The following is a 144,179-nucleotide window of genomic DNA, read 5'->3' as shown; positions in this document are numbered from 1 at the left end:
ACTGGCCTCAGTCAGCACCTGATAGGTAGGGACCACACTCATATCCAGGTTTCTGATGCTTCACAATGTTATCTCTAGATCCAGGATCTGGGCTTCCAAACAAACTTGCTCACATCTTACACAGCAATAATTGGCCTTGAATAGTTCCAGCTGCTCCAGCATTGCTAAGGTGCCACAGCTAATATTTACCAAACTGATCTCTTGTTGTAAAATGTATAATACTTGATGCAGACTAAACTATGCTCTTTGTCTCCCCTTGTCAGCCTTTGTCTTGTGCTCCTGTTATCTGGAATATTTGTGGCTATTGTCTCTCCAAAAAAGTGCAATCCAAATGTATTTTATTTCTTGTCTCTCTCTGTCATTGCCTTGTCTCTCCACAATAAACTCTGGCCTGGTATAAGTGTCTACATACTGTGCATGAAGCCTGGGAAATATTTTGATGAATAGTGTTGGATAAATATGCACTCTTGTTGATGTTTTGATTTCAAGCTGCAAGGTGCCCCTTCTGTTCAAAATAATTTTATAACTATGTAGTTTGTCAGTACAATATTTAGATTTTTTTGATAAAAGCTAACTGGGGTCCCTCCTACTCAAAATGCAGCCTAACTAAATAGCTTAATAACTATGAAGTTATTGAATGACCTATTCATGTTCAATGTGAAAGCCTGCAAAACTGCACATAGTCTGTTATTTTCAAAATAAGAACTACATTTTTTTTTAATACTGTCTATTTAGTTTTTCACAAAATTCCTCCTTTTTTCTAAGTGAAAATGAAACAATTTGTTATGTTCTTTGCTCTCACGTAACCTGAAGTGTTAGATAGTGTTGTCAACTGTGATGTGAGACTGTTTCCATATATCATTTTTTGCGGCACTGAATTTGTCTATAAACCTGTGCAGAGAAATGTGATTGCTACTGTAGCTATTCTTTTGAAAATGCTAGTTACATACATGGTTAGTAAGGTCGAATAAAGACACCAGTCCATCCTGAGTGAGTGTCTACAATTGTCCCTATCCCTGTACATTGCTCCCTCACATCGGTCCTTACCCTCAAGGAGCCCACAATCCAAGGTCCCCATTCATATACTAGGGCCAATTTTGGACAGAAGCCAATTAACCTACCTGCATTTCTTTGAAGTGTGGGAGGAAACCAGAGTACCCAGAGGAAACCCACACAGGCACAGGGTGAACATGCAAACTCCAGGCAGGTAGTGTCGTGGTTGGGATTCAAACGAGTGACCCTTTTTACTGCTAGGCAAGAGTGCTACCCACTACACCACTGTGCCGCCCCCAAGTTAAGCCTTCAGTCACATCAGTGGGACTTGTCATGCGATTTGACAGTTCCAAATTGTATGACATGTCACACCCTATTGTCAGCAATGGAACTGTTTAAATCAGTGCGACTCCAACTTTGTAGTGCTGCATTGATTTGAAAAAACGTTCCTGCACAATGTTTGGTGATTTCAGGTGTGACTTGCATAGACATTTGTGCATGAAGTCACACAGATGTCAGGCAGGTCGCACCTGGAATTGCACTGACCTGCAGCTTTGAAATCGTGCTATTTCAAGTGAAGTAGCATGATTTCAAAGTCGCATTTAGTGTGAACCAGGGCTAATTGGTGATCATATTGCTTCACTGACTTGGAACAAGCATGCAGATTAAGATGAGTAGAAAGAAACCACAAATTATTATCTACATATTTGTTCTGGGTAATGACTGAATGTATTTCAGGCATTGATCCATCATGACAGCCAGACAACTAGCATTTTCAAAAGGCATGACAGCTGTGGCAGTTTCCATATTTTTCTGTACAAGATTCTTTTAAAGAGAAATCTAGACAAAACACAAAATCCAACAAGAGGAAGAGAAACTATACAACTATTATAAAATACAGATAACTTTATGCACATATTTCTTAGAAAAATATTTAGAATAGGGATGAGCCGAACACCCCCCGGTTCGGTTCGCACCAGAACTTTCGAACGGACCCCACGTTCGTTACGAACGTTAGAACCCCATTGAAGTCTATGGGACTCGAATGTTCGAAATGGAAAGTGCTAATTTTAACGGCTAATATTCAAGATACTGTCCTAAAAAGGGTTTGGGGACCTGGCTCCTGCCCCAGGGGACATGGGTCAATGCCTAAAATGTTTTTTAAAAATGGCCGTTTTGGCGGGAGCACTGATTTTACTGACGATTAAAGTGAAAAAAAAAAGTGAAATATTCCTTTAAATATGGTGCTTGGGGGGTGTCTGTAGTATGCCTGTGAAGTGCCACGTGTTTCCCGTGTTTAGAACAGTCCCTGCACAAAATGACATTAAACGGAAATAACACCATTTAAAACTGCTTGCGGTTTTAATGTTATATCTGGTTCCTGCAATATGGTTGAAAATCATTCAGAAAAATGGCATGGGTAGCCCTCCCTGCCCATTACCAGCCTATTTGGGTCTTGTACGCATATTAAGGGGAACCCTGTACCCATATTAAAAAAAGGAAATGCGTGTGGCCCCCAGGCCCTATATACTCAGAACAGCAGTATACAGGCGGTGCAAACAAGACAGGGACTGTGTAGGTTTGTTGTGTTAAGTTGAATCTGTTTGTAATTTTCAACTGGTACATTTTTAAAGTGTAGCTCCAGTCAAAAAAACTATTTTTAAGCTTTTTGGAAAACATAGGGAAGGGTTATCACCCCTGTATAATTTGTTTTGTTGTCCATCTTTTTTCATCTCACTTGCTGCTGTCTCCTTGCGTTTGCAAGTAGGAGATGTTTGTAAGTTGGATGTTTGAAAGTAGGGGCCTGCCCTATATGCTCTGCAGAAATGGCGGAACAAGGTGTTGGTTTTGCCACAACATTGTAAGCCCTCAAAGTGACTCTTGGTGGGTGCTGGAGCGCCCTGCTGTGAACGATTATATCAAGAATTGTAATTACATGCCATTGTTGAACAGTGGTAGAAAAATTGACCTTTGGTGGTTGTGGTGCTGGTGCCACAACACTATAAGTCCTCACCGTTACTCTGGGTGGGCACAGGAAGGGGCCCTCCTGTGAAATATTATATCAAGAATTGTAACTACATGTCCCTGTTAAACAGGGGCAGAAAAATTTGGCCTTAGGCACTGCTGCTGGTGCCACCACACTGCAACCTCTTCCATATACTCTAGTTTTTTTGCTGGAATTAGCCCTGCTGCAAAGCATTGCATCAAAAATTGTACTTAAACGCCCCTGTTAAACAGGGGCAGAAAAATTGGGCCTTAGGCACTGGTGCTGGTGCCACCACACTGCAACCTCTGCCATATACTCTAGTTTTATTGCAAGAATTAGCCCTGCTGCAAAGCATTGCATCAAAAATTTTACTTAAAGCGGAGGTCGACCCTAAAGTGGACCTTCCGCTCATCGGAACCCTCCCCCCCTCCGGTGCCACAATCGGCACCTTTCAGGGGGGAGGGGGGTGCAGTTACCTGGATAATCCAGGTAACTGCACCCACTTCCGGGATAGCTCTCTGCGGAAAGGGGCGTAACTTACACCCCTTTCCGCAAGTGCCCGCCCCTTCCCGCAAGTGCCCCGCTGCCTGCTGGGAAACACACAGATCCCAGAGGCAGCGGGGAGCGTCCTTATTGCGCAGCGCGATTCGCGCATGCGCAGTAGGGAACCGGGAAATGAAGCCGAAAGGCTCCATTTCCTGATTCCTATACCCAAGATGGCGGCGGCAGGACCCGACAGACAACCTAGAGATCGGCTTCGGGTGCCGACATCGCGGGCGCGCTGTACAGGTAAGTGTCACTATTTTAAAAGTCAGCAGCTGCAGTATTTGTAGCTGCTGGCTTTAAAAAAAAAAAAAAAAACGCGGAGTCCCGGTGGACTCCCGCTTTAAACGCCCCTGTTAAACAGGGGCAGAAAAATTGGGCCTTAGGCACTGCTACTGGTGCCACCACACTGCAACCTCTGCCATATACTCTAGTTTTATTGCAGGAATTAGCCCTGCTGCAAAGCATTGCATCAAAAATTGTAATTAAACGCCCCTGTTAAACAGGGGCAGAAAAATTGGGCTGCTGGCATCACCCAGAACCAAAAATGTTCTTCCAACATATCAGCGGAGGAGGAAGAGGATAGACAATCAACATAACAGGACAGTCACTCAGCATCAGCATAGGCAGTCTTGAAGGGATGGGGTATTTCAAAAAAAATTATTCGGTTACATCAGCTTCAGGTGCTTGGTAGCTGTGGGTGATCCAAGACTGATTCATCTTGATGAAGGTCAGTCGATCAACTGATTCGGTGGACAGGTGCACCCTGTGATCGGTAACAAAGCCACCAGCAGCACTGAAGGTGCGTTCCGAAAGAACGCTGGATGCAGGACAGGCCAGTAGCTCAATTGCATACTGTGCAAGCTCTGGCCAGTGATCCATCCTCAAGACCCAGTAAGCCAGAGGATTTTTGGTGGGAAAGGTGTCCAAGTCTGACCTTGCCCCTAGGTATTCCTGCACCATGTAAATCAGACGCTGGCGATGGGTGCTGGAACCGATCATACCTTGGGGCTGCGGACTAAAAAATTGTCTGAAAGCTTCAGTCAGACGGCCACCTTCTCCACCGCTCCTTCTGACCGATGCCTCAGCAACACGTTGTCCAGGACCAGGAGTTTGTAACCTCCCAGTCTCTGGGAACGCGTTGCACAGACCTTTCTGCAAGGCCTCCCGGAGATGTCTCATCCTCTGCTCCCTCTGCGATGGCAAGATAAGGTCGGCAACCTTACCCTTGTACCGTGGATCAAGGAGAGTGGCCAGCCAGTATTGGTCCCTCTCCTTGATCCGAAGAATACGAGGATCCTTCCGCAGGCTTTGCAGGATCAGGGAGGCCATGCAGCGTAGGTTAGCTGAGGCATTCGGTCCGGAGTCCTCTGGGTCACTAAGGACAACATGATCCGCAGCTACCTCCTCCCAGCCACGTACAAGTCCACGTGTTTCCTGGGACTGTAAATCATCCCTATAAGACTGCTGCTGCTGCTGCTGATGCTGATGCTGAGTGCCAGCCTCCACCTCCATGCTGACACAATCATCCTCCTCCTCCTCTTCCTCCTCCTCATCCTCTTCCTGTGTGATGGGTGGCACAGCAGGAACACTGTCTGGATAAAGGGGGCCTTGAGAGGCAAGGAAGTCCTCCTCTTCCTGCCTCTGTTCTGCCTCAAGTGCCCTGTCCATTATTCCACGCAGCGTATGCTCCAAGAGGTGGACAAGAGGTACAGTGTCACTGATGCATGCACTGTCACTGCTCACCATCCTTGTGGCCTCCTCAAACGGTGACAGGACAGTGCATGCATCCCTGATCATGCCCCACTGGCGTGGTGAGAAAAAAACCAAGCTCCCCTGACCCTGTTCCGGTTGCCGTAGTCGCACAGGTACTCATTGATGGCCCTCTGCTGCATGTGCAGCCGCTGCAGCATGGCCAATGTTGAGTTCCATCTGGTGGGCATGTCACATATAAGGCGGTTCTTGGGCAGGTTCAACTCCTTTTGGAGCTCAGCCAGCCGAGCACAGGCATTAAATGATCGGCGGAAATGCACACAGACTTTCCTCGCCTGCTTCAGGACATCCTGTAAGCCGGGGTACCTGCCCAAGAACCGCTGCACCAACAGGTTAAGGACGTGAGCTACACAGGGCACATGGGTCAGTTGTCCCTGTCGGAGGGCGGAGAGGAGGTTGGTGCCATTGTCGCAAACCACCATTCCTGGCTTAAGCTGGCGTGGCGTCAACCACCTCTCGGCCTGCCCCTGCAGAGCTGACAAAACATCCGCCCCAGTGTGGCTCCTGTCCCCCAAACAAACCAGCGCAAGCACGGCATGGCATCATTTTTGCCTGCGTACTTGCGTAGCCCCTGGAACGCCTACGGAGCACCGCTGGTTCTGAGGACAGAGCACTGGAAGAGGCCATGGAGGAAGAAGAAGAGGAGGGGGTGGAGGAGAGAGGTGTGTCACAACCAATAGTAGCATTTTGGAGGCGTGGTGGCGGAACAACCTCCAACACTATTGCACCTTGTCCTGCATCCTTCCCAGCAGCCAGAAGAGTGACCCAATGGGCCGTGAAAGACAGGTAACGTCCCTGTCCTACTGGACCATGAGTCAGCGGTAATATGCACCTTACCGCTGACCGCCCTGTCCAGCGAGGCAAGGACATTGCCTTTCACATGCCGGTAGAGAGCCGGAATCGCCTTCCGTGAGAAAAAGTGGGGTTTGGGGACCTGCCACTGAGGAACCGCACATTGTACAAACTCACGGAAGGGGGCCGAGTCTACCAACTGAAAAGGCAGCAGTTGAAGTGCTAGCAATTTAGCCAAGCTAGCATTCAACCGCTGGGCATGTGGATGGCTGGGAGTAAACTTCTTCCGCCGGTCCAGCAGCTGGGGCAGGGACATTTGCCTGCTATAATCGGACGTGGGTGTACCACTAGCAGAGTTCCCGGAAGCACTTGGCTGTGACACACCTAATTCTACACCTTCATTCCTCTCAGAGCAGGTTTCAGAGAGGACTGAAGGTCTAGTGGGGTTGGAGATGCCAGCTGATGAGGAGCAAGGAGAGGTCCGCTTTGTTCTTTGGTGTGGGTCTTTGAGGTACGCTTGCCAACGAGCTGCATGGCAGGTCAACATATGTCTGGTCAAGCATGTGATGCCCAAGCGGCTGATGTTTTGGCCACGTGAGATACGCTTGAGACATATGTTGCAAATAGCAGAGGTGCGATCTGATGCACTCGTCTCAAAAAAGGCCCACACCAAAGAACTTTTAGAATAACGCGCAGAGGCAGCGCTCTGCACAGGCGGAGCTCTGCGGTGTGATTCAGTCGGTGTGCTGCCCCTAAGCTGGCCCCCGGAGGGCATCCTGCCTCGTTGGACATGTGCCTCCTCCTCCTCCTCCTCCTCCTCCCTCCTTCCAGGCACCCACGTGGAGTCAGTGCCCTCATCATCCCCTCCCTCTTCATCGCTGTAGCAAACCTGGCAGTATGCTGCAGCTTGTGGAACATGACTGCCAGATTGCTGTCCTTCTTGAGCATCCCCTCTCTCTGCGCTCACGCTACTGCCTTCCTCTAGCTGAGTGTCATCATCAGAGCCCACCAAACACTGGGCATCCTCCTGGAGCATGTACCCAACACTGTGCTCAAAGAGTTCAGGAGACTCCTCAGGAGGACGTGGTGGGTCTGATGATGACATTGAGAGGAGGGAAGACGATGCGTTGGCAGCTGCTTTGCTACTACCCTGAGACTGGGTGAGAGAGGATGAGGAGGATGAAGAGGGCTTGGTCATCCACTCTACCAAGTCGTTGGCATGTTGCGGTTCAACATGTCCAGCTGCCGAAAAGAAGGACAAGCATGTCCCATGGCCACGTGCTGATGACAATGCACCGCGTCCACGACCAGCACTGTTGTCTCTAGACACAGAGCCTGCTTGCCCTCTTTTATCGGCTTGCACCTGTCTGCCTCTCCTTGCTGGCCTTCCAGACATGGTAATGGCCTGAAGGGAGTTGGGTAAAACAGCAGTTGGGTAGTTTATATTGTGCTGGAGGCACACAACACCCACTAACTCCTGCAGATGCCTTTTTTATAGAACACCAGAGATAAAGGGGTATATACAGATGTATACTGTGCTGTGCTGGAGGCACACACAACTTCCAATAACTCCTGCAGATGGCAATTGGGCTCAAATAGAGAACAGCTATGTAGGTGGATTATAGCGGTATGTATTGGGTACAGAGCACGCAGACAGCACGCACTATCTCCTAACACTACTGACTGCAAGCTCTATTATTAAAGATAGATCACTAGCTATATAGGTGAGGTGAATATCGCGGTGTATACTGCGGTCAGGGCACGCAGACAATAATCAGAAAACAGCAGAGATAAAGGGGTATATACAGATGTATACTGTGCTGTGCTGGAGGCACACACAACTTCCAATAACTCCTGCAGATGGCAATTGGGCTCAAATAGAGAACAGCTATGTAGGTGGATTATAGCGGTATGTACTGGGTACAGAGCACGCAGACAGCACGCACTATCTCCTAACACTACTGACTGCAAGCTCTATTATTAAAGATAGATCACTAGCTATATAGGTGAGGTGAATATAGTGGTGTATACTGCGGTCAGGGCACAGACAATAACCACTACACAACAGCAAGATAGGAAATCAGCCAAAACGATCGGTGTGTACTGTGTTGAAGGTACACAGAACACCCACTGCTTCAGATGCCAACACACTACACGAGGCCGCCTCAATGGCGGCCTTATATAGTGTGGGGCGTGCACTACACAGCCTGAGCTATGATTGGCCACAGGCATCCTGCCTGTGGCCAATCATGGCTCTCCTCGCTGCTGGCGCTGCGATTGGCCAAGCATGCGGGGTCACAGTGCATGCTTGGCCAATCATGAGCCAGCAATGCACTGCGCCATCGCAGTGCATTGTGGGCCGTGAGCGCCACGCGAATTTTGACGCGAACGGACCAAGTGTTCGGATTTCGCCGAACGGACGAACAGCCAATGTTCGAGTCGAACGTACGTTTGACTCGAACACGAAGCTCCTCCCTAATTTAGAACAAAGGTTACATGAAAAGCTGAGAGGTTTTTTTTTGCTATGTAGAAACAAATCTTGCTTTCAATCTTTTTTTTAACTCTGCAGCATTCATGAAATAAACACAGGGTGATCCTGCCATAAAGGTCTTTCTTCCGGTACCTCCTCTTTTAGAGTTGTAACAGTCCTCCATTTTCCTTCCGTACTGCCACCCTGTAACATGTGCTTCTGATTGAGGGAAGTCAGTACAAAGCAATAAAGTGCAGTCAATACTGAAGCAAGGGCATATAGAGAGGACGTGGCTGAAAGAGACTGTAGGAGATTAGTGACACTAAGAGGCAAAAAATAAATAAAAACAAAAGAATGGAAAGTTGAAAACAGTATCTTATTTACAATACCACAACAAAAACATAGCAATTGTTTGATACACAGAGCTTAAAGAGGAAGTAAACCCTGATGGGTTTACTTCCTCTTTGTCTCCCTGCAAAGGTAAAGCATAATGCATCGCATAGTAGCCCATTATGTGTCACTTACCTGACACAGGAGCCAGCGATGTCACCACTGTCCCCTGTAGTCCAGAGTGTCCATCTTCTTTTGGGTATCGCTGCTCCGGCCACTCACAGCGCCGGAGCAGCAATGACGTCACTCCTGCGAATGCGCATGGGAGCCACAACTAACGGCATATTGCCGTTAGCAGCAGCATGCTGCTAACGGCTATAGTGTGCCTGCATGCCGCTGTCTACGGCGCATGCGTCATAGACAGCTGTCACTGTCTTTTAGTAAATATCTCCTAAACCGTGTAGGTTCAGGAGATATTTCTTGGCTCTACAGGTAAGCCTTAATTTAGGCTTACCTGTAGCCTGTAGGTCAAAGTGGTTTGTAAGGGTTTACAACCACTTTAACCACTTGCCAACCGAGTAATGTACATTTACTGAGGCAAAGTGGATCTATTGTGGATGGCTATTGCCATTTCATGCAATAGCCTCTAGGCCTCTAGGGGATGCGTGCACCGCCAGAGACCCGATTGCATGCTGAATGAACCGAGGGAGAGCCAATCAGAGTGCTTTGTGGACCTGATGTGCACTGGCCACCCGAGATCTTTCCCCAGAGAGGCAGAATGACAGTCTGCCCCCCCCCCCCCCCCCCACACACACACACAGTTAGTAAGCACTCCCAGGGAACACATTCAACCCCTTTTATTGCCCCTTATGTTAACCCCTTCCCTGTCAGTATAATTAGTAAAGTAACAGTGCATATGTTTTAGCACTGATCACTGTATTAGTGTCACTGGTCCCCAAAAAAGTGTGGCAGTTAGGTGTTTGTCTGCAGCAATATCGCAGTCCTGGGTTAAGTTGCTGATTGCCGCCATTACTAGTAAAAAAATAAATAAATAAAAATTCCATAAAAACATCCCATCATTTGTAGAAGCTATAACCAATCAATATACACATATTGGGATTTTACTTACCAAAAAATATGTATCAGATACATATTGGCCTAAATTAATGAAGAAATTCTAATTTTGAAATTTTTTATATTGTATTATGTTTTATAGCAGAAACTAAAAAATGTTGTTTGTTTTTTTTTTTAAATGATCACTCTTTTTTGTTTCTAGCGCAAAAAATAAAAACCACAGAGGTGATCAAATACCATCAAAAGAAAGCTCTACTTGTGGGAAAAAAGGACATCCTTTCTTTTTTGGGGTACAGCTTCGCACAACCGCGCAATTATCAGTTAAAATAACTCAGTTCCGTATCACAAAAAATAGCCTGGTCATTAAGGGGGTAAAACCTTCCAGGGCTGAAGTGGTTAAGCAAACTAAATGTTATCCAGTTAGGGTTTACATCTACTTTTAGGATATCCAAATTGCTTCACATACTTTGTCAGTCCCTAATCAAGTGTAAATATTTGAAATGTCCAACTCCTTTTTTCTGATAACATTATGAAAATGTAAAGAAATGCTCAACTTGATAACCTTTCTGTAGACTAAACAGTGGCATTTACTAAGATAAATTATTGATTGACCTGGAGCAAATGACTTACCACTGGAAAAATGTGCCAATGACAATACTCTGCTTTTCCTCCCTTACATCATATCTTTCCTTCTTCAAGGACAAAGATAAGATGCTATTTCAGATTTACTTGGAAATCAGTTTAAATATGACCCATAGGCCCACAAGAAAAGCAACCAAATATTTGATGAAATAGTATTATCAGGCATAGTGCATTGTGCACACACAAGCAATGCTGCCAGTCTTGGCTGGACAGTCCTGGTAGAACCAAGTATTTGAAAAATGCAATTAATTTTAAAATCACGGACACAGTAACTCAGCCACTTCTAGATTCTAGAGTCCTTTTGTGAATTATATTCTGCTGAATTATACAAAACGACTAAATATTTATGCACTGAGGCAGAACAGGGTCTACAGTCAGCAAGGAAAGGCTTTTCAAACTGTTTTAATGAAAGTCCATTTTTTTTTAGACTGTGGGCAGAAAATGCAGAATATGCCGTTCTAACAGCTGGAAGCAGACAAACATCTTTTTATGTTGCAGCTTGAAAAAAAAAATGAAGGTAAATAAAAGTGCACTTATTGTGAGAAAATGAATTTACATTGATCAAAATTGGTAAACAGACATTATTTGAAGCTGAATAGAACTCAGCAGGATGACCTTTCCTTTCTAAAATGGTCATTCTGAAAGGTTTGATTGTGCAGCAAAAACTTATGAGTTAAAGTAGTTAATTTAGGGTTCTTTTTATAATGCTCTATATTATATACAGTAGTATAGTATTAATACTAGTATAATTTATAGTTATCTATATTTTATTAATAACAGCCCTTGTTCCTTTAAATTCAACATCTATGAAAATGTGGTAAGTATAGAATATACTATTGGTGTATATTATTGGGTCTTATTGAGCCAATTTACAAATCCAATTTTTTAATAACATGAGGTCTACATTCTAAAACGTATTGCCATCATTGCTTTTGGCACCATAGGGGTGATTTCTTCTGACTTCCTGTCCCAAGAACAATGTGCAGGGATAGCAAAGGCAACCCTTCCTTATGATATACGAAAAAAAAAAAAAAATGTATTAGGAAAATGTTCAAAAAAGGCAACCTAGATTGAATCTGTCTTAATGTGTACAGTAGTCTGTTCGGTACTTAAGATCATATACTCTGTGTAGAGCTGGAGAGACCTTTCACTGCTATGGGACCAAAAGGCTCACAATTCTTTTGTTCCCATAGCTGACTATTTCTCTGTCCAGACTTAAAGCGGGAGTCCGCCGTTTTTTTTTTTTTTTTTTAAAGCCAGCAGCTACAAATACTGCAGCTGCTGACTTTTAAAATAATGACACTTACCCGCCCAGCGCGCCCGCGATGTCGGCACCCGAAGCCGATCTCTCGATCGTCTCTCGGGTGCTGCTGCCGCCATCTTGGCTATGGGAATCAGGAAGTGGAGCCTTGCGGCTTAATTTCCTGGTTCCCTACTGCGCATGCACGAGTCGCGCTGCGCAATAAGGATGGTCCCCGCTGTCTCTGGGATCCGTGTGTTTCCCAGCAGACAGCGGGGGACCTTCGGAAAGGGGTGTAGATATCTGCGGAAAGGGGCGTATATTCTGCAGATATCTATGCCGGAAGTGGGTGCAGATACCTGTACTGTACAGGTACCTGCACCCCCCTCCCCCCTGAAAGGTGCCAATTGTGGCGCCGGAGGGGGGGAGGGTTCCAATGAGCGGAAGATCAACTTTAGGGTGGACCTCCGCTTTAAAACACAAGGCTGTGTTCACTGTCCGTGCCGGAGAACATGCATTCTGAAACATGGTTTGTTGGATTTACATAATAAAATTAAGGCAGCTTTTTTTTTATTCAGCTCTTTAAATACATTACAATATAAAACATACATTACCAAAACTTAGGTTTCTGTTTTGGGACAAAAACTAGTACATGAAAAAATGAACACCAACAATTTACTGAAAGCTTTTCTAACTTTACATTCTCTGTTTTCCCAATTAAAGATACACTATATTGTCAAAAGTATTGGAAGACCTGCATTTACACGCACATGAACTTTATTGGCATCCCAGTCTTAGCCCCCGTACACACGGTTGGACATTCCGACCACAAAATCCATCAGATTTTTTCAGACGGATTTTGTCTGAAACTGGTGTTGCATACACACGGTTGGACAAAGTTGTCAGAAAATCCGATCGTTCAGAATGTGATGACGTTCATTCATTTCGACAGGGCTACGTTCAGGCTAGTACCCAATAGCTTTGGTCTGAACATGCGTGGCACTTTGTCCGATCGGAATTCTCTACAAACGATCGGACAAAGTCTGATCGGATCATGTTGTCGGAAAATTTTATATCCAGCTCTCAAACTTTGTTGGTCGGACATTCCGATGGAAAAAGTCAGATGGAGCCCACACACGGGCGGATTATCCGACAACACGGCGTGTATGGGAGCTAAGTCTGTAGGGTTTAATAATGACTTGGCTCAGCCTTTGCAGCTATAACAGCTTCAACTCTTCTGGGAAGGCTGCCCATAAGGTTTAGGAGTGTGTCTATGGGAATATACAGTAGGTAGATATCTTGCGAGCTACCAATGAATGTCCAAAGAATGTTTTAAACGTAAGAGAACCAATCCACAGCCGCTAAGCATATTCACACTCCTATAATCTGTGTATAAAGAATTAAAAATAATAAATGCAGTGCTATGTGTCACTCACTCAGGTGAAAAAATATATATAATTGCCGTAGGCAATGAGCGAGTGATAGTTGGAGCAACTTGAATTCCCAAACAAAGAGTATGAATGGTAAAAAATATATAAATTAAATATTTGTTGTCAAGCAAGTGCACAGTGAACGAAAAATATATTTTTTTAAATAAACATCAAAATATCAAAAATTCATAATTTCAGCAAGTCCGCAGTGAGAAAATAAAATAAAAAAATATATATATACATATACACACCTCCAATTGTGTGACCGCACAATTAAGTTTGGTCCACAACAGAAGCTGAACCACCTCTGGGCTCTAAGTAGCATGATTTACAGGCTCCCCCAGGTGCAATCCAAAGATGGTATCCTCAATTTAAAATAGAAAAGAGGCCAGATAGTGCATTATCATTTAAATATAGAAATCTATTGTAGGTAAACATCAGGGTACTCACACTTTATGGGTGCTTGCAGCACACCAGGCTATAGAAAACATACAATGTTAACATCCAAATAGTTTGCAGGCTTGTGTGAATCAGCAGCTAGCTCAGAGAGCAAGTGACTGTCTCCTCCACTATCCTGGCCTCTACCTTACCTGTGGCGACACAGGGCGATCACGTGTTTTCCTCAGGGACATCTGATTGGATGGTGGTAGCTGCTGAATATATACTGCATCGTGGCCATTAAAGTGAAGCCCCGATGCACACCATTTTGTTGTGGGCCTGTCTATACATAAACCCCGGCCAAAACCATGATATGAGTCGTTCATGATAATAGGAACACTCACCACATGCTCCAAGTGTATATCATGGCCAGAAGCGCATTTGTGAGGGCAGGCACAGATGTTGGGCTTGAAGGCCTGGCTCTCAGTCTCCAATCAAATTCATCCCAAAGCTGTTCTATTGTGTTGAGGTCAGTCAAGTTTCTCCACCCAAAACTTGCTCATCCATGTCTTTATGGACCTTGCTTTGTGCACTGGTCCCAATCATTTGGTGGAGGGGGGATTATGGTGTGGGGTTGTTTTTCAGGGGTTGGGTTTGGCCCCTTAGCTCTAGTGAAGGGAACTCTTAAGGTGTCGGCATACTAAGACATTTTTGACAATTTCATGCTCCCAACTTTGTGGGAACACTTTGGCGATGGCCCCTTCCTGTTCCAACATGACTGCTTACCAGTGCACAAAGCAAGGTCCATAAAGACATGGATGAGTGAGTTTGGGATGGAGTAACCTGACTGACCATCAGAGTCCTCACCTCAACCAGATAGAACAGCTGCTGTTATAACAGCAATGGGTGGGCCAACTCAATATTGAACCCTACGGACTAAGACTGGGATGCCATTGAATTTCATGTGTGTGCAAAGGCAGGCATCCCAATATTTTTGACAATATAGTGTATTTAATTGGTAAAAGTTAAATTAGGTGAGTTATATGAATTTAGAATTTTATATTGTGTTACCAAAATGCTGCCTTATTTGATACAGGCATTTACATATAGCGCTGCTAATTTTACACAGGGCCATAGATTACTTTATATTTGTCCCTGCCCTCAAGGAGCTTACAATCTAAGGTTCTTAGCTTGCATACATATGCCAATTAACCTACCAGCAAAGTCTTTGGAGTGTGAAAGAAAACCCACACAAACACAAGGAGAACATGTAAACTTCCTGCAGATAGCCTCCAGGTCAGGATTCAAAGTGAGGACTCCCCTGATTCAAGGCTTCAAGGCTTATGCCACGTACAGATGATCAAAATTTCCGACAACAAATGTTCGATGTGAGCTTGTTGTCGGAAATTCTGACCGTGTGTATGCTCCATCAGACATTTGCTGTCCGAATTTCCGACAATAACTGTTTGAGAGCTGGTTCTCAAATTTTCAGAAAACAAGACTTGTTGTCGGACATTCCGAGCGTGTGTACACAATTCCGATGCACAAAAGTCCACACATGCTGGGAATCAAGCAGAAGAGCCACACTGGCTATTGAACTTCATTTTCCTCAGCTCGTCGTACATTTTGTATGTCACCACGTCCTTGACATTCGGAATTTCTGACAACATTTGTGCGACCATGTGTACGCAAGACAAGTTTAAGCCAACATCCATCGGAAAAAAATCCACTGTTTGGTTGTCGGAATGTCCGATCGTCTGTACACGGCATTAGACTTGCATATAACAAATTTTACATTTTTTGATTATCTGAATTATTACTTAGCTGTCATTTCACATATTTTTTATGGATTGTTTATAATTCAGAACATAGACTATTCCCTTGAAAGTCTTGAGACTGAGTTGCTTTATAAATGTTTTAAGAAATGTGTCTGCATTCTGACACCTGGTCAGACATTGACTGTATCATGTAGTCTATCTTTATGCCAACCTTCCATACTTCAATCACAGACTCCAATCTTATGGAAACGCTGCACTCAGGTTAACCAAAACTTTTTTATTCCACATTTCTAAGTTCCCCCTAGTGAGCCATCTCCCAGGGAAAGTATGCATCCACAAAGTATTCCATTAGAAACCACTGTCTCCTATTTCCCAGTCTCATCACCTGTTATTTGTGCTTGCTATCAAGACCTGGAGACTGGGTCGTCCATGCTTCATTCCTTTTTAGACATTTGAGAAATCAATAGATTCCACATGAAATATCTTGCACTGCAACACTTATACCCGGTATTTATATATTAATAACATATCATAAATTAAAATGACAGATAATGTATGTATGAGTGTACTAGAGATGACTATTTAATCACTTTTAATGTTGTTTCCTTGTCCATTGCAGAGTTGTGTAACTGTATAATTCTGCTAATGTACACTTCTGCCGGGAAGCTTACAGAGGTGGAGCACAGAGGATGCTAAGTGTCAGGGATGATGGCTTGAAAGCTATTAACACTCCAGCAGCAAGGTCATATTTGATGCTTCCTTTTGTTTGTACTATCCATATGTAGCTGCCACTTTCGTATTTTCTCTGTTACCTCACTGTCCTAAATAGACTCCTGGGTCATCATAGTATGGGTCATCTCTTACTATTAGGCAACCATTAACAAGCTGGTTGGAAAAGAAGAAAGTGGTTTACTCACAAAGTGCTCTTACTTTCTGGGAAGAATGCATTTCTCATCACTTTCATCTGCATGTTGATGTATTAGTATATAAGCTTAAAAATTACAGATCAGAAAAGGAAGGGGAAAAAAAAAGATAAAAGTTATATATTTTGTTATTTTTTTTCTCATTTCAGTTTTATTCCAAAAAAGATAGATGAATACTTTTTTTGTGTTTGCAGCTTTTTCGCCCTTTCCCAAAACCAATATTATCACCAGACATTTTACTAGTAGTTTACTGTTATTATCTGGGTGATGGTTGTGACATGTTGATCATACATGGCAGTGAGAAAATTGATTTCCCTCAACAGAAACGCATCCAATTTTCCAAAGGCCATAATTTTATGTCCACAACAAAATAAAAAGGGTCATTTTCCTGAAGATGAGCAGAATTGAAATCTTTCATAAAAAGCAACTGTCAGTGTCTTACTTTCAGTGCTGGGAGATTTTTTTTTGTATTTAAAATATTTGGGAAAAGAATGGAAAATAGATATCGTTTTGGGAAATATAAATGTGTTCATTTATAATTGGAATATACCAAACATCTTTTTCTTTTTACCTGAAGTACTGGGATATGGCATGTCATTGGTTGCTGTTGGGAATGAAGTTGGGGTTCACCATTACCATGGGCTCACAAATCAAGAACTTTCAGCACAAAGTTTGCAGGTTTGCCACCAAAAATAAAGAGCAACATACAGAATAATGTAGTGCATGGCCTTTGCCCTTGGTCATCTGAGTCACTAAAGTCACAATAATTTGAAGAATAAAAGGGAGGACTGCCAGCAGCTGTGTTGTCAGTGCATTTTGATGCAGTTAGGAAGAGCTAACAGCTCTGGGTATGGAGAGATAATGTTTATTTTTGTTGTGGTTTTTTTTATCATTTTGGAATTAAAATGTGTCTTCAATGGCAGTGCCAGCTTCCCATTGTTTTTTTTTATATGCCTCCTTGGTGGACAAAGTTTGCAAACTTTGAGCAAGATTTACAAAACTGTCCTCTAATCAATCCCAGGCATATTTGCTCATCCCTAGTTGCCATGGATTGAGGGCAGGACTTACCATTGGGCTTGATTGGGCTTAAGCCCATGGGCCCCGCCCAATAGGGGGCCCCGCAGGCCCTGCCGAGGTACATAGCCAAGTGTACTCGGTTTGGCTCCACTCACAGTTATGCCCAGTCCCGCCCTATGATGGACATAATACAGGGACTGGGTGTGACTGTGAGCCGAGACAAGTACACTCAGCTTCTCTCGGCAACGCTTGAGACTGCGAGAGGACCCGAGAGCCACCGAGAGGACCCGAGAGCCGCTGAGAGCTGCCAAGAGCCACCAAGAGGACCCGAGAGCCGCTGAGATCCGCCGAGATACACAGGACACTGTATCTCGATGGCGCCATTTTTAAACTTCAAGACTGCAATGACAAGGCTACAAATGACACTGGGGCAAGGCTGCAAATGACAATGCTACACTGACAAGGCTGCAAATGACACTGACAAGGCTGCAATGACACTGGACATGGCTGCAGATGGACATTGATAAGGCTGCATTGATGGACATTTAAATGTAAGTTTTTTTCCTTAAAATTCCCTCCTAAACTTGGGGTGCATGTTATACGACCGGTGCGTGTTATACAACGATAAGTACGGTAATGTATAGAAGGTAGGGCCCAAAAGTGACTCAAGCCCAGGGGCCCCCACCACCCTAAGTCCTGCCCTGCATGGATTGCTATAGTTTCTATATCTATGTTGTTCTGTGCAATTTAATTGTAAAACCCAAAAACAAAAATTTAAAATATTACAGTTTGCCAGTCCTTAAATTTGGTGGCTGTCCTAGTTTTTTTAGTGCCATTTCCCCCTGTTTGCACCTGGTGATCTAGCCAGGTACACACTTCATGTCCTAAGTTGGCAACACTCACTCACTGTATCTATGGAGGAGCAGTGTTGTCACCCTAGGTGCTTGCTCCTGACTTGATAGTTCACATAGGTAAACTGGGCATGACTGATGAGATTTCAGTGCAGAAAAAGTAGATTGAGCAGGGATTTACAAGCTCACTGGATTTCTGGCAGAATCAGCAGGCATTTTTTTGCACTGTAATTTTGTCCTGATTGTTATCTCTTTGGGCAAGTAATAAAACACCTGCATGTCTCTAGTATATTTTGGCCAATTTTCCCTCATTGCAAATGACCCACTGCTGGCCAATTTTACAAAGCAGTACCATCTTCTATCTTTTAATCCTTAATGAGAGATTGATAGAATTTGGAAAGCAGCAGGTCAGATTTACATTGCCGAGAACAAGAACAAGTCAGCTACTGGCCAACTTTCCCCTGCCATTTAAAGTGGGCTTATGATCAACTGATGCAAAAGCATGTGTTGCTGCTAAAGCTTCCTGAAAAAAAAAAGTGTTTGTAACTGAAAACAATCAGATTGGCATGCTGTATGTAAGTCAATTCAATTGTAAAAGAAGAAAAAACAATTCCACAGCCAAATATGCAGTGCCAGTGTTCACTGTTGCTGAGATTGTCTGTGAAAATTGCACTGCCCTATAACATAGCTTTAAGGCATCTCCCAGCCTGATATTTAAGGATGTGTGTTTTTTCAATGTTGCCCTTGAAGTCATATTTTGCATTGATACATGTATGCCATGCCAGTGCCCAACTTCCTATGCCTACTTTTTTTAAGTATGTTGCCTATTAGCCTTGCAAATGCTCATAATTTGGGTGTTTTGCATAGAAAATCTCTTCCTAGTGTTATGCGGCTACATCACATGTTAACAAATGGAGCCTATCTATCCTTCTAGGCCGCATCATTTGACAATAAAAAAAACAGACTAGCAAAAACATGTGTCCTGAACTTAGAAGATCATTTTATGTTACATTTTTACAATTTATTTTTGTAATAAAGGCTTTTATGTATATGCCAAGTAGTTCTTCGCTGAACTATGGTGTCTTATTTTATATGCTGTAATTCCAGTTTTCTTTTTAACTTTTACAGAGAATATGTTATGATAGGGCCAATTTATGAAAAATTAAAAGAGTGAAGAATGGCAGTGGTCAATTTAAAAAACAAAAACTCCTCATACTTGCCTCTCCAGCTGACCATGAATTCTTGCTTTCACTCTGCTAACAAGCTGTGGCCTTTAGCTGGTATACCAGATGCCTGAAAAATGGAAGAAATCCCACGAGCCACCACTGCCCAGACGCTTAAATTGAATAAATTATCCAAAAGCTGCTAGCGTTAAACACGTCACATATATCGTGCAAAGACAGATGAATACATTTGATACGATAGCCCTGTATTGATATGCGTTGGGGAGGGGTCAGGATGGTACGGCAGGCAACTTGTCATTTATTTTCATAATAGAATTGTGCACTGAAGGGGATTTTTGCTTTAGTTAATAAAATGTTTAAAACTTTATTACACTTTTGAGTTTTCCTTTCATATATCCCGGATGTATATGCTGAGGAACCCAGGAGCCTGATACTATCAAAAAGCCCAGAGGTAGCTCACATGTGTGCTTTGACTTGAGCTTTGACTAGCTTAATCGCAAAGTCGCACGCTCCAAGGTGAGCGTTTATTACCTAAGGGGGGCACCTGAGTGATGACACCCTAGCACGTCTTGGATCACAATAAATTGTTTTTGAATTACACAGACTTTCATCACTTTATCAGCAATGTAGTTGGACGTTAATCATATGCACATGAGCACTTTGTCATATAACCTGAACCACCAATTTTTCCTGTATTGTTGATGTTCTTTTGCCAGCACGGTTATCAATGACATATTTGGACATTTTATACCAGCATACCAGCATAGGAGTACTTTTGGCATATTATTTGTTCATGCTTATTTCTTTGGAGTACAATTATGCACCAGGCACTTTAAATGTAGTTTTTATTGTATGACATATGCATTTATTTTATTTATTCACTTATCTGATATTTTTTTATCATTTTTTAGTGAAGCAGTTAGAGCCCGGTCCTCCACATAGTGGTTTGGTTCTTTTGCCATCTCCTATGTTACTAGTGTGTTTTATAGTGACTTAAGGCCTGTTGGCAAGAACCACAATTGTGTGGCAGGGATAGAGGTACAAAATGCAGTAAATCAGAGCAAACAGTGATTTTTTAGTTTAATTTATTATTTTGAACAATTTTTGTTTTAGCAGTCTGCACACCAACATTTCTTGTTAAACTACATATTCAAATATTCCTTTATGTTCCAACAATATTATTGTTCATTGTTCTTTGCCAGATGTTTGTCCATATAGACATACAGTATACATCTTTGTGACCCAAGGGCCACAAGAGTCATAAGTGATAATATTTATACTGTGTTTCACTCATGCAATCTCTGGAGATGACAAACTGTTAGAAGTAGACAGCTCATGTATACACTTGTAGGCAGGTGCCTACTTTTGGGGTGCACAATATGTTATGTCAATGTATTGCAAAAAAAAGCCTGTAAAAGGTTATGTATCAGGCTGCCCAGGGAGTTAGGCAGGGATTAAATCTGCTCACTCCCGAGTGTTCATAGCTCTGTCCCCTTGTGTAGGGCTATAAATACAAGGTGAGGCAGTCTCTGGTGGAGTCCTTCCTTCCTCATGAGAACTGATAGGAAGCTGTGCTGCAAGATGTAGTGTGTTTGGTGCTTAAACTGCCATCCGGCTTGTGAACTACCAAGGATCACATCTTGCTCAGGTAGCGAGGGGGTGAGTAAATGCAAAATCCTCTCTAGCGGTCAGTGTCCCTGTGTATCTGGGACTGGACCTGTGTCACAGAGCCCCTATGTATCTAGCTGTATGTCATGGGGAAGAAGTGTGAAGAGAGTCCTTGAGAGCTGGCCTGGTTCTAGTAGAATGTCACTGGGAGTGAGGTGGCATCAAAGCTGGGCTGGAGAGTGGGATACAGGCTCTGCAGTATTCCCTCAAAAGTGCTGCACCGTGGAAGGAAGTCTTTGTATAGTTAGTCAAGTGTAATGTCGTTGTGAAGTCAATGAGACAGGAAGAATTCATTTTGGCATGAAGTGTGCTCATGACCCCGGCCTTCACCTGCTTAGTTGGGCGTTAGCAAAGAAGAATCTAGAGTTCTCCTTTAGGGCGCCTTACACTCCACCCAGACATTTATCTACAATGTAGAGACTACATGTCTGCGGACCAGGACTCAGAACAAGGAAGGTATCAGGCATCCCTTTATATGTGCATTCTGCTGTATAATTTTAGTTCTGTAATTGCAAATAAAGGGGAACGAACAGGTCTTAGCTAAATTTTGCTTCACGTATAGTAATAGGGTAAGTGAACATTAAATATGTTAAGTGAACACACTCTATGCCTTTAATTAATCAGTGCTACTGAAACAAACAGATATGCTGTGAAAATGCCTACATTGATCTTTTTCTTAGTTCCAATGCAGGTTGCTGACAAGCTGAATAAACAAAGCAATTTTTGCATTGGCCTGGGCCTGTGATAGAAAGACAAGGAAGCAGTAAGAAGTTGTATACTGGAGATGTTAACATTTTGTTTTAAAATGTAATTTTAACTAAATCTTATTCACAGCCTAATAGTAAGATCTAGACTGATCATGAAGTTGTAAAATAGATAATTGTGAAGGTCTATTACTTGGCTCATGTGGATTCACAGAAGTAAAAATGTCCATTGCTTCTTCCTTATTCTCAGATAGAAAAATAAATCAGGAGTCGGACTCACAGGCTTGTCTTGGTGCTAAAAAGGCAGAAATGCATCTATTGTAATTACGTTTTTATCCTTCTGCAGTGCTACAAGAACAGGGACCATCTTTCTTTATAACCTGCCGTGAATCTGTAATTGCCAAATATCTCTGATTTCCTACAAATTTTGAGAAAGTGTCCTTGCGACTCTTGTCTCTGACATTGCTATTAGGTCCATTTTAAATATAGACCAAAGGCTTAGTATGGATTTTCATCTCAATGTATTCTTCTAAACATTATAGAATACTAATACCCAATGAGAAACCAAAGACGTGTACTTTAGTTTTGTATGTAGGTTAAATTAGGTAGATAATAAGTGAAATAATATTTACCTTTGCGCACAATAATGTTTGATTTACAAGATAGTGCTAGTTGCTTTCAATGCCAGCAGAGAGAAACTAGACAATCTTGGAAAAAATAATAATAATATTAAGGATATATTATTTCAATAGCATCTTTAATCCCTGGAGACTTAAAGCCCTTATCAAATTGGTATTGGAGTCTTTGAAGACAGGGATTTGTCAGGTGTTGCAATACCCCTTTGTCACTAGACAGTGCATCCAGAAAGTATTCAAAGGGCTTCACTTTTTCCACATTTTGTTATGTTACAGCGTTATTCCAAAATGGATTAAATTCGTTATTTTCCTCAAAAGTCTACAAATAATACCCCATAATGAAAACGTGACAAAGTTTGTTTGAAATCTTTGCAAATTTATAAAAATTCTTTTACATAAGTACATTGGTACTTTGGCACCAATTAGAGCCTCAAGTCTTTTTGAGTATGATGCTACAAGCTTAGCACACCTAAGCACACCTATTTAGCACACAAGTTTCTCCCATTCTTCTTTGAAGGACCTCTGAAGCTCCATCAGGTTGGATGGGGAGTGGCGGTGCACAACCATTTTCAGATCCAGAGATGTTCAATCTGGGCTTGCAGCAGGACCATTCAAGGACATTCACAGAGTTGGTCCATAGCCACTCCTTTGTTATCTTGTCTGTGTGCTTAGGGTTGTTGCCCTGTTGGAAGATGAACCTTTGCCCCAGTCTGGAGGTTCAGCATGCTCTGGAACAGTTTTTCATCAAACATGGCTCTGTACATTGCTGCATTCATCTTAATCTCGATCCTGACTAGTCTCCCAGTTCCTGCCACTGAAAAACGTCCCCACAGCATGATGTTGCCACCACAATGCTTCACTGTAGGGATGGTATTGGCCAGGTGATGAGCAGTGCCTTGTTTCCTTCAGACATGAAGACATGAAATTCTCTAGTCTAATGAAACATTTAGGTGCCTTTTGGCAAACTCCAGATGGGCTGCCATGTGCCTTTTACTGAGGAGTGGCTTATATCTGGCTACTGTACCATACAGCCCTGATTGGTGGAGTGCTGCAGGGGTGATATTTCTTCTGGAAGGTTCTTCTCTTTCCACAGAGAAATGCTGAAGCTCTGTCAGAGTGACCATCTGGTTCTTGGTCACCTCCCTAACTGAGGCCCTAACTGAGGCCCTTCTCCCCCAATCGCTCAGCTTGGCCGGACGGCCCGCTCTAGGAATCCTGGTGGTTCCAAACTTCTTCCATTTACAGATGATGGAGGCCACTGTGCTCACTGGGATCTTCAGAAATGTTTCTATACCCTTCCCTAGATCTGTGCCTCAATAAAATCTCTCTGAGGCACTGTTAACTATGGGACCTTATACAGATAGATGTGTGCCTTTGCAAAACATGTCAAATCAACTGAATTTACCACAGGATGACCCCGATCAAGTTGTAGAAACATCCCAAGGATGATCATTGGAAACAGGATGCACCTGAGCTAAATTTTGAGTGTCATGGCAAAGGTTGTGAATACTTATGTATAGGGGATTTTTTCATTTTTTTATGTATAATAAATTTGTAAAGATTTCAAACATACTTCTTTCACGTTGTCATTATGAGGTATTTTTTGTAGAATTTTGTGGAAAATAATGAATTTAATCCATTTTGGAAAAAGGCTATAACATAACAAAATGTGTAAAAAGTGAAGAACTGTGAATTATTTCCGAATGTACTGGATGTGTCAAATAAAAGGTGGTTAATCACAGAGCAGGAAAGTCTGAAATAGTTCTTCCTGCCTACTGGGCAACCCAGAGCTAGTGAAGCTGCACCCATTTAGCTTCATCACCAGTAGCTTAAGCTTAAGAGTCCATTAATATCTGCTGCCAGTGGAAGGCAGTATGATATTCTAATTTGTAAAAGATGGTTCATACATGAATGAATAGAAAATTGTAAATTTCTATCATTTTGAAATAATTATTTTCAATAAATAAGAAGGTCTCCTTATCAACAATCGTGTTTCCCTGAACATTATTGTAAGTATTTTACAAATGCAAATACAAAGTCTTGTGTCTCTTTCTTATTATTGTTAATATTATGCAGGATTTATATAGCACCAACAGTTTGCACAGCTCTTTACAAGATTAGGACAGACAGTACAGTTACAATACAATTTAATACACAAGGAATCAGAGGACCCTGCTCGTTAGAGCTTACAAACTAAAGGTCAAGTGATACCAAAGTTAATAACTGTAGGGGATGAGCTGTTGGAGAAAATAAAAGCTTAGTTGTTAGGTGTATGAAGGATAGGCTTCCCTGAAGAGATGGGTTTTCATGGATCGCTTTAACCACTTCCCGACCAGCGCACGACGATGTACGTTGACAGAATGGCACGGGCAGGCATATTGGCGTACAGGTACGTCCAATATTCAATGCCGCCCTGCCATCGGGAGCGCGCCGCCGGTGGCACGCTCCTGCGCTGGTCGGGGCCCCCGTGAGTCCAGTCATGGGACCCGCGGACTCGATCGCCGCGGGCATCCCCGCGATCGTCTCACAGAGCGGCCGAATGGAGGAAATGCCGTGTAAACAGCATTTCTCCATTCTGCCTAGCAACTAGTGACGCTGAGCTCTGCTCCATGTGATTGGAGCAGAGATCAGTGTTTCACTAAATGAAAGCCCAACCCCCCCACAGTTAGTAACAAACCCCTAGGAACACTTAACCCCTACACTGCCACACACTGGTTAACCCCTTCACTGCCAGTGTCATTTACACAGGAATCACTGCATTTATATAGCAGTGATTACTGTATAAATGACAATGGTCCCAAAAATGTGTCAAAAATGTCCGATGGGTCCCCCACAATGTCGCAGTCACAATAAAAATCGCTGATCGCCGCCATTACTAGTAAAAAAAAAAAAAATAATAAAAATGATTAATAAAAATGTTATAAAACTATCCCTATTTTGTAGACGCTATAACTTTTGCGCAAACCAATCAATAATCGCTTATTGCGATTTTTTTACCAAAAATATGTAGAAGAATACGTATCGGCCTAAACTGAGGGAAAAAATGTTTTTTTTATATATTTTTGGGGGATATTTATTATAACAAAAAGTAAAAAATCATGTGTTTTTTTCAAAATTGTTGCTCTATTTTTGTTTATAGCGCAAAAAATAAAAACCGCAGGGGTGATCAAATACCACCAAAAGAAAGCTCTATTTGTGGGAAAAAAAGGACGTCAATTTTGTTTGGGAGCCACGTCGCACGACCGCGCAATTGTCGGTTAAAGCGACGCAGTGCCAAATCGCAAAAAGTGGTCTGGCCTTTGACCAGCAAAATGATCCGGTCTGCAAGTGGTTAAAGTGGACAGAGTAGGAGATAGTTGGAGAGATTGGGATAAGGAGTTCCAGAAGGTGGGAGATGCTCTGGAGAAATCCTGGATGCAAGCAAAAGAAGAGATGATGTGGGAGATAGCGTGTAAGAGAAAATAACTATTTGGTTAGTATTTTGAGATAAGTTAGTGATGTAGTTGGGGCAGAGTTGGGGATAGCTTTGTAAGTTGTTGTTAGTATTTTGAATTTTATTTGCTGAGTGAGTGGAAGTCAGTGGAGGAATCGGCAGAGAGGGCTAGCAGACACTAAATAGTTTGTAAGGTGGATGAGTTGCATGGGGGTAGGGGTGGGCTGAACACCCCATGGTTCGGTTTTGCACCAGAACATGCGTACAGGCAACAAATTTGTGCGAACATACGAACCCTATTAACCACTTCAATACCAGGCACTTAAACACAATCCTGCCCAGACCGATTTTGAGCTTTCAGCGCTGTCGCACTTTGAATGACAATTGCACGGTCATGCTACACTGTACCCAAATAGAGCTTTCTTTTGGTGGTATTTGATCACCTCTAAGGTTTTTCTTTTTTGCTAAAGAAATAAAAAAAGCCTGAAAATTTTGAAAAAAAAAAGTTGTTTTTTTTGTTTCAGTTTCAAAACTTTGTAAATAAGTACGTTTTCTCCTTCACAGATGGGCACTGATGGGGCTGCACTGACGGGCAATGATAAGGCGGCACTGATGGCACTGATGAGCTGGCACCAATGAAGTGGCACTTATATGTGGCACTTATGGGCAACACGAATGGACACTGAGAGGTGGCACGGATTGGCATGGATAGGCGGCATGAATGGGCTTAGATAGGCGACACAGATGGGCATGGATAGGCTGCACAGATGGGCATGGATGGGCACTGATAGTTAGCATGGATGGGCACTGATAGTTGGCATGGGTGGGCACTGATAGGTGGCATGGATGGGCACTGATAGGCGACATTGTATTGTATGGTTTTGTGCTGATGGATGCCAATCAGTGCCAAACAATAATGCATGCCAATCAGTGATGCCCATTGTGGGCACTGATTGGCATCCATTGTGGGCACTGATTGGCATCCATTGTGGCACTGACTGGCATCCCTGGTGGTCTAGGGTGGCATACCTGCTGCTGAGTATCCCTGGTGGTCTGGTGGTGTCCCTGGTGGTCCAGTGTGGGCATCCTCAGGGGGGCTGTGCTGATAATCGATCAGCACAGATCCCCCCTATCAGAGGAGCAGCCGATCGGCTCTCCTCTACTCGCGTCTGACAGATGCGAGTGAGGAAAAGCCGATCACCGGCTCTTCCTGTTTACACTGTGATCAGCCGTGATTGGACACAGCTGATCATGTGGTAAAGAGTCTCCGTCGGAGACTCTTTACCGAGATCGTAGCTGCAGGGTGTCAGACTGACACCCCACATCAACGATTGCTGCGATGCACGCCCCCGGGGGCGCGCAGCGGCTCAAAATCCTGAGGACGGTCTATGACGTCCAGTCAGGATTTTGAAACCACTTTGCAGCCGTCATTTGAAAATTGGCGGGCGGCAAGTGGTTAAAGTCTATGGGATACAAACATGAAAAATCGAAAGTGATAATTTTAAAGGCTTATATGCAAGTTATTATCATAAAGGACATATATCAAAGGACATATATCAATGCAAAAAAACGTTTTTAAAACAACCATTTTTTCAGGAGCAGTGATTTTTAATAATGCTTAAGGTGAAACAATAAAAAATGAAAAATTCCTTTAAATATCATGCCTGGGGGGTCCCCTTAGTCTACCTGTAAAGTGGTGCATCTGTGGGATGTGTTTTACAGTGCCGCAGCAAAATTACATTTCTAAAGGATGTCATTTAAAATTGCGGCTTTAATGTATTGCCGACTCCCGACAATATAGATAAAAATCAAGGAAAAAATAGGTTCATACCAGGCCCTCCTGCTCAGACCAATTTTTGGCGCGCTGTCACTCTTTGAATGACAATTGCTTTCTTTGGGGGTATTTGATCACCTCTGGGTTTTTTATTTTGTTATTAAACAAATTAAAAAAGACAATTAAAAAAAAAATACAAAACTGTTTTATATTTTGTTAATACATTTTGCAAACGGGTAATTTTTCTCATTCATTGATGTTGGCTTATGGGGCTACACTGATGGGCACTGATAGGCTGCACTGATGGGCACCGATAGGCTGCATTGATGGGCACTCATAAGTGGCAGTGATGGGCACTGATGGGTGGCAGTGATGGGCACTGATGGGTGGCAGTGATGGGCACTGATCGGCACTGATAGGGGGACGTAGCCAGCGTTAAAAGGGGAGGACGTCTATTAACGGCCTCTCGGCAAAGCAGATCCACGCTGTAGCCATCATTTATAGTGCGGATCTGAACAAGTTAAATCATATTGGCAACCAAAACTACCTAAATAACCCTGATCAAAAGTTTACATACCCCAGTTCTTCATACCGTGTATTGCCCCCTTCAACATCAATTACAGCTTGAAGTCTTTTGTGGTATTTATGGATGAGGCTCTTTATCTTCTCAGATGGTAAAGCTGCCCATTCCTCTTGGCAAAAAGCCTCCAGTTCCTGTAAATTTTTGGGCTGTCTTGCATGAACTGCATGTTTGAGATTTCCCCAGTGGCTCAATGATATTGAGGTCAGGAGACTGAGATGGCCACTCCAAAACCTTCACTTAATTCTGCTGTAGCCAATGACAGGTTGACTTGGCCTTGTGTTTTGGATCATTGTCATGCTGGAATGTCCAAGTACGTCCCATGTGCAGCTTCCTGGCTGATGAATGCAAATGTTCCTCCAGTGTTTTTTATATAACATATTGCATTCATCTTGACAACAATTTTGACCAAATTTCCTGTGCCTTTTTAGCTCACACATCCCCAAAACATCAACCATCCACCTCCGTACTTTTCATCATAGGGCTTGTTGACTCCTCTCCAAATGTAGCATTTATGATTGTGGCCAAAAAGCTCAATTTTGTTCTCATTACTCCAAATGACTTTGTGCCTGAAGGTTTGAGGCTTGTCTCTGTGCTGTTTGGTGTATTGTAAGTGGGATACTTTGTGACATTTGCATAGTAATGGCTTTCTTCTGGTGACTCGACCATGCAGCCCATATTTCATCAAGTGCCTGCTTATTGTGCATCTTGAAACACCACACCACATGTTTTCAGAGTCCTGTATTTCACCTGAAGTTATCTGTGGGTTTTTCTTTGCATCCCAATAGTTTTCCTGGAAGTTGTGGCTGAAATTTTAGTTGGTGATTGGCTGCTGATTGACATTCTCAATTCCTTGGATATCTTTTTATATCCCTTTCCTATTTTATACTGTTCAACTACCTTTTCCCAGAGATCCTTTGACAATTATTTTGCTTTCCCCATGACTCAGAATTCAGAAACATCAGTGCAGCACTAGATGAAAGATGCAAGGGTCTGTCAGGAGTCCAGAAACTCATTAATCTTTTATACACACATACGGATTACAAGCAAACAGATCACAGGTGAGGATGTTTACCTTTAACAGCCATTCAAAGCCCTTTGTGTCAACTTGTGTGCATGTTATCAGGCCAAAATCACCAGGATATGCAAACTTTTGATCAGGGTCATTTGGGTAGTTTATGTTGTCATTATGATTTAAAAAGAGTAAACACAGTTGATTGATATTAACCACTTGCTTACTGGGCACTTAAACACCCTTCCTGACCAGACCAATTTTCAGCTTTTGGTGCTCTCACACTTTGAATGACAATTACTCAGTCATGCAACACTGTACCCAAATGAATTTTGTGTCCGTTTTTTCCCACAAATAGAGCTTTCTTTTGGTGGTATTTGATCACCTCTGGGGTTTTTTTTTTTTTTTTCACATCAAAAGCGTTTATTGAGTTAAAGGAAAGGCATACAATAGTACAACTGAGAACAACCATAAGTAAATACAGTTAACATAGTACAGTGCTATACCCCAACTCTTCTCATTATTCGTACTATGAAATAATGCAGTGTATATCACCGGGGGTGTTAAGGTCAATGAGATTTTGAATATTTTACCAAATTGTAAAAACAAAGCCAAAAGGTTCACGACATTCAGATGTACTGTGTCAATATTCTGACATTATCCACAGTTGAGGTCTAAGAGTGCACACAAAGAAGAAAACAAGAACGAATAATTAAATTAAAGGAATAAGGAAAGGGTAGGATAAGAATGTCCGATTTAGCCTCTAATAGTTCAGTTGTCTCTTTGAAGCTGAGCATATTTTGTAGAATACCGGAACACTATCCAAGGTGTCCAAGTAGCATGAAATTTTTCCACTGATTCAGTGGCTTGAGACACTGTTTCTTCCATAGTATATGTCTCAGACACTCTGTTCAACCATTCAACCACCGTTGGGGCTCTGGGGGACTGCCAGTGCAGCGGCACCAGCGTCTTGGCTGCATTGAGAAGGTGTTTAAGCAGAGAATGTTTGTATCTCTTCAGGGGGGCGTCAGCAATGTGAAGGAGACAGCAAGCCGCATCTAATGTGATCGAGGTATCTGTAATTTGTGTGATCAAATTTCTCACTTCTTCCCAAAAGGGCGTCAATTTAGAACAACTCCACCAAATATGCGTGAGTGTACCCACCTCTCCTTGGCATCTCCAACACATTTCTGGGACCTGAGGGAACCATCTATGCAGTTTGTCAGGAGTGTGGTACCAATGTGTCAGCAGTTTATAGCACGTTTCCTGTGTTTTTGTGCTAATAGAGCACTTGTGAGCCAGTGCACATGCGTTCCCCCATTGAGAATCCGTAATGTTCCTCTGGAGTCCCCGAGCCCATTTGCTCCTGAACCTATCATCCTCATGCCCAGTCATCCTCTGTAGCCACCTGTAGGCCACCGAGGTCGCCCTGTGTAATCTCTCGCCAGACGCACAGACTTCCTCCAAATCAGTCATCTGTCTAATGAAGTGTCGTTTGTGTTTTGGGGAGGTAACAAAGCTCCTGATCTGGAAGTAATTCCATAGGGGAAACAATGGTTCCCCCCAGTCTCTTCTAAGGGTCTCTAAGTCTTTAATTTTGCCTCGAGAAAAGCAATCTTTTACCAGTCTTGGGGCGGCAGAGTCTGTGTCATGAAAAAGGGCGTTCTCTATACCTGGAGTAAAGTCAGAATTACCTTGGAGCGGTGTTAAAGGACTGAGGGGGGTAGTCACAGCGAACCGTTTCGAGTTTGCGTGTAGTACTGATAGCGTAGTCTCCGTCAGGGGGTTCAAGCTAATCATGCTCTTGAGACTGCTCAAAGTAATCCACGGGGAAAAGCGCAATCTGTTTTCTGTTAGCATATCTTCCAATCTTACCCAGTCCTTGTCCGCCCCGTGACAGTGCCGGTATTTCTTGAAGTCAGGCAACCCCATCCCCCCTTCAACCTTGGGTTTCGTCAATAAGGCATAATTGATCCTCGCTCTCCCATTCTGCCATAGGAAACGTAGGGCCAAGGAATTTAGTTTGTGAAAGAAACTTCTGGGGATATGAATTGGTAACGCTCTAAACAAGTAGATCAGTCTAGGCAACACCGACATTTTCAGGATTGCCGCACGTCCGAACCAAGAGAACAACCCCGCATTCCAGGATCGTAGGTCACCTTCTATCGTTTTCAGTAGTGGGGAGAAGTTGTGTTCGAAAACTCTTTTGGTGTCCGGGGATACCCAAACCCCCAGGTACTTAAGTGCCACAGCCTCCCATTGGAAGGGGCAATTTTGCTTGGTTCTATTTAATTCCTCCCGGGTCAGATCAATACTCAAGGCCTCCGACTTGGAATAATGAATTTTTAGATTAGACATGTAACCAAATTTAGTAAATGCTTTCAATAAATTGGGAATCGTCGTGTGCGGGTCTGTCAAAAAAAACATCAGATCGTCGGCATAAGCCGCAACCTTAAACTCCCTGTCTCGCACTCCGAATCCCCTTATCGAGTCATCATTATTGATCGTTCTAATGAACGGTTCTAGGGATAAAATAAACAAAAGGGGTGACAAAGGGCAACCCTGTCTGGTTCCATTCGCAATGCTCACAGGTTCTGACAAGGAGCCGTTCACCCTCACTCTAGCAGTGGGATTTTGGTATATAGCAGAGATCCAGGTCATCATCCGTGTCTTCAACCCCACCTGTCTGCATGTGGCCGTCATGTAATCCCACGCCACGCGATCGAAGGCCTTCTCCACATCCGTGGACAGGAGAAGGCCTCCGATCTTCCCCACACGGGGCGCCTGCGACAGCAAAAGTGTTTTAATAATGTTGTCTTTGGCCTCTCTTCCTGGCATAAAGCCAACCTGTTCTGGACCCATCAACTCCGACAAAAGGGGGCTCAATCTGTTAGCCAGTATCTTGGTCAATATTTTGAGGTCTAGATTTAGGAGAGAGATTGGCCTATAATTCGCACATGATGACGGATCTTTATTAGGTTTGGGTATCACCGCTATGTGGGCCGACAGAAACTCAGGGGGGACCTTCCGAGGCGAGGACAGGGAGTTCAAAGCCTTTCTTAGAGGGTTGGAGAGAACTTCCAAAAAAGTTTTATAATAGATGGCCGAATAGCCATCCGGCCCTGGGGATTTCCCCGTCTTTAAGTCAGTTATTGCCCGTTTAATTTCATTGTCTGAAATCTGTGCGTCCAGGGATATTAAGTCTTGTTCTCCTAAAGAGGGGAGACCGCTCTCTTGTAGAAATTCTCCAATAATTTGTGATCTATTTCCTTCTAGGTCTTTGGGTCTATGTTGAGGGGGTAGATTATATAACCCAGTATAGTATTTGTGAAAATGGGCCGCAATGTCATCATTATTCACATCTAGGGAGCCCTTCGCGTTACGTATGCCGTTTATGGTTTGGCTGGAATTATGTTCTTTCAGGGCTCTGGCTAACAGCCTACCTGCCTTATTTCCCCCTTCGTAATATATTTTTTTCTTAAAAAAGAGCATTCGCCTAGCTTTCATATGCAACAGATCCAGAAATTGCTTTCTAGTATTCAGTAAGTCTGTGGCCGTTCTCTCGCATAACGTGCGCTTGTGGAGTGTTTCTAGTTTGCCTATTTTTTCAAGAAGGTCTTTCATCTCTTTCTCTCGTTCGCGTTTACGTCTTGCCCCTAGTTTGATTAGTACCCCCCTAATAGTACATTTGTGCGCTTCCCAGAGCACTAAAGGGTCTGTATCCGGTAGGTCGTTATTTGTGAAGAACTCCTTGAGAGCCGTCACGATCAGGGGTAAAGTCGTAGGATCAGTCAGGAGGGAAGGGTTCAGTTTCCAAGAATTGTATGTCTGTCTCTGTCTATTGAGATCCAGGGAGATCGCTATGGGGTCATGATCAGAAATGGCCTGTGTACCGATTTTGGCTGCACTAACCTCCGGCAGGTCACGTTGCGTCACAAATAAATAATCAATGCGGGAATATTTATTGTGTGGGATCGAATAGTACGTGTAATCCCTTCCCTCTGGATTAAGCAGGCGCCACGCGTCTACTAACTGCAGTGTCTGTAAAAGACGCTTGATTTTCTTCAAAATTTGGAAAGTGACACATGACCTCCCCATGGAAGTGTCCGCCAGGGGATCTAGTGGAATATTAAAATCCCCTCCTAGAATGATACAGCCCAATGCGAAGCCCTGTAATTCCCTCGTCATGCGCCTACAAAATTGGAGATGATTTGTGTTGGGGAAATAAACATTGGCTAAAGTGAGGGGTCTGTCCCTGTAGGAGCCCTTCAGGAAGATGTATCGGCCCTCCGGATCCGACATCGTCTCCGATATTACAAAGGGGGCGTCTTTACCCAGGAGGATCGAAACACCCTTCGTCTTTGACAAAGCATTCGTTGCATGAAAGGCTCTCGTGAAGAATTTATTTGTCAATCTATGCGTCTGGCGAGAAACAAAATGCGTCTCCTGTAGGAAGACACATTGTGGCCTACTCCTTAGCAGTTCTCTGAGCACTGCGGTTCTTTTTTCTGGGATGTTCAGTCCCTTCACATTGTGTGAAATTAGCGTGGGCATGTGGCCCAGTGCTGCGTAAGCCATTTGTTATCTATGGGACTCAAAATCACCCCAGAGTGGACAAGACAAATTCAACCCACAATGGTATAGAGTACGAGACAATTGGAAAACGGTAGTTATACAACCCTCAATAAGGCTATTACACTTCTTGGTAATGTATACCCGTGAAAAATGTATAGAGGAAAAGAGGCGAATCAGATAGAGAGTGAAAAGAGAGAGAGAAGGGAAAAGAAAGAGAAGCAGGAGTGAAAAGGAAAAGATAGGGAAGAAAATAAAGAAAAGAGGAAAAAGAAAAGAAAAAAAAAAAAGGGGGAGAGAAGTAAGGTAGGGTGAGATGTAGGAGGGAAAAGATAGATAGGAACAGCCAAAAGGAGAAGACTGTCCCCAGTTAGTAAACAACGTATTATAAAACCTCTGTCAGCTGAGCCCAACTAACAGGGTGGTAAATTAGCCTCCCTAAGGATCGGAGATATATCCAGTCCAGAGAGGCTCGGTAGGAGCGAGGGTCAGACCAGATAGCGTAGTGTGCTATCCACAGAACTGACTTAAATTTGCGGCTATTAAGTCAACTAAACCAAAATGAAAAATACATCCAGTAAATAACCAGATAGTACAGGTACAATAATACCAACAAAACCTGTAAATGTCAATTAAACTTGCGCTGATATAGGGGAGAGAATCAGCCAATTATCTATCAAATAGTAAAATAAGAAAATTGTCATCAAAACCAAACCTCTCATAAGGAGAGGCTCTACAGTGTAAGTTTAGCAGCCCAAAATAACAGGTCACTGAACACTTGGGTTTGCATTATAAGTTGCCAAAAGAAAATTAACATTGTGAGTTTTCACCCGGACCTCCTATAAAATCTAAGGCCTCTTGGTGCTACATGACCACTGCTCATAACACGAGTCCAGCAGCAGAGATGGTCTCTTCCACGGTGGCCGTCATTGCATTAACAATAGCCTGCTTGGCATATAGCCCCTGGGCCACCTCTAAGCCAGTGTAAAAATAGGAAATAAACAAGAACCGAGATAAAGGAGCCAACAACTTTAAATCTGCAGTATCTCATTGAGGCCCCATTTCTTCAAAGGCATATGATATAGTTTCCCGAACTGAAGTAACACAAACGGAATGAACATGTTTTGCCTTCTCTTGGGCCGTCAACAAAATCTAAGGCATCTTGGCGCTACATGTCCCCTTTCATTGCCATGGGTCCAGCTGCAGAGATGGACTCCGCTGCGGTGGCCATTATCACAGTAACAGTAGCTTGCTTGATAAAGAGCACTTGGTTCACTCTCGTGGCAAATGTAAAAAAAAATAAAAAAAACAAGAATCAAAAGAAAGGAACCAATAACTTGAAATCTGCAGAGTCTCAATGAGGCCCCATTTCCTCAAAAGCATATGGCATAATTGCCCGAATTATAGTAACTTATACGGAGAATAAAGTGGTTCCCCAGGATCAGTGACGGAGCAGGAAACCTGAAAGTAAATTAGCTTGGGACCTCCTCCCTGGCCTAGATGGTGTGGGTCTGACGTTAGGAGTCCCCAAAGAGGGATAGCCGCCTTTGTTGTTCCTCGACCGCTTCGACATGCGTTTCTCTGGTGTAGATAGAGGTTAGCTGGGAGGGGACCTGTTGCCCAGTGGCACTTGAAATTCTTGATACCAGTCCGGTAGGGACACCAAGTCGATATGCAGGGCATCGCAAAAATCTGGAAGATCTTGGGGGGTACGAAGAGAGATCTGCTTACCGCCATGCATGACTACCAGCGCGAAGGGGAAACGCCATGAACACCGGATCTCCTTTTCCCTGAGAGCATCCAGCAGGGGGCGCAGAGCTCTCCTGTTGCGTAAAGTGATTTGGGACAAGTCTTGAAAGAGCATAATGGAGGCGCCGTTAAAAATTATGCGATCATTCCTCCTGGCTCTTCTCATTATATCGTCCTTGAGGGGAAAACTCTGGAGACAACATATAATGTCCCTGGGTGGAGCTGAATCCGGCCCTTTCGTCCTAAGCGCTCTGTGCGCACGAACAAATTCTATTGCAGTGTCCTCCTGCCGATCTAATAGGCTATTAAAAAGTCTCTGCAATGCTGGGACAATCTGTTCTGGTTCTACCGATTCGGGTATCCCCCGTACCCTAATGTTGTTCCTCCTCCCCCGGTTGTCCAAATCTTCTAAATGGCGGTTCATTTCAATGAAGTGGGATGAGTGTGTCTCTGCTACGGATTCCAAGGCCCGTAACTCCCTGTCTCTACGCTTCCCTGCTGCCTCTACTGTAGAGATCTTTTCTGTAAGGACAAGCAGGTTGGATTTTAAGTCCGTTATGGCAGCCGAGAATGTGGACTTGATGTCCGCTGCGAAGCCAGACATATGTTCATATGTGAGGGGTTTGGAGGGGTTTGAGAGGCCCCTACCTGCATCTTCTGCAGCGGATTGGGAATCCTCACTGAAGTCTTCCTCTTCGCCATGCTCCGGCGCCATCTTGTCCGGCCTGCTCTGTCTCTGCACAGACTGAGAACGGAACATTTCATTGATGTTCCGCGCGGTACCACTGGACAGATTCCTCCTTGCACTGGAGTGAGGTGTGAGCTGGGTTTTCCGACCCATGACAGGCTGCTAGCGCTGGACAATATGTGCTCTTGCCGATTCTCTCCCCGGAGCTCAGCTAGTGCGCCGCCATCCTCGCCGCTGGCCAAGCCACGCCCCCCCCCGGGGTTTTTATTTTTTGCGCTATAAATGAAAAAAAGACCGAAAATTTTGAAAAAAAAACACATATTTCTTTGTTTCTGTGATAAAATTTTGCTAATTATAATTTTTTTTTCAGAAATTTTGGCCACAATTTATACTGCTACATATCTATGGTAAAAATATCCCAAATTAGTGGATATTATTTGGTCTTTGTGAAAGTTAGAGAGTCTACAAGCTGTGGTGCGAATCGCACAAAATTGATCACACCTGATGTACTGGTGGCCTATCTAATTTCTTGCGACCCAAACAAGTCAGGAAAGTACAAATACCCCCCAAATGACCCCTTTTTTCAAAGTAGACATTCCAAGGTATTTACTAAGATGCATGGTGAGGTTTTTGATGTTGTCATCTTTTTCCCACAATTCTTTGCAAAATGAAGATTTTTTTTTTTTTTCTCACAAAATTTTCAATGTAATAGGTTATTTCTCTCACATGGCATGTGTATACCACAAATGACACCCCAAAATACGTTCTGCTACTCCTTCTGAGTATTACGATACCAAATGTGTGAGACTTTTACACAGCCTGGCCACATACAGAGGCCACAAAATTTTCAATGTAATAGGTTATTTCTCTCACATGGCATGTGTATACCACAAATGACACCCCAAAATACGTTCTGCTACTCCTTCTGAGTATTACGATACCAAATGTGTGAGACTTTTACACAGCCTGGCCACATACAGAGGCCCAATATTGAAATAGCACCATCAGGCGTTCTAGGAGCATAAATGACACATTTCATTTCTCAACCACCTATTACATTTTTGAAGGCCCTGGAGCACCAGAACAATGGAAATGCCCACAAAGTGACCCCATTTTGGAAAGCTAACACCCCAACGTATAATCTATGAGGCATAATGAGTCGTTTGAATGGTTCATTTTTTTTCCAGAAGTTTTGGGAAAATGTGGAAAAAAATGAAAACGCATTTTTTTTACGCAAAGTTGTCCATTTATAAGATATTTCCAACACATAGCATGTACATAGCAAAAATGACACCCCAAAATACGTTCTACTACTCCTCCTGAGTATAACGATACCAAATGTGTGAGACTTTTACACAGCCTGGCCACATACAGAGGCCCAATATTGAAATAGCACCATCAGGCGTTCTAGGAGCATAAATTACACATCTTATTTCTCAACCACCTATTACAGTTTTTAAGGCCCTGGAGCACCAGGACAATGGAAATGCCCACAAAGTGACCCCACGTGGCACTGACAACACGTGGCACTGACGACACGTGGCACTGACAGATGGCACTGGAGGCAGATGGCACTGGAGGCAGATGGGGCTGACAGATGGGGCTGACAGATGTCGCTGGCAGATGTCACTGGCAGATGTCGCTGACAGATGGCACTGGGGCTGGCACTGGCAGATGGCACTGGCAGATGGTGCTGGCTATTTGCTCTGGCTAATTGCTCTGGCAAATGGGGCTGGCAGATGGCACTGCGGCTGGCAGATGGCACTGGTGCTGGCAGGTGGCACTGGCAATGGCAGGTGGCACTGGCACTGGCAGGTGGCACTGGCAGGTGGCACTGGCACTGGCGTCACTGGCGCTGATGGCACTGGGGCTGACGGATGGCACTGGCGCTGGCAGGTGGCACTGGCGCTGGCAGGTGGCACTGGCAGGTGGCACTGGCACTGGCAGGTGGCACTGGCACGTGGCACTGGCACTGGCAGGTGGCACTGGCACGTGGCACTGGCGGCACTGGGGCTGGCGGCACTGGGGCTGACGGCACTGGGGCTGACGGATGGCACTGGCACTGGCAGGTGGCACTGGTGCTGGCAGGTGGCACTGGCAGGTGGCAGGTGGCACTGGTGGCACTGGCGGCACTGGTGCTGGCAGGTGGCACTGGCGGCAGTGGCACTGGCGGCACTGGCGGCACTGGAGCTGACGGCACTGGGGCTGACGGATGGCACTGGCGCTGGCAGGTGGCACTGTATATATATATTTCTTGATCATACATCACGGGACACAGGAGCTTCATTACATAGTGGGTTATATAGGCACCTCTGGTGATTGGACACTGGTTGACCCTAATTAAGGAGAATTCCTCCCCTATATAACCCCTCCCATCTGGGAGGCACCTCAGTTTTTTCGCCAGTGTCTGGGTGATGGTCACGTAAAACTTTAGCTCTATGCAGGTCCCTGCGAGGGCCGAAGGGCTACAACAAACCGGATCCATACCTCGGGCCGATATTTGACTCCCAAGATGGTATGGTACCCGGGCCTCGTCTGCCGAAGAAGCAAGGTTTTGCCTGTAAGTCCTCTCCATTGGAAGACTGGGCTCTGGGAAAACCAGACTTGGTGTACTGTTTATACAGAGCGCACGAAAGTTACTGGCAGAGCTTTTTACATGGCCCAGGTGGGAGGTTCTTCTCGTAAGAGCCCCAGATATACCTGAAGGTTGGCTAACAATACCCGCCGTGATGGGTGAAGGCTGGAATTGGTCTGGTTCAGCAATTCCTGCGGCGGGGACATGTAAGGGAAGTCATCCTGTATATTTAAATATATGAATGGATTTCTTCATTGTGAGTAGTTGTATGTCTTACCTGGTTTCCACCACTAGAGGGAGTAAGAGCAGCCTGATGCATACTTACATGCCTTTCAATACACACGCTCAGTGAAAGCCTGGTTTCTCCAGCTACTCACGTCTCCATTGCAGTCCCTGCCACAGATGAAGGTAAACAGGGGTCCCACGCAGTTCAGGGGTCCCACGCTGCTCCGTTTTGGGTTCTCCCCCCCCCCCGGATTCCGCGGTCCTCGTGCACGCGCGCGGGCGCGTGCACGCGCGCCGGACGCGCTCCCGGCCTAATGGAGGAGGGGGGGTGTGGTTGCGAGCCGTGCACGTCAGTGTGCACGGCGCTGTACTGCGCAGGCGCCAGGCGGCAGTTTTAAAAGCCCAGAGCGTCAGGGGACTGTAACTGGAGACACAGGAGCTGTGGGCAGTAAGCATCCGTGGGATTGGATCCAGGCAAACCTTAACCACTTTCAGACCGGACCATTTTGCTGGTCAATGACCAGAGGTCTTTTTACAATTTGGCACTGCGCTGCTTTAACTGGTAATTGCGCGGTCATGCAATGTTGTACCCAAACAAAATTTGCGTCCTTTTCTTCCCACAAATAGAGCTTTCTTTTGATGGTATTTGATTGCCTCTGCGATTTTTATTTTTTGCGATATAAACGTAAAAAGACCGCAAATTTTGAAAAAAAATTATATTTTCTACTTTTTGTTATTAGAAAAATCCAATAAACTCAATTTTAGTCATACATTTAGGCCAAAATGTATTCAGCCACATGTCTTTGGTAAAAAAAAAGTCAATAATTGTATATTTATTGGTTTGCGCAAAAGTTGTCACATCTACAAACTAAGGTACGTTTTCTGGAATTTACGCAGCTTTTAGTTTACGACTGCCTATCTCATTTCTTGAGGTGCTAAAATGGCAGGGCAGTACAAAACCCCCCCAAATGACCCCATTTTGGAAAGTAGACCCCCTAAGGAAATTGATAAGTGGCATGTTGAGCCCATTGAATATTTTATTTTTTTGCCTCAAGCGATTGAATAATGACAAAAAAATTTTTTTTTTTACACAAAGTTGTCACTAAATGATATATTGCTCACACATGCTATGGGTATATGTGAAATGACACCCCAAAATAAATTCTGCTGCTTCTCCTGAGTACGGGGATACCACATATGTGGGACTTTTTGGGAGCCTAGCCGCAGGGGGGCTTTATGCGGTAGTATATGGGGGTCCCTGGCGCTATAAAAAGCTGCGGCGAACCTAAATACCTACCTGCCTAACTAGCGTCACCTGTGACACTAATACAGCGATCAGAAAAACGATCGCTTATTAGGCTGGGTTCACACTGGAGCGATGCGGGAACGCCACGAATCCGCGGCGGGTTCCCGCATCGCATGCCTCCCCACACTGCCCTATGCGAACTGCTGGGAGTGTCAGTGAAATGTTAATGACACCCCCAGATCAGTTCGCATATCGCAGTGCGATCTGCAAACTTGGATCGCATGGTGTGAACACCCATGCGATCCGATTCTGCTGCGGACCAAAAAAAGGGTCCCGTGCGAGTTTGCGGCGGGTGCGGCGGGTGCGACACGAATTCAGCCATACTATCTGTATGGTTGAACTCAAATCGCACAGAGATCGGATGTGATTTGCACTGCAGTGCGGTGCGAATCACATCCGTTCTCATAAACCGCTGCAATGTGAACCCAGCCTTAGTGACACTGGCGACGGGGGGTGATCACGGGGTTAAACCTTTATTGGGGGGGTTAGGGGGTACCTTAGAACTAAAGGGGGCTAACCCTAACTGCCCTAACAGTTATTACAGTCACAAATGACACCCGCCGGGTGATCAGGGGGTTAAACCTTTATTAGGTAATAAATGGCGGGTGCCCTGAAACTATAAAAAAATAACTAACCAACCAGCGTCACCTGTAACAGTTATATGGTGATCACTGGTGAAAGGGTTAACTAGGGGGCAATCAGGGGGCTTTATGCGGTAGTATATGGGGGTCCCTGGCGCTATAAAAAGCTGCGGCGAACCTAAATACCTACCTGCCTAACTAGCGTCACCTGTGACACTAATACAGCGATCAGAAAAATGATCGCTTATTAGGCTGGGTTCACAATGGAGCGATGCGGGAACGCCACGAATCCGCGGCGGGTTCCCGCATCGCATGCCTCCCGGCGGCAGTTCACACTGCCCTATGCGAACTGCTGGGAGTGTCAGTGAAATGTTAATGACACCCCCAGATCAGTTCGCATATCGCAGTGCGATCTGCAAACTCGGATCGCATGGTGTGAACACCCATGCGATCCGATTCTGCTGCGGGCCAAAAAAAGGGTCCAGTGCGAATTTGCGGCGGGTGCGGCGGGTGCGGCGGGTGCGATGCGAATTCAGCCATACTATCTGTATGGCTGAACTCGAATCGCACAGAGATCGGATGTGATTTGCACTGCAGTGCGGTGCGAATCACATTCGTTCTCATAAACCGCTGCAATGTGAACCCAGCCTTAGTGACACTGGCGACGGGGGGTGATCACGGGGTTAAACCTTTATTGGGGGGGTTAGGGGGTACATTAGAACTAAAGGGGGCTAACCCTAACTGCCCTAACAGTTATTACAGTCACAAATGACACCAATGCAAAAAAAAAAAAAAATGACGTCACTGTGACTGGGGGGCAGGGGTAATTGGGGGGGTGATCGGGGGGTGTGAGTGTGCCTGGCATGTTCTACTGTGTAGTGACGTGTTGGTGCAACTCACCGATCCTCTCTCCTCGGTGTCGGAACGAAAAATACCGACACGGAGGAGAGAATACATCACTTCCTCTCCTGTGTTTACATTACAGGAGAGGAAGTGATGTCACGAAGGATTTCTATTCGTCGGGAGCGATCGCGAGGGGGTGGCCATGAATGAATGGCCGCCCCCTCGTCCGGGATCACTCCTGAACGAATACCGACCGCCGCAGGCACCGGGCGGGGGCCCGATCGGGCCCCCGACCCGCGGGAAGGCAGGGACGTACATGTACGCCCTTATGCCTGCCCGTGCCATTCTGTCGACGTACATCGTCGTGCGGCGGTCGGGAAGTGGTTAAGACACCTACTCAGCATCAGGTTGTGCAGTTTAAGCATATATTTATTTATTGTGAGACTTTAAGCGCAACAGTGATCGCACTTGTACTAGTACCTCTGCTTTGTAAGAGGGTCTCAGGGGGAGGTAATAACAGCACTGGCAAGTCACCGCCTAGGTCCAGGGGTTCCAAAAGTGCCTGTAAATTACCATCCCCCTCTGCAAGACTGGAGCCAGCCTCTCAAGACGAGTCGGTGCCCCTGTCAGGTTTTGCAGCCTCTCCTAATGTCGCAGCCCCAGTTTATGTCACTGAGGACTCCCTTAGGGCTACATTGGAGGGTTTTGAAGGGAGAATCATGAATTTTATTTCTGCTTCCCTAAAAGATAGCAGGAAAAGGGGTAGATCCCCTCCCTCTGCTGAAATCCCTCTCTCGGATAGTTCTTCTGAAAATGAGGAGGGATCCCTATCTTTGGATAGGGATCATGAGCAGTCGGATGAGTCAGAGGAAGAGGAGATAGTCCCCTCCTCCCAGGCACTCAGAAATCAGGTGCAGTATTATACTGAATTGGTGCGTACCACATTCAGAATGCCTGCTGCTGAAGTCGCTACGTCCTCTGTTTCTTCCCTGGGAGTCAGGAAAGCCCCACAGACTGCTTATTCCTTCCCAATTCATCCTTTAATGGATAAATTGATGTATGAGGATTGGGGACATCCCGATAAACTGTTTACTCCTCCCAAAAGGTTTTCCATGCATTATCCTGTGGAGGAAAGTTTCAGCAAGAAGTGGGGGGTCCCATCTGTCGATGCGGCTGTTTCTTGTGTGAATAAAAACCTAACTTGTCCTTTGGATAATGCGCAGGTATTCAAGGATCCAACTGATAAAAGGCTGGAAACCTTATTAAAAACCTCCTTTTCCATGGCTGGCGCTGTGGTGCAACCTACAGTCGCAGCCGTGGGGTTGTGTCAGTTCCTCAAGGAACAGGTTAAACAGATGTTTGGGCTCCTTCCCAGTGAGGAAGTAGAAAATTATGCAGAATTGCCTCACATCCTGTGTTTCATAATTGATGCGATTTTGGATTCTGTCCAACAAGCATCACGTTTGTCCCTCATGTTGGTACACATGCGTAGGGCCCTATGGCTAAAGAATTGGGCTGCTGAGCTGTCATGCAAAAAGCATTTGACTGGGTTCCCGTTTAAAGGGGAGCGTTTGTTTGGGGAAGAATTAGATAAATTCGTCCAAAATATTTCAGGAGGTAAGTCTACTCTCCTTCCAGTCAAAAAGAGCAAGCGTCCTTCATTTAGGCGTGCTCTCTCTCCCGAAGCATCAAGCTCTAAACAGTGGCGACGGCCTTCTCAGTCCTCCTCTGCTAGAAAGGCTCAAGGCCGAGCCCAGGGACAGAAAAAGACTTGGGGGCGAAAGCCTGCCAAGCAGAGCCCCAAAACCTCCTTGTGAAAGGGCGCCCCCGCTCGGCAGAGTGGGGGGAAGGCTCCTGCAGTTTGCAGGCGCCTGGCGGGAAGAGATCCAGGACAAGTGGGTGATCTCTTCAGTATCTCTGGGCTACAAGCTAGAGTTTCAGGAGATTCCACCTTCTCGTTTCCTAAGGTCAAGGATCCCCAGGGATCCAGTAAAGCAAAAACCGCTATTCCTGGCCTTAGATCAATTACTATCCCAGGGTGTGATAGTAGAAGTGAGCCCGAAAGATCAGGGTTCAGGGTTTTATTCAAATCTCTTCACCGTTCCAAAACCAAATGGAAGTGTCAGACCTATCCTGGATCTGAAAGACCTAAACCGGTTTTTACACATCCAGACCTTCCGAATGCAGTCAATCGGCACTGTGGTCTCCTCCCTGCAAGGGGGAGAATTCATGGCATCAATAGATATCAAGGATGCATATCTCCATGTGCCAATTTTTCCCGCACACCAGAAATTTCTAAGGTTCGCGGTAGAGCGGCGCCATTTTCAATTTGTGGCCTTGCCGTTCGGGCTTGCTACAGCCCCTCGAGTCTTCACAAAGATTCTGGACCCTCTCTTAGCAATCTTAAGAGTTCAGGGTATAGCCGTCATGGCTTATCTAGATGACTTGCTTCTCGTGGAGAGAACTGCAGCGTTCCTAAGTCGCAGCGTCACCAAAACGCTAGAACATCTAGAACGCCTAGGTTGGATTATAAACCTAGAAAAGTCGTCCCTACAACCGACTACCAGGTTGGAATACCTAGGTATGATTATCGACACCGCTCAGGGCAGGGTGTTTCTTCCAAGGCTAAAGGCCTTGGCCATTGGAGATCTGGTGCGCCTGATTCTGGGCAGAAGATCTTCCTCCATTCGGTTGTGCATGAGACTATTGGGAAAGATGGTCGCCTCCTTCGAGGCCGTCCCATTCGCCAAGTTCCACTCAAGGCCTCTGCAAGGATGCATCCTTGCGGCTTGGAACAGGAAGCCCCAATCCCTGGATCTTCCTATGCGTTTATCCCCCGGGACACGCAAAAGTCTTGTCTGGTGGTTACAAACCAGGAATTTGCTGAAAGGCAAAACTTTTCTTCCTCTCTCATGGAAGATTATCACAACAGATGCCAGCCTGACAGGCTGGGGAGCTGTATTGGAGGGAACGTGCTCGCAGGGGAAATGGTCTGCGACCGAAAGTCTACTGCCCATAAATATCTTGGAGATTCGGGCAGTTTACATGGCACTCATAGAGTGGTCTTACAGACTGCGAGGTTTCCCGGTTCGGGTTCAGTCCGACAATGCCACCGCAGTGGCTTATATCAATCACCAGGGCGGTACCAGAAGTCTGGTGGCCCAAAAGGAGGTGAATCGCATACTTGTCTGGGCAGAAAAGCATGTTCCGTGTCTTTCTGCAGTTTTCATCCCAGGAGTGGAGAATTGGCAGGTGGATTTTCTCAGCCGCCAGCAATTGTGCCCAGGAGAGTGGGCTCTGCACCCCGACGTGTTTCAGAACATATGTCACAAGTGGGGCACTCCAGACGTAGATCTGTTTGCATCCAGGTTCAACAGGAAACTGGACAAGTTTGTGTCAAGGACAAGAGATGCACTTGCTCAGGGGTCAGATGCTCTGACAGTTCCCTGGGATCAGTACAATCTGATCTATGCCTTCCCCCCGAGCCCGCTACTGTCGTGGTTCCTGGGAAGGGTCAAGAGGGAGACGAAGTCGGTCCTTTTGGTGGCCTCGGCTTGGCCCAGGCGACCATGGTATGCAGAAATCATGAAGTTGGCAGTAGGCAGGCCATGGACCCTCCCTCTCCGGCCAGATCTGCTCTCACAGGGTCCAATCTACCATCCTGCTTTACGCAGTCTGAGTTTGACGGTTTGGCTGCTGAGACCCACATTCTGAGAGACCGTGGCCTTTCGGGGCCAGTCCTTTCTACACTGGTCAATGCCAGAAAGCCGGCCTCCAGGCGTATTTATTACAAAATCTGGAGGACATATGTTTCCTGGTGTGAACTCGGGAAGTGGCATCCTAGAAAGTATGTCATTAACAGAATCTTGGCCTTTCTCCAGTCAGGCCTAGAAATGAATTTGGCCATAAGCACTATCAAAGTGCAGATTTCGGCCCTGTCGGTATTTTTTCAAAAACCGCTTGCATCACATTCCCTGGTACGGGCTTTTATCCAGGGGGCTATGCGGACAAAACCGCCAGTTAAACCTCCGGTATGCCCATGGGATCTGAATTTGGTTCTCTCGGCCTTACACGGGCAACCATTTGAACCTTTGCATCTGGCTTCTTTAGCTCTCCTGACTAAAAAGCTGGTCTTCTTAGTAGCCATATCCACGGCTAGAAGAGTATCAGAGTTGGCAGCTCTTTCCAGTAAAGAGCCGTATTTAATTATTCATAGGGACCGGGTGGTTATGCGTCCCAACAGGTCCTTTCTACCTACGGTGGTTTCGGGTTTCCATTTGAATCAGGATGTAATCCTACCATCCTTTTTTCCGGACCCTCAGTCCACAGAGGAAGAGTCTTTACACACTTTGGATGTGGTTAGAGCAATCGGTGTTTATCTTCAAGCAACTTCTGAGATAAGGAAAACTGATTGTTTATTTATTCTGCCGGAAGGCCCTAGAAAGGGTCAGGCAGCGTCAAAGTCCACCCTCTCAAGGTGGATCAGACAAGTTATTTCTCAGGCCTATGGCTTAAAGGGGAAGATTCCTCCTTTTCAGGTGAAAGCGCACTCTACTAGGGCTGTCAGTGCTTCTTGGGCAGTGCATCACCAGGCCTCCCTGGCTCAGATCTGTAAGGCTGCGACTTGGTCATCAGTCCACACATTCACCAGATTCTATCAGGTGGATGTCAGAGGGCAAGAGTATATCGCCTTCGGGCGCAGTGTACTGCAGGCTGCAGTTTAGGTCCTCAGGTCCCTGGCGGTCTATGTTTATGATCTGTGTCTCCCTCCCCTCAATCTGAGCATTGCTATGGGACATCCCACTATGTAATGAAGCTCCTGTGTCCCGTGATGTATGATCAAGAAAATTGGATTTTTATATACAGCTTACCTGTAAAATCCTTTTCTTGAGAGTCCCGCCCCTCTTGGGTTTTACGTGGTTTCTTATTGCTTTGCTACAAAACTGAGGTGCCTCCCAGATGGGAGGGGTTATATAGGGGAGGAATTCTCCTTAATTAGGGTCAACCAGTGTCCAATCACCAGAGGTGCCTATATAACCCACTATGTAATGAAGCTCCTGTGTCCCGTGATGTACTCTCAAGAAAAGGATTTTACAGGTAAGCTGTATATAAAAATCCCATTATATATATCCTAAACTGCCTAACTAACCTGCCTCTAGCTAACGTTCTCTCAATCATAACACTATACTGCCGCCGTGTAAGCAGCCTTATATAGTGTAGTGTGGGGCGTGGCCCCCTGAGCCATAATTGGCTAAAGGCACCCCTGTAGTAGCAGGGTTAAATGAGGGACGTATTGAGTGTGCAGATGGGCATGGTATGTTAGGTGGGGGAAATATCTGTAAAGAGGAGATCTGATCAAGAATTTTATTAGTCTTATTTCTGATGTGGTTTGTAATCTCCTGGGCAGTGAGTTAGTGGGCAGAGGCAGTGAAGAACGAAGTAGAGAGTTTAACCACTCGCCATACCGCCACAAGATTACTTTTATCGGTGGTGAAAGAGGAGCCCACCCCCCTCCCGCTGCGTTTCGGTCATCTCCGCCGCTTACGAAACCTGCCAGTTGCGGCGGAGATGATCGTGTTCCCTTCTGTAGATGCCTGGCTGCCGACTCAGGGGAAGATGGTCCCTGCTCAGCTCCATGCCATGGGATGACGGAACGACACCAAACCTTACTTCTGCCCACCGCTCTTAAAGGAGAATTTTTGAGGTTTTTTTCAATTTTTTTTTATTGCATTTTAGTGTAAATATGAGATCTGAGGTCTTTTTGGCCCCAGATCTAATATTTAAGAGGTCCTGTCATGCTTTTTTTCTATTAAAAGGGATGTTTACATTCCTTGTAATAGGAATATAAGTGACCCAATTTTTTTTTTAAACTGTTTCAAAATAAAAAAATGTAAAGTAAAATTAATAAGAAAAAATACGTGAGTAGCGCTCGCATATGAAAACTTTGTTCAAACCACACATGAGAGGTATCGCTACGATTGTTAGAGTGAGAGCAATAATTCTAGTCCCAGACCTCCTCTGTAACTCAAAACTGGTAACCTGTAGAAAATTTTAAACACCGGCTATGGGGATTTTTAACCACTTCAGCCCCGGAAGAATTTACCCCCTTCCTGACTAGAGCACTTTTTGCGAGTTGGCACTGCGACACTTTAGCTGACAATTGCGTGGCCGTCCGACATGGCTCCCAAACAAAATTGACGTCCTTTTTTTCCCACAAATAGAGCTTTCTTTTGGTGACATTTGATCACCTCTGTGGTTTTTATTTTTTGCGCTATAAACAAAAACAGAGCGCCAATTTTTTAAAAAACGCATTATTTTTTACTTTTTTCTATAATAAATATCCCCCAAAAATATATAAAAAAAATATTTTTTTTCCTCAGTTTAGGCCAATACGTATTCTTCTACATATTTTTGGTAAAAAATCGCAATAAGCGATTATTGATTGGTTTGTGCACAAGTTATAGCTTTTACAAAATAAGGGATAGTTTTATGGCATTTTTATTAATATTTTTTTTTTAATGGTGGCGATCAGCGATTTTTAGCGTGACTGCGATATTTTGGCAAACACATTGGACTTTTTTGACACATTTTTGGGAGCATTGTCATTTATACAGCAATCAGTGCTGTACAAATGCACGGATTCCTGTGTAAATGACACTAGCAGTGAAGGGGTTAAGCACCAGATGGCAGTGTAGGGGTTAAGTGTGTCCTAGGGGCATGTTTCTAACTGTGGGAAGGCGTGGCTGTGTGTGACACATCACTGATCTCTGCTTTGATCACAGGGAGCAGAGATCAGTGACACTGTCACTAGGCAGAATGGGGAGATGCTTGTTTATATTAGCATCTCCCCGTTCTTCCTCCCCATGAGGCAATTGCGGGTATCCCCGCAGTGACTGAATCCACGTGACCCGCGACCCAACTCACGAAGCTTGCCGCTTGCGCCACTGGTGGCTCGCGCATGCCCGCTGGCCGCCTCTTAAAGGGCAACGTACAGGTATGGGATTCTGCCTGTACGAGCCCTTCTGCCAACGTATATCGGAGTGATGCAGTCGGCAAGAGGTTAAGGGTAAAAGTTTGTCGCCATTCCACGAGGGGGCGCAATTGAAGCGTAACATGTTGGGTACCAATTTACTAAAATTATCTTTCACCGTATCAAAAAAATTGGGCCAACTTTACTGTTATCTTATTTTTTTATTCAAAAAAAGTGTATTTTTTTCTTAAAAAAGTGCGCTTGTAAGACTGCTGTGCAAATACGGTGTGACAGAAAGTATTGCAAAAAATATATATAATGTTTGGGGGTTCTAAGTCATTTTCTAGCAAAAAAAATGATTTTAACTTGTAAACAACAAGTGCAAAAAAGTAGTCCAGTCCTTAAGTGGTTAAGGTAAAAAAGAGTTGATGGGGATTTATAATGCTAGAATAATGAAGTTGTTTTGCTGCTGATATTCACACAGAGTTCTGAAAAACGGAATTCTTTATTATTTCTCATGATCTCCTGAATAATCTTTTTCTTTTTTTTTTTTTTTTTTTTGATTTCAGGAATAATCTTTTTTTTTTTTTTAGAGTGATCTATTTTTTTAAATGTTTTTATCAAGTTCTCCTGATTTTTTTTTTTATAGTGATCTCCATAATATTTTTTTCTCGTTTTGTGTGTCAAGTTACCACAACACCATTATTATCTTGTATTTTTTAACCACAAAGAGATTGGTTGGTGTTGGTGTCCCTTGTTAATTTCACATTGTCTTTTTGAAATGTACCTGCCTAATCACAAACAAACTGTCCTTTTTGAACTAAAACACATAGCCAAGTATTTGTGAAAATAAAATGGGCATTTATTACAGGTTGTAACAAAATAAAGAGGAAGGAAATGCTAGATATACTGGTAAAATTAGCGAAGTCTTTGTACCCCAGAGCAAACTTCAGTTATTTGACAGGCAAAATTGGTAGCCTGAGGAGTCCAGTTAATAGGGAGCACAATCCGGTCCAGAAAGATCTGAGCAGCAGCAGGTGACATGTATGTCCTGAGGCTATGGACTTACAACAGCCTGCGTCTTTTGTCAGACCAGACTGAACCCAGACCATCACTCTCTTGTCTTCCTTCCACGCTTCCTTCCTCGCTTGCTTGCAGGCTGTGGTTCTGGTGTTGGAGTTGTGGCAGAAGGTGGAGGAGGTGGAGGAGGAGGAGAATGGTCCAACTTACACAGGTGGGGTTTGCTTGTTAGTTCGCCCTTCAACCCCTTATTTAGGGCCAGATAGATCACTTCCTCACAAAAGAGGCGTTGGCCCACCTCCATTTCCTGCATTTTGCTGGCTACCATGCAGGCATAGGCCTCTTGAAGATTGGGGGTGGTTCTGAGGGCCACAGTAGCCTCCTGAATCAAAGAAAGCACTGACTCCTGCACGTTCCTCCCCTTCCTGGTACTTTTTGTTGGAAGGCAGAGGGGAACCTGGGATTCGGTCAGGCTACTGGTCCTGGCCACCTCCTGGCTGCCACTTTCCCCCACCACCTCCTGGCGGCCAATTTCCCCCGCCACCTCCTGGCTGCCACTTTACCCCGCCACCTCCTGGCTGCCACTTCCCCCCACCACCTCCTGGCTGAGGCTTTCCTGTGTATGAAAATGGGACATAGTTTAGTTCATTGTTCATCAATCAAACACAATTTTGAGAAATAAGTGAAACAATGCTATACCTGACTCAATCTAGGCTCCTCCACATCTTCTTCCTGGGTGGAAGGCCCAGGTTGGACTTCTGAAGCCTCATCTGAGATGGAAGGAAGAGTGGAAGGAAGTGTGGAAGGAAGGGTTGAGAGTGATGGCCTAACTTCAGTCTGGTCTGACAGACCAGACAACCGCAGTCTGTCATAGTACCACAGCATGGGGACATAAACGTAATCTGCTGCTGCTCCTGATCTCATGGAATCCTGGACCTTCTTGCGCTCCCTATTATATGTGCTCCTCAGGCCACCAAATTTGGCCTTCAAATAATGTTTTCCCGGGGGGCGTGGCTTGAGCGCGCGCGGCGATGGACGCTTAGACTGAGAGCTCCGCTATCCAGACCGGACAAATAGCGACTACCGGACGATCGCTTCGCCGCCATCAGCTCCAAAAGCATCTACGTATCTCCCCCGGACCTCCGCCACAGCGATGTCTCGCAAGCGGTACCAGGAAAGAGGCCCGAAACGCCTGGAATCCTTCTCCTTTCAGCCGCGCAACAAGGCCCAAGATGGCGCCGCCAGCACAGCACGGGCAGCCCTGAGTTACACGGACCTCCCTGATGACCATCCTCAGGACATTTCGTCTGATCTGCAAACGCCTTATCCTCCTGACTCATCTCCTTCAACCCCGGCATCGCAGAGCCCAGTGAAATCGAAGATGCGGATGGATCCTCACAACCAGGCCTCAGGCACAGTGAGTACCGGCCTACATAATGAAGCTGCTATATCAGATTTACAATCATCCATTGCTCAATTCCCCACTACTGGTCAACCGGTTCTTGACACGACTATGAAAGATATGCTTTTATCTTTACAATCGTCCCTAATGTCCAATCTCTCATCTCTGATCAATACTTTCTCCCTAGAACTGAAACATGTGGACAATAGAATGCAGTGCTTAGAGACTAAGATGGGGGAATGTACTGACACGGTCAATGAATTGATTGATGCATATTCTGAACAAAGAGATGACGCTCTTTGGATCAAAGCTAAACTCGCGGACCTCGAGGACCGCTCACGGAGAAATAATATAAAAATACGCGGTATTCCGGAATCTATCCAACCCACTGAACTGCATAACTTTGCATCCACAATGTTTTCCAGCATGATACCTGAGCTCACGCCTATTGAACTCACTATTGATAGAATTCACAGACTGCCAAAACCACGCCATCTTGAGGCGGATATACCCCGAGACGTGCTCCTCAGGGTCCACTTCTTTCAGGCGAAGGAACAATTACTTCAAAAGGCTAGAGAGCTGTCTCCATTACCTGCGCCATACTCCACTATCCAACTGTATGCAGACCTGTCTCAGTATACACTGCAATTGAGGAGGCAGTTACGTACCATAACTAAAGCCCTGAACAACCATAAGATAGCCTACAAATGGCGTCACCCAGCGACCATCCTGACCAGCCATAATGGTATTCCACACACCATCTCTACACTAGAAGGTGGATTGAAGCTCCTCCACGCATGGGGTATCCTAATAGACCCCCCTCGCCCTCAACAGGGTCCTGATGGCCAACACAATCCATTTGTCTTTGGCCCCTCTAGGGAGAAAAACAAACCTGCACGACGGTGAATGACATGTCCGCCCTACTATGTTCCACGACTATTATAGTCCGGTCTGGAGCTGCGGCTATACACCTGTTTATTGAACTTTTCCCCACAAAATAGTCAGTTGCTCGCGAAAGCTGTTAGATACTGACATCCTTGCATTTTCTTTTGTTTTTATTGTGTTTTATTTTTCATCACTTGTGCATAGTCCAGTGTTTTCTTCTCCGTTGGTACATTTTTTTATCATTCGGAAACTACCGATATCGAAGGTCCTCCTTGAGTGTTTGACACACACACTCCAAACCTACGGCCTGCTACTATCCTGACACCTTACCTGGTATTTTCATTTTTATTACAACTGCACTGCCGTTCTCTTCCATTTTGTTTCACTAGGTCTTTTTGAACCTGCTCCTATCGGATCCGCTACTACCAGCTACTACCCTAGACTGAGAGCTGCTACACCCGGCTACTGTAAGTACTCAAGCTAACAACACACATTCCTCCAGAATACCATGGGCATCACCATCCTTTCTCTTAACGCTAACGGACTCAACCACCCTGTAAAACGTAACTCTCTTTGGAAATCAGCTCTGGCACACAACTGTGATGTTTTATGTGTCCAGGAAACCCACTTTGCTACAGATGCCACACCTAAATATCAACACAGACTGTTCCCACATGTCTTCCACTCCTCTTCCTCAGAGAAGAAGCGGGGAGTATTGATAGCTATAAAGAACACGGTATTATTCACGATGCACGATTACGTTGCGGACACGGATGGGAGATATATTATATTGAACTGTACAATTAACAATGTATCCTATACTCTTGTTACAATTTACGCTCCTAACCAGGGTCAAATGACCTTTCTTAGGAAAACATTGAAAAAAGTAAGAAAAGTGCAAAAAGGTCTTTTACTAATATGCGGGGACTTTAATCTAGTCCCAAATAACTCAATGGACTCCACAGCGGGATCCAAACGGTATGACTCCCCCTTGGAGTCTTTTATTGTTTCTAATGACTTGTATGATGTTTGGAGGTGTTGTCATGCGAGCGAGAGAGATTTTACGTTCCTCTCGCCGCGTCACAACACCTACTCACGTATTGATTTGTTTTTAGCGGATAAACGAGTTCTCCAGAGAACTTTGGGTTCCAGCATCCACACCACCACCTGGTCGGACCATGCCCCCGTTAGCATTACCATCTCGGATGACTCCTACCATTCAGATTCTTTTATATGGAGAGTAAACAATTACCTCCTTACTTCACCACAATTCTCCGGTCAACTCAAGCAAAGTTTAGAAGAATACTTCCTGATTAATCAAGCCTCAGTTTCCGACCCGGGGGTGGTGTGGAATGCTCACAAAGCGGTCATGAGAGGTGTGTTCCTCCAATTGGGGGCGAAAGCCAAAAAACAAAGAACCCAGAGGTTAGATACACTCACGCATGACATTGCCTCCGCTGAATCCCTAAACAAAACCAACCCTTCTGAAGCAATCCAAGCTAAAATATTTACATTACGTAACGAACTTCGATCACTGTTACTGGAAAGACAGGTAAAAACGTACAAATTACTTAAGGCCACATCCTACAGTACCAGTAACAAAGCGGGTAAAATAATGTCACTAAAAATCAAAGGACATAGAGATAAAACGAAAATCCCGTATCTTTACCATCCACACTCAAACGAAAAGCTACTTAAACCTAAATCCATAGCTGATGCATTTAGCACTTACTACCAAGACCTTTATAACCTTAGCGGAGACTCAAGCAGCACCCAACCTACCCCTGAATTAATTCAATCATTTCTAAAAAACTTGTCCCTCCCGACTGTGTCTCCAGAACAACTCTCAGAATTAAATTTGCCCTTTTCGGTCACTGAGATCATAGCAGTGATAAACAAACTTCCTTGTGCCAAATCCCCAGGCCCGGACGACTTCACGGGGGAATATTACAAACAATTCAAAGACATACTAGCGCCTGCTCTATCCCAAACACTCAATCTAGCAGCCAAGTCCGCATCCTTTCCAAAAGAAATGCTTACTGCCATGATAGTGACCTTGCCCAAACCAGGGAAAGAACCTACATCTCCTAAGAACTTCCGTCCCATCTCATTACTAAATACTGACTTAAAAATCTACGCAAAAATGATAGCCAATAGACTTGAAGACATCCTACCCTCCTTAATCTCCTTAGATCAATCTGGATTCACCAAGGGCCGCCAAACGTCAGACGCCACAAGACGATTACTTAATATCATACACCACGCAGAATCCTCTAAACTCCCCGCCATTCTCCTATCCCTTGACGCCGAAAAGGCCTTTGACAGGGTCCATTGGGGTTACTTAGCAGCAGTACTAACCAAGTTTGGAATTATTGGCCCAATACAAGATGCTATACTGGCTCTATATTCTTCTCCCTCGGCCAGAGTATTCTCTGCGGATGTCCTTTCAGCACCTTTTCAAATCTCTAATGGCACAAGACAGGGCTGCCCACTCTCACCCATCATTTTTAATCTAATTATGGAACCTCTTGCCGAAAGAATTCGAACGAATACTGAAATTACTGGCATTCCCCTCGCTGGAATGGTCCACAAAATTAACCTATTTGCAGACGACGTGATCCTTATGGTAACTAACCCTGAACGATCCCTCCCGGTCATCCAAAAGACACTCGCCTGGTTTAGCGCTGTGTCATATTATAAGGTAAACGAATCCAAATCATATATCTTGGATTTAGGTCTAGACCCTTCCGTTAGCACCCGTATCAAATCATCCTTCCCTTTCACTTGGGCAGAAAAGAGTATAACATACTTAGGTATCCAGTTGACCCAAACTACGAAATCTCTATTTGCTGCCAATTATCTACCACTCCGAACCAAACTACAATCAGACCTCACCAAATTAGCGACCCTTGAATTTTCTTGGACAGGGCGCCTAGCGGCGTTCAAAATGTTACACCTTCCTCAAATTCTTTATTTATTCCGCACCTTACCCATCCCGCTTCCCCTTAGCTATTTTAGATCTCTCCAATCACTACTATCCAAATATGTCTGGCAAGGTAAGCGTGCCAGATGCAGACACTCCCAACTAATCAAACACCGCCTAGCTGGAGGCACAGGCTACATTGACTTCCAGGACTACTACATGGCCTCTATCCTGACACAATCCAAAGCATGGTCCCCACTCTCTCCTAGCTCTTCCCTATGGGGAAAAATGGAAGCTTCTCTGATTCCAGGAGGCAACTTATCCTTGTGGCTATTCGCCACATGCTTAGGGGCCAAAACCCCTAACAAAATCTCTCTGCCCATGGTAGCAACAATTAAAACCTGGATAAGATTCACCCAATCAGTAAAATCTCACTCCACAGGGGTAACAGTTCATATCCCTATAGAAACCCTACATCTACTGATGCAATCGACATCCTACGAGTGCTGGAAGTCCAAAGGTATAACTTCTCTAACAGATCTTATCGACGGCGAAACCATAAAATCATTTCCGACGTTACAAACAGAATTCCGCCTCCCAAACTCCGATATCTTCTTGTATCTGCGCACCAAACACTGCCTCGCGTCACTTAAATCATGGGAATGTACGCTGCCCCGTGCAGTATGGCTTTTCTACAAATCCGCCACGGTACGTACCAAAGGTATCTCCCTCTTTTACAAATTACTCCAATATAAAACTACTTTTATTAAAACAGCGGCACTACTACACTGGGAAAGAATTCTGGACCGCACATTTACGTTGGAACAATGGGAGATAGCTTGCCAATCCACCTATGAAGCCACATGTTGTGCCTCCCTATGGGAATTAGCATACAAACTGAACTACGGTTGGTATTTGACCCCTGACAAACTCTCTAAATTCGACTCGAACAATGATGGAACGTGTTGGCGAAAATGTGGTCACTATGGGAACTTAATTCATACCTTTTGGAGCTGCCCCAAACTCCAGGGCTTCTGGCACTCAGTATTCAACCTCATCTATGTAGTTACCAAACAATCTGTACCAGAATCTCCCCATTTAGCCCTCTTATCCTTGACTATTGATCAATTCCCTAACCCGACAAGAAATATCATAATTCATATACTGTTAGCGGCGAGGTTAACTATAGCTCGAAAATGGAGGAATATTGATCCTCCCACGCTACTGGAGGTAGTTCAAACTACCCAGTCGCATTACTCACATGAAACTATACTAGCAATTAAACAAGGTCCAAAAAGTAAACTTTTCTCCAGATGGCAACAGTGGAGAGACTGGGTCAGCTCCTCTGACCTAACTTCTCTCTTTAAATCCTAAATCTTTGAAATGACTTTCGAAAGCAAACATAAGCAGAGAGGCAGGTGACCTCGCTCGGGCACAGCATAGATCCCTTAGGGGGTGCCCGGGCGAACATCTTCCTTCTCTCAGGTAATGGCCGATTTTCACCGCTTTCCTGACCCAGTCTACCACTGTCCTAGATACCAGCTAGCTCATCAACACTTCTTTGTATCTCAGGGGTGATACTCACCCCACTGTGTGTGTCCCAGGTTATTATTACTATCCTAGTTAACGGACTAGAAAACTCCTGTTATGTCTCACTAGCGTTTTCTCAACAATGAAGATGTTCTATGTTTTTGTTTTTTTTATCTTTTCCTCTCTTATGTTCTCTCTCGTTTATCTATGTTCAACAGTTCTATTTCTTAAGAACAAACGAACCATATTACTCATTGTATAACTTCATTTGGACTATATGGTTACCAGATTCTATGGATATATCGCTTATGATGTTGTGACTTATCACATGTGCTACCGTTTGGTTAAACATGAATGTATATCCACTGTCACCTACTCATTGTATTATGAAAAACTGAATAAAATCTTTTGAGAAGAAATAATGTTTTCCCTGGGGATCTGCAGCTTCACCAATTCCAGCAATTTATCCAGCGCTGCCTGCCTCTTTCTTTTATTAGTATTAAAGTGGTGTTTTAACTGCCACAGACAGGGCAGCTCTCTGTAAATATTAATGAATTGGGGGAGGACATTGTGATCATTGAATCTATCCATTTTATCTGCAAGACACAACACAAGACAAACCCTAATGTCAGGCTGAACTCTCCTAATCTTTTCCCAATATAGGCCTCAATCTAGAAGCAGCATAGACCACTGATGCCCCCAGTTCAAACTGTACCTTCGTTATCACGATTGGCGCTTGCGCTACTCCGTCCTATGCTCACAGATCGTATGTTCGTCGCACGCGTGTTATGCTTTATATACACTACACATGTGTGAAACTCCGCCCGCCCCTGACCTTCTTTCTAGAATATTTCCCACCCCTTCTCTTTCAGAGCAGTGGGAGACACATGGCAAAGAAAGAGCAGGTGCATGCAGAGGGGAGCAGCAGCAAGGAGGACGATGAAAGCCTAGAGCCATAAACGTCTTGATCCAGGAGATGTAAGGCCTGAAATATGTCCTTTGTAGAGATGGTGGAAATGGTGGACATCTTGAAGAGGGCCGACTATGATGGGAAGCGTGGACCTTACCCAAACCCAAATGTGAGAAAGGCCAAGATCATGACTAAAGTTGTGAAAAGTCTGCAGAAGAATTTTGGGGTACGGCGATCCAAGGATCAACTGAGGAAACTATGGTCAGACCTCAAATTGAGGGAGCAGGATCAGTACAGAAGAATCAAGAGAGTGCTGCAAAAAAGTAAGTATTTTGTCGTGTGTTTCTATTATTATTATTATTACTATTACATTCGTGCCGCTCCATGTGCTTTTCTTTACTGTTGTACAGTTTAAAATGGCAAGTTTCAGGTTCGTGGGCATAGTAATAGTTCGTAATAATAGTTCATTGTTCGTTCGCCCTAATACAATGCCTGCCCTAATACAATGTTCGCCCTAATACAATACTAATACAATGTTTTTGGCAGGTGCAGGTTAACTATATTTGTTCATGCCTATTTGTAGCAAAAGAAGTTTATTACATTGTTGGCTAGATAGGTTTGTAACTAGAATGAAATGCAAACTTCATTCAGTGTAAGGTGAGGCCACTCAGCAGCTGTTTACACATCTGGATGCAGGAACACTAGTGTGGGACACCAGAACAAACTTTTTGGGGTGTCCCACACAGGTGCCAGAGTGGATACTAGGGGTGTCTCCATGTGTGAAACTTGCACAAAAAAAGTAAGTATTCCAGCTTTAGAAAGGCAAAAAAATCATGTTTTCAGCTTGGAAGAAACTCTGCCAAAACAGACAATTGTACGTCACTTCCAAGCAATGTTTCATATTCCTATTATTGTGAATTCATGAAGAAATACATTTAATATTCGCTGGCCGAGATGAGGGATTTCAGTATTTTATTGAACTGTGACCTCTTGGAGACCTTTAAAGCAAAGTACAAGATCTCGCAGGTTTTTTTTTCCAAATGTTGAAAGGATTAGTTCTTGTTAAACTTTTACAAAACCTGTGTTTAAAAAAGAAACTCGCTGAAACAATGGTATCTTCTGTCACCAAATAAAAAGCTGTTTACTTATTTTGTTGGTTAGAGTGAGAAGGCCAAACTTGCATAAGTATTTATCACATGGAAATAACCCTTAACTAGAGAACCCCATTGTACGTAAGTAAAAGACTATTTGGACAATATACAACCGTGCAAATAGCTGACGCCTCATCCAAAAACATATTGAAGGACACAGCTAACCCATTTAATCATTTATTGGAAGCTCAGAGTTCATCCCAAAACATGCTGTAAGATTCATCTACCAGTATCATCTATATTTTTCTAAGCCATTCAATTTATACATAGGTCACAACTGAGATTATAAATTTAGTATCTAATGATCTAAAGAACTTTGTCATAAAGAATTATATATGAAAGTGTGATTATAAGTAGAAGTGTTTTAGCAACAAATTAGTATTATGAAAAACATATAATCATGATTATAATTGTATAAGAATTTAACCTATGTTTAGATAAACAAATATTGATTGGATACCCAAATTATACATGGATCCATATAGATAATAATTGTATGTGATATTGTTTGTGATATATCTAACCTGTGTCCTTTCTAAACGGACTAAAGATTAACAGATATACATTGATATACATATATATCAACAATTTATGCAAGTGATTATTGAAATTTATGTTAAAGAGTATTCTACATTATGCCATAATTCTTGAACACTCGAATATATTCGTTAGAACATATAAATAACGAACACATATTACAGAATTAGAAAAATATTCACTTAAAGAAATAAAACACCCAACATAGGTGAGACACCTGGTGGTGGAAGGTGCTATTACCTTAAAATCACGAGACTCCCGGGAAAGCTAACCATTAAGTCTGTCGGCCAATGAGGGGGGAACACATACCCTCTGGGCAGAACTTAGTATAATTTTATAATCCTTTTGTTGAAGAGGATATTTAAGAAACTAGAAAGATGAGAAAGAGAAGGAGAGAGGAAGCTCGGAGGAGAGCTGGGGGGAGAGAGTCAGGGGGAAGCTTAGGGACCCCCCCTGAGAAGGGACACTGGAAGACATGCCTGAATACACATTTTACATTCATGAAGATCCCTGCTCCTTGGAATGTTGAAGCCACGGCAGCCATCTTAAAATTCCTGGTAACTAATACTCCACACTAATAGCCATATTGGAAATGGGTAAATATAGGTTTATCATCTATTTTATGTTCTCTTAAATATTGATGTTTTTGAATATTCTATTATTGAAATACTTCTCCCGAATCAATAACCGCCTTTTAGATTTTTCTCTAAATTAAATTTTTCATACATTTCTTTTTGCATAGATGCCAATTTTATTGACAAACAAATGTCTAATTTATTTCACATTGTTAACCACTTACTTACCTGCAGTATAGTAACGGTTGGATGTGTGACATACAGACATTCTGTTTAATTGTCAATTATCAAAAGGTTATTGATTCTACCGAGAAATGATAATGGTGATAATTGTGTCCAAGGTACTACTACGCCCAGTTTGAGGGTGTTCCCAGAAATTGTCAAAATGATCAAGTAATGTAATCTGTATTTTAATATTTCATGTAAATATTTGTTTTCTGTCAACCAATAAATGTAGCTATTTTGTATGATCACTCGTCTCCGTGAATAAGTTTCACATATATAGACTGTGTCATATAGACTGATTCGGTATCTTAAAAATATCTTCGTTAAAAAATTACTTAGGAAATATTGTGCGGGAAAATTCCTTAAAAAGCACAACACTATTTATTGCCTCAAATATCTGTGTGCTAATTATACCTATTTTTAAATTAACATAGGGGAGAAAAGGCTCGGGACGTCTAAGGCCACCAGGGACCCCCAGCTTCCTAAAGAAAGGGAACTCACAACACCACAACCTCATAATGTGGAGGAAGGAGAGGTTTATGAAGTGGGCGAAATAGTGATCACAACAGGTGAGTGTCTGAGACCACAGCTTTAGGTATTAGATGGATGCTTGCATATTTATAATACATGGTGTTTTTTTTTATTTTAGGTGATGTGGATGTTGTGGAAGAAGAATCTCATTTCACAAGTGCAAGTGCACAAGTTCTCATTGGGGAGATCATGGTGTGCAATCGTGATTTACAGAAGATCAAGGAAGACATCAATGATGTGGAAAAAATACTCAAAAACATCATACATGATGTATTTTTTTTGGCAGAATCTAAAACACCCCAAAATGATTCTAGCTTGTTTGTATTTTTCTGATTTTCACACATTTTAAATATTTTTTAGAAAGCCAAATTTTGAACATACACACAGTGTGTCAACATGTGCTATCTGCCATCAAGGGATATCAAGGTACGCGTTTTGTGGGTGCAATCCCTTCCTCGCAACTAAAGTAGATGAGAGGAAGGGGTTGCATCCCCGAAACATGTTCACTGATCCCCCACGATGGGAGCTAGGACATGTTGACATTATGCATGGGATCAGGAGGGAAATCCACATTTTGACTCCCAATTTGTGTGCATCTTCAAAATGTGGCTTTCACAGGGGTGACATCACTTTATCTGATGAAGGCAATATCAACACAGTTTGGACAAACTAATTTGTATGATATTGCCTTCACTTTGTCAAAGTTTAACTTTGTAAGTTCCTGAGTTGTGTATGTTATGGTTTTAAACATGCCTGTTTAATCCAAAAAAGGCTATTTGTACTGCCAAACCTAAAAATGTTATACAACAAATATGCCGGTTTTGTAGTGCAAAGTGGATTTGCCTTTAGTAAATTACCCCCACAGTGCTCTAAAATTTGCCCCAATCAGGTCAGTTTGGGGACTCAAAACAATTAATTCATGGTGCTGAAAAGGATGTTTTTTTTATCATTAATGCATTACATACATTAACAACAAAAACATTGTGTGTGTGTAGCAGACCCACAACATAATAGTTAGCTGAAGAAGAGATTGCCACCTCATGTATCAACTAAATTACGTTTGCACTATTGAAGAAAATGGCCAAAAAGAAAAGCCCATTGTAGAACCTAGGAGATAGCTAAAAGAAACACAAGCAGTAAATCAAATTACATATTATTTAATTTTAACAACATTTTTTTTTTTAAAGATGTTTATCAAACATTTGCTGGCATATCAATACCCCCCCCCCCCCACCCGCAAAGTATTCCATATATTTTTAGCTTATTAAATTAATTTACTTATTGGGGGTAATACACTATTGGAGCCGTATTCATCATTTACATGGGGATACTGTCTATCTATATGAGTATTCCTCCTACAACTTTATTGGATGCTCACCTCCGCATTTGACACAGTGATATGATGGATCCAAAAGCCCATACAGATGACTATAGCATTTAAGGCCCTTGTTAAATGCCTTTAATGTAAGAGCACTGGGAGCACTTTGAGCGCACCAGTGGAATTTTAATCACCATCTGATAGTGGGAATCTCGACAACAAGAGCACACGCACTCACTTGGATGTCATTTTTGGAATATTTTGTTGATGCCAGTTTGTTTGCACTTTTCTAGCACTTTAAACCTGTTTTGTACTTTATGGACTGTCAACACTTTTTTGATCGTTAAGCAAATTTTTGCACTTTATGGACTGTTAGCACTTTTTTGATATTTGGAGCACCCTACATAAATTCACTGTACTTTATTTAGTCAGTTGTTTACAGATCTCATTATGTCATATATTTGAGTTACTAAGAGGTTTTGCGCATTATCTGCAATATTTGCACAAATTTGTTCCATATATGTTTGACGAACCTCGCGGGCTCTTTGAGGGGGCAAGCCAGGACAGCCAGCCTCAAGCGCCATCAGGGTTGTTGTTTGTTCTGGAGATCCGGACTCAGGCCCAACTGAGGACACATAATTTGTAGCATTTCAGCCCAGGAGGACGTAAGGTATTACGAAACATGTCGGGCTGTTTATGCTGATACCACCACGTTTATATTATCCCCTAGCACGGGTGTATATTTGTTTTTATTTTAAACCTTTTATTATTATATATTGTTTTTGCTCTAATAGCCTTTTGTATTATGGCCATGGTGGCTTATACCCCTGGTCTTACCTTATTTTAATAAATAAATAGCAGCCCATTTTTCAAGCGGTACGTTCACGATTGGAGCCCATTTTCCCCCCCTTCACTCGTGGCCTGGCGGCCTGAGTGTTTGTGTCTTATCACAGGTTCGCCTATTGAGGAGCCTCCGTGCGTAGCCCCATATCAGAGAGCACTTCAAACTGTGACAGGAAGCTAAGTCGGAAACCGGGAGAGATTGGTCGGTTAACCTGTCCATCCTCTCAGTACGATCAGAGATGAAGCGAGGAGGATCGTCTTTTTACGGAAGGTATCGGCCATGTTCGAGGGTGCTCTGTCGGCTTGAGGGACCGTGGTGGAGCGCACACCTGGGAGAGACACGCTGATCCCTGCAGAGGGTTATTTCTGCCTGCGTTACCGGCTCCGTATGTTGGGAGTCCATTAGCTGCGGTAAGAGTCCAACCTATTTGTGTTACCGGGAAGACATAACGGTTCAGGATTTGGAAACACTATTTAACCCAGAGAGAAAGATTGAACATTTATTCACTGTACTTTATTTAGTCAGTTGTTTACAGATCTCATTATGTCATATATTTGAGTTACTAAGAGGTTTTGTGCATTATCTGCAATATTTGCACAAATTTGTTCCATATATGTTTGACGAACCTCGCGGGCTCTTTGAGGGGGCAAGCCAGGACAGCCAGCCTCAAGCGCCATCAGGGTTGTTGTTTGTTCTGGAGATCCGGACTCAGGCCCAACTGTGGACACATAATTTGTAGCATTTCTCCTGAGAAAGTTGTGTAGAATGCAGCATGCAAGTATTATATGGTTTTGTTTATATTCCGCCATGTTGATCGGTGTCAGGAACAGGCGGAACCGGCTATTATACCAAAAGCATTCTCCACCTCTCTTCTGGCTCTGGCCAGCTGGGATTTAAAAACCCTCTAGTCTGGGGTGAAGGTCCTCATGGGGAATGGCCACATCAGGTGATCACCCAGCCCAAATGCTTCATCAGCGACAAAGATGAACGGTAGACCAGCCGACACCACAGCCAAACATCACAATACTATTAAACCCCTTGTAATTATAATAGTATGACCCCGAGTTGGGGGGTGGCATGATGTGGCAGTGTTTCCCATAAATTGCCCCTTTGCAGTAGGGAAAGTCCCACCACTGGACAAATTGGGAAGCCACAGTCTGCCATTCCTGTGGCGTTGAAGGAAACTGTGGAGTCAAACAAGAAAAATAATAGGCACATAACATTGCAAGCAGATTAGACACAAACATTATTGGCCAACATAAGTTATACCAAAATAACATTTATTTTAAGGAGTATTTAAAGACAAAAATATAACATCCACTTATCAGATTCCTCACTCCCTCTGATGGCCCATTTAAACATCTTAGGGGGGTGGGGGAGATGTTTTGGACAGGTAACCCTCACCACTTCATTGAGAGCTGAATGCATAAATAACGTATGTTACTTTGGCCGGCCCCTCCTTACTTACACTAAACTCCTAACTCCTAATGAGTTAGGCCCAACCAAAAAAAAAAATGTCACTCTGTATGAATTGAAGCACACAACATTTGTAGACATTTTAGGGGGTTTTTAGGGGAAAGCAATACTATGGAGCTGACAAAAGACATTGCTAAGTGACTAGACTATAGTTTTATGGGCCCAGAAGAGCATGGTGGGAAAGTTAGTGAAGGCAAATATGCATGAAGGACAAAAAAGGAACTTGAAAAGCTTCCAGCATGCATGAGGACAAAGGGGCACAGCATATCAATTAGAGCATATTGCAATCATGGTAATTAGGGAAGGAGGAAAGAAATCCAATACATTAGCAATCATTAAATACATAGAATGTGATGTTAAAGGAGAAAACTTACCTTCATATAGTCCTTCTGCAGGACCTGAATGATGGCAAAACAGGTCTCTGCAATAATGATCCCCAGAGCCTGGGGGGATATGCCTGTTGAGAACTTGAGGTCCTGAAGGCTTCTCCCTGTCGCCAAGTAGCGCAACGTGGCGATGAGCCTCTGCTCCGGAGTGATGGCTTGCTGCATGCAGGTATCCTGCCTGCTGATATAAGGGGACATCCGGAGATAATTCCCGAAATCATCAGGATTATTCTTCCGGATCTCGCGGAGCACAGCATGTGCGAGAACTGGTCACGCTGGCGCAACCAATTCTTGGTCCACAAACGCCTCCTCTCCCTGTTCATGGACCGGGCTTGTGTGAAAGCTAAAAGCCCAACACCAAGCCCCTGCACAGCACAAACTCTACGACGAGTACATACAGGAAACATGGTTTAAAACGGTCAGCTGGTCAGAACGGACAACAGAACGCACCGATAAACAGCAATGCCTGAAAGAACGACCTGAAAAGCGGAAGCAAGCAGACAATAAGCAATGCAAATCAAAGAGTACTATACCATGATATAGTCCACAATGAGAAAAAAATGCTTACTGACTACACGCACTGATAATTACATACGCAATGACAAGCACAAACTGAAGAGCAGTACCGAACTGAAGCACAAATCTGAAAAGCGCAAATCGTCTCTCACCAAACTTCTACTAACATGCGATAAACACGAGATCAGCAGAAGGAGCCCAAAGGGTGCCGGACGTGGTGCTGAACTTCGTTTTTCTAGTCCCATCGTACGCGGCTTACGTCACCGCGTTCTTGGCAACTGGAAATTCCGACAACTTAGTCCGACCGTGTGTATGCAGCATCACTTCCGGACCTCTTCCGGACTAAATCCGTTGGAATTAATCTGACGGATTTGGTTGCCGGAATGTCCGACTGTGTGTACGGGGGCTTACACCACAAAAAGTGCTGCTACATTTTTTTAGATTTCAGGTGTCATCTGTTTGCCAAGGTTGTATCTGTAAGTGTCTGATTCTCTGATTAGTGAGGGGGGCAAGTTTGTCCAAAGAGGATGACAGGGAACTATTGTAGACAGAAGTGGGTAGAGTGGGGCAGAACAGGGGTGAGATTTTGTCATAAAGGTAGTCTGTTGCAGAACAGAGAAGAGAAGGGTTAACGTGGCAAACGTTTCTACATGTAACTGGATTTGGAATATTACCTCTTACTCTGTCCAATTTTAGGCGATCACTGAAAATCCTCCTCTTCAGAGAAGCTTATCCTGCCTCCACCCAATAACTGTACTTTTATTTTCTCCATCAGCTCATTCACCACAATTATTACCTTTTGTACCACTTGTCCCTCCCTTTTAGATTTCAAGCTCTAATAAGCAATTGAATTGTATTGTAATTGTACTGGCTGCCTTCATGTTGTAAAGTGCTGTGCAGACTGCTGACATTTTTTAAAGAAAAGAATGCTGCTTAAATAGCCATTTAGTGACAACTCCCAGAGGCTTGCTTCTGGTTGTAAGCAAAGCTGAGTGGAGGTTCCCTTCATCTATAACAGATCCTCATCCGAGACCTGCCTTGTTATGGGGGTTTGCAGGCAGGAGGTTTATCAGAATCTGGAAGCCCCCTGTAACAATAAGGGTGATGCAGATACTGCCCTTCCTATGTGAATAGAGCGCAGTGGCTCATTAACCCTAGTGGTTGAGGGGCAGTAAAACCCTGTGGTTGAACCATGTTTTTACCCCCCCCCACCGCTCCCCTTTAGCGGCAGAGGCAGCAACTGATGGTGTACATACATTGGGGGGTTATTTACTAAAGGAAAATCCACTGTGCACTGAAAGTGCACAGAAAGTGCACTTGGAAGTAAAGTCACTGTAGATCCGAGGGGGACATGCAAGGAAAAGAAAAAAAACTGTATTTTAGCTTGCACATGATTGGATGATAAAAACAGCAGAGCTTCCACTCATTTCAGATCTACCCCTTTGATTTAGAGTGACTGCACTTTCAAGTGCACTTTCAGTGCAATTTCAAGTGCCCTTGCAGTGCAAAGTGGATTTGCCTTTCGTAAATAACCCCCACTTCTTTGCTTCTCGCCCATGACAAGAATTATATCCCCTGTCACTTTCAGCAGGCCTAGTACACACTGAGCATGACCCATTAAAGTGAATGGGGCCATTTTGCAAGTCCTCCCAACAGTGTGTAATGCACGTGATTGCGGCATTGTAGTGCAGCAATCAAGCAGTTAAAGCAGGTGGTGAATAGGCGATACAAAACCTCCTTACTGATTGTCAAATGTCTATTTACCTTGCTTGCTCTTCCTTTCCAAGGTCCTTCTTGCTGTGGTCGATTGTTAAGAACAGATGATCCAACATTAGGTTCCTGGGGGGATTCACTGAATCAATGCATGAACGTAACCCTAGAATTAGAATTAAAGTTTATATAAATCCCAACAATGATCTATCATTTTTCTCCCTTTTGGTCTGTTAAAAAAACTTTTTATAAGTGTTTTGTTATATCTGTTTGATAAGTGCAAACATTACCTCTTGAACTTGCCAGGAGTAGATCTTATAGCATCATGTGCAGCCTCCCTGTGCTGCACTGTTATCAGTTATCGGTTCTTTCTGTGGATAACAGAACATTGCCCCCCCCCCCCCCCATGGTATGGATAAGAGGAGAGCAGGAGGTGTGTAGTCCTAACAGATTTCTGGTTCTAGGGTGACAACATTGCTCCTCTATAGGTGCGGTACAGTGAGTGAGCATTGGCATACCAAGACAGGAAGTCCTCACTGGTAGGATCACCAGATAAAAATAAAGTAGAAAATAATAGAAAAAGAAAATGAATGCAGCCTCTACATCTAAGGATTGGTAAGCTGCAATATATAACATTTTTGTTCCTGGGTTTTGGTGATCATTAAACAAAAATACAAACCCTCACTGTAGCATTGTGCACTTAAAAACAATGTAAACTGTCTTGCAATTTATTTTGCTGATTAACTTACATAAACTGGGCCCATAGTTCATACAGCCTTTTAAAGATCCATTTCAACTTTGGACTCAAAAAATACATACAGAAACATACCTAAATCAAGCCTCATAATAAAGCTGGCCATACAATAGTATCTGTGGGAATATACTCACCAGCCACTTTATTAGGTACACCTTGAGAGTACCGGGTTGAACCCACTTTTGCCTTTAGAACTGCCTTTATTCTTCATGGCATAGAGTTAACAAGAAGCATTCCTCAGAGATTTTGGTCCAAAACAACATGATAGCATCACACTGTTGCTGTAGATTTGTCAGCTGCATATCCATGATGCAAATCTCCCATTCCACCATATCCCAAAGGTACTCTATTAGATTGAGATCTGGTGACTGTGGAGCCCATTGGCGTACTGTAACCTCATTGGACATGGACATGGACATGGTCAGCAACAGTACTCAGGTAGGCCATGGTATTTTAACAATGCTCAATTGGTAATAAGGGGCCCAAAGTGTGGCAAGAAAATATCCCCCACACCAATACACCACCACCAGCCTGAACCATGATCCATGTTTATGCCAAATTCTGATCCTACCATCTAAATGTCACAGCTGAAAGGGACACTCATCAGACCAAGCAAAGTTTTTCCAATCTTCTATTGTCCTATTTTGGTAAACCTGTGTGAATTGTAGCCTAAGCCTGATCTTAGCTGATAGGAGTGGCACCCAGTGTGGTCTTCTACTGCTGTACCCATCTGCTTCAGGCTGGGTTCACACCATCTTCGCATGCGGCTCACAGCAGGTCCAAATTTTGGGCTGAATTTGGACCTGAAACGAACCAAAAGACACACAGGGCTCCTGTGCAAATTTGCTCTGGAGCCGCAGTGGAGATATGTGAATCTGCCCATAGAGAGCTAGTCAAAATTTCCTGCTATTGCGAATTGGAAGGGGGGAACCCCCATCCAATTCGCAATAATGTGAACCAAGCCTCAAAGTTCGATGTGTTGTGCATTCAGAAATGGTATTCAGCATATCTTGTTTGTAATGAGTGGTTATTTGAGTTAATGTTGCTTTTTTATCATGTCCATTCTCTTCTGACCTCTGACATCAACAAGTCATTTTCCTCCAAAAAACTGCCACATATTTTCTCTTTTTCGGTTCATACTCTGTAAACCCTAGAGATGAATGTGCATGAAAATTCCAGTAGATCAGCAGTATTTGACATACTCAGACCAGCCCGTCTGGCACAAACAACCATGTCACTTTCAAAGTCACTTAAATCCCCTTTCTTCCCTATTCTGGTGCTCAGTTTGAATTTCAGCAAGTCGTCTTCACAACAGCTAGATGCCTAAATGCAATGTGATTCGATGAGTAGCAATTCGTGTTACCAATTGAACAGGAATACCTAATAAAGTGGTCGGTGAGGGTAAGTTCTATCCAAGTATAGCACATTTTTAGTACAGAGAGTACTCAAGCACTTCAGGCAGGAAATAAATGGAGATATATTTCACCACTGACCGGGAACTATCATGATCATCCACTTTGAAGTATCATAACGATTCGAAAGCTCCAGATATTTTCACCAATCACTTTACCTGTACTAACCTTTTCTTCATATAATGTCGCTTACCGTCAATGTGGTCATAGAAGAAAATATTTTCAAGTTCTGAAAGCATATTGACATCAGTCCAAGTTTGTATTTCTAGGGGCAGTATAATGTAGAAATCAGAGCCGAAGCTTGAGGTGGTGTTCTCACTTTTGCAACATATCTAATCTATGAGAGGGAAAAGGATATTCTACGTCTTACGATAGAACCCATAATAAAGTGGTTTCCTGCTTTTCTTGTTGTTGAGGTTATTACTTGAGTTTCAGTTGAACATATCAGTCTCATAGCTCATATAAATGTGCTTTGTGGTTTGAAATGCAATCTAATGTCAGCTGCTTTTTACCCAATATAGAGAGCATCACATTTACCATCTTGTACAAAATGTCCTTTGCAATCTGCTCCTTAAAAGAAACTTCTTCATTCATGCTCTATAACCTCTAACCTCCTTTACCTTTCTAGTGACATCTGTCAGCCAGTGTTGATGTACATTTGGGATTCTGGACATACTAATGTATTTGGAGCTGTGACTAGTTCCTTGACCCCATCAAGTCCTCATTTTAGCATCCGTGCCTCTTACCCATTAAATCAAAACTTATGTTTTGTGAATAAGTGCCTGTGTGCCTAAATGTTTTTCCTACTCTTGTATGCGTCAGGATGAGGTTACAGTCCCATCCTATCATCTACATTTTTGAGACAACCAAGTTGGAAATGCTTACCACTGTGTGTATTATTTAGACCCCTTTCACACTGGGGTGTTTTTCAGGCGTTTTTCAGGCGCTTTAGCGTTAAAAAAAGCGCCTGTAAAGCGCTTGAAAGAAGCCAAATCTGCAGTCCCAATGTGAAAGCCCACATGCTTTAAGAGCCCTTTCACAATGTCAGCGCCCGAAAAACGCTCGTAAAGCGCCGCTTAAACTAGCAGCGCTTTACCAGCGTTTTTCGAGCGTTATTGGGGCACTTTTAAGCCCTGCTAGTGGCCAAATAAAGGGTTAAAAGCGCCCACAAAACGCTGCTGCCAATAGCGTTTTTCAGGCGTTTTTCAGGCGTTTTACAGGCGCTTCCCATTGATTTCAATGGGAAGGGGCGCTTTAGGAGCGTTGTATTCACCACTCCAAAAGCGCTGCAAAGAAGCTGCTTGCAGGACTTTTTTTGACGCCCTTCCAGCGCAGCGCCTCAGTGTGAAAGCACTCGGGCTTTTATATTGGGATTGCAGTTGCAGCTTCTTTCAGGCATTTTTTTTAACGCAAAAGCGCCTGAAAAACGCCCCAGTGTGAAAATAATCTCGGTGTGAAAGCACTGGGGCTTTTACATTGGAATTGCAGTTGCCGCTTCTTTCAGGCGATTTTTTTAATGCTAAAGCGCATGAAAAACGCCTGAAAAACGCCCGTGTGTGAAAGGGGTCTTACTGCCTAAATCTAAGTATGGCATTTGGGCAAAGACAATATGCTCGAGCACTTTGTTGCTGTTCTTATTCATGTAAACTCTTCTTTTTTATAAAAAATAAATAATTAGAACAGTTGTTTTGTTTATTCCCTCCAGAATGTGTCTACCTTATGCTGCTTGAATGGGATCTACTTAAGGATTTTCTGTAGGCAACTCTACATTGTACTTGAATACTTGCCTGCAGGTAAATACTCTTCTATATAAGTTTGCATTGGAAGTGGGATATAACTGAATGTGCTTTGCTTTATATATGTCTTGTCGGAATAGGTTGTGCTTTGTATAATAACTTAATAAAAAACATTTTTTTGCATATGCTGCTTGAGTGAGCTGTTTTTTTTTTTATACTTATTGAAAAATGATTTCTGTTACTGCTAATTTCATAGGGCTCAGCAGATATCCCGAATCAATGGAAAAAGACAAATTTGGCCTTAAGCTAGCCATGGACAGATATGGAGGCATGATCCCATGGCCCAAAGAGTGTTCAGCAGTCGCTACATAAATATTCACACTCAAATGGCCATGTTGATGTGCTGAAGGAAGGTTTGGAGATAGTCCTCACACCAGCTGCTCCTTTGTGGAAAAAAACAAACAAAATTAGTCAATCCCTCAAGGGGAGGATGTTGGTGCCCACAAGACTGATGCTTGGCACAAAATCATCCAGCTTGATTGACAACAATCTTATACCTACTAGTGAGGTTTTGTAAGCACAGCAGCCCACAGAAACCAAAAATGAAGAATTTGCCCATTCTCAAACAATCTTTTTTCTTTCTAAAAGTTGCATGCATACTGCACAGTCATAGAGAATGACCTTTCCAAGGATCACATTAAAGAAAAGCCCCAATACAATAACAAAATCGAATTGTCATTAAACAGTAACCAAGAAAATATTACATTTTGATGAAAAATCAGTTCTCCTAATGTGATAAAAAAAAATCTTCAGATCACAAGGTGGCAATTGTAAAATAAAATGACAGCCCTATTGTTTATAACATTAAGTGTCACTAAACCCAGGACCCTGCATTCACTATATCTGGTCTCCCACAGTACTCAAAACATGGAAATGCAATTATTTTAGTAATTATAAACTGCTAAATACCTTTTCTCATCAGCAGTATATAGCAGTCTTGTGACTTTAATAAGTGTCTGGCCAAGTACTGGTTAAAGTTTGTAGCATGAGTTTTCATTCCCCTTTATATGTCCTATGAGGCTGAATGACCCCTGACCCTCTGTCTGGACAGTGCTTATTGGCCCTGTGCTGATCACATGCACCCTCTTAAAAACAAAAAAACTCTCTAGCAATACACACTAAACTGAGCAGTTGCAGAGTGCCTCATAGGGCTCTGTGCTATCAGCAGATGGATTGGGGACAGTAAAAGAAGGAGAGGATCCGAGAAAAAAAGGATCAAACAGCCTTTTTACACAATGCAGAGGATTTACCTCTTAGGTTCCACAGTGAGTATAACAAGCATGCATATACACACTGATTTTACTGTTGTGGGTTTAGTAACACATTAAATCACACAAACCTCATCTTGACATAACTACATTTAGGATTCAGCTATTATAAAATGGACCCAACAGGATACAGCATTGAGCTGGGCAGATCTATATAAATCTGACCAACGTACCCCTGTGCCACGTGATTGAAAGAGTGAGGCATACCTGCTTTTTGGGGCCAGGCAAAACTAAGTTGTTAACATAATCAGCCATGTCTATGTCAACAATATAGACTGGCCAATCAATTTCACCCCAAAGATGTCATCATTCCAATTCTGAGCAGAATTAGGGGAACATAGAAGGGAATCTTCAAAACTTTAAGTAGTATATTTATTTTTTAAAGATCAACTATGACCATAATATAAAAAAATACCCTTCCAGTGAGCCCTTCCCTGTAGGTGGGTTAACAGCTCATTATGTCTAGAGGAATAAGGAGAAATACTTAATGCTTTTTCTACCTACAAGCAGGTGTCCTCCAGCTATGTAGCCAGTTCCTCATAGCCTCTTTCTTAGCCGTTCATAGCAATAGTCGCACATTCCCCCCCCCCCCCCCCCTCCCCACCCCCACATACAAAGCCAGATTATTAGTCCGAGTGTGCACATGATGATGCCTTAGGAATACCCATAGGCCAGAGCTTCAGGGAGAAGAGAGCAACATTGGAGTCAGCTAGAGCAGAAGTAATAATGCTCGTTCTTCTCCCACCTAGGCATTATGAGCATGTATCCCTTGTAGTGTAGAGGGCCCCACTCAAAGGAAAGATTTTTTTTTCAAATTCTTTGACTTTATTTTCAGTATTTTTTCTAGCCTTTAATGATGTTTGGAATTTTACTTTAACATGTAATATCTGATTAATAAGCGTAAAAAGTATCTATCTATATATCTATCTTAGTTTTGGAAAAATAAGGGAATAGATAAAATTCTTGTCAGTTTATTTTTATGTGTCTCATTCCAGAGATGCAACAGGAAGTGAGAGGAAATCTCTCAATAGTAGAACAGTTGCCACCAAAAAAAGTGTTCTCTCACCTCTTATTCTTGTGACTACAGTAAAATTGTACATTTTAAAGCTGTAACATTTTTAATTTCCTTTCACTTTCTGTCCCAGTGATATTAGATAAGACAACAAAAAGTGAGAGTGAATCTACACAGTGGAGACACAGAAAGCAATAAAAACCTGACATGGGCTCTTACCTATCCACACAAACATTTTTGGCTACAGATACACTTTAATGGCTCAAATATTAAGACTGTTACCAATAATAAGCATAACTCTAAATTCTTTTAAGGGGATAAAAAAAAAAACATGTTTATTTTTTGGGTGCAAAATTTATTTTCTTATTGCATTTGTCAGTGCCATACAACTGTCCTACTAAGCACTATAGTTGAAGCATGTGTCAAAGTTCCAATCATTGTACACCCTAATGTCCCGTACACACAGCAAAAGTGTGGATTTTTGTTCAAAGGATGTTGGCTCAAACTTGTCTTGCATGCACACAGTCACACAAATGATGGCCAACATAGTGACGTACAAGATGTATGTGATATCTCCATTACGAACGCTAGTTATATCTCCGGCTCATACTTGACTCCAAGCATGCGTGGACGTGGATTTGAGAACCTGCTAGCTAACGTTTGTTGGTGGAAAGTCCGACAACAAATGTTCGAAGGAGCATACACACGGTCGGACTTTCCACCAACAAGCTCACATCGTACATTTCTTGTCGGAAATTACGATCGTGTGTACAGGGCATAAGAATTTACAAATAAAGTCATAGGCCTTGTGGCTAAATTTTCCTCTATTTTATCTATATAATGCATTTACTTTATATATCTGATATAATGCTTTCTTTTTGTTTTATGCTTATGTAACAGAATGCCCATTTACTCACCATGCTCAGATGCAGATACAGACAAGATGCAGATATAGAAATGAGTAAAAAGTTATATAAGCTCCATTTTTTTACAATTATAATAATTCATTATTTAAAACTATATTATTACCTATACATGTATAGGAGAACTTGACTTCACAACTTGGCCCACAGAGGCAGCACAAAGGTGAATCTTACTTTGAGCGAGATGTAAAAAAACACTTTGTGAGTGGACTGTCACCTCTATAAAGCCCCATACACACTATCCGATTTTCTGCAGATTTTTTCCTTCAGATTTACCAAAACCAAAAGCAATCAGGCAGGCCCTTGCACTACATGGTTTTGGTAAATCTGAAGACAAAAATCAGCAGAAAATCTGATAGTGTGTATGGGGCTTTAGTCCTGACTTGTAACTCCTTTTTCCACTAGACCCTTGATTTCTGGTTAGAAACATTTTCCCAGTGAGCGCAGTACTAATATTATGTCTCTGTATACATACCTAACATACTAATACATACACTGGTGCAACAATATAAAGTACTTATGTTATACTAATATAAATAGATACCAACGTGCATTGTAGTGCAGCACAATAAAGTGCTATAGGCCTTGAAGTCAATTGGATGTAATGTGTGGGGCAGAGTCAAAGTGATTTCACTACGTACATAAAAGGAGTTAAATGTCCCCCAAGGCTCTGTTCTTGGACCCCTTCTCTTCTCTATCTATACCTCCTCCCTTGGTCACCTGATAACCGCCCACGGCTTCCAATACCACTTATACGCCGATGACACCCAAATCTATCTGTCTACTCCTCACCTCACTCCTTCAGTCTCCTCTCGCATTACTAACCTGCTAACTGACATATCAGCATGGATGTCACACCATTTCCTTAAACTAAACCTCTCTAAAACTGAGCTATTAATAATCCCCCCTGCACATGCCCCCCTCCATGACTTTTCCATCAAAATCAACAATGCAACCATCAGGCCCTCCCCTCACGCCAGGGTACTAGGTGTAATCCTAGACTCTGACTTGTCATTTCAGCCCCAAGTCCTATCGTTGTCAAAAGTTTGTAGATTTCACCTCCGTAACATCTCTAAAATTCGTCCCTTTTTAACAATTAAAACTACCAAGATCCTCATTCACTCCCTTGTTATATCTCGCCTTGACTATTGCAACTCCCTTCTCATTGGCCTGCCTCTCCATAGGCTATCTCCTCTTCAGTCTATCATGAATGCTGCTGCCAGACTTATCCACCTTACCAACCGCTCAGTGTCTGCCACCCCTCTCCTCCAATCCCTACACTGGCTCCCAATCACCCAGCGAATTAAATTCAAAATACTAACCACCACATACAAAGCCATTCACAACTCTGCCCCGAGCTACATCACCAATCTTGTCTCCAAATATCACCCAAACCGTCCTCTCCGTTCTTCTCAAAACCTCCTACTCTCAAGCTCTCTCGTCTCCTCCTCCCACACTCGTCTCCAGGATTTCTCCAGAGCCTCTCCAATCCTCTGGAACTCGCTACCTCCACCGGTCCGGCTATCCCCTACTCTTGCTACCTTCAGACAATCCCTGAAAACTCATCTATTCAGGGAAGCCTATCACGTCTCAAACTAATCTCCTACCACTTCCATAAACTCATTCCCAACAGTTATAACCTTCTGTACCACCTGCCCCACCCTTTTAGATTGTAAGCTCTTCTGAGCAGGGTCCTCTTAATCCTTTTGTATTTAATTGTATTGTAACTGTATTGTCTCCCTTTTATATTGTAAAGCGCTGCGTAAATTGCTGGCGCTATATAAATCCTGAATAATAATAAATGTGTACTTGAGAAACCAGCAACAGTGGCGTTCATACCTGATTGGGATGTAGAAAGATGCAATACATTTAATTAACCATCCTAAATTGGTAAGTTAGTCCACAAATTAGTACGTTGTATAAAGATATCATGACCGTGAGCCACGCTACCTCCACTTCTCTTAAAGTCCCTAACCAGTAAAGGTGGAGGGATATGATAGCCAAACCCCACTGTTTGGAACCTGACTTGTATCTTCTCCAGAAGTGCAGGTATGGCCTGGCAGAGATGACATACTGAGGAACTCACAAGTGCACTAATCAAAAAGGGAGCCTACCTAATACCTTGATCATACTATATTTTATGTTTTAGTTATGCGACATTTACATTTCTATTTTATTTACTGACGTCTTCTTAGTTCTGTTTCAACCCCTGCTCCTCATTTAATGTTTATCCTTTTAATTAGCAGATGTCTATAAGTCAAAAGCAGAACACTTATATACAGTACATCCTCTTACATAAGATCATCATATCATGCTATTAAACTATTTTGTTGACATCACAATGTCAACTCCATGGATTTTCTAAAATGTTCTTGGACTCGTCTTCTACATGAACATCAGATCATTGTCTCAATAGATTTGTACCTTGACATAATATCACCATTATCTTGACATCAAACTCTGCCTTCCATGATATTATGTTGACATTACATGCTGTCTTGAATTCCTCTCTAAGGACTTATTTTTTTAACATTGTTCTTGACATTTTGTTTTCTGACAAAATTATCACACAAAATATGGAGTTGTATTTTTTTTCACTTTAATGTCCAAAGACCAGCCTATGATGACAAATCCTACTATATAGCAACTATTTTCATTTGCAATTTTCTACTATTATTTTTTATTCTTATAATATGATCCCATAAACCACTGGTTTAGACTTTAACATTTTATATTATAAAAGAAAAATCTGGGTACATTGAAAAATACATACAAGGTTTTAAATGTGATTATAACAAAATAGATGTTTCTCTGAAATTGTCCTGTTTCCCCACCAAACCGAGTGACGTTATTTTATTTGGTTATAAAATGGTTTTAATGACTCTCCCTCTTCACAATACAAACATGATTCTCATTAAAATGAGTCTGGGGCTTTTAAGGGGAGATCCTGAGGCCAGAGTAAAAATCCAAGTCAGAGGTCATGCCCTTGAGTATTGATCGGGTCTCTGTAATTTTCACAGCTTGCTGAGGCTTGTTCTTCCAACCTGCTGGTGTACATTAGAGCAGAAATCCATAACACAGCCATGTTCATCCAAGCACAGGAAGAAACTAAATTAAATGTTAAAAAACAATCTGAGGATGGAGTTGGGCACAATTCATCATGATCCAAGATGTCAGGTAGGTAGGATGACCAGTAGTTCTTCAGCCAGTAAAGCCCATATATAATATGGAAGGACCACAACGTCTCATTTGTCAGGTACTGAGTGTTATGTCCTGAAACCATTAAACAATGATTCAGCCATGTTGAGCTATATGCCACAGGCCCATCTAAGATATAGTCAATTACAGCAGTGCACAGTGTGTGTGTATATACTGCCTATCTATCTATCTATCTATCTATCTATCTATCTATCTATCTATCTATCTATCTATCTATCTATCTATCTATCTATTTATCGCTAGTCTTTTCTACACGTGGCTTGTGTATCTGCTAAATCTTCAGTGGGGGAACCCAGAATCACATATTCACTTGGGGCACCATCTTCAGTCCTCTCTACTCCTTAGTCAGCATTAAAGGCATAGTCAACCATTTGTAATAAATGCACTCACATTATTAAAATAAAAAAAAATTTGCATTTATTAGATTTTTGTATTGGAGCCTGCAGAGCATTCCAACTGCAATTAGTGCATCACAGGGGCAAGGCACAATCTCATGCAGACTGTTCCCCCAGCCTCAGGCCCATATGATGTAAATACCTTCAGTTAAGGGGGTGGGAAAAGTAAACATGTACTACAAGTGTGGTTGGTGATTTGTGCGTGATTGAGATCTAGTAGTTCCATGGTCTTTCCATGCACAGATCCCTGTATGTGGATTTGTATATGGATGCTATGCCACAATGTATCTATGAAGGAGCCATGGTTGCCACCTAAGTTGGACTTCAAGCATGCATGCATTTTTTCATCTCTATTATATAGGGGTTGATGGGATTAGTAATGTATAAAAGAAGGATCACATTGTTTTTGATGTATAATCAGCTAACAGGAAGTGGTAAAAACATCCTTTTTGAGAACTGGTGACCAAAACTGACCTGCATATTCCAGATGAGGTCTTACTAGTGATTTGAATAGGGGCAAAATTATATCTCTCTCTCTGGAGTCCATACTTCTCTTAATACAAGAAAGGACTTTGCTCGCTTGTAGTGTATTGTTGGTCGAGGAACTTTAGCTGCTAGGGGTGAAAATTATATTGTAGTGTTTTGTTGTCTCTTCTTGGAGAATTTGACTATTATTTGATTTTTCTTAAAGAGTAACTCTGCTTTTGTTGAGAAAAAAAATATTCCCATCTGGTTGATCTATGTACATTGCAAGGATTTTAACTAACTTTGTTTCAGAGTCCTACCTTCTGGTATTCTGAAGACATCTCTGTGTGCTTGTCTATGCCCCTGTGGGAAAGCGAATCTAATGGGAATGTTGTCATAATTAACAATCAGCTGCTGCACCTGCAGGGCTCGAACAAGGGAAATTGCAGTGTTTTCCTATTGGGAGTATTTCACCAAAAATGACATTTTTGTTGCAGGGGATACCTGAAATCTGATTTGTATCTTAGTGCCTACTTCTGGTAAAATCAGTGAGCCAATCACACAAGCAGGAAATTATGTTTCTGGGGGCATCCTGTACACATTCTGTATACAGAACACCTCCAGGTAGCCATATTTCATAGCATGTTACAGAAAATTACAGCACTGCAGATTGAAAATGAAAGGTGCTTTTTAATAACATTCAATTACACTATGACTTTTGTCACAATTGTATACGCTATCAAAGAGTAAACACAAGTGATTGAATAAATTCTGAGAAGGCATATAAGGATAAGGATACAGAGCAGTTTGAACATTTGCCAAACCCAGTGGGAAATCTATGAACCCAGGACATAGCACTCAAACCTCATGGAAGTCAATGGGAGCTGAATTTTGTTTTCCGGCCTTTGTCAAGCCCAGCAGGCACACTTTTGGTAAAAAATTGTATGGTTTACTGGACACCACCCTGGAGGACATGTACTACCTCTTAAAAAATATATATATATATATATAATTCAGCAGGCACAAGACTTTTAAGTTTGCTTAAAGGGCAACATTAAAAATAGACAATTCCTTTAACCACTTGAGATCTGCGCTATAGTCAAATGACGGCTACAGCGTGGATCTCAATTTCCGGGACTACGTCTATTGACGTCGTCCCCTTTAAGAGCTCCCCGCGCGCTCCCGGGAGTGCGCATCGGGGAAAATCTGTGTTGGCCGTGTCCCCTGGACACAGCCAATCACAGATCGCTGTAAACGGCCAATCACAGCGGCCGTTGACAGCGCGATTGCCGCCTCCAATGGGTGATGATCTCAAATGTAAACAAATGAGATCATTACCCATTGCCGAATCTGTCTCCTCACACAGCGATAGCGTGTGAGGAGAGAGATACTGTAAGTGAATAAAAAAAAGTTGTTTCTGCCATCTGTGCCCAGATCTACCCTGCCAGTGCCCAGATCTACCCTGCCAGTGCCCAGATCTACCCCGCCAGTGCCCAGATCTACCCCACCAGTGCCCATCTCTACCCCACCCGTGCCCACCTGTGCCCACCTGTGCACCGCCAGTGCCCACCTGTGCCCACCTGTGCACCGCCAGTGCCCCATCTGTGCACCGCCAGTGCCCGCCAGTGCCCATCTGTGCACGGCCAGGTGCCCGCCAGTGCCCGCCAGTGCCTGCCAGTGCCAATCGGTGCCCATCTGTACCAATCGGTGCCCATCTGTGCCGCCTCAGCAGTGCCCATCTGTGCCGCCTCAGCAGTGCCCATCTGTGCCGCTTCAGCAGTGCCCATCTGTGCCGCCTCAGCAGTGCCCATCTGCTGCCTCATCAGTGCACATCTGCAATAAATCTGCACATCTGTGCAATAAATCAGTGCACATCTGTGCCGACCCATCAGTGCCCATCTGCCGACTCAGCAGTGCCCATCTGTGCCGACTCAGCAGTGCCCATCTGTGCCGACTCAGCAGTGCCCATCTGCCGCCTCAGCAGTGCCCATCTGCTGCCTCAGCAGTGCCCATCTGCTGCCTCAGCAGTGCCCATCTGCCTCCTCATCAGTGCACATCCGTGCAATAAATCTGCACATCTGTGCAATAAATCAGTGCATATCTGTGCCGACCCATCAGTGCCCATTTGTGCCACCTCAAAAGCACCCATCTGTGCCACCTCAAAAGCGCCCATCTGTGCCACCTCAAAAGCGCCCATCTGTGCCACCTCAAAAGCGCCCATCTGTATAATCAGTGCACATCTGTGCCACCTCATCAGTGCCCATCAGTGCTACCATGGCTAAACGTGTCTTTTCCGCTGAGGAGGCGTACCAAATTATTTCCACGGCCGACGAGAGCAACGGGGAGCTCTCCTCTTCAGATTCCTTTTCAGATTCGGATTCTGAAGCCGACGTAAATTATGAGCCAGTCCTCAGCAGTGAAACACTGACTGAATCTGAGGAGGAAGATATCCGGCCCATCAAACGAAGGCGTTCTAGTGAGGCAGTGCCATCCACCAGCACTGAAGTGCCGTCCACCAGCACCGCAGTGCCCCGGCAAGAAAGGCCAAGTACCAGTGGGGTGTCATCTCAGCCCCAAAGGGTTAGGAGCCATGCCGGCCTTCCCTATGCCCTTCAGAACCCCTTGTGGCTTCCTCCTAATTCAGGAGAGGCCAATGTTCCCCCTTTCACCGCCCAGCCAGGAGTCCAGGTAGACACAGAGAACTTTACCCCAATAGATTTTTTTAATTTAATTTTTACGGAGGATATGTTGTCGTCAATTGTGGCCCACTGCAACCTGTATGCACAACAATTTATTTTGCAAAATCCGACCTCTTATTATGCCCATCCCTACGAATGGAGAGACCTAACGGTGGAGGAGTTCAAGGTTTTTTTAGGCCTTGCATTTAATAAGGGACTCAACAAAAAAATTCAAATACGTACCTACTGGTCAACCCACCCCCTCCACCACTCACCGCTCTTCTCCGCAGTAATGCCCAGAAGCAGGTATCAGATCATCCTGAGGTTCTTACATTTCAGCGACAATTCCCAGTGCCTTCCACGAAATGATTCAAATTATGACCGCCTTTACAAAATTCGACCAATACTAAATTATTTTTCAGAAATATTCCCCAAATTGTTTACCCCGGACCAACACATATGTGTGGATGAGTCCCTTATTAAATTTAGCGGCAGGCTTAGAATAAAGCAATGTATGCCCAGCAAAAGGGCCCACTATAGGGGTGAAGGTCTACAAATTATGCGACCGAGCCACAGGGTACACATATTCATTCATGGTGTACGAAGGGAAGGACACCCAGCTGCAGCCCCTAATTGTCCGGACTACTTGGGATCCAGCGGAAAAATTGTTTGGGACCTCATATACCCCCTATTGGATAAAGGCTACCACCTGTATGTAGATAACTTCTACACATCTCTGCCCCTGTTCCACAACCTTCACCGGAAGAAGACGCCAGCATGTGGCACCATAAAAAGGAACCGGAAGGGCTTTCTTCAAAGTCTTGTGAACAAGAAGCTGCGAAAAGGAGAAACCGCAAGTCTGAGAAACAAGGAGGTTCTGGCAGTGAGGTGGAGGGACAGAAGGGATGTGTATATGTTATCTTCTATCCACAACGATACCTTCGTGGAAATCCCCAGAAGGAATGGCCCCGTAAAGAAACCCAAATGCATTTCCGAATACAATTTGTTCATGGGGGGAGTCGACTTTAACGACCAAATGATGGAACCATATCTTGTCACAAGACGGACATACCATTGGTACAAAAAAGTAGCAATTTATTTTTTTCAATTGGCCATTTACAATTCCTATGTCATTTACCTCAACTCCACCCAAAACCCCAAACGTTTCTTTGGCTACCAGGAGGAAGTTTTCACTGCCCTTATTTTCCCAAACGGCCCACCAGAAAATATCAGATCAGACGTTGTTAGTCGACTCTCCGAGCGCCACTTTCCCGATAAAATCCCCCCCAAACCAACAGGCCAAAGACGTCAAAAAAGATGTAAGGTGTGTACCAGAGTAGGAGTCAGAAGAGACACATCTTATTATTGTGCACATTGTCCTTCCCAACCAGGCCTCTGCATAGGCGACTGTTTTCGGCGTTACCATACTTCAATACATTTTTAGTGAAGTATGGTAAACATAATCCTCAGTTCCTGCCTTCATACACCTTCACACCCCTTATGCCACTGCCTGCTCTGTAACTGACCCTGGCTTGTTATTTGACCACTCTTATGCCTGCCGATTCTGTACATACTGCTGCCTGATCTGGAACTGATCCGGGACTGTTATTCGACCATTGCTCTGCCTAACAATTCTGTACATACCTCTGCCTGATCTGGAACTGACCCTGGACTGTTATTCGACCATGCTTCTGTCTAACGATTCTGTACATATCTCTGCCTGATCTGGAACTGACCATGGACTGTTTGACCACGATATTTGCCTGCCTCTTGGACTGATCTTGTATTCTGCAACTGGACTAGTGGGATTCAACACGGGGTCTCCCATATGTGAGGGGCTCCAGTATAGTTTTTCTGGAAGAAGAAAACAATTTTCTTTGTTTTCTTATTCCTAGATTAGGGTCTGGAGACTCGGAGGCTTCAAAGAGATTTGGGAGGGAGAAGCCTCTACCCCTATCCCCATTCTGTCCTGAACGAGGCTCTACTTCTGTCTGCTGCCTGTAGGACTTACTGCCATCATGCCACACTGACCACACCACAAGGACCTGCCTACTACCAGGACCAATATTTTTGGCACTGCTGACATCTCTGCACTGACCCTGGACTGTAATATGGACAGTATCCCTGCCTGCTGCCTGAAAAACTGTGTTCGCTGTTGCTGACCAAGTCCCTGCCTGCTGCCTGGACCAGTGATATCCTCCTGTGGACAACTGCGCTTCTAAAACCACAGGTAATCTTTTCTTTACCCTTTGCTCAGCATAATGTATTTGGGGGTGTAATTCTTGGTATGTGCAGGCTATGTGTCCCTGTTACGCCGACGGTGTTTCTTGCATGTTGCGCCTCTGCATGTGGCCAGGCTGTGTAAACATCTCACACATGTGGTATTGCCATACTCAGGAGTAGTAGAATGTATTTTGGGGTGTTATTTTTGCTATGTAAATGCTATGCGTTGGAAATATCTTATAAACGGACAACTTTGTGTAAAAAAAAATGCGTTTTCATTTTTTTCCACATTTTCCAAAAACTTCTGGAAAAAAATGAACCATTGAAAAGACTCATTATGCCTCATAGATTATACGTTGGGGTGTTAGCTTTCCAAAATGGGGTCATTTTCTGGACGTTTCCATTGCCCTGGTGTTCCAGGGCCTTCAAAACTGTAATAGGTGGTTGAGAAATGAAATGTGTAATTTATGCTCCTAGAATGCCTGAAGGTGCTACTTCAAAATTAGGCCTCTGTATGTGGTCAGGCTGTGTAAAATTCTCACACATGTGGTATTGTTATACTCAGGAGGAGTAGGAGAATGTATTTTGGGGTGATATTTTTGCTATTTAAATGCTATGTGTTGGAAATATCTTATAAACGGACAACATTGTGTAAAAAAAAATGCGTTTTCATTTTTTTCCACATTTTCCGAAAACTTCTGGAAAAAAATGAACCATTGAAAAGACTCATTATGCCTCATAGATTATACGTTGGGGTGTTAGCTTTCCAAAATGGGGTCATTTTCTGGACGTTTCCATTGCCCTGGTGTTCCATGGCCTTCAAAACTGTAATAGGTGGTTGAGAAATGAAATGTGTAATTTATGCTCCTAGAATGCCTGAAGGTGCTACTTCAAAATTAGGCCTCTGTATGTGGTCAGGCTGTGTAAAAGTCTCACACATGTGGTATCGTTATACTCAGGAGGAGTAGGAGTATGTATTTTGGGGTGTTATTTGTGGTATGCACATTCCGTGTGGGAGAAATAAGCTATTACAATGAAAATTTTGTGAAAAAAAAAAAATCTTAATTTTGCAAAGAATTGTGGGAAAAAATGACAACTTAAAATAACTCACCATGCCTCTTACTAAATACATTGGAATGTCTACTTTCCAAAAAGGGGTCATTTGGGGGGCATTTGTACTTTCCTGGCTTGTTAGGGTCTCAAGAATGGAGATAGGCCTTAGTACATCAGATGTGATCTTTTTTTGCAAATCTTTATGATTTGCACCATAGCTTGTAGACTCTATAAATTTCACACAGATCATATAATATGCAAAAATGTGGGTTATTTTTACCAAAGATGTGTAGTAGTATAAATTGTGGCCAAAATTTATGAAGATAAATTGCTAATTTGCTAAATTTTGTCACAGAAACGAAGAAAAATTCATTTTTTTTCAAAATTTTCGGTCTTTTTTCATTTATAGCGCAGAAAATAAAAAACCGAGAGGTGATCAAATACCACCAAAAGAAAGCTCTATTGGTATGAAGAAAAGGACAAAAAAATCATTTGGTTACAGTGTTGCATGACTGAGTAATTGTCATTCAAAATGTGAGAGCACTGAAAGCTGAAAATTGGTCTGGGACTGAGGGGGGTTTAAGTGCCCAGTAAGCAAGTGGTTAAATAACGTAATTGTGGCTGTGGCTTTGGCTGTGCCTGAAAACTGTATGTGAAGCTGCACACTTGTACTCTCATAAAAGTGACATTTGGAAAGTTTAAAAAAAAGCTATTGCTGTTAAATGATAGTTCCTGGCCAGCTTTGTTCTGTTTGTAAAAAATAGCATGGGGTCCTGTTCAGAATTCATACCATAAGGGCCTGGCATGGATTTTGAAGGGGATCCCTTATTTTTTATTTTTTTAAGGGACAATACACATTGTTTTAAAAAATATGTACTTCCCCTTAAAGAGACAAAACTCAATGTGAGAGCCCTCTCAAATGCGATATTCAATAAGGGTGTAGAATGGATTTTGAGGGGGACCCCAAGCAAAAAACCACAAAAGACATGGGGTCCCTCCCAAATTCTATACTAGACCCTTATCCAGGCATGCAGCCTGGCTGGACAAGAAAAGGTGGAACAGCAAGCATGTGCCCCCTCCTTTCTGAACCACATCAGGTCATATTGCCTCTGGGAGGGTAATTTGCAGGGTAAAGTGGGGTTCAAAACCCTCCCCCCTTACAAAGCACACTGTCCCCAGTCCTGCCTCTGCAATAGAGGAACGTATTTAATAAATAAAAACAGCAAAGAAAAAAAAACCTTTAGGGCCGGTTCACACAGCGGGCGATGCGAGGCGACACGACTCGCCTCGCCTCGCTCCCGCAAGTCGCCCCCGTTCTGTACAATGGAACCGTTCTGAGAGGAGCGACTCGAGTCGCTCCGACTCAGAAAAAAGGTTCCTGTACTACTTTCGGGCGACCTCGGGGCGACTTGCATTGACTTCTATACAGAAGTCATTTGTAAGTCGCCGCCGAGGCCGCTGCAGGTCGCGGCGAGGCAAGTCGGAGTCGCCTCGCCTCGCCTGCAGTGTGAACCGACCCTTATTAAAAATGAATAAATAAACAATGTCCCCTGATTTAAATCCAATGTAAATTTACGTTGCACATCATACAACATAACCTATAGTTCTCTGGTGCTGCTGGAATGTCAAAACAATGCAGGGAAACCTGGATGTTGTCATTGACTAAATATGATCATGACCATATGGTCAATGACAACACTAGGATCTCCGGCATTTGTTTATTTGTTTGCAGATTTTAAATGTAAATTTCTTGAGATGGGGAGGGAAAAGTCTTTGACTACATATAAAAAGGCCTCTAGCAGAGCATTGTGGGCAAGGAGGGAAATGTTGCATGGCCTTTGTTTTAAAGAGATGGAAAAAGCTAAATGTATTTATATATTTTTTTTAAAGCTGTCTTCTTATTGTGTTTGAGATTATTTTAGCAGTATTACTGCACTTGCAACAAAAACCGTCTGTGATACTTTTAACATCCAAATATTCAGGACAAGCCCAACCCCCAGTGATTTTCTAAAGGTGGCCAAACATGGATTGAAATGTGTGCATTTCAGCAGGGAATAGCTGAATTTCAATCCATGTATGGGCAGGCTGGTTATACACAAGTGGATTTATTGAGCCTGTTGAAAAATATTCTCTCAATCAGCACAGCCGGCTATAGCTGACACAGCCAATGAATTTATTTATAAGGCAGTGTATTTTGAAATGTTTCCACTGCCAAAATACAATAGCTCAGTGCAGTGGTGTATTTAGGTTTTGTTCTGCTCTAGGCCTGATTTAACTTGTGCACCCCCTAATTTAAATAAAACCCACCCTTTCCTGCCAAATCCATGTCCCTTCCTGTTTAAGACCCGCCCTGTCATCTGATAACCACACCCTTTCCTCGTTAGGCTCCACCTTTTCTTCTTAGAGCTCCCCCTATTTCTCTCTGTACATTTAAAGTGGGTATCAAGTTCAGCCTCATCAGTGCCCATCAATGTACCACATCAGTGCCCATCAGTGAAGCCTCATTAATGCCCATCAAATCAGCCTCATCAGTGCCCATCAATGCAGCATCACCAGTGCCCATCAGCGCAGCCTCATTAGTGCCCATCAATACAGTCTGATCAGTGCCCATCAATGCTGTCTCATTGGTGTCCATCAGCGCAACCTCATTAGTGTCCATCAGTGCAGCCTCATCAGTGCCCATCAGCGCAGCCTCATCAGTGCCCATCAGCGCAGCCTCATCAGTGCCTATCAATGCAGCCTCACCAGTGCCAATCAGAGCAGCCTCACCAGTGCTTATCAATGCAGCCTCACCAGTGCCCATCAGTGTAGCCTCACCAGTGCCCGTTAATGCAGCCTCAACAGTGCCCATCAATGCCCTCTCACCAGTGCCCATCAGTGCAACCTTTTTTTAGTGCCCATCAATGCAGCATCACCAGTGCCCATCAGCGCAGCCTTGTCAGTGCCCATCAGCACAGCCTTGTCAGTGCCCATCAATGCAGCCTGATCAGTGCCCATCAATGCAGATTCACCAGTAGCCATCAGTGCCCATCAACGAAGCCTCATCAGTGCCCAATAAGGGTCTCCAATTGCATTCTAATAATACCAAATTATGTGAGCAGACTGCAGTTCCTCTTTAAGCCATTCACATTGGGCCGATTTGGCATGCAATGTGAAATCGCATGCCAAATTGTCAGCTATTGCCGGCAATGGCTGGCAACGCACTAATTCCCAAAACTAGTTCCTGTGCAACTTTTGGGGACTTCGGAGGCAATTTGAATAGACACCTGTGCATGAACCCACACAGATGTCTGTTAAATTGCCCCCTGAAGTTGGACTACATTGCTGGTTTTAAATTGTCCGAGTTCAGCTGAACTTGCATCAGTGTAAACCAGGGCTAAATGTAGTCAGCAGGATGGGTAATAAAATTCAGTTTGATCTATGATCAGAAATTACACTTTTCTGTATATGTCAGAAGGCAGCATTAGAGTGGGTTCACACCTATGTAAATTGGATGTGGGTTTCCCCGCATCCAATTTATATAGCAGGCGCAGAACACCATGTAAAAGTCTATGGGAGAAATCTAAAGTGCTAATTTTAAAGGCTTATATGCAAGTTATTGTCATAAAAAGTGTTTGGGGACCTGGGTCCTGGTATCAATGCAATTTATTTTTTTTAAACGGCTGTTTTTTCGGGAGCAGTGATTTTAATAATGCTTAAAGTGAAACAATAAAAGTGAAATATTCCTTTAAATTTCTTGTTTCCAATGCTTAGAACTGACCCTGCACAAAGTGTAATTTCTGAAGAAAAAAAAAAGTCATTTAAAAGCACTGTCAAAGAACAGTCATTGAAAATCATTGATAAAAAAAAAATGCATGGGGGTCCCCCCTAATTCAATTATCAGACCCTTCAGGTCTGGTATTAAGTGGAACCCTGCTTCAAATGAAAAAAAAATTACATGGGGTTCCCCTTAAAATACAAACCAGACCTGAAGGGTCTGGTATGTATTTTAAGGGGAACTCCACGCCAAATAAAAAAAAAATGACATGGCGTTCCCCCCAAAAATCCATACCAGACCCTTTATCTGAGCACGCAACCTGGCAGGCTGTAGGAAAAGGGCAAACTTTTTTTTGCATTGATACATGTCCCTTGGGGCAGGACCCGGTCCCCAAACACTTTTTATGACAATAATTTGCATATGAGCCCTTAAAATTACCACTTTAGATTTTTCATGTTCGAGTCCCATAGACTTTAACAGTATTTGGATGTTTGAACTAATTTATTGCCTGTTCGCATGTTCTGATGCGAACCGATCTGGGGGGTGTTCGGCTCATCCCTACCTAGCACCAAGGACACAGAGTGTTCATTACCAGAGCGTCGTCCCTATTCAGATAACAGGGAGTAACAAAGTTGGAGCACAGTTAAGCTGCTGTGTGAGGTTTGCAAGGAGAGACAGTGAAGAGGATTAGTATCTTACTCTTACGCCTCCAGGATATGCAGAATGTAGCTGGGTCTGCCAGCTGAAGCCACAATCCGACCGACCCTGGAATCACAACACAGGAGAAGAAGCTGACAAGTTCTCTCTCTCTCTGCTCTCCTGTCTGTGGGGAGGGGAGGGGGGGGGGGGGGACTGTGAGCACACGCTGTGCTCTATGTGAGAGGTGCTACAGCCAGCAACCTCCGGCAGTGAATGGACTGACTCAGGAGGCGGAGGAGGGGGCTTTTTCCATGTGGGGGTGAATGGCACCATCCCCGCCGCAAAGTAGCGCCCTAGGCCTGGGCTTTGTCAGCCTAGGCCAAAATACAGCACTGGCTCAGTGGGAGTGATTTCACATTGAATTGAGTCATTTTTGTTCAACCCAGCCTCACTTAACATTTTACTAAAACTTTGTGTATTAGTTCTGCTTAGACCTTGAAGAAGGAGGTACACCCTAAAAGCTTGTCCTGGAAATATGAATGTTAGTGCAATTATTCACAAACAGTACTCTACATATTGCGGGAAGCTTAAATAATTATGTGCAGCTTCTATTTCAAATTTCATCATGCAGTACCACACTTTAAATTCACCTAGATTTCAGCAAATGCCAAACCTGCAAGTTTTGCACCAAATATATGTTCAGCAAAATGTTGCACTTATCCCCACATACTGACAGCAGAGCATGCCTTCTGGGAACATCACATTAAGCTAGTAATTTAGGAATACAACAATACAATTTGAGCATTACATGGTTCTGCTAACTTTAATTCTGCTTCTGTAACATGCCATTGCTGTGTCTGGTACACTGGATTTATAAGGTTTCAGAATAGGGTAAAATACAATATTTTTCACAGGCTGTAATTTATATCACTTACCCAGCCCTCCATCTAATTTCAGATATTAAAAACAAAACTTTAGAAATTAAAATGTAGTGAATCTGAAAATATAATCTAGAGGTCAGGATGACCATATGTAATGTAGAAATAATTAGTTAAAGATGACTGGTGCTTTGGTATCATAGAAAAACTTTCTGCAAGCCTTGCATAAAAGCTGAAGTTATATATTTGTCCGCACCACCCCCTATTGAGCTGTTGGTTATTTTTTTTTTTTTTACGTTTGAAATTAAAATAAATCTTCCATGTAAAGCTTAGATTTGATTTTTAGGATGCTAAAAGTCTTAACTGAGGCTTGATTCATTACATATAATGAGGACATTTTTAGAAGTAAGACTCCAATTTTTTTTCTAATACACACAAGAACAAAATCATATATGGCTAAAAATATTTACAATTGTTAAGTTAGCCCTTGGAATTAAAGACACCAACAATCCAGAAGCATTCTTTGCAAGTCTACGAGTCTACTTCAGAATTACAATTACACATATGAATAACAGATACAGTGTACGCTGTATCTGTTATTCATATGTGTAATTGTAATTCTGAAGTAGACTCATAGACTTGCAAAGAATGCTTCTGGATTGTTGGTGTCTTTAATTCCAAGGGCTAACTTAACAATTGTAAATATTTTTAGCCATATATGATTTTGTTCTTGTGTGTATTAGAAAAAAAATTGGAGTCTTACTTCTAAAAATGTCCTCATTATATGTAATGAATCAAGCCTCAGTTAAGACTTTTAGCATCCTAAAAATCAAATCTAAGCTTTACATGGAAGATTTATTTTAATTTCAAACGTAAAAAAAAAAAAAATAACAATTTTAACTCAGAATTTTGCATAGATTTGATTTTTGTGTGAAGGCACATTATTTATCAGGAGCAGTCAGAGGAATGACTTCTATTTAGGAAATGATAGTGCAGATTGCTGAGTGCATTTTCCAAAGTGGTGCATAGAACAATGGCGTTTGAAAACCACAGCACCAATATACAACCTTTCATCAGTTTGGAATTGTTAAAACAATGATGATTGCCGACTTGTTGCTATGCCGCCCAAAGCAACAATACTGCACCAAAATATGGACACTGGGGTTACAGTTCAGGACTATGATTTGATTACCCACAAGCTGTTTTTCTAGGGTCTATATTAACAGAAGACAGCTGTGCCCAGAAAGCTAAGTGAGTACTTTACCTTATGCCATCCCTGAAAGGCTTTGCCCAAGACTAAATGAATTAATGGTAGAAGCAACACTTTGACTACTTCAATAAATTGCTACATGGTCCATATTGAAGCAATGTATGGAACCAGTACTATAGATATCCTGAGCACAAAAAAGTTCTTAATATTAACGCAGTACTGCCTTATTTAATAGTGCTAGAAACAATTTGTATAACACATTAACCCATGGCAACCAATCGGCCATCATCCAAGACTGATCTAAATTATTGAAAGGTGAAAATATGATTATTTAACCCAACTTTGAATATCATCACTATTCTTTGAAATGCCTGAGCCTTTGTACACACGGTCGGACATTTCGACAACCAAATCCGTCGGATTTTGTCCGTCGGATTCTGTCCGTCGGATCCTGTCCGAAACTGTTGCATACACACGGTCGGACAAAGTTGTTGAAAAATCCGATCTTTCAGAACGTGATGACGTAATTTCGTTACGATGGGACTACGTTCAGGCTAGTAGCCAATAGCTTTGATGTAGGAATTTGATCTGAGCATGCGTGGCACTTTGTCTGATCGAAATTCTCTGCACATGATCAGAGTATGTCCTATCGGACCAGTTGGTCGGAAATTATTTCCAACATGTTGTAAAATTTGGTCCGACGGATATTCCGACAGAAACAGTCCGATGCATACTACACACAGTCGTATTATCCGACAACACGGTCCGATAGGACACATTCCGACGGATTCTCCGACCGTGTGTACAAGGGCTTAGAGAAGAAAAGCTCATGCCTGTAATAGACATGTTTGAAACTATGAAATCTCCAGTCAAATAAAATTCTAATTGGACTAACAATATTTCAATTTAGAACAATGTCAGACTAGCAACTTGGGCAACTGGGAAATTTTATATTCTTTTGTGCTTTTAATAGAGCATCTCCATTAATTCTGCATGTGACAAAAAGGGGAGGGGGGTGATTTTGAGAGATTACAATGAAAGCTTGTTGCTCATTTCCTGAGGGAGCTGTGCTTCTCAAATTAATGCTATTTCTCTCATTGTGAAAACCATGTTAGGTTGCCAGTCAGTTTAGCACCATTTTTAATGACCAGGATGGTCATTTTTATTGTGGAAGTGTCAAATTATTCCCTCGAGGTAGGGAGCTTCACAGATATTATTCCTGCGGGTGCAGCCTACTTAGTAAAGGATGTTGTGCTGTAGGCAAATGTAACAATGAAAGTGAAGGAGATGAATCTCTGCTCTGCAATTTTGAAACATACATTACATAGATAATCAGGAGAAGCCTACAGCAGGCAATGGTCGATAAGATGAGCCCGATGAACTGCATATAATAACCCTGTCCCTCATGAACACTTCTGCCAGTCATACTACAATGCTCTGAATTAACTATCTTAATTAAGTCAGCAACGTTTCAGCATGCATACACATTAAAGATGATCTTCTAGATGTCAGAAAACATTACAATGATTTGTGGGCACTGCTGGCATTCAGGACCCAGTGATTTCAGGAACATGTACGTTGGTTTCTACATTCTACATTAAGCAGAGCATTGCAACAAATTGAATAGCTCCAATCATAGAGCACAACAGGTCTGAGACAAATGTTAATGTTAAAAGTGCCCTAATGAAATTTTTTCCTGTCTGATAAATGATTAATTACTGTGGATCTTTATAGCATGACCCCTACAATGAATTTTGTTAAAAAACAACAACTGTCCAGTTGGCCACAGTGGCATGGATGCATGATTCTGGATTTTCCACAGCCTTAGTTTATGCCTTTTGTTTCAAGCAGGAAGCATGTTTTAGGTTCCTTTTTACCCTCAATAACCATAAACTTAAAGTGGAACTTTAATCAGAAAATTAAGTTCTGCTAGATAATTTCACGCTGTCCCATTTTGCAAGTGTAACTATGTAAAACATTAAAAATAAGTGCCTATGCTGTTTAAAATTCAGTAATACACTGTCTTGCCCTGATCTGCACATGCTCAGTTGTTGTCCATTTTTATTTTACTGTGACGAAAATGTAGAAGCCAATCTGCTGACATCTTAAATATTTACTGCTGCTTAGGGACTCTGAGCTCAAAATGGCAGCCTCCAGCAAGAAGAAACACAAGAAATAATAGAGACATCTTACAGCACACACTAATTTTAGTAGCATAATTATTAAAGAGGAAGTAAACCCTGATGAGTTTACTTCCTGTTTGATTCCCTGCAAAGGTAAAGCATAATGGACTACTACGCATCGCATAGTAGTCGATTATGTGTCACTTACCTGACACAGGAGCCAGCGAAGTCACCGCTGTCCCCTGTAGTCCGGAGCACCCATCTTCTCGGTGGGTCTCGCTGCTCCGCCGCTGTCATTCGACAAAGCCGCAATGACGTCACTCCCGCGCATGCGCACAGGAGCCGCCACTCACGGCATATCACCGTTGACAGCGGCACGCTCAGTGCCTGTAGACAGCAGTGCCTGTCTTTTGGCAAATATCTCCTAAACCGTGTAGGTTTAGGAGATATTTCTTGGACCTACAGGTAAGCCTTAATCTAGGCTTACCTGTAGGTCAAAGTGGTTTGTAAGGGTTTACAACCACTTTAATGTGGGATGTCCTTTGCTAAAGAACATTATTGTTTATTATTTGTTTTTGGTAAACTTCTGCATTAATAGATTGTGTATATTTGCCCGCAAGCCATAGATTCCATACCTTGTGATTATGGGCAAAACAAGCGCACACTTATTTTTGGAATTTGGATAATAGGTTTCACATTTACTTTGCATATGTGGTGCTGGATACTGTTTGATGAAATTATAGGGATGGTAATAAGACTTGTTGGTACCATAGTGCTAAATAGTCTGTCTCCACACTGGAAGATGCTGCACAAAGGATGACAGCAGACTCAGCAGAGTAAAAATTGGGTCAAAGGCTTTTTCTTTTAATTTTTTAATGGGTGGAAAGGTGTGGGGGAGAAGAATAGTGAACAACATTTACCTTGAGATTAATTTTAAAACCCACCTTGGTTATATAATTGTCATGGTCCAGTTGCCATGGAATCTTACTTTAGTTGAAAATGTTAAAACATAACTAAAACCAAAACTTTTTAAGAATTTTGAACTTCTGTTTCTTGTTCCTTTTGATGTTCCTGTTGAGGAGATTCTGTTCTCTACCTGTGCGATAACCTGGACAGGAAATTACACAATTCTATGAGATGTGCTAAGGCGCAGACCTTCACTGCTTGGTTCGGGTAAACAGCAGTGAAAAATGAGCCTTGTGTAATTTTTACAAGTCCCTTTTCAATGGTATGGGAATAGTTATGATCCGTGCATGAATTCACCCATGCTCACAAGCAAGTGGAGGTTGATATGGGCAGTCATCATGGGAAGTGATAATGTTTTTTTATAAATTGAGGTGCAGAGGTGAGCAGAGGAGGTGTGCAGAGGTGCAGAGTTGAACGGGAAGGGGGGCTTGGAGTGCAGAGGTTAGTAGATGAGGGGTTTGGGGGACAGAGGTTAACAGATGATGAGTTAGAGGGGCATAGTTGTACTGAGAGGCAGATAAGAATGCAGGGATACACCTGTTACATCACTGGTCAGTGTAAATTTCTCAATACATTGGTGGTTGATGTAAATACTCCTGTTGTGTTGAGGTCCTGTACATGTCCTAGTTACATGGGGGATCAGTGTAGGGTGCCCCCACACATTGGTTGCGAGTGTCTGTTTTATTTTATTAAATATTTTAGTACACTATTTGGTTCAGAATATTTTTTCATATTTTCCTCCTCTAAAACCCAGGTGTGTCTTATGGTCAGGTGCATCTTATGGAGCAACAAATATGGTAATTAATAAATCTAGAAGTGTGTTGGATATATGATGCCCCAGTGAACTATCTGCTGAATATCAAACCCTCCAAAGAGATATGTAACATTGCCAAGTATCAACTGCATATTGATGTGTACAATGGATTTTGGCCTAAATATGACCATGCATGTTTTTAACGAGGCTAAAGGGGTTATTTACAAAAGGAAAATCCACTTTGAACTACAATATGGAAGTACAGTCGCTGTAGATCCGAGAGGGACATGCAAGGAAAATAAATAACAGCATTTTAACTTGCACATGATTGGATGATGAAATCAGCAGAGCTTCCCCTCATTTCAGATCTACCCCTCAGATTTACAGTGACTGCACTTCCATGTGCATTTGCAGTGCACTTGTAGTGCAAAGTGGATCTGCCTTTAGTAAATAAATTCCTATGTCTTTTTAGAGTTTTGTATTAAAAGTGGTTTTATATATAAATGGTTATGTATTTTTCATTTTTGGTTGCCTTCAAAATCCCATAAGAGGGTATTTTTTCCCATTTCAAGGAAATGGAATTCTCCTGTCTGGTACCAAAAAACTGAAAGAGGTTCTAAGTTCCACTGTACCCAATACTAATAAACATTGGTATGCCCATGGTGCAACTGTGTTTAAAGTAATTTTGTACTTTAAATTGAAAGTGTTCAGTCATAGGGCCAGCAGAGAATATTGTATGCTTGGTTTGGTTCAATTTTATTTACAGTGCCTTGCAAAGGTATTCACCCCCTTGGTTTTTTTTACCTATTTTGTTACATTACAGCCTTTAGTTCAATGTTTTTTTTATCTGAATTATATGTGATGGATCAGAACACAACAGTCTATGTTCGTGAAGTAACATTAGAAAAATATATGCATAAAACAATTTTTCAGAAATAAAAAACTGATAATTGGCATGTGCGTATATATTCTCCCCCTTTGTTATGAAGCCCATAAAAAGCTCTGGTGCAACCAATTACCTTCAGAAGTCACATAATTACTGAAATGATGTCCACATGTGTGCAATCTAAGTATCACATGATCTGTCATTACCTATACACACCTTTTTGAAAGGCCCCAGAAGCTGCAACACCTAAGCAAGAGGCACCACTAACCAAACACTGCCATGAAGACCAAAGAACTCTCCAAACAAGTAAAGGACAATGTTATTAAGAATTACAAGTCAGGGTTAGGTTATAAAAAATATCCAAATCTTTCATGATCCCTAGGAGCACCATCAAATCTATCATAACCAAATGGAAAGAACATGGCACAACAGCAAACCTACAAAGAGACAGCCACACACAAAAACTCACAGGCTGGGCAAGGAGGGCATTAATCAGAGAGGTTGCACAGAGACCTAAGGTAACCCTGGAGGAGCTACGCAGAGTTCCACAGCAGAGACTGGAGTATCTCTACACAGGACGATAATAAGCCGTGTGCTTCATAGAGTTGGGCTTTATGGCAGAGTGGCCAGACGAACGCCATTACTTTCAGCAAAAAACAAAATGTCACATTTTGATTTTGCAAAATGTGGGAGAATCCCAAAATGTATGGAGGAAGATGCTCTGGTCTGATGAGACTAAAATTTTACTTTTTGTCTATAAAAGAAAACTGAGGTATAGGCTGTTCAGGCTGACCAACTGACCATTTCACGTGGACCATTCACTCAAGTAGTATTACAGGCATGCCTATTTGCCACAGAACCATACACAAGGTAATCAAGGTCTATTTATTTTCATCACAACATTTCTTTGGTTTTACTTCAGTTACATATCACACAGTCCACCATTATTTGGTGGTTCTGTTTTTTAGCTTTATTTTATGTTGGTACATTTACACACACAGCTTTCCTGGCTGTAGTTTTTCAGCCAACACATCTCATACCATCACAGCAGTCACCACCACTCATCACTTCACTCATTCACAGCTATTTGGCTTATTTCATATGGTTCCATTTTTCATATTTTTGTATTTTTAATATTTAGTATTTTTACAAGTGTATTATAGTAAATAGTGTCCTTTTAGATTGACAGTCTCTATTGTTTGATTATTAATAATTGTCTTAAATAATTTGATTAATGTATCCATTCAAGTGACCTGCCTCACTCAAAGTCCCAATTTTCCTTGACTTTTCTGCTGCCTGAAAGAAAACACTATGTCTGGCCAAACCCAACACATCACATCACCCAAAGAACACCATCTCCTCAGAGAAACATGGTGGTGGCAGCATCATGCTGTGGGGATGTTTTTCAGCAGTCAGGACTGGGAAACTGGTCAGAGTTGAGGGAAAGATGGATGGTGCTAAATACAGGGATATTCTTGGGCAAAACCTGTACCACTCTGTGTGTGATTTGAGGATAGGACGGAGGTTCACCATCCAGCAGGACAATGACCCCAAACACATTGCTAAAGCAACACTTGTGTGATTTAAGGGGATACATGTAAATGTATTAGAATGGCCTAGTCAAAGCCCAGACCTCAATTAAATAGAAAATCTGTGGTCAGACTTAAAGATTGCTGTACACAAGTGAAAACCATCCAACTTGAAGGAGCTGGAGCAGTTTTGCAAGGAGGAATGGGCAGAAATCCCAGTGGAAAGATGTGGCAAGCTCATAGAGATTTATCCAAAGTGACTTGGAGCTGTGATAGCCGCAAAAGGTGGCTCTACAAAGTATGACTTTAGGGGGGTGAATAGTTATGCACATTTACTTTTTCTGTTATATTGTCCTATTTGTTGTTTGCTTTACAATAAAATAAATAAATAAACATCTTCAAAGTTCTGGACATGGTCTGTAAATGAAATGATGCAAATCCTCAAACAACCCATGTTAAAGCGGGGTTCAGCCCTAAAGTGGAACTTCCGCTGATCGGAACCCTCCCCCCCTCCGGTGTCACAATTGGCACCTTTCAGGGGGGGAGGGGGTGCAGATACCTGTCAAAGACAGGTATTTACACCCACTTCCGGGCATAGACTTCCGTGGGAGTCTATGCCATTTCCTGTCCCTGCGCGCTGTCTGCTGGGACACACACGGGTCCCAGAGACAGCGCGGACAATTCCTATTGCGCTGCGCGACTCGCGCATGCGCAGTAGGGAACCGGGAAGTGAAGCCGATTTGCTTCACTTCCTGATTCCCTCACCTAGAATGGTGGCAGCAGCAGCCGAGAGCTGAGCAATCGATCGGCCTCAGCTGCCGGCATCGCTGGACCCCAGGACAGGTGAGTGTCCATTTATTAAAAGTCAGCAGCTGTAGTATTTGTAGCTGCTGGCTTTTAATATTTTTTTCCGCAGTACAGTCCCGCTTTAATTCCAGGTTGTGAGGCAACAAAACACGAAAAATGTCAAGGGGGTAAATACTTTTGCAAGGCACTGTATATGTTCAAGAATGTAAATAGGCAAGTCCAGTTTATTGTGACTATTTTTTTTTTTAGTTCTTGGCTAAATAAACCACCAGTGAAGCCTGTAATGAATATTAAAATACATTAAAAATGTTACTATCACTAACCACCATTAATTGCCAGTTACTACAATAACTGTAAAGGTTGAAAGTTAGCCACACAAATGGTAAATGGCCCTGATGTGTGATGCATTTGTGTAAAGACCCCATCAGTCTATCTTTGCATACCTTATGTATATTCAGTTGTGCCCCGTGTAATCCAGAAATCTGGCACAAAAATCGAATTGTACAAATCTCTGATATTTAGCCAGTCTCAGATTTAATTAAATATATTTGACTACATTCAGATGGCTGGACAAGTGGTAGCCAGGGGTGGCCCCCAGAAAGAATCAATAGATTTTTTCAGGCAGTTGTAAATGTTGCTTGCATATGATTGGATGATGAAACTCAGCAGAGCTTCACCGCATTCACTAAACTTTGGGAAAAATGTGTACAACTGCACTTGCAAAGTGTACAGTGTATTTGCCTTTAGTAAATCAACCCCACTGTGTGTGAAGACAGCTGGCAGACTTGTACTCTGTACAAATCTATGCCAACATTGTCCCTGTTCGAATTGTAAACACCTACTGTATCTGAATGATGAACATGAGAACTGAGCCTCTAAGAGACCCAGAACACAGCCAATATGCATACAAGGTCAGTATGTCTGCTGAATTTCGTCCACACAAAAACTAACTGGCCAAAACATTAAAGGGGTTGTAAAGGTTTGTTTTTTTATTTTCTAAATAGATTCCTTTAAGCTAGTGTATTGTTGGTTCACTTACCTGTGAAGTTTACTGAGGAGAAACAGGAAGTGAGAAATTCAGACAAAGGAAAAAACATTTAGAAGGGAAATCGAAGGAAAAGGTAAGTGAACCAACAATGCACTAGCTTAAAGGAACCTATTTAGAAAATAAAAAAACAGACCTTTACAACCCCTTTAAGTGTTGTTGTGTTCATAGACCATACTTATCAGCCTCTGAATGCAGGAAACTATCCACTGCTATTCAGCTGTTTGAATGTAGCCTTAGACAGTTAGCTATGCATTTAGGTAGCCCATTGTTCAGCAGTACAGGCATTTAATTTCATCTAAAACTTGCTCAAAAACAAGAACACCATGTATATCCATAATTACCAACTTTTTTTATACCCATTTAACATGTAGTTATGATAGTCCTGCTCTGTACATGATGACATTGGCAAGGGGTAAACTCACAGACCAGTGAAGAGGAGCTGTTTGATGTGACCATTTTCTTTAATAAGGATAAGGCTCCATTTACACTTGTACGACTCAAAAGTTGCGCTGACTTTGTAGTGCAGCTTTGGTGCAACTTTTGATGGGTGCAACTTGGATATCACTTTAGCTTTGACCAGTGATATTAGACAACTGTTGCACACAAGTTGCATTGTATAACATTCAGGTACAACTTTCATGCAACTTCTGAGGGTTAACATTGAAGTCTATGGCCCTCAAGTTGCATGAAAGTTGGACCAAAGTAGTGCATGAACTACTCTGAAGTTGCTGCAATTTTAAGCCATGCATATATGATTGGTTATCATTGAAAAACATGAGGAATGATTTGTCATGCAACTTTGATGTCCAAAGTTGCATGACAAGTCGCACAAGTGTGAATGGAGCCTTAAAGAAGACTGTGGAAGCAAGCCATAAGTATTTCTGTATGTTTTCACAGTCTAAACTAAACACATATGTAACCCTTACTATTCAGTGTGTGTGTGTGGGTGTTAATAGACACATACAGTAAGACTTGGGAACAAGCCCACACATGTGCCCCGATAGAAAGCAGCTTTCTGTAGGGGTACTTGGCAGAGGAGAGGAGCCAGGAGAACCGGCGAGGGTCCCAGGAAGAAGAGATTCAGAGCTTTCATTACATAGAGCAGGTAAGTATATGCCTGTTTGTTATAAAAAAAAAATTACATTTACAACCACTTTAAATTTCATTTTGCCTGGAGTTGGGCTTTAACCAGCAGAGCAAGCTTCGTATTTGGATTAGAATTTAACACAATGAACCACTGTGTAGGACTGCAAAGCAGTAATATATACTGTAACTGCCCCTTTGTTCACATGTACAAATTATACATAAAAATAAAGCTTTTTTAAAACATCTTTATAACATTGTTTAGGTTGAGTTGATCTTTTACTTGTACATCTAAAAAAATCATTGAAAAGACCATACATTCCTGTTAATAAAAGCACTGCCTACAAATGTGGCATTGACATGACTTGAATGCAATAATAAATGTCCTGTGCTGTCAGATTCCTTCAGGCTTTTGATTCAGTCTTTTGAATTATAGGATCATGAAAAAAATGAAGTATTTTCAGGCTTGTAAATATGTGACAAATGATGGCAGAAGAAGCACTATTAATTTTAATCACAGCGCCCCAATGTTTCATAGTCACAGCACTGAGCCAGGCTTATAAAAGATTTGTATGGAAAAAAACAACACTGTGCGCACTGCTCTTATATTTACATTAATCATTATCCTTGTGTGGCCTTTCTTTACACATAGGGGCTTTGTCTTTAAAGCGGAGGTCCACCCTAAAATGGACCTCCGCTCATCTGATCCCTCCCCCCCTCCGGCGCCACAATCGGCACCTTTCAGGGGGGAGGGGGGTGCAGTTACCTGGATAATCCAGGTAACTGCACCCACTTCCGGGCTAGCTGTCTGCGGAACGAGCGTAGGTTACGCCCCCGTTCCGCAATGCCCCGCCCCCTTCAGCAAGTGCCCCGCTGCCTGCTGGGAAACACACAGCTCCCAGAGGCAGCGGGGACCGTCCGGATTGCGCCGCGCGGCTCGCGCATGCGCAGTAGGGAACCGGGAAATGAAGCCGAAAGGCTCCATTTCCTGATTCCCATACCCAAGATGGCGGCGGGACCCGGCAGCCGAGCGAGCGATCGGCTTCGGGTGCCGACATCGCGGGCGCGCTGGACAGGTAAGTGTCACTATTTAAAAGTCAGCAGCTGCAGTATTTGTAGCTGCTGGCTTTTAAAAAAAAAAAAAAAAACGCGGAGTCCCGGTGGACTCCCGCTTTAAGGATAACTATTGTTTTTGGAACCAAATATGTAGATAGATAAATATTTGCAAGTCTTTACAAAAAGGAGCCCCGTGAGATCTACTTTTATAACTCAGTGCCATGTTCAATGGAAGGGTTATTTAATTTATAAAAATGGAATTGAGCCAAATATATATATTGATGAAGATGAGCACAATTCACCTATATCACTAAAACAGTTATACTCAGAGAAACATTGGGGCAAGCAGACATTTGTACTTATGTATTGTAAGTAAGCCTTCACTCAATACCAGTGTATATACAATGCCTTGAAAAAATATTCCTACCCCTTGAAATTTTCTACATTTTGTCATATTACAACGTAAATCGATTTTATTGGGATCTAATGTGATAGACCAACACAAAGTGGCTGAAACTACTACACTATGGGACATTATCTCTTTATCTTGTGAGGCATACCTATCCCAGGAACAGGAGCCAGTTACCCATCTATACTATTAAGGCTGTAACCTCACAGCCGTGAGGCATACCTATCCCAGGAACAGGAGCCAGTTACCCACCTATACTATTAAGGCTGTAACCTCACAGCCGTGAGGTAAGGGCACATCTATCCACGTATTGGATAAATAGGAGGATTAAGTCACTGCACATGTATGCCTGCATGGATCACTGAAGTTCAAAGCTAGTGCTTCCCCTTAGAACACAGCACGTCCACAGGACTGAATATCCCAGACTGATTACTAGCACCTTATTTTTATGTGTTTATCATTTCACCTGTGTTGTAACGTTTTTTTTGCTGCTAGCACTATTTGCACTTTATAAACACCGCATGGAACATGCATTTTGTTATATTGGATTGATTGTTATCTGTATTTTTTTCACTTGGCACTTTATAAACACCGCATGGAACATGCATTTTGTTATATTGGATTGATTGATTGATATCTGTGTTTTTTCCACTTGGCATGTCACATGGGATTGTGCTTATGTGATTATTCTCACTGTACACTTTTAGTCATATATTTTGGACTATCACCTTAAGTTATATACTCATTTATTGTCAGCATATTTTATTGCAGTTTTGCACAGCACCCACGATTTATATGTCTATTGTTTCAGGCATTCATCCATTACTGTGAGTTTTTATTTGTATGGCACTCTATCAGAATCTATATTTGATTGCCACTCTCTAACATTTATTTTAGTTTAGCACGTACCGAACAAGGATTTGTGCACACCCAGACACATATAATTTTACACTAGCACTTTTTGACCTTTACCCCTTTATCCTTTACCTGCATACTCATCTGTTCCCCTTCCCCCTCCCTGCCCTTTCTTCCCCTTCCCCTTTTTCTTTTCTCCTTCCCTCTCTTTCTCCCCCCTCCCCCCCCTCCCTCTCCCCTCCTTTCTTGTATTCCCCCATTTGCGCAACACTAAAACCACTTAATCGACAAAGTGGCTCCTAATTCTGAAGTGGAAGGAAAATGATAAATGGTTTTCATTTTTTTTTTTACAAATAAATATGTGAAAAGTGTGACGTGCATTTGTATTCAGCCTCCTTTATTCTGATGTCCCTAACTAAAATCTAGTGGAACCAATTGCCTTCAGAAGTCACCTAATTAGTAAATAGAGTACACCTGTGTGTAATTTATTCTCAGTATAAATACAGCTGTTCTGTGAAGTCTGCAGAGGGTTGTTAGAGAACAATAGTGAACAAACTGCATAATGAAGGCCAAGGAGCACACCAGACAGTCAGGGATAAAGTTGTGGAGAAGTTTAAAGCAGGGTTAGGTTATAAAAAATATCTCAAGCTTTAAACATTTCATGGAGCACTATTCAATGCATCACCTGAAAATGTAAAGAGTATGGTACACCTGCAAAAATACCAAGATATGGCAGTCTACCTAAACTGACAGGCTGAGCAAGGAGAGCATTAATCAGAGAAGCAGCCAAAAGGACCATGGTAACTCTGGAGGAGCTGTAGAGATCTGACCTTTATGGAAGATGCCAAGAAGAAAGCCAAGAAGAAAGCCATTGTTGAAAGAAAGCCATAAGAAGTTCTGGTTGCATTTTGCGAGAAGCCATGGGGGGGGGGCACAGTAAACATTTGAAAGAATGTACTCGGGTCAGATGAGACCAACATTTTTGGCCTAAAAGCAAAACACTATATGTGGCAAAAACTAACACTGCACTTAACCCCCCTAGCGGTAATCCCGAGTCTGGCTCAGGTTAGGAATTTACTGATAGAAGCGGTAACCCCGAGCCAGACTCGGGATCACTTCGCTGGATACAGGGAGGACACAGTGAGACTTACTTACCTTGTCCCCTGGATCCAGCGATGTCCTCTGCGCTGTGTGAGCGAGCTGTCCTCCGCTCGATTCACAGTGCCGAATGCCGCCGAGCTCCGTTCCCTGCGGCGTTACGGCGCACGGGAGCGGAGAACGGCGGCAAATTCAAAAAAGTTAAAGTACACAAAACACACACAGCACTGTAATCTTACAGATTAGAGTGCTGTATTTCAAAATGACACACCCCCTTTGTCCCTAGTGGCCTGTGCAGTGCCCTGCATGCACTTTTATATTATAAATACTGTTTTTTCTGCCTGGAATTTGGAGATTGTCCATAGCAACCAAAAACTGTCCCTTTTCAGTGTTTTAGGATTTGATTACATTATTGAATAATTTTTATTATTATTTATTATATTATAAACTTTATCATACCCGGGATGTCTGCTAGACTCTGGTTTGAACAGATTTAAGAGAGTTATTCCTAAGAATTACAGGACTACAATATAAGACACCAAATTTCCATGCAAAATAATTGTATCACTTTCAGCACCTAAATCCAGACTGAATCATATCGCCAGGGAGGTTAATATTGGGGTGGAGGTTCACCTTCCAGCAGGACAATGGCCCTAAACATACAGCCAGAGTTACAATGGAATGGTTTAGATCAAAGCATATCCATGTGTTAAAATGGCCCAATCAGAGTTCATACCTAAATCCAATTGAGAATCTGTGGCGAGACTTGAACATTTCTGTTTACAGATACTCTCCATCCAATCTGACAGAGTTTGAGCTATTTTGAAAAGAAGAATGGGTAAAAATGTCACTCTCTAGATGTGCAAAGCTGGTAGAGACATCCCCAAAAAAAGACTTGCAGCTGTAATTGCAACGAAAGGTGTTTCTACAAAGTATTGACTCAGGGGGGCTGAATACAAATGCAGGGCACACTTTTCAGATATGTATTTGTATAAAAATGTTGAAAACCATTTATCATTTTCTTTCACTTCACAATTATCTGCCAATTTGTGTTGACCTATCACATAAAATACCAATAAAATACATTAACCTTTTTGGTTGTAATTTCAAGGGGTATGAATGCTTTTTTAAGCCACTCTATCAAACATTCTTTGAGGCTCCCTTCCAACCTATAATCTTGTTTGTGTATACAAGAAAAGTTAGGTTCACTTTTATAAAAAAATAAAAAAAAATAATAATAACTGCACATGTTTTTTGCAGGAGCAAAGCCATGCACCCTCAATTAGTGGATGGAGGGTGCAAAATAAGGCCCCTGTAAACACCTAATCTAGCTCTCTGTCTGTACCTCTGTTCAGGCTTTCAGTTGGAGAGCTGGAAGAAGATTCAATGGATTACGAGTGCACTAATTACTGCACATGTAATTCATTAAGAACTACCACATTCTGCCACACAGCCACACTAATTTTAAATGGGATGGTGGCTCTAGGGGAGAAGAACCCCTTCCCCCCTTTTCATGTTTTGAGAATCATTAAGGGCTCATTTGAAGTACATTTTTGACCTTAACCACTTCCCGACCAGCGCACGACGATGTACGTCGACAGCATGGCACGGGCAGGCATATTGGCGTACATGTACGTCCAATATTCGTTGCCGCCGTGCCATCGGGAGCGCGCCGCCGGCGGCGCGCTCCCGCGCTGGTCGGGACCCCCGTGAGTCCGGTCGCGGGACCCGCGGACTCGATCGCCGCGGGCATCCCCGCGATCGTCTCACGGAGCGGCCGAATGGAGGAAATGCTGTATAAACAACATTTTCCCATTCTGCCTAGCAACTAGTGACGCTGATCTCTGCTCCATGTGATTGGAGCAGAGATCAGTGTACACTAAATGAAAGCCCAACCCCCCCACAGTTAGTAACACACCCCTAGGAACACTTAACCCCTACACTGCCACCCACTGGTTAACCCTTTCACTGCCAGTGTCATTTACACAGGAATCACTGCATTTATATAGCAGTGATTACTGTATAAATGACAATGGTCCCAAAAATGTGTCAAAAATGTCCGATGGGTCCCCGACAATGTCGCAGTCACAATAAAAATCGCAGATCGCCGCCATTACTAGTAAAAAAAAAAAATAATAAAAAATTATTAATAAAAATGCTATAAAACTATCCCTATTTTGTAAACGCTATAATTTTTGCGCAAACCAATCAATAATCGCTTATTGCGATTTTTTTTTACCAAAAATATGTAGAAGAATACGTATCGGCCTAAATTGAGGGAAAAAAATGTTTTTTTATATATTTTTGGGGGATATTTATTATAACAAAAAGTAAAAAATAATGTGTTTTTTTCAAAATTGTCGCTCTATTTTTGTTTATAGCGCAAAAAATAAAAACCGCAGGGGTGATCAAATACCACCAAAAGAAAGCTCTATTTGTGGGAAAAAAAGGACGTCAATTTTGTTTGGGAGCCACGTCGCACGACCGTGCAATTGTCAGTTAAAGCGACGCAGTGCCGAATCGCAAAAAGTGGTCTGGTCTTTGACCAGCAAATTGGTCCGGTCTGAAAGTGGTTAACACATAGGGGTTAACTAACTAAAGGCAAATAGGGTGTTCAGTTTGCAAGAGAATTCATGATGTATAACATGTCTATCTCTGTTGTCCCCATTGTTATTTGTTCTGTTAAAAAAGTAATAAAGTGCTTGCAGTGGAGAAATATCCCTTTTTGATGTGTTATACCAAATAACTAGGAATGAACTAATCTGCCTGTTTTCAGTTTGAGAACAGTTTTAGACATAAAGCATTCCCACTTGTCTTCTGTGATGACCTTAAATGAATAACTCAACACCAAGTTCACTATATGGACAACTTATTTATTTATATGTTGGTCATATCCTGCCTTAATCTCCTCTTCTCAAGAGAGAATAAATTCAGTTCCACTAATCTTTCCTCATAGCTGAGCTCCTCCGTGCCTCTTATCAGTTTGGTTTTCCTTCTCTGCACTTTCTCCAGTTCCCGGATATCCTTTTTGTGAACTGGTGCCCAAAACTGAACTGCATATTCCAGATGAGCTCTTACTAATGATTTGTACGGGCAAAATTATATTTTGGTGTCTATACTTCTCCTAATACAAGAAATGCAAGAAATTATTTTGCTCGCTTAGTAAAATGCAGCTTGGCATTACATGCTATTATTAAGCTTGTGATCTACCAGAATACCCAGATCCTTCTCCACCACTGATTCCCACAGTTTTACTCCCCCTAGTATGTATGATACATGCATATTCTTAATTAACCATTGAATCCATTTCATTCAGTAAAATGCTTGCTTATAGCAATGTAATGCACTGCTACAATATATACAGTATATAATGTGTAAAAAAAATAATAATGATCACTTCCCCAGAGTAGTACAATGTTACTACAGCAACATTATATTGCTCTGCTCAAAGTGTGTTACAAAAATTGTTAAAAAAGAAAAAATGTATTCAGTGTCCCTGATCACTGCCACACCCATTATATGATGATGATAAACTTCACTGGTGGCATTATATATAAAAAAAAAAATCCAAAAACTTATGACAAAAAATAACAAGTTAAAAAAACTCATCATTCCTCCTAGCAAATACCTTAAGTCCCATACACACTATCAGATTTTCTGCTGATTTTTTCCTTCAGATTTACCAAAAACATATAATATGAGGTCAAACCTTATGTGTTTCAATTTGTATGCAATCAGGCAGGCGCAGGCCCTTGCACTACATGGTTTTGGTAAATCTGAAGACAAAAATCAGCAGATAATCTGACAGTGAGTATGGGGCTTTAGACTGTGTACATTCCAAAAAGTTTTTTTGGGGGGTATTTGTACTGTCCTGGCATTTTTGGGCCTCAAGAATCAAGGCCCTGAATACATCAGGATTGATAAAATTTTAGATATTTACCATAGTTTGTGGACCCTTTCCTACTGACTAAATAATATACACTGATTTGCGTTATTTTCATCAAAGAAATGTATCAGAATGAATTTAGGCCCACATTTATGAAGAAAGATGATTTATTTGCAAAATTTTATAACAGAAACAAAGAAAAACGTGTTTTCTTTTTAAATAAAAATACTACCAAAAGAAAGTTCTATTTGTATGAACAAAATGATAAAAATTGTTTGGGTACAGTGTTTCATGACTGTGCAATTGTCATTCAAAGTGTGACAGCCATGAAAGCTGAAAATTGCCCTGGGCAGGAAGGAGGTAAAAGTGCCCTGTATTGAAGTGGTTAAACAGTGCATTGAGGTCAACTTGTAAGCTGGAGACATCCTGTAAGGAAGTTATTCCACTGCAAAGCTTGGTGTCATCCAGAACCATAACTAGAATCTTCAGGGCCCCGGTGCTAAAACCATGAAGGGCCCCCACCATTGCTGGGTCTACAAAAGATCTCAGGCTCGAGCCCATAGCAGCGAAGTAAAGAAAGACATACACTTGGGGCAGGCATACACATGTATATAATATATATATATATATACATTATCGATACATATCTGAGTGCAAATCCCCCACTTACACCAGGGTCCCCAGGGATCTCCCACTTACATCAGGGTCCCCAGAGAGCCTCCATTCTTACATCAGGGTCCCCAGAGAGCATCCCCTTACATCGGGGTCCCCAGAGACCCCCTCCCTAAAACAGGTTCCCCAGAGAGCCCCTCTTACATCAGGGTCCCCAGAGAGCCTCCCCTTACACCAGGGTCCCCAGAGACCTCCCTACTTACATCAGGTCCCAAGAAAGCCTCCCAATACATTAGGGTCCCTAGAGAGCCCCCTACTTACAGTAGGGTCCCCAGAGCCCCCACATTATATTAGTGTCCCCAGAGAGCCCCTTACTTACATCAGGGTCCCAAGGGAGCTTCTCCTTACATCAGGGTCCCCAGAAAGCCCCTCATACATCAGTGTCCCCAGAGAGCCTCCACTTTACATCAGGGTCCCAAGAGAGCCTCCCCTTTATATCAGGGTCCCCAGAGAGTCCCTTCCTTACATAAGTGTCCCCAGAGAGCACCCCTTACATCATTGTTCCCAGAGAGCCTCCCCTTACATCAGGGTCCCCACAGAGCCCCCCTTACATCAGGGTCCCCAGAGAGCCCCCTTACATCAGTGTCCCCAGAGAGCCTCCACTTTACATCAGGGTCCCCAGAGAGTCCCTTCCTTACATCAGTGTCCCCAGAGAGCACCCCTTACATCATTGTTCCCAGAGAGCCTCCCCTTACATCAGGGTCCCCAGAGAGCCCCACTTACATCAGTGTCCCCAGAGAGCCCCCTTACATCAGTGTCCCCAGAGAGCCCCCTTACATCAGTGTCCCCAGAGAGCCTCCACTTTACATCAGGGTAGCTAGAGAGTCCCTTCCTTACATCAGTGTCCCCAGAAAGCCCCCCTTACAACAGTGTCCCCAGAGAGCCCCCCTTACATCAGGGTCCCCAGAGAACCCTCCCTTACATCAGTGCCCCAGAGAGCCCCTCTTACATTAGTGTCCCCAGAGAGCCTCCCCTTACATCAGGGTCTCCAGAGACCCCCTCCTTACATCAGGGTCCCCAGAGAGTCATCCTTACATTAGTGTCCCCAGAGAGCACCCTTACATCAGTGTCCCAGAGAGCCCCCCTTACATTAGTGTCCCCAGAGAGCCTCCCCTTACATCAGGGTCTCCAGAGACCCCCTCCTTACATCAGGGTCCCCAGAGAGCCCCCCTTACATAAGGGTCCCCAGAGAGCCCCCCCTTACATCAGGATCCCCAGAGAGCCCCTCCTTATATCAGGGTCCCCAGAGAGCCCCTCTTACATCAGGGTCCCCAGAGAGCCCCTTCTTTTATCAGGGTCCCCAGAGAGCCCCTCTTACATCAGGGTCCCCAGAAAGCCTCCCCTTACACCAGGGTCCCCAGAAAGCCTCCCCTTACACCAGGGTCCCCAGAGACCTCCCTACTTACATAAGGTCACAAGAAAGCCTCCCCTTACACCAGGGTCCCCAGAGACCTCCCTACTTACATCAGGTCCCAAGAAAGCCTCCCCTTACATCAGGGTCCCCAGAGAGCCCCCAATACATTAGGGTCCCCAGAGCCCCTCACATTACATCAGTGTCCCCAGAAAGCCCCTTCCTCACATCAGGGTCCCCAGGGAGCCTCTCCTTACATCAGGGTCCCCAGAGAGCCCCTCATAAATCAGTGTCCCCAGAGACCCCCCTTACATCAGTGTCCCCAGAGAGCCCCACCTTACATCAGTGTCCCCAGAGAGCCTTCACTTTACATCAGGGTCCCAAGAGAGCCTCCCCTTTACATCAGGGTCCCCAGAGAGTCCCTTCCTTACATCAGTATCCCCAGACAGCAACTCTTACATCATTGTTCCCAGAGAGCCTCCCCTTACATCAGGATCCCCAGAGAGCCCCCCTTACATCAGGGTCCCCAGAGAGGCCCCTTACATCAGCATCCCCAGAGAGTCCCTTCCTTACATCAGTGTCCCTAGAAAGCCCCCCTTACAACAGTGTCCCCAGAGAACCCCTCTTACATCAGTGTCTTTAGAGAGCTCCCCTTACATCAGTGTCCCCAGAGAATCCCCCTTACATCAGTGCACCCAGAGAATCCTCCCTTACATCAGTGCCCCCAGAGAGCCCCTCTTACATCAGTGTCTTTAGAGAGCCCCCGTTACATCAGTGTCCCCAGAGAATCCCCCTTACATCAGTGCCCCTAGAGAGCCCCCTTACATCAGTGTCCCCAGAAAACCCCCCTTACAACAGTGTCCCCCGAGAGCCCCCCTTACATCAGTGACCCCAGAGAGCCCCCCCTTACATCAATGTCCCCAGGGAAAGCCCCCCTTACATTAGTATTCCCAGAGAGCCCCCTTACATCAGTGTCCCAGAGAGCCCCCCTTACATTAGTGTCCCCAGAGAGCCCCCTTACATCAGGGTCCCAAGAGAGCCTCCCCTTTACATCAATGTCCCCAGAGAGCCCCCCTTACATCAGGGTCCCCAGAGAGCCCCCCATACATCAATGTCCCCAGAGAGGCCCCCCTTACAGTAGTGTCCTCAGAGATGCTCCCTTTACATTAGTGTCCCCAGAGAGCCCCCCTTACATCAGTGTCCCCAGACAGGCCCCTCTTACATTATTGTCCCTAGGGAGACCCCCTCACATTAGTGTCCCCAGAGAGGCCCCTCTTACATCAGTGTCCCCAGAGGGCCCCCTCTCTTACATCAGTGTCCCCAGAGGTCCCCTTCCTTACATCAATGTCCCCAGAAAGCTCCCCCCTTACATCAGGGTCTGCAGACAGCCACCCCCCCCCTCCAGAGGTTCCCTGTACCTGGCTAGTCTGCACTGTCTGTGCACCTCCAACCCCCAGCACATCACTGTACCTGGGGTGAGGTGGAAGGTGGGGATCGGCAGCTCTATAGTGTGCATGGGCAGCGGGATCTCCCTGGGGCTAGTAGTTTTCTTCCTAGAGTGTATACAATGGAGAGGGGAGGGGCCTCTGACCTGGGCATGTAGCAGCAGGAGTGTACAAGTAGAGTGAGTCACTTGTACACTGAAGAGTGAAACCGATACATGCTCGGGTCAGAGGCTCCTCCCCACTCCACTGTATACACTGACACTTGGGAAGAGAAGTACAAGCCTTAGGGAGATCCCGCCGCCCACGGGCAACACACAGCTGTCGATCCTCACCTCCCACCTCCCCCCAATGCATTCTAAATGGACAATCAGAGGTGCTGGGGGAGATGCTGTGTCTTGGGCCCCCCCTCAGCATCAGAAAGGCAGGGCCCAGTCGCAAGTGTGACTACTGCTACCGTGAATGTTCTGCCACTGGTGTCATCTCCAAGGACTGAAATGGTACTTTTAATCCTAGACCCTATATCATTTATAAGTATATTAAAAAGTAAGCACCCCAACAATGAACTTTGGGGTACACCACTAACATCCCTAGACCATTTAGAATATGAATCATTAAGCACTACTCTCTGAATATGGTCTTTTAGCCAGTTTTATATCCATTTACAAACAGATTTTTCCAAGCCTGTAGACTCTACTTTACACATTAGCTGTGTGTGGGGAACTGTGTCAAACGCTTTTGCAAAATCCAAGTATACCACGTCCACAGCCACTTCTGTCTTTCATGAATCATTGCTGTCTGCTGCTTAAAATATTTTTTTCCAGCAAGAACTCATCTATCTATTATTAAACTCTCCAGTATCTTTCCAGCTATAGAAGTTAAACTGACAGGTCTATAGTTATTGGTAAAGACTTTGATCCATTTTTGGCCTTACACCACTCCAGTGATACTATTCCAGTAATTAAAAATTAGACATGTGCAAAAAGAAAAAATTCATTTAGTTTTGTTTCGTTTTAATTTGTTAATTAATTAATTTTGTTTAGTTATATTTGTTAAATTAGTTAAATTCGTTTTCGGATTTTCGTTTAGTTTTCTACCGAATTCAAAAAATTGGTCGCATTCAAAAATATTTCAACCAAATTCAAAAATATTTCTACCGGATTCGAAATGATTGTAACATGATTCGAAATTATTTCAACCACATTCGAAACTATTTCAACCGGATTCGAAAATATTTTGCGACCCAACTTTAGGGCCATGTATCTCGGGGTCACTTGGTGCTAGAAACCCCAAATTTGGTGATTTTGTAGTGCTAGTTCTATTGTGTTTGCATACCAAATTTGGTGTTTCTAGCTTTAAGTGGCCCCGAGATACGTGGCCCCAAATTCGGGTCGCAAAATGTCATTCTCTGCTGCAGAAAAGTACTTGGCATATTGCCCATATCTGGGGTCACTTGGTGGCAGGTGACGTGGCAAGTGGATAATCCACAACTTGGTCATGTGGCACTCGTGGCCAGTCACGTGGCACTCGTGTCAGTTCACGTGGCACTCGTGTCAGTTCACATGGCACTCATGGCCGGCCACGTGGCACTCGTGGCAGGTCATGTGGCACTCGTGGCAGGTGTTGTGGCAAGTGGACAATACACAACTTGTGGCAGATGACGTGGCAAGTGGACAATACACAACTTGTGGCAGGTGACGTGGCAAGTGGACAAATACAATACAGAACTTGTGGCAAGTGGACAATGACATACAGCATATGCACTTGCCTTGCGATCGACATCCGTGACTTCTTTAATCAGGCATGCTGACAACGTCATTGATACCATAAATATAAATGAAATAAGATGTGTGGTTTTTTTTGCACTGGTACACTGCAAGTATGAAAAGTTGATGTGACAGATATATATAAATAAGTATTAAATAATATTTGTCCACTTGCCACATCACCTGCCACAAGTTGTGTATTGTCCACTTGCCACGTCATCTGCCACAAGTTGTGTACTGTCCACTTGCCACGACACCTGCCACCAGTGCCACGTGACCTGCCATGAGTACCACGTGACCTGCCACGGGTGCCATGTGACCGGCCACGAGTGCCACGTGACCAAGCTGTGGATTGTCCGCTTGCCACGTCACCTACCACCAAGTGACCCCAGATATGGGCAATATGCCAAGTACTTTTCTGCAGCAGAGAATGACATTTTGCGACCCGACTTTTGGGCCACGTATCTTGGGGCCACTTATAGCTAGAAACCCCAAATTAGGTATGCAGTACATAGACCTAGCACTACAAAATCACCAAATTTGGGGTTTCTAACACCAAGTGACCCCGAGATACGTGTCCCCAAAATCGGGTCGCAAAATGTCATTCTCTGCTGCAGAAAAGTGCTTGACATTTTGCGACCCGACTTTGGGGCCCCATAACTCGGGGTCACTTGGAGCTAGAAACCCCAATTTGGAGATGCTGTAGTGCTAGTTCTACTGTGTTTGCATACCAAATTTGGGGTTTCTAGCTACAAGTGGCCCCGAGATACGTGGCCCCAAATTTGGGTCATTTTTAGAATTTGATTCAAATTTCGTCTGAATTCGGTTGAATTAGTTAGCATTGTAGTTTGGTAATTCGGATGCATCTGAATGTCCGAATAATGAAAATTCGTCCGAATTTCGATTCGGAATGAAACGAAATGCACATGTCTATTAAAAATGAGAAACAATGGCTTTGATATAACAGAGCAAATTTTGTTAAGGATCCGTGGGTGTATGCTATCTGGTCCAGGTGCTTTATTCACCTTTATGTTGTCTAAATATTTTTGGGCCATATCAATTTTTAATCACTGTGGACCATTAGGGGCTGTGTCATTACCATGCTCCTTTGTACACACAGAGCTGAAGAACGTATTTAATAAATTTGCCTTCTCTTTGTCCTCAGTCACCCACTCTAGATTATTTTGTAAAGGACCTACGTGCTCAGACCTGACCTTTTTACTAATAATATATTTGAAGACATTTTTGGGAGTTTGTTCTACTATCTTTTGCAATCTGACGTTCATTTTGAATTTTTGCCGCCGGAATTTTCTTTTTACATATTCTGTTGTATTTTTTGTAACAATTAAACAGCGATAGTGATCTTTCATTTTTATATTTTTTAAAAGCGCTTTACATATTATTTATAGTTTTTTTTGTTGTTTTTTTTTTTAAAGGGGCTTTATTGGAAACAAGTGGGCATAACAGAAGTTAAAAACAATGTGGTATAAATGAAGATAAAGACAATAACCCAAACAAAAGGTTCAATCATGGAGCATTGTCTGCTCTCAAAATGTGAATAAAACAGTGAAACAGAAATTAATACTCTAGGGTCATATTTGGATAAACAAAGACTGCCTCTTGGGCCAGCTCATGACTCGTATAGAGTATGGAGAATGTCCTGAAAATATTGATGGAGGCTCTTGAATATAGAACATAGTAAGACTTTATCAAATTGTTGCTGATATGATTAGTCTGTTAGGCCATTGGGTATCATTAACTTTCCAGACAAAATAAATCATTGTTCTCTGTTTTTATTGGGGCATCAGGTACATCTATCCATCCTTTAATTAGTTGGGTTGGCCTATCCACATACCTAAAAAGGAGAACATTAGGGAGCAAACACCCCCTGTCATAGAGTCTGGCAATGTTAGTGTAAGCCTTGTAAAGGTTTAATGGTGGTCTGAGTGTTGGCTAAGTTTTACCTACAATAGAGATAGTGTGAAAAGGGGGCAAAGTAGGAAGTAAATAAAAGCTGGGATAGGATGTACCGGATAAGAGAGTAGGGAAGGGATATGCAGGGATATAGAGTAGATCAAACAGCAAGGGCGGTTATGTTCCAGGGTGGGAATATAGGGGACACATGAACCCCATCCTTCTGTCAAGCAAATTATTGTTCATGACTTTGGTGTATTCATCTGTTGTCACCAAATGGTGCCAACATGCCAAGATTTTCTGATATTTGGATTGTGTCTCCTTAGCTTTTTGAACAAGCTCCTCCATTTTGGCTATTTATCTTATCTTATCTGGGCGGGGTATCTGCATACCTTTGTGCAGGAATACACATTTTGGCTGCATTGACTAGATGCATGGTTAGGGGTCGAAAGTAATTGGACTTTGGGATAGATGAGTGGTGTAATAGGAAATTGGTTGGGGAGTAATCAAACAAATATGTGGTGATTTGGTTTGTAAGGCGACTGACTTCCTTCCAAAAAGGTTGGATTAGTTGACTGTGTAAGAGGGATTACTGGGTGATTCTATGTAGTTTAAAGAGTGTGAATACCTTAAATCCATTTTCTTGTACTAAGACATTAATTGTCCCTTTGTGTATGTAGGTATGAATGTTATCCAATTCTGCTTCAGAGAGGTCTAGTGCAAGCTCTTGTTCCCACTGGTTGCTGTCTTATTTTTGGAAGTGTGAGCAGATAAAAGTATGGGGTAGATGTGTCAATTAGGGATGAGCTGTTCGCCCGTTCAGCGTGTGGCGCTCACGGCCCACTATGCACTGCGCCATCGCAGTGCATTGCTGGCTCATGATTGGCCAAGCATGCACTGTGACCCCGCATGCTTAGCCAATCACACCGCCGGCAGCGAGGAGAGCCATGATTGGCCACAGGCAGGATGCTTGTGGCCAATTATAGCTCAGGCTGTTTAGTACACACCCCACACTATATAAGGCGGCCTTGTGTAGTGTTCCGGCGTCTGCTGGAGTTAGTGGGTGTTGTGTGCCTTCAGCGCAGTATACACCTGTATCTACCTATATTGCTGTTCTCTAATTGAGCCATCTGCAGGAGTTAGTTGGTGTTGTGTGCCTCCAGTGCAGTATACACCTGTAGCTACCTATATTGCTCTTCTCCAATTGAGCCATCTGCAGGAGTTAGTGGGTGTTGTGTGCATCCAGCGCAGTATACACCTGTATCTACCTATATTGCTGTTCTCTAATTGAGCCATCTGCAGGAGTTAGTTGGTGTTGTGTGCCTCCAGCGCAGTATACACCTGTAGCTACCTATATTGCTCTTCTCTAATTGAGCCATCTGCAGGAGTTAGTGGGTGTTGTGTGCATCCAGCGCAGTATACACCTGTATCTACCTATATTGCTGTTCTCTAATTGAGCCATCTGCAGGAGTTAGTTGGTTTTGTGTGCCTCCAGCGCGGTATATACCTGTAGCTACCTATATTGCTCTTCTCTAATTGAGCCATCTGCAGGAGTTAGTGTGTGTTGTGTGCTTCCAGCGCAGTATACACCTGTATCTACCTATATTGCTGTTCTCTAATTGAGCCATCTGCAGGAGTTAGTTGGTGTTGTGTGCCTCCAGCACAGTATACACCTGTAGCTACCTATATTGATGTTCTCTAATTGAGCCATCTGCAGGAGTTAGTTGGTGTTTTGTGCTTCCAGTGCAGTATACACCTGTATCTACCTATATTGCTGTTCTCTAATTGAGCCATCTGCAGGAGTTAGTGGGTGTTGTGTGCCTCCAGCACAGCACAATATACACCCGTATCTACCATTTATTGCTGGTGTTCTATAATAAAGGCATCTGCAGGAGTTAGTGGGTGTTTTGTGCACAGCAGGGGGGGGGGGGCTATCTATGTCATTTTTCTCAATGATTTTCATCCATATTGCCGGAACCAGATATTACATTAAAACCGCAAGCAGTTTTAAATTACTTTTTTTCCGTTAAATGTCATTTTGTGCAGGGACTGTTCTAAACACAGTAAACACATGGCACTTCACAGGCATACTATAGACACCCCCCCAGGCATGATATTTAAAGGAATATTTCACTTTTTTTGCACTTTAATCATCATTAAAATCAGTGCTCCCGAAAAAACTTCAGTTTTTAAAAACATTTTAGGCATTGACCCATGTCCCATGGGGAAGGATCCAGTCACTTTTTATTTCGAACGTTCGAGTCCCATAGACTTCAACGGGGTTCTAAAGTTCGCACAAATTATTGGTTCATTCGAAAGTTCTGGTGCGAACCGAACCGGGGGGTGTTTGGCTCATCCCTAGTGTCAATATTAGGTGTCTTTGAGGTTCTGTTTTCTGGCACATTGACTCGAATGGTGTATGTTGCCATGACCATTCGGATGATAGTTTAGGAAGTCCTAGGAAGCGCCTGAATCAGACTTAAGTCCAGAAGGGTAAGGGAATGTTCAACATGTGAGTGGAAAGCGAGGAGAGGGTCATGAAGTTTCCCTTGTCGTAGAAATGTTCTGCTTGAATGGTGTTGTGGGGCCAAATGTTAGCTAAGAAGTTGTTGGTCAGACCTGGAGAGAAGTCCGGATTGTGGCAAATGGGGGTTAGGGGCCCGGAGAAGACAAGACGTTGTACTTTCTACAGGCTTCTTGGAAAGAATGTATTGTGGAGCCTATTAAGTGATGATAGGTTTAAGATTGTGATATACCGCCTGAGGCTATTCATGGGGCTTGGAAAAAGGGTAAGGAGGAGAAGGATTGTTCCAGTTGCACCCAGTGTTTTACTTGCGAGTGGATATTACAATTCACTCCCCTTGCAAGCTGGCAGGCTTGATGGTTTATAACAATATCCAGGAGGCCTATGCCTCCCTTTAATTTTTGGATTGTTAGTCTTGTAAATCTAATTCTGGGGTGCTAGTTGTCCCAGACAAAAGTTGTATAGGCCCTTTGGTAAGCTGAGAAAAACACAGGAGGTAAATTAATGGATGCCATTTGCACTGCATACAATATCCTGGGGAGAATATTCATTTTGATAATTGCCGCTCTTCTGGACCAAGAGAAGAGGCCAACAGACTGAAGAATATTAATAATATCTAATATTATTGTATCTTAAGGGCATTTCTGGATGAATCGTATTGATAGTCAGACTGGCTTAAAAACAAAGTCTGAGTTTATTGTCACACAGTTGGCATCATAAATACAATGTAAAAAGAATATCAGTTCAGTTCAGTGTAGGTAAAAATGTATGAAATAGAGGAAATACTTATGAAAAATGTATCAAGCTTGAAATAATGGCTCCTCAGACATGTGTGTCTTCCATGTGCTTTTCTTCAATGCTGACTTGTGTAACCAAGAAGAAGCAGGAAATGATGTTGCCTTTGTCTCCTGAGAGAAGGCAGCTGTTCCAATTTGTCAGAGGGTCTTTGTGTGAATATGTCTGTGTCATCTCACCTAGAGGATATGTGTGTGTTCTTCAATATTGAAGTGTTGGCTTTATATGTTACATGTGAGTGTTCTAACCTCACCAAAACTCAGAACCTTATATGGCACGCATAATGGCATCCTAGAGGAGGTACTAACTAAGAGTGATATGTGGACTTTGATTGACAAGCTCACATGTAACACTCTATTCTAATATAGTAATATGCTGATCATGTAATGTCATATAACCAAACATTTACTAATAACACATATTACCAACTTTAACTAAAGTAAATATATACAAACATTATCAATTATGACTGAGACTATACTACACTAATCCCAACTTAACAGTATTTAAATAAATATGTATTATTACTCTAACTACATAGATACGTGTCTATATTTGACTTACCATGACATTCTATATGAAGATACCAGATACCTTATATGTCATTCTCTAACTAGAAACTAGAAATACACCAGAAACTTCTAGCATATTACTGACTCAGCTTTAGCTGAAGGTCTATTTTACAGAACATCTTGCTCAAGGTCATTCACTCATACTGTATTTTTATTATGATTAATCATAAAACCAAACATATTTTGCAAGCTTGCTTACAAACATACTTTGCAAGCTATCTATAAGTGCTGAATTATGAATTTGGACTAATATTCTAACATGGACCAGGACTTAAAATCATGTTGGATAGTCTAAAGGATGGGTAGGTCATTTTTAGTGTATAGGTCAGAGAGCTTTGATGGCAATTGGACTCCTAATCATGTGATTGAGTCTTGATTCAAGGTGAACAGGAAATTGGTTTGGAGCTGCTTAAGAAGGTCTTCTGATAGGGAGATATTTAGGGCATGTAATTTAGATAAGTTGATCTGGAGATTAGTCAGGGAGTTGAAAATCCTTAAGCAGATTCAGGATGGTAATGAGTAGGGATGGGCGAACGGTTTGGCCCAAGCACAAGTTCAGGCCAAACTTTGGTTGTCCGGTGAACAACGAACATTATGTGGTGTTTGTGGCAAATTTGAAAGCCACGGAACACTGTTAAAGTCTATGGGACACTAACATGAAAAACCAAAAGTGCTAATTTTAAAGGCTTATATGCAAGTTATTGTCATAAAAAGTGTTTGGGGACCTGGGTCCTGCCCCAGGGGACATGCAAAAAAAGTTTTAAAAACTGATGTTTTTTTTCAGGAGCAGTGATTTTAATAATGCTTAAAGTGAAACAATAAAAATTATATATTCCTTTAAATATTGTGTCTGGGGGGTCTCCTTAGTATGCCCATGTGACGCAGTTTTCCTGTGTTTAGAACAATACCACAGAAAAATTACATTTCTAAAGGAAAAAAATCATTTAAAACTGATCGCAGCTCTAATGAATTGTCAGGTCTCAGCAACATAGATAAAAGTCATTGAAAAAAACAGCATGTATTCCCCGCCAGTTCATTACCAGGCCCTTTGAGGCTGGTATGAATATTAAGAGGAACCACGAACCAAACGTTTTTAAATAAATTGCATTTTAAATTACTTTTTCCCTTTAGAAATTTAATTTTGCTGTGGTACTGTTCTAAACACGGGAAAACTGGGCCACTTTACAGCATACTATAGACACCCCCCATGCACGATATTTAAAGGAGTATTTAATTTTTATTGTTTCACTTTAAACATTATTGAAATCACTGGTCCCGAAAAAAAACCTGACATTTTTAAAACTTTTTTTTGCATTGATACATGTCCCCTGGGGCAGGACCTGGGTCCCCAAACACTTTTTATGACAATAACTTGCATATAAGCCTTTAAAATTAGCACTTTTGATTTTTCATGTTCGTCTGAATTTTTTGCCTGTTCAGATGTTCTTTTGCGAACCGGGGGTGTTCGTCTCATCCTTAGTAATGAGTAGTTCTGTAAGGAACAGGAGACTGTCAACTGCAAAAGCGGCTATTTTATATGTATGATTAAATAGGAAAATACGTTTAATATCCGGGTTTGCCCTGAGGCGGCAAAATAATGCATCGAGAGTGAGGACAAAGATTAAGGGAGAGGGAGGGCATCCCTGTCAAGTTCTTTTGGAAAACGAGTAGTCGTTCTATAGGTGGCTATTGACTCGGTCCTTTGATGTGGGTGAGGAGTAAACTGAAAATCAATATTCGCTCTTGAAGGCCAATAGCTTTGAGAGCTTCAGCAATATAGTCACAGGCCACTCTATCGAATGCCTTCTCTGCTTCAAGGGATAGGAAAAAATATGGCTCTGAGGTCAAGCAGTGGTGGATATTAATTGCTTTTAAGGTGTTATCGTGCGCTTCTCTACCTGGTATAAAACCCAGGTAGTGAGATTAGTTTGGGTAATAGGGGTAGTAGGCGGTTAGCAATAATTTTAGCATAAAGTTTAAGATCAATTTTGAGTAAGGATATGGGTCTGTAATTTGTGACTAGGGAAGGGTCTTTACCAGGTTTAGGGATGACTGTTATATGAGCTTCTAGAAGATCTTGGGGAGGTGGGGTTCAGGAGGCTAATGAATTAAAGGCTTTCAGAAAGTGTGGAATCAGGGTGTCTGCATAGTACCCTACCGTAGTACCCTACCATACCTACCGTAGTATCCTACTGTTAATCCATCAGGGCCAGGGCTCTTTCCAGGTTTTAGTTGTTTGAGTACTAAGGTGACTTCTACTAAAGGATGAGGGCTTTCTAGGCCTTGCGTTGCCGAGTTGGAGAGTGGTTTTGGGCTATATTTTTGTAGGAAGTCTGTGAATGACTTTAGTCTGCAGGAATCTACCTTATTCAGGTTGGGAGAAGAAAGATTATATAATTGGGATTGCACATTGCAAGAAGTAGTTGAGACCTTGTGATTTAAGGGATCTGATTTTAAGGAGGTGTTTGTTCTTACTTGTGAGGAGAGGAGCCATGATGAGGACAGAATCACCCAGTTATCAGGGACTTTACTTTAGGATGGGGGGTAGTGTTAGGAGAGAGGGAAAGGGAAGAGATAGGATACGAGATCAGAAAAGAAGAGATAGAAGAAGAATGGGTTTGGATAGTCTACATTTAAGTCTCTGGTGACTTGTGACTACAAGCTCACTCGTCCAAGTGAAAGACAGTATGGTCAGAATGGGTCAGTGGATGTATGGAGAGTCAAGAGCCAGATTAACTCCGCCAACCAGAGACCTAATTGATGTTTGTGTTAAGGAGGCTGTATTGCAAAATTTAAGGCTAACTAGAAAATTGGCAGAACCAAGATAGAGGTAGAAAGAGAACAGATATAGTACAACAATACTTTGAGCTATGGTCATTAAACAAAAACATTCCCTGTGAGGCCTAACACGTCCGCTTCGCTACATAAACTGAGGATCGCTTACTGTGAATAAATATGCAGTCTAGTTAAAGAGAGATATTTTAAATACATATGCTTTCAATCCTTACTATCTCAGGAACGGTGGCAGGGGAGCTGAGGTCTAGGGTTTATTGCCAATGGGAAGTGCTACACACACAGAAAAAAAAACCTGTAGGGGGAGGGGGGCTTAGTGGATGCTGGAAGTATGCTTTAGGTCAAGGGCTTCCTATATGTTTAGTCGATGTTGATCAAACTCTCCTCTACTTAGAGCAGGGATACCCTTTTGAAGAGCGAGGGCCACTTAAGTGAGTTGGTAACTGGTCGCGGGCCACAATGAGTGGAGCGGGCGGATGACAGGCCAATGTCCACTCTGCATATTGATAGGAAATAGACACAGCCCACTCTACTCTTTGGGCCCTTCAATCCTATCTGCCCAGGCTGAAGGCAGTGGATTCCCTTCTGTTTTTTTAGCAGATCAGATTGGATGTAGGCGGTGCACCTGTGGATCAGTTTGAAAGCAGCCGAGTAACCACTGCAGAACAGATATGACCATATTTGGTATCACTCTGCAGGAGCCAGCACTATACAGGAAGCATTGGCTTATGTAGCTCTGCTCCGCAGCCGCCTGCTTTCTCTACCACCGGCTTCATTCACAACACTGATGCTCTGGGATGACCGATCCATGATCCAGGCTTGCCAACCAGCCATCCCAGAGCAGAAGACTGCGGGCCACATCAGAAGGCTCCACAGGTCACATGTGGCCCCTGGGCCACTGGTTGGGCCCCCCTGACTTAGAGGTACTCAAACCCCTTACGTAGGTATGTACTGCCAGGTCTAATTGAAGGAGTCCCAAGATAAGTGTAATAGTGTAAGGGATGTCTTAATAAATCTATTATAAAAAGGTACTCAGTGGATAGGTCATGTTTTCCCTCTTCAATGGTATAACAAGGTATAACAGGGCTCTCCATGGGATAAAGGTTTACACTAGCCCCACAATCTGGTGGGTATTATGGGAAACATTAGATACGTATAATAGCTAGAACGTATATCGTTGTATTCTGTGTTTCTTAGAGTAAATCATCAAATCTGAGAGATCTCTCGAAAAATATTGTGTAGAGCATTGTACAGCCCCATGTAGTCAGAAAATGAATCTAATCCACTTGAGATTGCAGAGCTATTACTACTCAGTACTAGCACGGTATGTTGCATTCTGTGAAAATCACAGGGTTGAGTATTCAGAATTAGACCTATATAGTCAACGTGTGACATGACACTAATACAACATATTAATTCACTCCATGTCTGATATACCAAGGGTGTCTCACAGGATCATATATGGTATTTGTGGCTGGGGTAAAGAAAGCAGTGCATTAAGAGGTCTAGCGATGGGCCAGAACTCTCTGATAGGGGTGAATCAGAAACGACATGTAAAGTGAGTGTTGTAGAAGTGCAGTTTATACCTGTATCATCGGTTGGGTAATCCTGTTGGAGGTTGTACCATGGGGGGGGGGGGGGGGGGGCAGATCCTGTGGGACATCCTGTCTACATGCATTCCTGTCACAAGAGAGATTATAATTATTACAGGCATATTAAGCATGATCTGCAACACTAAAAAGGCTTGCTTCCTGCAGGAGATAAGAAAAAGCAGGAGAAGAGGGGGACTGTGGTAAGAATATAGATTCCAGACATTGAGGGGGTCTGCACTGTTGTCTTCCACACACTTTATAACCTCGCGTACATAATACAGAGGCATAGCAACTAGCTAGGCCCCCTATGTTATGTGAATATCTTAGCAAACACACCATGTGAGGTGTGGCAATGTCATTAATCGGCAGAGGGGGGTTGTGTAAAAGGGGCCTATACATCCTCAACAGTGTGATACAGGGGTGATCCATGGGGAGATGTGATCGGGTGCAATGCTGGTCAGGGAAATAGGGAAATGTTCTCAGTCAAGATCCAAAATAGCAGACAAATAGGAAGATTTGTTTTCATTGAAAAGGGCTTGACCATGACTGGACGAGAAGTGGTGAGCCAGGGAAGGTGAAAATGGTACATAACCTTAGCCAGTTCCATCTCTTACATCTGCCAGGGTGGGGAGACTCAACAGGGGAAAAAAAAAAGCCAGAGCACAAAGAACAAAAGGCCCACTGATGTGGGAACTATTAGAAGCCATCTTTGGGACTATGATCATGATCGTGTCGAGCCCTTCGTGATTGTGATGACTTTGTGACACCTACCATGATGTGACCAGTCATGCTGCAGAAGGTGATCGGTGTCTGTGGTACCGCTGGTCTAGTGCTTCCATGGTTTCAATTCTGGGCGGCGGGGGTTTCATGGTGGTAGGGCGGAAGTTGGCATACCAGTTGGGAACTTCTACCAGGGGAAAGTTTAGAGGTTCGCAAAATTGAGGTAGGTCGTCCGGAACCCTTAAAAAGGCTGTTCATCCTTAAGTGGACGTCGACAAGCAGAATAGGAACTTTCCATCTGAATCGGATCCCTTTGGTGCAAAGTATCTCTAGTAGGGGGCATAGACCTTTGCGATGTTGGAGGGTAAAGTTTGATAGTTCTTGGTAAATATGAACATCAGTATACCCATGAGATAGCTGGATTCTGTTTCAAGCTGTCCTAAGAATCGCTTCTTTCAACCGATAGTCGATCAGGCAGAAGACCACATAACGTGGTATATTCAAATCTCTACCTCGGAGCCTAAGAGCCCCATGAATTTACTCCATCTCAAATGGGAGTAGAGGATGGCTTGTCTAGGAGGTTGTTAAATAAACTTATCAGAGTGGGTAGTATCTGCTCCTAAGCTACTGATTCTGGAAGGCCTCGCAAGATTATGCTGTCTTCCATTTCTTCTAAATCCTCCATTTGATAACATACAGTACCAGGTTCTCTCACCCGATCCGGCTATAACATATGTGTTTTGATTCAGGTTGCATCCTTCAACTAAGCCTCCAGGCTCCTTCAGATAAGCTAGTCTTGCGCACAGCCTTCTCCTGAAGAATCCTCCCCTGGGGCTCCTCAGTTGCTGGGCCTCTCCCTTCAGATGAGACGGCACCGGACCACCCTTGAATCAGTAGGCCCCGAAATCCAGTCAGGCCTGTCCCTGCAGTTGTGTCGCCTCGGGCCAGCCGGCCCCGAGACTCGGGATGCATGGTTCCGCACCCCAGGCCAAGAGGGCCATGGAGCTGGGTCAAGAGGATCACCAGAAGCGAACAGACAGAAAATAAAGAATAGAACCCTGTGGCATCGGTACCTTAAATACCACCATCCAGAATGCACAGCAGGAGAACACTCCCACTGGGCTGGTTCCGAGAGAACAGTGGCATTCAATACACCCAGCTAGACTGTGTTTCTACTCTTACCAGCGGTGACAGCGACACCTGCGGTCAAGAAGAACACAGTGCAACCCAGCTAGACTGGTACTGAAACCAGAAATTTTGAGAACTAGCCCCAAAACTCAACTGTGGTTTCAGGTAAATGAACTTTAGAAAAAAACATAGCGCCTGTTCGTCAGGAGCCAGCACTACATTTTCATAATGGGAAATTGTGTCACCGGCTCAAAAATGTATCAAAGATAGTGATAAAAAAAATATAAGATATGATCTGCTGCAGTTAAAAAGTCCTATATTATAGGTTAGGGAAAAATATATGTTTGAAATTTAACTGCGCTGATCCAAAAAGTGCTAGTGCAATGTTACCTCTAAAACACTGTCTGTACCGTGTATACAAACCTTAAAAACTAAAAAATTTACGGCGCATGTATGTATGTATGCAAAATGCATAGAGGCTTCTGGGTAACTGTGGATGTCACTTTCCATTCCAAACCCACACCAAATCGAGGCTTGGAACACAAGGTGATCCCAGGAAGCGAAGCAGCGGAGCTAAACCCTAAAATACACTGCTGGAAAGACTCAGTGCTAGGCACTTTAATTGCGAGTGCACTTTTTATACATTTTGGATGTTATCTCATTGGTTTAAATACATTTTATATAAGTATGTTGCGCAATGATGGATGTTTACTTCTTATGAGATACCAAGATTGGCATAGAGACATGAGGTAATTGCAACCTAGTTGAAGGAACGCCAGAAAAGTGGAGTGGTTATCCCAATATAAACCAAAGGCAAAAGTTTTTCTAGGTTCTGGTGAGTGCCGATTTTCAGAAGGTGTTGGTGGCACATGAAGTGGTGAAAAGTCCTTATATACACGGATGTGAATTGGGGCACAATATGCACATGGAATTTATATGATAAACTTAAGTAGACTTTGGGGACTATGCAAAAAACCTATGCTCTGGAGTTTTGATATGTTGCACTTGATATTTACAATATTTATTAATACGTTACACTTTTATAGTTTTATCGTTTTTCAGTTTTTATGGTTTGTATACATAGTACAGACACTGTTTTAGTGGTAACATTGCACTAGTACTTTTTGGATATGTTTTCCATTGTGGGTTAGAGGGGGTGAGTGAACCAACTCACCTCTTCACACAAAATGGTAAATGCAGACCATCATAGCATATGTTGTTAAGCAGAAGTGCAGACCTGCAAAATAAAAGAAATGCAGACATGCTAAACAGAAATGCAACAGTTGCAGCTGCCAAGTGTGCATTGAATACAGAATGTAGAATATTTCCAGAAAAAAAATGTGTAAGAACTTTTAGGCTCTGTTCTCACTAGTGGGACATAAAGTCATAGGATATGTCGAAACTCATTTATTTCAATGGCACACATTCGATCCTATGCAAAGCAAGTCGCAGCATCTTTAAAACAAGGTTACTACTTCCTGCACTACTTTGATGCCACTTCCTGGCAACTTGAATGCCATAGAGTGTAATAAGTCGCATTTAAGTCACATGAAAGCCACACAGCAAAGTCACACTGTAAATTGTGAGAATGGAGCCTTAAAGTGTATGTGAACAGCCTCAAATGATACACAGAGATTAAACAAATCTCCCTACTTAAGTTTTACATGTATATCTGCTGTCTTCAGCTTTCTACATTCTTTAGAAAGCTCATCTTGTGTTACAAATCTTGTTTCCTCTTCCAGCAGTAGGAGGGGAGTCTCAGCTAACACTGTGTGATAGCTGATTGAAGCAAAGGCACATCCCCCCACCCCCCTCCACATAGACAGAGGAACAAAGAAACTTGCAGAGCTGTACTGTGAATAGATCAGCTCTCTGATTATCTGTTTATAAGCTCCCTTCCCAACACAAATTTCCAGCTGCTATTAAGTCCTGTGTCAGAGAACTTGTCAGAAGTTATCATGCTGATAACAGAGGAACGAAGCAGCAGAAAGACATGAGACTTGGGGCTTTGGAGATCGATAAGTAAACACTTCAGATATATGTGTCCAGGTCAGATTTCATGAATGGGGTTTACAACCACTTTACAGACAATGAGGCAGCAAAGTAAACTTGATTTCTAAATATAATATAGCTCCAAGTTATTTGCTAATGCAGCTATTTGTAATCAACTATATGATCATTTGTGGATAACATTTGTAGCATTCCTTTTCTAAATGATGCAACATTTGTTCACACTCACAAGAAACCAAAAATGCAAACACACTCCCGACAGGAAGAATATGTGAATACAATTTTATTTTATAAAATGTTATTCTATAAAAAACTGAATATTTAAGATAGAAATGAAATACATCTCACTAGTGAAGATTGATTTATTGACTACCAATTACAATATCAAACTGCATTAATCAATCATCAAAAGCCATGAACACAATGACGTGTCATAACATTGTGACCACAGAACCATATCCAACTATATCATTGGTTTAGTCCTCTAAGTAGGTCATGTGTCACCTACTGACCTCCCTTAACTGCAAGGAACCAAACGAATTGGAAGAACCAGTGAATTGCAGTATTCAGTTATATTAGGGTTCAATTGCTTGAGTTTATTTTACAGTTCTAGAACACCCAATTATAATCATTCATTCAGCAAAGAACATAGCTTTTGCCCACACAAGTCAGGTCACATTTACAGGCTCCCTTGAGATGCAATTCTGGCTGGAATCTATATTTTGATGCTTCACTTGGTTCATCAATAGGTTCTATTCAGCTTGAGAACAGAATTCTGTGGGTTACATGTTTTGCAGTTCCTTCAGGGGTATGAAATAGATCTCTGTGCATTTCAATATTTCATTTTATTTGAATCAGTTTGAAGGTTGTTGATGTGCGGTGTAATATAAATGGAAAGAATAGCATATTCTTTCTATATAATACATTTATTTGAACATTGTTTAAATAGTTGACCTTCACCTACTGTTAACTGACACAATCAATCCCTAGAATTTTTAAATGTATGTATTGTATTGTATGTATATATTTAGTATGTATATATTTAGTATACATATATTGTATACTAAAAATATAAAGCGTGTTTAGCGGCTGTGCAGAGTCCCTTTTGAATATAAAAATAATTTAACTTAATCTTAATAAAGTATGTTAATGATAGAAAAATCGTGTATTATTATATTATAGCTACTTGTATAGTGCTATCAATTCAACCCCTTATGGCCCGGAAGGATTTAACCCCTTAATGACCAGGCCATTTTTTGCAATACAGCACTGTGTTGTTTTAACTGACAATTGCGTGGTCATGCAACATTGTACACAAACACAATTTATGTCCTTTTTTCCCCACAAATAGAGCTTTCTTTTGGTGGTATTTGATCACCTCTGTAGTTTTAATGTTTTGCTCTATAAACAAAAAAGAGCAACAATTTTGAAAAAAAAAAAAATATATATATATTTTTTACTTTTTGCTATAATAAATATAAACCCCCCCCCCAAAAAAAAAACCAAATTCACACCTCCATGTTGAGGGCATGTGGCCTGATATGGTTTGGGGGGGTCACTTGCTTTTCCCTACCCCCTTTCCCAACCTGCCAGGTTGGGGGCCTGACAGATAAGGGTCTGGTATGGATTTTGGGAGGCCCCCACAACTTTTTTTGGCATGGGTTTTCCCCTTAAAATCCATACCAGACCGAAAGTTCCCCCCATGCCGACCCCATGCCATTTCTTTTTTATTTGGCATGGAGTTTCCCTAAAGATTCATACCAGACACACAGTGCCTGGTATTGTCGGGATCAAAGTAGGATCCCCATTCATTGAAGTTGGATGGATGTCAGATTTCAAGTCGCAGGGCAAAGTCGTAGCCACAGTCATACGACTGTCGTGTCTTACCAGTGTGAACCCGGCCTTATTATGAAAGCTTAATTGAACAAGCTGAATTTAGTAGGTGATTGGTTACTATGCACAGCTGCACCCAATTCTGTGTGCACCAGTTTTAGTGAATCTTCCCCAATATGTGTGTCATCTGCGCCCGTGCACATGGAGTTACCTTTTGCATGGAGCATGTCCATTAATGCCCAGGACCAGGTGGAGGCTGTAGTTATGTGCAAAATCTAACATTAAGACAGTCCCTGACTTAGAAATGAGCCCTCACTGTGTGCAATAATAAAGTGCAGGGTTCCTCTGAAAAGTGACTAATCACATGTCAATACACATTGTAACTTGTATGTTGCATTAGGAGGGACATGCTGAGACTGTGCCCACTTCACCAATCCAGCGCATCTCTGTTACCTCACTCTCAGTAGCAGAATGGGGGTGCATTGTCTCACCTAACTCATTGATTCCCATACCTTGTTACCGGTCCATAGATCGCCATAACTCAGGCTCGAATTGGGTGCCATTAGATAACGACCGCTAGGGAGGGAGCCGGAAAATCAACCCCCTTGCTACAAGAGTACCTGTCAGTACCAGGCACCATGTTTAATGACTGGTTGCTTGTGTCTTGAACTTGCATTTGGTTACTTTTAGCAATGGCATTTCTCTTCCTCAACTTGTTGAGTTAACACTTTTGTGACAATGTTACTTTATACCCCAAAGTGCTTTACAGACCCAAGTTCTTTTAGTACAACAAAACTAACATGCACCCCATGGAATAACTTCAGACCAGGTTCAGAATGGATAATGTAACTTTACTGAAGAAATGCAGCATAGCAGTTCAATATGAACAATGTCCTTGTCTGAAATGCGGAGAGGAAGGGGTGTGCACCCAGGGCAGATGGGACTTTACATGAAGCACATGACAGCAAAGAAGTGTAATGGGGTGATCATAAAGGAATTTTATTGATGTATAAGTTACAATCTCTACATGTGTAAAATACATACATAATTAAGTAATACCGTATATACATACATAATAATGCTCATATCAGATATGTAATCAGAAACAAAGCAACAAATCAAAAAATCAATCATAACTCGAGGTATAGCCTCAATAAAATTCCAAGGTTCACCACAATGCGAGTTGGATTAAAACCATAATAAAATGGGCGGATCAAAAAATTAACAGTGGTAGTGCGTGAAGAAATAATAACACAACAATAAAAAAGATGTGCTGATGAAAGTGAAGTTGTATTACCAATGGAAATAACCAGAAGAGTGGGGGGAGTTTCAAAGTGTTGTGGTGTCCAGTGTGTGCAGAGCCTCGAGTACCCAGACCACCCAAGGAGACGTCCATTTAAAGCTGCCGAGGGACAGCTCACCAACGTCACGCTGTGTGGCAAGGCGGAGGAGCGCCACGGGCCAGACAGAGAATGTCCGACCAGCCAGCAACTTCCATGAAGCCCACGTGCATGGAGAACGACACTTGTGCGTAACGCTTCCCCAATGGGACGACGCACGCACAGCACGATGCGTGACGTCGACGCACAATAGCGGCATGTCCACCCACCCGGAGAAAGAAAACTGGGGATGGGAGGAGACCCGCTAGGTGCGTCACAGCTCCCGGACAGGACGAAAACAACCAGACGGCACTGCAGTCCCACCAACAGTACCTACCACCAACAGGGCAGCCCAATTGAGCACACATACTTAGGATGGTAGTATATTATAAAAATTATATATACATATATTCATTAATGGGGTAAGGGGAGTATTAAATGGTTAATAATAATTAAACAATGAAATAATAAAAAAACAGGGGAGGTTACACAGTAGGTCATTAAAGGCAGGGATAATAATAAAGATTCAACTAGTGGAGCAATGTCATGTGCTTCCATCCCGAATATTATATAATCAAAACAAAAAGGAAGGGTTATTAGGGACTTTACGGAAAGCATGACCTGGTGCATTGTCACACAATTCGATCCCTAGGGACTTTAAATGAAATAATGGCCTGGTAAGGTCATAAATTTCCATCCCAATCTGAATCAAGAGAGGAAGGGGTCTGCACCCAGGGCAGATGGGACTTTACATGAAGCACATGACAGCAAAGAAGCGTAATGGGGTGATCATAAAGGAATTTTATTGATGTATAAGTTACAATCTCTACATGTGTAAAATACATACATAATTAAGTAATACCGTATATACATACATAATAATGCTCATATCAGATATGCAATCAGAAACAAAGCAACAAATCAAAAAATCAATCATAACTCGAGTTGGATTAAAACCATAATAAAATGGTGATGCCTGTGAGACCTAAAGCCTCACTAAACCTGTAAAAGTAGGTGTATAATAATAATAATGATAAAGTCTGGATCAAGAAAATATAAACACGGCGAATGATGGCTCTACGCGTTTCGTGGCTTCCAGGCCACTCATCAGGAGCGAGCGCGTGAGATATCTGAAAGGACATTATTGTAACCAAGAGCAGAAAGGACAAAAATAAATAAGTTAATATAATAATAATAAATTTGTCTGAAATGCATTGCAATAATCACTATGGAAAAAAACTGCAAATTAGTATATGAAATACACTCATGTAAATATGGACATACAGGAAATTACACATGGGATTGATTTACTAAAGGAAACGAGGATGTTCACTTTCCAAACAACTGTTCCCTTAGCTATGTGAATGTGGTGAAAATGCACTTTGCAAAGAATACCCAATCACCTGCCAGGAAAAAAGAAATAGTCCTTCCTGAATATTAGTCTATTTTTGCTGCATAGCTTCTTGAATAAGTGCACCATTGTTTACTATTATAATTGCATATACACATGGCACCCCATGATGGGAATTGTTGCGTTTTCAGATCGAGGGGCAAAAGATGCATAAATACAGATTGCAGAGAATAGCCAGCCAGGAATAAAGCTACAGAAGACGTCAACAGAATGTAAGAGGGAAATGGTAGACATTGCACACAATGTAGGAGGCAAATCTAGCCATTTATAGACCAAGCACTATAGAGAAACCAGTAGTGGGGGAACACTCCACTCATCTCTCTGTCAGGGATATAAGACATGCCTAGACCAGAAAGGTCATGTGACCTGAGACCTCTGTAAAGTGAGGTGAGCCGAGTATCGATGGTAACAAAAGTATCCACCTTTTCTTATTTCATATGAAAGGGATCTCTCTGTATACAGAACAATGAATGGGTCTCCCTGAATACAGTATGGTACATGGATCTCTTTACATCACAGTACAGTGCAGGCAGCTTTCTACATACCCCCCCTATAGTTGGCGGTATTCTGCATTGTTGCCGTATTGCTGGGATTTGGTTTATATCAGGGTTTATCATTATATATGATTGTTGGATTGAATGTATTTCACTATTACCAGGTTGTGGGATCATAGTTTTGCACTGCTTGCTTCTTTTTTCTTGCCAAAAATGGAGACTTGCATAACTCTTGTTGTAGACTGGCGAGCTCTTGCCGTAGACTTGTGGGGATCTTGCTATAGACTTGCAGAGCTCTTGCTGTAGACTTGCAAGCTCTTGCTGTAGACTTGTGGGGATCTTGCTATAGACTTGCAGAGCTCTTGCTGTAGACTCACCACTGCAACTTTGCTCTTGCTAGAGAATTGTCATGCAAATTTGCTACAAATTGGAAATGTGTCAACTAGAACTTGTGCTTCAAGTGCTTTGCAGGTGTACAACTTACCAAGCAAGATGTGCAGCAAGTCAACAAGACTTACAATTCAATACTGCCACTGTATGGCAAGTTATCCTCGCTATCTGGGTGAGCATCACCTCATTCACCAAGGTAATGCACTTGCAGTCAAGATTAATTTACAAAGTGAATAGCCCATTTGCCTTTAGTAAATCAACCCAATACACTTGGCCACCCAAGTGTATGGGGGGGGGGGGGGATTCTTACTCATTGTTTAATTTTTCACTTGCTTGAAAACACAGGGGAATTGCATGAATAAAACTCCACATGCTGCTGCAGGAGGAGTGAGACTTCATGACAAATGGCATGCAGCTGAAATGGAGATCTTCTTGCTGCCAAATGTCCAAGAAAGTTTAGAAGTCATGTGCTGCGTTAACCCACAACAATGTCTCTGACCTGGAAAACTTATATCAGAAAAGTCAGAACTAAGGCAAAAGTCCCAAACTTCAGATAACTGAAGCCAAAGGATAGCATGACAGCCAAGCAACTAGAATTTTAGTAGGAGAGGGGGTAAGCAATGCTGGCATATTTTTATCATGACTGGTTTCCTGTAATTATGTGTGCTATCTTAATTTTTTTCTTGCTATTAATATAGTGTTCTATCATAACATACTTCAATATATCAAGATAATTAAAATTACCCATAATAATAACATTGCTCACCAGCCATTTCAGTCTTTGAAATCTGCTGAGATTCTTCCTCATCCTTAGTATTAGGAGGGGCTATAGCCTACTTTTCAATAAACTGTTCAATAATAGTGGTCTTTCAGACAGATTACCCTGTCTGTCCTTGTAATAATTGAGTCCCCTACCATGAGTATCTGTTTGCCTGCACATCTATTCCCATTCTTTGTGCAGCACTCATTCCCCTGGATTCCAGAGGAGGTAGCCTGCTCCAGCAATGCTGCTCCCTAATCAATATCCTCAATATCACGCAATTGGACATATTTATTGGTATGTATAGACTCAGGACTAGCTTCTCTAAGCCCTTGTACACACGGTTGGAGATTCCGACAACCAAATCCGTCGGATTTTGTCCGTCGGATTTTGTCTGACGGATCTTGTCCGAAACTGTTGCATACACACGGTCGGACAAAGTTGTCGGAAAATCCGATCTTTCATAACGTGATGACGTAATTTCGTTACGATGGGACTACGTTCAGGCTAGTAGCCAATAGCTTTGATGTAGGAATTTGATCTGAGCATGCGTGGCACTTTGTCTGATCGGAATTCTCTACACATGATCGGAGTATGTCCGATCGGAGCATTTTGTCAGAAAATATTTCCGGCAAGTTGGAAAATTTGGTCCGACGGATATTCTGACGGACACATTCCGTGTGTACAAGGGCTAACACTTTTTCATCAACCTTCTAACTGTAACCCAGTTACCTACCTCTGACCAGATCTCTTTTCACATTTCTCTGTCCTCTCCTATACTGGCCCCAGCCAGCATCTGATGCGTGAGATACAAACTTCTCTTCAAGTTGTTAATGCTATGTGGGTACGTCAGTTTCCTCCCACACTCCAAAGACATAATGGTTGGTTAACTGGCTCCTATCTAAATTGACATATGTATATATACATGTAAGACCTTAGACTGTAAGCTCCTTGAGGGTTGGGACTGATGGGAATTTACAATATATGTACATTTCTTTGTAAGTTGTCTGCAAGATATATTCACAATTTTGCAGCTCGATTTTTGCTATTTTTTGAAAAGTTATTGTGCATTCCTTATATATTATTTATAGTTTGCATTGTGTTTATTTTACTGTCTTTCTCCTATATTAATGTAGTCACATGGAAATGTTCCATATTTTTACTTCCTAGTTGTCTTTATTATCTATGGAAACATAAAAATCTTTCTGTTAAATTGAATATGTGCTTCAGGTTCATCTCCTAAGATACCGGCAATAATTCATTAACACTGAGTAATGTCACCCTTTTAACTAATGAAATGAATCCATAATAGAGCAATATTTTAGAAGACATGTAATGAGAAACGGGCCGATGTGAAATGTAATAAGGGCTCTGACTAGTTCATCAGAACTGATATTTTCATTTTAATGACTTAAATACTTGCATTGCCTGTTGGCAGGTACAATTTGTCGAAGACTTCACATGTAAGACACAAATTTACAGCTTAAATTGTCCTAATAGAACCTTGTACAAATGGCTAATGTCTTTTAAAGTCAAAGGTACAACATTTGTTATATAAATAAACTGGTTGGCAAAATGGCCAGTGGTCTGATAGGTTTGTTTATGATTTTGTGTAAATATGAATGGTTCTACATATGGTAATTGAATTGCTATTATTTTGTATTAATAATTTTTATTATTACATGTTTCACAATGCATTATAGAATGTACAACATCTGTCTTTACTTAAGTCATATAGTCGTACAAGAGCTAGGTCCAATTTTTGGGTCTCTGTCTTTGCTAAAGTCATACTGTATCATCATAAAATAATAAAAAGAAAAAGAAAAAGGAAAAATTGAAAAAAGTGCTTCAAGTCACAGAGGGGTGGTGGGGGCTAGACTCAACCTCATCCCAAAAAGATTGAAAGTTGAAACAGGTTTTCTCCTCTATAGGGGGGACTTTCATGTAGAATGAGTCGCCAATGAAATAAAAAGCATATATTAAAAAATGTAGCTTTTAATAATAATATTAAAAAATATAAGCACATACAAAGTACAACTACAATCCTATACATGTATCTTTATAGGAAACTGGAAAACACATCATACGTATTAAATTGTATATCTGGTGCAAATCACACTTATTCTGCTGCACTATACAACAATGCAGCATATATATATACCAAACGCGTTTCAAGACTTTTGCTTATGTTGCTTTCTCTTCCTCAGGGGGGTGTGCGATTAACACAAAATATAACACAAGTCTGCAATCAAACAAAAATAAGTTACATGTATATAGTATCCTGATGAAAACATTCTGTGATCATAATGCATCATCTAATTCTATTTACCATACTGTAGTTTGAAAACATATGCACTGACCATACAAATTGTAGGTGTTCCAGTATCCAGATTCTATTTAAAAAAAATATTTACATATAATGTAGAAAAATGGCCCCTCTCTGGTCTCCGAATCGCCAGACAGTTCAGAAAGCCCTCCAACTGCAGCCAAATCCAACACAAACAAGATCCCCACAAAGGGCGTCCAAATGTGGCCGTATGAGGATAAATCCTCTAGATCCCTCTTATGAGGAAGAACACCGTCCACATGTGTGATGATGTGGACGGCAAGGATCACACCCAGATCGACTGCATCAAACGGACATACACAGTAGGTAGAATATGACACTATATTTAAATGTCCTCACTCATTGCATTATTGTGGCCGGTATGATAGACCGGATGTGCAGGTAACTGTACTGCACACAGTGGCTGGTCTGGCCACACTGCTCTGGAAGCTATACATACAGTTCTAATGTGGTGTCTCTGCGGGGGCTTTTCCCCTCCTGTCTCCCTGTTTATTTCAGGGAAGCGTATCTGGTCATTTCCAGCAACCTGATACTTTTGTGTTGAACAAGTGATGACAGCGCTCTATGTGTAAAAACGTCAGCAGATCCTACCATCAGCCGGCACCCTCTCAGGCTAAAGGTAGCTCCATAGATATGTTGAATGGTCTATTATAACTACTGTTTATGCAGATACTGAGATAACAGGGTTATATATACCTGTGTATTTGCGTAGAGAGCCATTGACCTGATATATTGTGTTATAGCTTTTTTTCAATAATCTATATATGGTACAGTACAATTATAGCTGGGTTTCACTCCATATGTAGCATGGATGTGAAAGATTTCCTAAAACAATTCCTGTGTTGATGATCAAATCCCCCCTCCGGTTACTCTTGGGTATGGGTTTGATACCTCACACTGATACATTAATGTACGGAAGAATTATTACTTTTCTGAATCTAGTTACTAGATATAGTATAATGTGCACCATATTTTGGTTGCTGTTATGCTCTAGATCAGGAATCTGCAATTAGCGGACCTCCAGCTGTTGCAAAACTACAAGTCCCATCATGCCTCTGCCTCTGGGTGTCATGCTTGTGGCTGTCAGAGTCTTGCTATGCCTCATGAGACTTGTAGTTTTGCAACAGCTGGAGGTCAGCTAATTGCATATCCCTGCTCTAGATGATGCTATTAGGCTTCATATATAATCATTGATGTAATACTTGATCCAATATTCATAGGGACACCCTTCTATACTTGTTTTTGTACTTTACAACACTCTGATACTTTTTTTCCTTTTCTTCTTTTTCCTCATATGGGGGATCTAGAGGGTTTATCCTCATACGGCCACATTTGGACGCCCTTTGTGGGGGATCTTGTTCGTGTTGGATTTGGCTGCAGTTGGAGGGCTTTCTGAACTGTCTGGCAATTTGGAAACCAGAGAGAGGCCATTTCTCCGCATTATATGTACATTGTTTTTTTTATAATAGAATCTGGATACTGGAACACCTACAATTTGTATAGTCAGTGCATATGTTTTCAAACTATAGTAAATGGAATTAGATGATGCATTATGATCACAGAATGTTTTCATCAGGATACTATATAACTGTAACTTATTCTTGTTTGATTGCAGATGTGTGTTATGTTTTGCGTTAATCGCACACACCCCCGGGAAGAGAAAGCAACATAAGCAAAAGTCTTGAAACGCGTTTGGTATATATATCTGCTGCATTGTTGCATAGTGCAGCAGAATAAGTGTGATTTGCACTGGATATACAATTTAATATGTATCATGTGTTTTCCAGTTTCCTATAAAGATTTTTTAATATTATTATTAAAAACTACATTTTTTAATATACGCTTTATATTTCATTGGTGACTCATCCTACTTGAAAGTCCCCCATATAGAGGAGAAAACCTGTTTCAACTTTCCATCATAAAATAATTAGGCCTGATTTTTTTGGCTTCTGTTCTTACAGAAGTGATATAGTCAGTACAAAAACTAGGCCAGTCTTATTAGGTATCTGTCCTTACCACAGTCTTATGGTCATAAAAGAATTAGGCCTGATTTCTTGGGCATCCTTCTTTATCATAGTCATACAATCATACAAGAACTATGTCTGATTTCTTTTGTAGCTGTCATTACCCAAAGTCATTCAGTCATAAAGGAATTAGGCTGATTTTCTAGCCCTCTGTCCAAATTCTTGGATGGGAAATGCAGAGATGCATTTACTGCTTTTGAAACATACATGATTCTGTTGCCAACGCTGACATTTGTTGTGCAGTGGGGTGATGGAATACTAATGAATGGAACGCTTTATGAATTCCACTGAGTGACTCTTGTGAGTATAAAAATTAGCACTGAAAAACAACATTGTTAAATATTTTTTAGATCTCAGTATTTTCTAAAAAAACAAAGCCTTTTCTGAGTTTATCTTGTCAAAGTGATTCTTACTCAATTATATGGGGTTGATTTACAACAGACTGGCAATTACACTGTTCATTTTGCATGGGAAGTTGCACTTTAAATTGGAACTATCCCCAGAGCTTTGTGAATGACATCAACCTATCCTGACTTCCATCATCAAGTCTTGTTCAAGCAAAAATGCTGTTTTTTTTTTACATTTTCCTGGCACATGATTGGGTATTCGTTGGTGAGATTTCACCATGTTTGATAAGCTCTGAGGAAAGTTCCCATGCAAAATGCAAAATACCTTTCAAAATAAACAGCTTATTTGCCTTTACTAAGTTGACCCTAATGCCTCTCTAAAGGCCAACACCCTTAGTTTAACAATGCCGCCTTAGATCCACAGCCAATCCCCTGCTTTGGAAGTCAAACAGTGAAAAAAATACACTTGTCAACACTACTCACCATTTCCACACTTCAGCACTACCCTCCAACCTGTGTTTGGTTCAAATGGCTAATCATGTAAATAAGATCCTCTGTTTTTCAAATTCCCATGCACATGTTCAGCTGTTTGAACATTAGTGCATATCACTTCATCTAACATCACTAATGTTTCAGGCCTTGACATTATTGAAACCATTGGATTAGCAAAATAGCCAGGTAACTTTTTCTTTCCTATAATACAAAAATACTCCAAAAGTCAGACCCCCACATGATGGAAGGTGTGCAGGCAATATAACTTTTGTAAGAAATTCTTCACACTGCAGCTTTAAGAGTGTAAAGAAAAAGCTTTTTATATTGCTTTTTTTTTTAAACAAAATCAATCAATTTTCCAGATTACAGTGATTTCCTGTGTAAAATGCTAAAATCTGTAAAAAAAACTGGACATTTCATGGAAAATGGGTAAAATATTTTGAACAAAATAGGTGCAAACGGCATCAAAACCATATTTTTCGTTTTGTAAAGCATCCATACAATTGCTTTTTTCTAACACAAATGTCTAAATACATTTCTAGTATGTTATTGCTGTATGGATAGAGTGTCACTGTCTTTTTTTCTTTTGGGCAAGGCAAAACATTGGTCATCCTCTGTCACAACAGAAAACCACTGCTATTAATTTACCTTATCAAATGCAATAGAAATTCCATAATAGCCCTGATCCGAAATTCTATAGTGCCTCAAGTTGTTGCTTCTCTTTTTGTAGTGTGTGCGTCAGGCTCCGATTATTATTAATGACTAGGGACATATTGACAAACTACAAAGCAGCTTAATCAATACATGATACAATGGCAAAAGCCAAAATCCTTCTTCTTCTGTAGTATTGTTAAACTTCATAATTGATGCCAAGGGACTTTATGCTTCTTGGACCGATAGAAATGAGTCTGTAATGGTTCCTCCCTTACAATTTACGTCCCCAGTGTAATAACACTAGAACTTTTTGAAATTAGCATTCTTATTTTGAGCAAAGTATGTCAACACCAGTCTGTTGACATATCTATTGGGAGCATGTGTTTTAAGAGTATAAGGCAGAACTTAACAACTGTGTAAGGATGAAATATAACCTGGTATTAGCAGATGTTGGGTTGTTTTGCTAGCCCCAGAAGATGTTATGAATAGAAGCCACGTGGAGTGTGCTAAAGGGATTTTGATGTGCCTATTATATGTCATAGGAAAGAATTTAAAAAAATTATTTTGAAAAATGTAAATTTTTTATGTGATTTATTCCTTCTTTTTAGTTAGATGAAGTAATATCTAGGTATTTTAATGACTTGCCGTGTGCAAAAGAAGTGCAATGCAGTACTAATCTCAGATCCTCTACTGAGGAAAATCTTTACAAAGGTAGTGTTTTGTTTGTTTAAAATGTTAATCTACTTTTTTTCTGTAATTTAATATCAGAACAAAACTTTAAGCAATAAAAGCACTGGTTATGACTCATTTATATCATTTATGTATAAATTACATATTTACTTCTAGAATTATATTGCTAGATCTTGGTATTGCATGCCTTATTTCAATTTGTTTAGTAGGAAAAAAAAATTTTTGGAGCTTGACAGGCATCTCTAGCATTATCCAACATGTTATTTTATGTGAAATACTGGGAGAAATTTATGGGCATCATTATGAATTTGGCCCATTATGTATGGCTATAACAGCCCCTAGTCTTCTAGGAAAGCTTTCCACAAGTCCACAAGGATGGAGTGTGTCTCTTGGTCATATTGTGCCAAATCAAATAATGGACAAAAGACCTAGCTCACAATCACTATTCCGTTGCTTTCCAAAAGTGCTAATTAGGGTTGAGATCAGGGATCTGTGCAGGCCACTTGTGATACTTAACACCAAACTCATTGAATCATGTTGTAATGGACCCAGTATTGTGCATTGAGGCAAAGTCATTTATATAAAAAAAGGACCCTACTGGGATTGTTGCCAAAAGTTGGGAAATGTCAAAATGTCTTTGCATGCTGTAGTAGCTGAATGTAATAATTTGGAGGGTTATCTACATACTTTTGATGATATAGGTAGATATGATGGTCAAGTGTCCACAAACATTTGGCCATATAGTGTAGCAAATAGGCTTGAGAGTAAAGTTTTACCATGGGTTTGAGGTGAATCCTGAGGACTATTCATTTGTGGTCCCAGCGGTGCTCTAGATTTTTTTTTAAACTTAATATACTGCATGGCCTAAATTATCATGCTTTTTTTTTCCTGAAATTTGCTTATGTTCCTCACGTTTGGTTTCTCTTCTACTTTAACTGGGCCTTACCCTAAAGCTTGGTCTTTCTGTAGAGGGTCCTGGCTCCTCTTCTTGTACTACAGTCACATCCACTGTGCTGGCAGAGGCACTTTCAGACACTGCAGGACTGCTAGACATTGCAGGACTAACATTCTCTCCATTGCTGAAAGCTTCAAAGATGCATTCCCTCCTCCTCAAGGTCCTCACAGTTGAATTTTTTTTTTTTTTAAGCTAAAAACTAAGTCCTTAACTAAAGTATAAAAAAACAAAAAATATATATATTTTAATTTACTCTCTCAACTCTAGATAGGGCTTCCTGAAGCGGAGAAGGTAAAAATGCCAGTATGTGTGCCATTTGCTAACTTCATCTCCACTTCTATTTACCTTTTTCTGCAAAAGGTCCCTTTCAATAAATATCTTCTATGCTACTACACTTTGTTTTCAATGTCATGACTAAAAAACAAAAAACAGTGTATTATTTTATTTTTTTGAGGATTCTAACCACAGGACATTCTTATTTTTCAATGCAGGTTGAATTTTGCATTAGCAAGTCAACCATACACTATGTTGATCAGTCAAAATTCAAGGCCATATGGAGAAATTTACAGAAGATTGTAACGCCAGAATGAATACAAGCAAAGTGGCAAAAAACTGCTAACCTTTTCTGGCAGCAAACCAACTTCCCAATTTGCATTGGAGCAATTGATGGAAATCAGATTTGAATTGTCATGCCACCATGCAGTGAAAGCAAGTCCAGTATGCCAATTAAAAAAAAATATTTCTCTGTGGTACTGGCTGTAGTTGATGCTGGCTACTCATTTACAAACGTTGATGTGGGAATGTATTTTACCAGCAGTGATTTTATGGATATTTCAACACTCAGGTTTGGGGATCACTTGAAGAACAATTAGTACAATCTTCCACAAGATAAATCTTGGTCTAAAACAAATGAGCCAGTGTATTTATTCATCTTTGTGAGAGATGAGACATTCAAAATTAGTGAGAGTCTAATGTGCTCCTATTCTTAGAGGGGGGTGTGATCCAGGAGAAACACATTTTAAACTACAGACTATGCCATTCCCATATGATGGTGGAATGCTCCTTTGGGATCCTTTCCAATAAGTGGAGAATGATGCAAATGAATGTAAAAAATACAATCAAAATTCTGAAAGCAATCAAAGTGCTTCACAGTTACGTGTGTGACAGAGATGGCTACAAGTAAGATGATGGCTCTCACCACAGCATGGAGCGAGTGGACATTGCCTGGAAATCCAACATGTGAGCTACTGAACAGAAGTTAAGTGGCTCAATACTTCTTTTCCCCAATGTTTCCTGGCAGGCAGATGGACTTAATTTTTACCTAATGTCTTGTACACACGATCGGAGTATCTGATGGACTTAGCCCGGCTGACAAACCGCTGGACTTTGAAGCGGAGGTCCGCCGGACTTTCTGAATAAGCGGACCTGCCCACACACGGAGGAAAGTCCGTTCATTTTTAATGCAGCTCCAGATAGATGGGACTAGCGAAGGAAGTCAATGTCGCCACCTTTGGCGGCGAGATTGACACCTCGCTGGCCCCGTCACCTGGTATGGACTTAAAGGGGAAGCCCTACACAGAAAAAACGGCGTGGAGGTCCCCCCCAAAGTCCATATCAGACCCTTATATGAGCATGCAGCCCGGCCAGTCAGGAAAGGGGGTGGGGACGAGCGAGCGGCCCCCCTTCTGAGCCGTACCAGGCCGCATGCCCTCAACATGGGGGTGCTTTGGGGAAGGGGGCCCTGCGGCCCTCCCACCCCTAAGCACCTTGTCCCCATGTTGATAAGGGGGCCCCCAGATACCGGCCCCCCACCCTATGTGAATGAGTATTGGGGTACCATGTACCCCTACCCATTCACCTGGTGAAAAAAAGTGTAAAGAAAAAAACACAACACATGTCTTCAGGGGTCTTGTCCCCCTCTTTGGTTCTTCTTGCCAGACGTCTGCTTCCCCAAAGCACCCCCCATGTTGAGGGCTCGCAGCCTGGTATGGCTCAGGAGGGGGGGCGCTCGCTCGTCCCCACCCCCTTTCCTGACTGGCCGGGCTGCGTGCTCAGATAAGGGTCTGGTATGGACTTTGGGGGGACCCCATGTCGTTTTTTTTCGGCGTAGGGCTTCCCATTTAACTCCATACCAGGTGACAGGGCCAGTAAGGTGTCAATCTCGCCAACGAAGGTGACGACATTGACTTCCTTCGCTAGTCCCGTCTACCTGGAGCCGCGTTCAAAATGAACGGACTTTCCTCTGTGTGTGGGCAAGTCCGTTCATTTCAAAAGTTTGGCGGACTAGCACACAGACGGCCAGATTGTCCACCGGACTGCCGAGTCCGACAGACAATTTTGCGTCAAAACTTCTTTCTAAGTCCGCCGGACCTTTGGAAAGAAAAAGTCTGCCGGAGCCCAAACAGGGGCAGATTGTCCGGCGGACTCTGGTCTGCCGGACCAAGTCCACCGGATAGTCTGATCATGTGTACGCGGCATAGCAACAACTTTATTGTGCACATCATTTCATTGTCATGTCTAGGTAATGTGACATGTGTTGCTCTGAAGCGTATTTTCACTTTTTCAGTCAAATTTGAGAAAACGACACTATATGTTTTTTATGTTCTCATTTACACTGCGTAAAACTTTAACCCTTTGTTAAGACAGACAGTGTTCAAATCTAGTTACAATTGATAACCAAGATCTGCCTGCACAGTACAGACAGAGTTAATTTTTGCAATTATTGCTGCCCAACCCCCTCATGAACAAAGATAAATAGTAGTATTTTACAGTGCTGACGTTCCCAGAATAGAGCACGTAAAAAGGTAAGCAGCATTTTTAATTAATTTACTATGTGAATGAGAATATTTAAGAAATAAAGCGTTAATGTTATCCCAATTTTGGCTTCAAAGATGGAAACATGGTTATTTCAATTCATGGCCAGTTTATTAAATAAAATACTGAACCCAAATCCAAAAACCATTTAAATCAATGGTAATGGATTTTGGATGTTCTGTACTGTATATACTGCATTACATAATATATTCCCGAATGTGGGAATTTATGTAATTACCTCAGAAAATCTTGAGTGACATCATAGACCAAGTTTGAACAATGATATGAACCCAGGGTTGCTGGAGGTATTCTGGCAGACAGATATCAGTCATTAGTAGCAGGAGTTTGGCATGTACAGGGCATTGAGTAAAAAGGTCCTTGTCATTTTCGTGGATACTGTGCTCAACAACGACTTCCTGGCTGGATGCTTTTATGGACGTTTAAGACCACAAAGGACAATGTAAGCTACGTGGATATGTATTTAAAGGATATGTTCACCTTTACAAATAAAATAATAAATGCACATTTTTTTGCATTTAAAAAGACATGAATTTATTATTTTTTGTAATGGACCTGTAAAGCATTGCAACCATAATCAGGAGATTGTCTACATATGTGTCAGGCCTTACCTTTGATACAGCCAGGCAGCTACACTGTGACAGGAAGACTTAATGAACTAGCTCAACAGCACCGTGGTAGTTCATTGAGAACTACAAGCTGACAGCCGCAAAAGCTGTCGGACCTTGTCGTTTTCCCATTCACAGAACACTGTGAATGGATGATGTGGCTGGGTGGGCGAAGCCCCACTAGACTACGTTTTTGTAGATTGTGACAGCTAGTGGGGAGAAAGAGACCCCCACTAGCTATCAGAATGGGGAATCGGGGAGGGGGGGGGGTGAGGGCTAGTGCATCTTTAACATGTTACATCCTGAATATGGGTGTAACATCTAACATGTTACAAAAGGTTAACTTAGGCCGCGTACACACGGGCGGATTGTCTGCCCAACTTAGTCCGCTGAACCGTGTTTCAGCGGACAATCCGCTGAACCGTGTTTCAGCGGACAATCCGCTCGTGTGTGGGCTTCAGCGGACTTTTTCAGCGGACAATCTGACGGACTTAGTCTTTCGGAATTTCCGTAATTTTGTCCGTCCAAACTTGGTTTTGTCCATCCAAACTTGGTTTCAGCGGACAGTCCGCTCGTGTGTAGGCAAGTTGGACGGACTAAGTATGGCGCATGCTCAGAAAGGATTTACATGGCCGAAGGTTGCATTGCAGTGTATTGGACGTCGTTTTTCTAGTCCCGTCGTACGTGCTGTACACGTCATCGTGCAAGTTTTCAGTGGACTGTCTGTTCATCGTGTGTGGTCAAGTCCGTTCATTCAAAATTTGGACGGACTGTCTGTCGGATTGTCTGACGAACTTAGTTGGGCAGACAATCCGCCCGTGTGTACGCCGCCTTATCCTTTAA

Source organism: Lithobates pipiens, unplaced genomic scaffold (genome assembly GCF_037356315.1).
Source record: "Lithobates pipiens isolate NorthernLeopardFrog02 unplaced genomic scaffold, aLitPip1_a1.2 Scaffold_8, whole genome shotgun sequence".
In the NCBI taxonomy this organism is placed as follows: Eukaryota; Metazoa; Chordata; class Amphibia; order Anura; family Ranidae; genus Lithobates; species Lithobates pipiens.
Note: the sequence above shows the minus strand (reverse complement) of the source record.